The sequence below is a fragment of the Chiloscyllium punctatum genome, chromosome 34 (assembly GCF_047496795.1).
Source record: "Chiloscyllium punctatum isolate Juve2018m chromosome 34, sChiPun1.3, whole genome shotgun sequence".
NCBI classification, from domain to species: domain Eukaryota; kingdom Metazoa; phylum Chordata; class Chondrichthyes; order Orectolobiformes; family Hemiscylliidae; genus Chiloscyllium; species Chiloscyllium punctatum.
The window spans coordinates 52,447,103-52,591,281 of NC_092772.1; the positions used below are offsets into that span (position 1 = coordinate 52,447,103).

General features: G+C 48.4%; 1 protein-coding gene and 1 long non-coding RNA gene across 2 annotated transcripts; both read right to left on the reverse strand.

Annotated features, from left to right (window-relative positions):
- Positions 1-31,909: 31,909 nt before the first annotated feature.
- LOC140459012 (uncharacterized) lies at positions 31,910-34,192 on the reverse strand. Its single transcript, XR_011953820.1, has 2 exons — positions 34,042-34,192; positions 31,910-33,214 (listed from the first exon to the last, which is right to left on the reverse strand). It is a non-coding gene; the product is annotated as an uncharacterized lncRNA (long non-coding RNA).
- Positions 34,193-53,882: 19,690 nt separating this feature from the next.
- On the reverse strand, positions 53,883-114,257 carry LOC140458845 (uncharacterized). The gene is made up of 15 exons (XM_072553528.1): positions 114,209-114,257; positions 111,765-111,887; positions 108,289-108,426; positions 100,599-100,739; positions 73,766-73,882; positions 69,458-69,595; positions 68,324-68,467; positions 67,468-67,629; positions 65,277-65,339; positions 63,272-63,334; positions 61,267-61,329; positions 59,776-59,838; positions 57,662-57,724; positions 56,015-56,101; positions 53,883-55,187 (listed from the first exon to the last, which is right to left on the reverse strand). Exons 1-15 carry the CDS (start codon positions 114,255-114,257, stop codon positions 55,171-55,173), a joined length of 1,431 nt encoding a protein of 476 aa, XP_072409629.1. The 3' UTR covers positions 53,883-55,170.
- Positions 114,258-144,179: the final 29,922 nt, after the last annotated feature.

Consider the following 144,179-nt stretch of genomic DNA (forward strand, 5'->3'; position numbering starts at 1 on the left):
CAAGATCCCGCTGTAATCTGAGGTAACCTTCTTCTCTGTCTGCTACACCTCCAATTTTGGTGTCATCATTACTAACTATACCGCCCATGTTCACATCCAAATCATTTATATAAATGATGAAAAATAGTGAACCCAGCACCGATCCTTGTGGCACTCCTCTGGTCACAAGCCTCCAGTTTGAAAAGCAGACCTCCACCACCTTCAAGCCAAGACATTGACTTTAAATCTGGCCTAGCAGTTTCTAGCCTGTGGTAAATCATACAGGTTCTGTTAAAAGTTGACTTCGATGGACTGTTTAAGATGGCTGCCACAGGTCACATGACTGCGGGCGCTGCAGGTTGGTGAAGCTTCCGGAAGCTTTGAAATGTGGATGACAGCCGAAATGCTCTGGGCCTTCGTCCTTTTGGAATTTCACACCAGCCATTCAGAGACAACCATAAAATGGCAACCACATCGGGATTGCAGACTTCCTGGCTCTTGGTATTGTCCGTGGATGAAGGGGAGTTAATGAACTCTGTTTTTGTGTCATGTTCTCCAATGTCCCTCCATTGAAGGCAGGGCCAATGGTTTGACCATGGATGGTGGAGGTCATGTCATTAACCTGTGTGGTCGATTGAATGTGTATCTACAGCCTGTTGTTGCGCGAGCTTAACCCACGGGTATTTTGACTGAGATTTATCACAGAGTGCTGACGGCCAGGTCAGCAGTCTGAAAACTTCCAAAAGTAGCACCATTGTCAACAGTGGACACCAGCTCTAACATTCAGCTCCTAGCCTGTTCCACTAGAACACAGGAGAAGGCCATTCAGCCCCCCTTCTCCAGCCTGTTCCACAAGAACACAGGAGAAGGCCATTCAGCCCCCCTTCTCCAGCCTGTTACACAGGAACAGGAGGCCATTCAGCCCCCACCCACCCAGGCCTGTTACACAGGAACAGGAGGCCATTCAGCCCCCACCTCCCCGCAGCCTGTTGCACAGGAACAGGGTCCATTCAGCCCCCACCCACCCTAGCCTGTTACACAGGAACAGGAGGCCATTCAGCCCCCTCCTTCAGCCTGTTACACAGGAACAGGAGGCCATTCAGCCCCTCCTCCAGCCTGTTACACAGGAACAGGAGGCCATTCAGCCCCCACCTACCCCCAGCCTGTTGCACAGGAACAGGGGGCCATTCAGCCCCCACCTGCCCTAGCCTGTTACACAGGAACAGGAGGCCATTCAGCCCCCTCCTTCAGCCTGTTACACAGGAACAGGAGGCCATTCAGCCCCTCCTCCGGCCTGTTACACAGGAACAGGAGGCCGTTCAGCCCCCACCCCAACCTCCTCCAGCCTGTTACACAGGAACAGGAGGCCATTCAGCCCCCACTCCTCCAGCCTGTTATACAGCAACAGGAAGCCATTCAGTCCCCCACCTCCAGCCTGTTACACAGGAACAGGAGGCCACTCAGCCCCACCCTCCGACCTGTTAAACTGGAACTGGAAACCATTCAGTCCCCAAGCCCCAGCCTGTTACACAGGAACAGGAGAAGGTCTGTTACAGGGTCACAGATCCCACGCACTTGGTGGGGGGATATTTGGTGAATTGATTCCAAGAATACCAGACAATGGGAATTCTGACCTTTGCCCTGGAGTATTAGTGTCTGTGATTGCAGTGCACATTGATAAATACTAGAAGCTGTCATAAAAGCTCACAGAATTCCTCAGGGACTCATACCTCACCCTTATGCTATGCGAGCTAATGTAGTGTTCACAGTGTGATAGTGGGAGGTCATCTATCATGGCTCCTGCCGCTTGGTTGTGTTGTATGTTGCTGAGAAGCCTTAGGTTTTTTATCCTTGTATGTCAAGGGAAATCACGCAATCCTACCAGTTTCTCACAAGCATGCGTACCCCACTTGTTCACGTGTGCAATTCTGCTTCCCTGATCCGAAGCGAATGGAACAGCAATTCTTCTGTGTTAACCGAATCCATTATGTGTGCATTGGCGCCTCAATGATTGGCTGCTCAAATTCAAGATGTGGAGGAGGACTGTGTTGGACTGGGGTGGACCGAGTTAAAAATCACACAACACCAACAGGTTTATTTGGAAACACTAGATTTCGGAGCCACGCTCCTTCATCAGGTAGCTGCCTCTTGAAGGAGCAGCGCTCTGAAAGCTAGTGCTTCCAAATAAACCTGTTGGATTATAACCTAGTGTTGTGTGATTTTTAACTAGGCACAAGCACAAGGGGAAGATAAAAATAGCAGGAATTCAGTTGATGAAATTTTTTTTATTACATCTTTGGTTACAAGTGTGTACACACAGCAGGTAAGCAAACCTCGACAGATTTGAAACTGTAGTTTTCCTTCCAGGAGCGGGGATTTCTTACTGCAATTGTACAGGGAGAAACCGCACAGTTCATAGAATGCCTACAGTGTAGAAACAGGCCCCTTGAGCCCAGCACCAGTCCTCAGAAGAGTAACCCACCCATTCCCCATTATCCTATATTTACTCCTGACTAATGCATCTAGCCTACACCCCCCAGAACACTATGGACAATTTGATATGGCCAAATCACCTTTCCTGCACATCTTTGGACTGTGGGAGGAAACCCATGCAGAGACGGGGAGAATGCGCAAACTCCACACAGACAGTCGCCCGAGGCTGGAATTGAACCTGGGACCCTGGTGCTGTGAGGTAACCGTGCTAATCACTGAGCCATCACGCCTGGAGTACTGTGTGTGCAGTTTAGGGTCTCTGTATCTGAGGAAGGATGGTCTGGCGACGGAAGGAGAGCAGCGAATGTTTCCAAGACTGATTCCCGGGATGTCAGGGCTGACGGATGAAGAGAGACTGGATTGGCTAAGATTATATTCACTGGTGTTTCAAAGAACAAGAAGGGGAGTCTTATAGAAACCTACAAAAATTCTAACAGGCTAAGCAAGAATAAAAGCAGGAAGAATGTTCCATATGACCAGAGAGGTCACAGCTGAAGGATATGGGTAGGACTGAAATGAGGAGAAATGTCTTCACGCAGAGATTGGGCAGCCTGTGGAATTCTTGACTACAGAAAATGGTTGAGGCGAAAACATTGAATATTTTCAAATATATAGACACTGTTCTTAAAGCTCAAAGGGTGGGAGAGTATGAGTACACAACAAGAACAGGGAACTGAGTTAGATGACCAAAAATACTGAATAGCACAGCAGACTTGAAAGGCCAAGTGGCCTAGAGTAGAAATTAGGCTATTCGGCCCATCGTGGCTCCTGTTTCCTAAGTTTCTATGAAAGGACTAATGAACCATTGGTAAGCCAGGAGAGTTTCACCCTCTGAAGGTTGTTTCTTTTACTGCCCAGTGAAAATTGTCACCTCATGTCATCATCAAGGAGCAGAGTCATCGATGGTCCCTCTCAAAGATGATTCCTCCTTCAGCAAAGCCAAACAATCACGGCAAGAGAGAGAGCAAGCGAGAGAGGGACTGTCCGCACAGAGTCACCAACAATGCAGGGCTTCACAGTAATCAGAATCTCAAAAAAACCAAGATCTTCCCTCCATGCGTCATATGGGAACAGAGTCTAGATTTGGAGGAAGCAAAGGAGGAGTTCAGAAACAGCTCTGACTAATATCGTACACTGCTAGGTTAAACCTCACAAAAACACTTCACATGATCATGGCAATGCCAAGTCCACTCTTGGAGTTATTATCTGACTCTCCCAAACTTTTCATTAATGTCATGTCTTTTTTTTTACCAAACTCCTTACAGACAGAACAGTGAAGATCAACAGGAGGTTGAGGAACTACAAGACGATAAAACATAGGAGCAGAAATTTGGCCATTCGGCCTATCATGGCTGACGGGTTTTTCAGCCCTATTCTCCCACCTTCTCTCAGTGACAATTAAGATCCCCTTAACAATCAAGAACCTGTTTATCTCAGTCTGAAATACACTCAATGAACTGGCCTCCACAATCTTCTGCGGTAGTGAATTCCACAGACTCACCGCTGAAGATGTTTCTCCTTATCTCCGCTCGAGAGGGTCTGCCCTTTACTCGAAGCCTGTGCCCTTGGGTTCTTGTCTCTCCTGTCAATGGAACCATCTTCCCAATGTCCATTCTATCCAGGTCAGTCAGCTTTTCAGTTAGATTCACCCCTCCCATTCATCTTTCCAAACTCCATCGAGTATAGTCCCAGTGTCATCTAACGTTCCTCATGTGTTGAGCCTTTCATTCCTGGGACCATTCTCGTGAACCTCCTCTGGACCCACTCCAAGGGCCAGTGCAGCTAGAGCTTTTTTTTTAAGCAAAGGGGTCAGTACAACCAGGACAAAACTGCCCTCTCCTGTACAGTCTACTGAGTCAGAGATGCAATGATGGACAGGTTTGGGACAGAGCTAGCACACTGACCTTCTTTCTTTCTGCAGGGAAAATAACATATCAGCAACGCGATCACAACTCCACAGGCGATTCCAACAGTTGGCCCGATGATACACCCTGCAGCACCAAATAGAAATGTTTGTGAATGGATAACAAGTGCAATGAGGGCAGGGTAACTCACTGGGCAATATTGAACAGATTCTGGATTAGTGGTGCTGGAAGAGCACAGCAGTTCAGGTAGCATCCAAGGAGCTTCAAAATAGACGTTTCGGGCAAAAGCCCTTCATCAGGAATAAAGGCAGTGAGCCTGAAGCGTGGAGAGATAAGCTAGAGGAGGGTGGGGGTGGGGAGAGAGTAGCATAGAGTACAATGGGTGAGTGGGGGAGGGGATGAAGGTGATAGGTCAGGGAGGAGAGGGTGGAGTGGATAGGTGGAAAAGGAGATAGGCAGGTCGGACAAGTCCGGACAAGTCAAGGAGACAGTGCTGAGCTGGAAGTTTAGAACTAGGATTAGGTGGGGGAAGGGGAAATGAGGAAAGAGCTTCAGGGCAGAGGAAATGACCTGGGAGTTTCAGTGGGAGAGGGAGTCCCTGAGATTCTTGTAGAGAGAGGAGGAAAACTTCTTCAAGGCAGGCATCCTTGCAAGAGGATTCGCAGTAGGGTTAAAATCAACGAGGTAAAAACAATGACTGCAGATGCTGGAAACCAGATTCTGGATTAGTGGTGCTGGAAGAGCACAGCAGTTCAGGCAGCATCCGAGGAGCAGGAAAATCAACGTTTCGGGCAAAAGCCCTTCATCAGGAATACAGGCAGAGAGCCTGAAGGTTGGAGAGATAAGTGAGAGGAGGGTGGGGGTGGGGAGAACGTAGCATAAAGTACAATAGGTGAGTGGGGGAGGGGATGAAGGTGATAGGTCAGGGAGGAGGGTGGTGTGGATAGGTGGAAAAGGAGATAGGCAGGTAGGACAAGTCATGGGGACAGTGCTGAGCTGGAAGGTTGGAACTGCGGTGAGGTGGGGGAAGGGGAAATGAGGAGACTGTTGAAGTCCACATTGATGCCCTGGGGTTGAAGTGTTCCGAGGCGGAGGATGAGATGTTCTTCCTCCAGGCGTCGGGTGGTGAGGGAGCGGCGGTGAAGGAGGCCCAGGACCGCCATGTCCTCGGCAGAGTGGGAGAGGGAGTTGAAATGTTGGGCCACAGGGCGGTTTGGTTGATTGGTGTGGGTGTCGAATACCAATCCAGATGCCTTTTAAATGTTGTAACTGTACCAGCCTCCACCACTTCCTCTGGCAGCTCATTCCATACACGTACAACCCTCTGTGTGAAAAAGTTGCCACTTAGGTCCCTTTTAAATCTTTCCCCTCTTACCTTAAATAGAGCATAGAACAGACCGTTCGGCCCACAATGTTGTGCCAAGGATTATTCCTAATCTAAAATAAAGGAACCTAATTTCCGCACTCCTCAACTCACTGCTATCCATGTGCAGTTCCAGCAGTCACTTAAATGTCCCTAATGACTCTGCTTCCACCACCACCACTAGCAACACATTCCATGCGTTCACAACCCTCTGCATAAAGAGTTTACCTCTGGCGTGTCCTCTATACCTTCCTCCTAATATCTTAAAACTATGAATCTGAGTGCCAGTCAATCCTGCCCTGGGGAAATAGTCTCTGGCTATTGACTCTATCCATGCCTCTCATTACCTTGTATACCTCGATCTCCTCTCTTCCTCCTTCTATCCAGCGAAAAAGTCCGAGCTTAGTCAACCTTTCTTTGTAAGATAAGCCCTCCAGTCCAGGCAGTATCCTGGTAAACCTTCTTTGCATTCACTCCAAAGCCTGTGTATCTTTCCTATAGTAGGGCGACCAGAACTGGACACAAGTGTGGTCTCATCAGGGTCCCATAGACCTGCAGCAAAACTTCACGGCTCTTAAACCCGATCCCCCTGTTAATGAAAGCCAAAACACCATATGCTATCTTAACAACCCTATCCACTTGGGTGGCAAGTGGGATCTATGCACTTGAACACCAAGATCTCTCTGTTCCTCCACACTACCAAGGATCCTGTCTTTAATCCTACATTCAGCATTCGTGTTCGGCCTTCCAAAATGCATCACTTCGCATTTATCCAGGTTGAACTCCATCTGCCACATCTCAGCCCAGCTCTGCATCCTGTCTATGACGCGCTGCAGCCTGCAACAGCCCTCGATACTATCAACGACACCTCCAACCTTTGCATCAATGGCAAATTTACTAACCCACCCCTCAACCTCCTCATCCAAGTCATTTATAAAAATTACAAAGTGCAGAGGCCCAAGAACTGAGCCCTGCGGGACCCCACTCAACACTGACCTCCAGGCAGAATACTTTCCATCTACAACCACTGTCAGCCAACCAATTCTGAATCCAGACAGTCAATTTTCCCTGTCTCCCATACCTCCTGACTTTATGAATGAGCCGACCATGGGGATCCTTATCGAATGCCTTGCTGAAGTCCATATACACCAGATCCACTGCTCGGCTTTCGTCAGCCTGCCTCGACACCTCCTCAAAAAACTCTGCAAGATTTGTGAGGCATGACCTGCCCCTCACAAAGCCAGGCTGACTGCCTTTAATCACACTATGCTTTCAAAATAGTAATAAATCCTATCCCTCAGAATTCTTTCCAAAACCTTTCCAAAATCTATGTCCTCCAGTTCTGGACACCCTCCACCACAGAGAAGAAACCTTGTCTATTTATCCTATCCATGCCCCTTGTGATTTTATGAACCTCTTTAGAAGTTCACCCCTCAGCCTCCGACACTCCAGGGAAAACAGCCCCAGCCTATTCAGCCTCTCTCTGTAGCTCAAACCCTCCAACCCTGGCCACATCCTTGTAAATCTTTTCTGAACCCTTTCAAGTTTCACAGCATCTTACAAATCACAGGGAGCCCAGAATTGAACCCAGTATTCCAAACGTGGCCGAACTAATGTCCTGTTTAGCCACATCATGACCTCCCAACACCTATATTCAATGCTCTGACCCATAAAGGAAAGCATACCAAATGCCTTCTTCATTATTCTATACACTTGCGACTCCAGTTTCAAGGAGCTATGAACCTGCACACCAAGGTCTGTTGGTTCAGCAACACTCCCTAGGACCTTACCATTAAGTGTATAAGTCCTGCTCGGATTTGCTTTGTCAAAATGCAGCACCTCACATTTGTCTAAATTAAATTCCATCTGCCACTTCTCAGCCCATTGGCCCATCTGACCAAGATCCCGCTGTAATCTGAGGTAACCTTCTTCTCTGTCTGCTACACCTCCAATTTTGGTGTCATCATTACTAACTATACTGCCCATGTTCACATCCAAATCATTTATATAAATGATGAAAAATAGTGAACCCAGCACCGATCCTTGTGGCACTCCTCTGGTCACAAGCCTCCAGTTTGAAAAGCAGACCTCCACCACCTTCAAGCCAAGACATTGACTTTAAATCTGGGCTAGCAGTTTCTAGCCTGTGGTAAATCATACAGGTTCTGTTAAAAGTTGACTTCGATGGACTGTTTAAGATGGCTGCCACAGGTCACATGACTGCGGGCGCTGCAGGTTGGTGAAGCTTCCGGAAGCTTTGAAATGTGGATGACAGCTGAAATGCTCTGGGCCTTCGTCCTTTTGGAATTTCACACCAGCCGTTCAGAGACAACCATAAAATGGCAACCACATCGGGATTGCAGACTTCCTGGCTCTTGGTATTGTCCGTGGATGAAGGGGAGTTAATGAACTCTGTTTTTGTGTCATGTTCTCCAATGTCCCTCCATTGAAGGCAGGGCCAATGGTTTGACCATGGATGGTGGAGGTCATGTCATTAACCTGTGTGGTCGATTGAATGTGTATCTACAGCCTGTTGTTGCGCGAGCTTAACCCACGGATATTTTGACTGAGATTTATCACAGAGTGCTGACAGCCGGGTCAGCAGTCTGAAAACTTCCAAAAGTAGCACCATTGTCAACAGTGGACACCAGCTCTAACATTCAGCTCCTAGCCTGTTCCACAAGAACACAGGAGAAGGCCATTCAGCCCCCCTTCTCCAGCCTGTACACAGGAACGGAAGGCCATTCAGCCCCCACCCACCCCCAGCCTGTTGCACAGGAACAGGAGGCCATTCAGCCCCTCCTCCAGCCTGTTACACAGGAACAGGAGGCCGTTCAGCCCCCACCCCAACCTCCTCCAGCCTGTTACACAGGAACAGGAGGCCATTCAGCCCCCACTCCTCCAGCCTGTTATACAGCAACAGGAAGCCATTCAGTCCCCCACCTCCAGCATGTTACACAGGAACAGGAGGCCACTCAGCCCCACCCTCCGACCTGTTAAACTGGAACTGGAAACCATTCAGTCCCCAAGCCCCAGCCTGTTACACAGGAACAGGAGAAGGTCTGTTACAGGGTCACAGATCCCACGCACTTGGTGGGGGGATATTTGGTGAATTGATTCCAAGAATACCAGACAATGGGAATTCTGACCTTTGCCCTGGAGTATTAGTGTCTGTGATTGCAGTGCACATTGATAAATACTAGAAGCTGTCATAAAAGCTCACAGAATTCCTCAGGGACTCATACCTCACCCTTATGCTATGCGAGCTAATGTAGTGTTCACAGTGTGATAGTGGGAGGTCATCTATCATGGCTCCTGCCGCTTGGTTGTGTTGTATGTTGCTGAGAAGCCTTAGGTTTTTTGTCCTTGTATGTCAAGGGAAATCACGCAATCCTACCAGTTTCTCACAAGCATGCGTACCCCACTTGTTCACGTGTGCAATTCTGCTTCCCTGATCCGAAGCGAATGGAACAGCAATTCTTCTGTGTTAACCGAATCCATTATGTGTGCATTGGCGCCTCAATGATTGGCTGCTCAAATTCAAGATGTGGAGGAGGACTGTGTTGGACTGGGGTGGACCGAGTTAAAAATCACACAACACCAACAGGTTTATTTGGAAACACTAGATTTCGGAGCCACGCTCCTTCATCAGGTAGCTGCCTCTTGAAGGAGCAGCGCTCTGAAAGCTAGTGCTTCCAAATAAACCTGTTGGATTATAACCTAGTGTTGTGTGATTTTTAACTAGGCACAAGCACAAGGGGAAGATAAAAATAGCAGGAATTCAGTTGATGAAATTTTTTTTATTACATCTTTGGTTACAAGTGTGTACACACAGCAGGTAAGCAAACCTCGACAGATTTGAAACTGTAGTTTTCCTTCCAGGAGCGGGGATTTCTTACTGCAATTGTACAGGGAGAAACCGCACAGTTCATAGAATGCCTACAGTGTAGAAACAGGCCCCTTGAGCCCAGCACCAGTCCTCAGAAGAGTAACCCACCCATTCCCCATTATCCTATATATTTACTCCTGACTAATGCATCTAGCCTACACCCCCCAGAACACTATGGTCAATTTAATATGGCCAAATCACCTTTCCTGCACATCTTTGGACTGTGGGAGGAAACCCATGCAGAGACGGGGAGAATGCGCAAACTCCACACAGACAGTCGCCCGAGGCTGGAATTGAACCTGGGACCCTGGTGCTGTGAGGTAACCGTGCTAATCACTGAGCCATCACGCCTGGAGTACTGTGTGTGCAGTTTAGGGTCTCTGTATCTGAGGAAGGATGGTCTGGCGACGGAAGGAGAGCAGCGAATGTTTCCAAGACTGATTCCCGGGATGTCAGGGCTGACGGATGAAGAGAGACTGGATTGGCTAAGATTATATTCACTGGTGTTTCAAAGAACAAGAAGGGGAGTCTTATAGAAACCTACAAAAATTCTAACAGGCTAAGCAAGAATAAAAGCAGGAAGAATGTTCCATATGACCAGAGAGGTCACAGCTGAAGGATATGGGTAGGACTGAAATGAGGAGAAATGTCTTCACGCAGAGATTGGGGAGCCTGTGGAATTCTTGACTACAGAAAATGGTTGAGGCGAAAACAGTGAATATTTTCAAATATATAGACATTGTTCTTAAAGCTCAAAGGGTGGGAGAGTATGAGTACACAACAAGAACAGGGAACTGAGTTAGATGACCAAAAATACTGAATAGCACAGCAGACTTGAAAGGCCAAGTGGCCTAGAGTAGAAATTAGGCTATTCGGCCCATCGTGGCTCCTGTTTCCTAAGTTTCTATGAAAGGACTAATGAACCATTGGTAAGCCAGGAGAGTTTCACCCTCTGAAGGTTGTTTCTTTTACTGCCCAGTGAAAATTGTCACCTCATGTCATCATCAAGGAGCAGAGTCATCGATGGTCCCTCTCAAAGATGATTCCTCCTTCAGCAAAGCCAAACAATCACGGCAAGAGAGAGAGCAAGCGAGAGAGGGACTGTCCGCACAGAGTCACCAACAATGCAGGGCTTCACAGTAATCAGAATCTCAAAAAAACCAAGATCTTCCCTCCATGCGTCATATGGGAACAGAGTCTAGTTTTGGAGGAAGCAAAGGAGGAGTTCAGAAACAGCTCTGACTAATATCGTACACTGCTAGGTTAAACCTCACAAAAACACTTCACATGATCATGGCAATGCCAAGTCCACTCTTGGAGTTATTATCTGACTCTCCCAAACTTTTCATTAATGTCATGTCTTTTTTTTTACCAAACTCCTTACAGACAGAACAGTGAAGATCAACAGGAGGTTGAGGAACTACAAGACGATAAAACATAGGAGCAGAAATTTGGCCATTCGGCCTATCGTGGCTGACGGGTTTTTCAGCCCTATTCTCCCACCTTCTCCCAGTGACAATTAAGATCCCCTTAACAATCAAGAACCTGTTTATCTCAGTCTGAAATACACTCAATGAACTGGCCTCCACAATCTTCTGCGGCAGTGAATTCCACAGACTCACCGCTGAAGATGTTTCTCCTTATCTCCGCTCGAGAGGGTCTGCCCTTTACTCGAAGCCTGTGCCCTTGGGTTCTTGTCTCTCCTGTCAATGGAACCATCTTCCCAATGTCCATTCTATCCAGGTCAGTCAGCTTTTCAGTTGGATTCACCCCTCCCCTTCATCTTTCCAAACTCCATCGAGTATAGTCCCAGTGTCATCTAACGTTCCTCATGTGTTGAGCCTTTCATTCCTGGGACCATTCTCGTGAACCTCCTCTGGACCCACTCCAAGGGCCAGTGCAGCTAGAGCTTTTTTTTTAAGCAAAGAGGTCAGTACAACCAGGACAAAACTGCCCTCTCCTGTACAGTCTACTGAGTCAGAGGTGCAATGATGGACAGGTTTGGGACAGAGCTAGCACACTGACCTTCTTTCTTTCTGCAAAGAAAATAACATATCAGCAACGCGATCACAACTCCACAGGCGATTCCAACAGTTGGCCCGATGATACACCCTGCAGCACCAAATAGAAATGTTTGTGAATGGATAACAAGTGCAATGAGGGCAGGGTAACTCACTGGGCAATATTGAACAGATTCTGGATTAATGGTGCTGGAAGAGCACAGCAGTTCAGGCAGCATCCAAGGAGCTTCGAAATCGACGTTTCGGGCAAAAACCCTTCATCAGGAATAAAGGCAGTGAGCCTGAAACATGGAGAGATAAGCTAGAGGAGGGTGGGGGTGGGGAGAAAGTAGCATAGAGTACAATGGGTGAGTGGGGGAGGGGATGAAGGTGATAGGTCAGGGAGGAGAGGGTGGAGTGGATAGGTGGAAAAGGAGATAGGCAGGTCGGACAAGTCCGGACAAGTCAAGGAGACAGTGCTGAGCTGGAAGTTTAGAACTAGGGTGAGGTGGGGGAAGGGGAAATGAGGAAAGAGCTTCAGGGCAGAGGAAATGACCTGGGAGTTTCAGTGGGAGAAGGAGTCCCTGAGATTCTTGTAGAGAGAGGAGGAAATCTTCTTCAAGGCAGGCATCCTTGCAAGAGGATTCGCAGTAGGGTTAAAATCAACGAGGTAAAAATGATGACTGCAGATGCTGGAAACCAGATTCTGGATTAGTGGTGCTGGAAGAGCACAGCAGTTCAGGCAGCATCCGAGGAGCAGGAAAATCGACGTTTCGGGCAAAAGCCCTTCATCAGGAATACAGGCAGAGAGCCTGAAGGTTGGAGAGATAAGTGAGAGGAGGGTGGGGGTGGGGAGAACGTAGCATAAAGTACAATAGGTGAGTGGGGGAGGGGATGAAGGTGATAGGTCAGGGAGGAGGGTGGTGTGGATAGGTGGAAAAGGAGATAGGCAGGTAGGACAAGTCATGGGGACAGTGCTGAGCTGGAAGGTTGGAACTGCGGTGAGGTGGGGGAAGGGGAAATGAGGAGACTGTTGAAGTCCACATTGATGCCCTGGGGTTGAAGTGTTCCGAGGCGGAAGATGAGGCGTTCTTCCTCCAGGCGTCTGGTGGTGAGGGAGCGGCGGTGAAGGAGGCCCAGGACCGCCATGTCCTCGGCAGAGTGGGAGAGGGAGTTGAAATGTTGGGCCACAGGGCGGTTTGGTTGATTGGTGTGGGTGTCGAATACCAATCCAGATGCCTTTTAAATGTTGTAACTGTACCAGCCTCCACCACTTCCTCTGGCAGCTCATTCCATACACGTACAACCCTCTGTGTGAAAAAGTTGCCACTTAGGTCCCTTTTAAATCTTTCCCCTCTTACCTTAAATAGAGCATAGAACAGACCATTCGGCCCACAATGTTGTGCCAAGGATTATTCCTAATCTAAAATAAAGGAACCTAATTTCCGCACTCCTCAACTCACTGCTATCCATGTGCAGTTCCAGCAGTCACTTAAATGTCCCTAATGACTCTGCTTCCACCACCACCACGAGCAACACATTCCATGCGTTCACAACCCTCTGCATAAAGAGTTTACCTCTGACGTGTCCTCTATACCTTCCTCCTAATATCTTAAAACTATGAATCTGAGTGCCAGTCAATCCTGCCCTGGGGAAATAGTCTCTGGCTATTGACTCTATCCATGCCTCTCATTACCTTGTATACCTCGATCTCCTCTCTTCCTCCTTCTATCCAGCGAAAAAGTCCGAGCTTAGTCAACCTTTCTTTGTAAGATAAGCCCTCCAGTCCAGGCAGTATCCTGGTAAACCTTCTTTGCATTCTCTCCAAAGCCTGTGTATCTTTCCTATAGTAGGGCGACCAGAACTGGACACAAGTGTGGTCTCATCAGGGTCTCATAGACCTGCAGCAAAACCTCACGGCTCTTAAACCCGATCCCCCTGTTAATGAAAGCCAAAACACCATATGCTATCTTAACAACCCTATCCACTTGGGTGGCAAGTGGGATCTATGCACTTGAACACCAAGATCTCTCTGTTCCTCCACACTACAAAGGATCCTGTCTTTAATCCTACATTCAGCATTCATGTTCGGCCTTCCAAAATGCATCACTTCGCATTTATCCAGGTTGAACTCCATCTGCCACTTCTCAGCCCAGCTCTGCATCCTGTCTATGATGCGCTGCAGCCTGCAACAGCCCTCGATACTATCAACGACACCGCCAGCCTTTGCGTCAATGGCAAATTTACTAACCCACCCCTCAACCTCCTCATCCAAGTCATTTATAAAAATTACAAAGTGCAGAGGCCTAAGAACTGAGCCCTGCGGGACCCCACTCAACACTGACCTCCAGGCAGAATACTTTCCATCTACAACCACTGTCAGCCAACCAATTCTGAATCCAGACAGTCAATTCTCCCTGTCTCCCATACCTCCTGACTTTATGAATGAGCCGACCATGGGGATCCTTATCGAATGCCTTGCTGAAGTCCATATACACCAGATCCACTGCTCGGCTTTCGTCAGCCTGCCTCGACACCTCCTCAAAAAACTCTGCAAGATTTGTGAGGCATGACCTGCCCCTCACAAAGCCAGGCTGACTGCCTTTAATCACACTATGCTTTCAAAATAGTAATAAATCCTATCCCTCAGAATTCTTTCCAAAACCTTTCCAAAATCTATGTCCTCCAGTTCTGGACACCCTCCACCACAGAGAAGAAACCTTGTCTATTTATCCTATCCATGACCCTCGTGATTTTATGAACCTCTTTAGAAGTTCACCCCTCAGCCTCCGACACTCCAGGGAAAACAGCCCCAGCCTATTCAGCCTCTCTCTGTAGCTCAAACCCTCCAACCCTGGCCACATCCTTGTAAATCTTTTCTGAACCCTTTCAAGTTTCACAGCATCTTACAAATCACAGGGAGCCCAGAATTGAACCCAGTATTCCAAACGTGGCCTAACTAATGTCCTGTATAGCCACATCATGACCTCCCAACACCTATATTCAATGCTCTGACCCATAAAGGAAAGCATACCAAATGCCTTCTTCATTATTCTATACACTTGCGACTCCAGTTTCAAGGAGCTATGAACCTGCACACCAAGGTCTGTTGGTTCAGCAACACTCCCTAGGACCTTACCATTAAGTGTATAAGTCCTGCTCGGATTTGCTTTGTCAAAATGCAGCACCTCACATTTGTCTAAATTAAATTCCATCTGCCACTTCTCAGCCCATTGGCCCATCTGACCAAGATCCCGCTGTAATCTGAGGTAACCTTCTTCTCTGTCTGCTACACCTCCAATTTTGGTGTCATCATTACTAACTATACCGCCCATGTTCACATCCAAATCATTTATATAAATGATGAAAAATAGTGAACCCAGCACCGATCCTTGTGGCACTCCTCTGGTCACAAGCCTCCAGTTTGAAAAGCAGACCTCCACCACCTTCAAGCCAAGACATTGACTTTAAATCTGGGCTAGCAGTTTCTAGCCTGTGGTAAATCATACAGGTTCTGTTAAAAGTTGACTTCGATGGACTGTTTAAGATGGCTGCCACAGGTCACATGACTGCGGGCGCTGCAGGTTGGTGAAGCTTCCGGAAGCTTTGAAATGTGAAATGCTCTGGGCCTTCGTCCTTTTGGAATTTCACACCAGCCGTTCAGAGACAACCATAAAATGGCAACCACATCGGGATTGCAGACTTCCTGGCTCTTGGTATTGTCCGTGGATGAAGGGGAGTTAATGAACTCTGTTTTTGTGTCATGTTCTCCAATGTCCCTCCATTGAAGGCAGGGCCAATGGTTTGACCATGGATGGTGGAGGTCATGTCATTAACCTGTGTGGTCGATTGAATGTGTATCTACAGCCTGTTGTTGCGCGAGGTTAACCCACGGGTATTTTGACTGAGATTTATCACAGAGTGCTGACGGCCAGGTCAGCAGTCTGAAAACTTCCAAAAGTAGCACCATTGTCAACAGTGGACACCAGCTCTAACATTCAGCTCCTAGCCTGTTCCACAAGAACACAGGAGAAGGCCATTCAGCCCCCCTTCTCCAGCCTGTTCCACAAGAACACAGGAGAAGGCCATTCAGCCCCCCTTCTCCAGCCTGTTACACAGGAACAGGAGGCCATTCAGCCCCCACCCACCCAGGCCTGTTACACAGGAACAGGAGGCCATTCAGCCCCCACCTACCCGCAGCCTGTTGCACAGGAACAGGGTCCATTCAGCCCCCACCCACCCTAGCCTGTTACACAGGAACAGGAGGCCATTCAGCCCCCTCCTTCAGCCTGTTACACAGGAACAGGAGGCCATTCAGCCCCTCCTCCGGCCTGTTACACAGGAACAGGAGGCCATTCAGCCCCCACCTACCCCCAGCCTGTTGCACAGGAACAGGGGGCCATTCAGCCCCCACCTGCCCTAGCCTGTTACACAGGAACAGGAGGCCATTCAGCCCCCTCCTTCAGCCTGTTACACAGGAACAGGAGGCCATTCAGCCCCTCCTCCGGCCTGTTACACAGGAACAGGAGGCCGTTCAGCCCCCACCCCAACCTCCTCCAGCCTGTTACACAGGAACAGGAGGCCATTCAGCCCCCACTCCTCCAGCCTGTTATACAGCAACAGGAAGCCATTCAGTCCCCCACCTCCAGCCTGTTACACAGGAACAGGAGGCCACTCAGCCCCACCCTCCGACCTGTTAAACGGGAACTGGAAACCATTCAGTCCCCAAGCCCCAGCCTGTTACACAGGAACAGGAGAAGGTCTGTTACAGGGTCACAGATCCCACGCACTTGGTGGGGGGATATTTGGTGAATTGATTCCAAGAATACCAGACAATGGGAATTCTGACCTTTGCCCTGGAGTATTAGTGTCTGTGATTGCAGTGCACATTGATAAATACTAGAAGCTGTCATAAAAGCTCACAGAATTCCTCAGGGACTCATACCTCACCCTTATGCTATGCGAGCTAATGTAGTGTTCACAGTGTGATAGTGGGAGGTCATCTATCATGGCTCCTGCCGCTTGGTTGTGTTGTATGTTGCTGAGAAGCCTTGGGTTTTTTGTCCTTCTTGTATGTCAAGGGAAATCACGCAATCCTACCAGTTTCTCACAAGCATGCGTACCCCACTTGTTCACGTGTGCAATTCTGCTTCCCTGATCCGAAGCGAATGGAACAGCAATTCTTCTGTGTTAACCGAATCCATTATGTGTGCATTGGCGCCTCAATGATTGGCTGCTCAAATTCAAGATGTGGAGGAGGACTGTGTTGGACTGGGGTGGACCGAGTTAAAAATCACACAACACCAACAGGTTTATTTGGAAACACTAGATTTCGGAGCCACGCTCCTTCATCAGGTAGCTGCCTCTTGAAGGAGCAGCGCTCTGAAAGCTAGTGCTTCCAAATAAACCTGTTGGATTATAACCTAGTGTTGTGTGATTTTTAACTAGGCACAAGCACAAGGGGAAGATAAAAATAGCAGGAATTCAGTTGATGAAATTTTTTTTATTACATCTTTGGTTACAAGTGTGTACACACAGCAGGTAAGCAAACCTCGACAGATTTGAAACTGTAGTTTTCCTTCCAGGAGCGGGGATTTCTTACTGCAATTGTACAGGGAGAAACCGCACAGTTCATAGAATGCCTACAGTGTAGAAACAGGCCCCTTGAGCCCAGCACCAGTCCTCAGAAGAGTAACCCACCCATTCCCCATTATCCTATATTTACTCCTGACTAATGCATCTAGCCTACACCCCCCAGAACACTATGGACAATTTGATATGGCCAAATCACCTTTCCTGCACATCTTTGGACTGTGGGAGGAAACCCATGCAGAGACGGGGAGAATGCGCAAACTCCACACAGACAGTCGCCCGAGGCTGGAATTGAACCTGGGACCCTGGTGCTGTGAGGTAACCGTGCTAATCACTGAGCCATCACGCCTGGAGTACTGTGTGTGCAGTTTAGGGTCTCTGTATCTGAGGAAGGATGGTCTGGCGACGGAAGGAGAGCAGCGAATGTTTCCAAGACTGATTCCCGGGATGTCAGGGCTGACGGATGAAGAGAGACTGGATTGGCTAAGATTATATTCACTGGTGTTTCAAAGAACAAGAAGGGGAGTCTTATAGAAACCTACAAAAATTCTAACAGGCTAAGCAAGAATAAAAGCAGGAAGAATGTTCCATATGACCAGAGAGGTCACAGCTGAAGGATATGGGTAGGACTGAAATGAGGAGAAATGTCTTCACGCAGAGATTGGGGAGCCTGTGGAATTCTTGACTACAGAAAATGGTTGAGGCGAAAACAGTGAATATTTTCAAATATATAGACATTGTTCTTAAAGCTCAAAGGGTGGGAGAGTATGAGTACACAACAAGAACAGGGAACTGAGTTAGATGACCAAAAATACTGAATAGCACAGCAGACTTGAAAGGCCAAGTGGCCTAGAGTAGAAATTAGGCTATTCGGCCCATCGTGGCTCCTGTTTCCTAAGTTTCTATGAAAGGACTAATGAACCATTGGTAAGCCAGGAGAGTTTCACCCTCTGAAGGTTGTTTCTTTTACTGCCCAGTGAAAATTGTCACCTCATGTCATCATCAAGGAGCAGAGTCATCGATGGTCCCTCTCAAAGATGATTCCTCCTTCAGCAAAGCCAAACAATCACGGCAAGAGAGAGAGCAAGCGAGAGAGGGGCTGTCCGCACAGAGTCACCAACAATGCAGGGCTTCACAGTAATCAGAATCTCAAAAAAACCAAGATCTTCCCTCCATGCGTCATATGGGAACAGAGTCTAGATTTGGAGGAAGCAAAGGAGGAGTTCAGAAACAGCTCTGACTAATATCGTACACTGCTAGGTTAAACCTCACAAAAACACTTCACATGATCATGGCAATGCCAAGTCCACTCTTGGAGTTATTATCTGACTCTCCCAAACTTTTCATTAATGTCATGTCTTTTTTTTTACCAAACTCCTTACAGACAGAACAGTGAAGATCAACAGGAGGTTGAGGAACTACAAGACGATAAAACATAGGAGCAGAAATTTGGCCATTCGGCCTATCGTGGCTGACGGGTTTTTCAGCCCTATTCTCCCACCTTCTCTCAGTGACAATTAAGATCCCCTTAACAATCAAGAACCTGTTTATCTCAGTCTGAAATACACTCAATGAACTGGCCTCCACAATCTTCTGCGGCAGTGAATTCCACAGACTCACCGCTGAAGATGTTTCTCCTTATCTCCGCTCGAGAGGGTCTGCCCTTTACTCGAAGCCTGTGCCCTTGGGTTCTTGTCTCTCCTGTCAATGGAACCATCTTCCCAATGTCCATTCTATCCAGGTCAGTCAGCTTTTCAGTTAGATTCACCCCTCCCCTTCATCTTTCCAAACTCCATCGAGTATAGTCCCAGTGTCATCTAACGTTCCTCATGTGTTGAGCCTTTCATTCCTGGGACCATTCTCGTGAACCTCCTCTGGACCCACTCCAAGGGCCAGTGCAGCTAGAGCTTTTTTTTTAAGCAAAGGGGTCAGTACAAGCAGGACAATACTGCCCTCTCCTGTACAGTCTACTGAGTCAGAGGTGCAATGATGGACAGGTTTGGGACAGAGCTAGCACACTGACCTTCTTTCTTTCTGCAGGGAAAATAACATATCAGCAACGCGATCACAACTCCACAGGCGATTCCAACAGTTGGCCCGATGATACACCCTGCAGCACCAAATAGAAATGTTTGTGAATGGATAACAAGTGCAATGAGGGCAGGGTAACTCACTGGGCAATATTGAACAGATTCTGGATTAGTGGTGCTGGAAGAGCACAGCAGTTCAGGCAGCATCCAAGGAGCTTCAAAATAGACGTTTCGGGCAAAAGCCCTTCATCAGGAATAAAGGCAGTGAGCCTGAAGCGTGGAGAGATAAGCTAGAGGAGGGTGGGGGTGGGGAGAGAGTAGCATAGGGTACAATGGGTGAGTGGGGGAGGGGATGAAGGTGATAGGTCAGGGAGGAGAGGGTGGAGTGGATAGGTGGAAAAGGAGATAGGCAGGTCGGACAAGTCCGGACAAGTCAAGGAGACAGTGCTGAGCTGGAAGTTTAGAACTAGGATTAGGTGGGGGAAGGGGAAATGAGGAAAGAGCTTCAGGGCAGAGGAAATGACCTGGGAGTTTCAGTGGGAGAGGGAGTCCCTGAGATTCTTGTAGAGAGAGGAGGAAAACTTCTTCAAGGCAGGCATCCTTGCAAGAGGATTCGCAGTAGGGTTAAAATCAACGAGGTAAAAACAATGACTGCAGATGCTGGAAACCAGATTCTGGATTAGTGGTGCTGGAAGAGCACAGCAGTTCAGGCGGCATCCAAGGAGCAGGAAAATCGACGTTTCGGGCAAAAGCCCTTCATCAGGAATACAGGCAGAGAGCCTGAAGGTTGGAGAGATAAGTGAGAGGAGGGTGGGGGTGGGGAGAACGTAGCATAAAGTACAATAGGTGAGTGGGGGAGGGGATGAAGGTGATAGGTCAGGGAGGAGGGTGGTGTGGATAGGTGGAAAAGGAGATAGGCAGGTAGGACAAGTCATGGGGACAGTGCTGAGCTGGAAGGTTGGAACTGCGGTGAGGTGGGGGAAGGGGAAATGAGGAGACTGTTGAAGTCCACATTGATGCCCTGGGGTTGAAGTGTTCCGAGGCGGAAGATGAGGCGTTCTTCCTCCAGGCGTCTGGTGGTGAGGGAGCGGCGGTGAAGGAGGCCCAGGACCTCCATGTCCTCGGCAGAGTGGGAGGGGGAGTTGAAATGTTGGGCCACAGGGCGGTTTGGTTGATTGGTGTGGGTGTCGAATACCAATCCAGATGCCTTTTAAATGTTGTAACTGTACCAGCCTCCACCACTTCCTCTGGCAGCTCATTCCATACACGTACAACCCTCTGTGTGAAAAAGTTGCCACTTAGGTCCCTTTTAAATCTTTCCCCTCTTACCTTAAATAGAGCATAGAACAGACCGTTCGGCCCACAATGTTGTGCCAAGGATTATTCCTAATCTAAAATAAAGGAACCTAATTTCCGCACTCCTCAACTCACTGCTATCCATGTGCATGTCCAGCAGTCACTTAAATGTCCCTAATGACTCTGCTTCCACCACCACCACGAGCAACACATTCCATGCATTCACAACCCTCTGCATAAAGAGTTTACCTCTGACGTGTCCTCTATACCTTCCTCCTAATATCTTAAAACTATGAATCTGAGTGCCAGTCAATCCTGCCCTGGGGAAATAGTCTCTGGCTATTGACTCTATCCATGCCTCTCATTACCTTGTATACCTCGATCTCCTCTCTTCCTCCTTCTATCCAGCGAAAAAGTCCGAGCTTAGTCAACCTTTCTTTGTAAGATAAGCCCTCCAGTCCAGGCAGTATCCTGGTAAACCTTCTTTGCATTCTCTCCAAAGCCTGTGTATCTTTCCTATAGTAGGGCGACCAGAACTGGACACAAGTGTGGTCTCATCAGGGTCTCATAGACCTGCAGCAAAACCTCACGGCTCTTAAACCCGATCCCCCTGTTAATGAAAGCCAAAACACCATATGCTATCTTAACAACCCTATCCACTTGGGTGGCAAGTGGGATCTATGCACTTGAACACCAAGATCTCTCTGTTCCTCCACACTACAAAGGATCCTGTCTTTAATCCTACATTCAGCATTCATGTTCGGCCTTCCAAAATGCATCACTTCGCATTTATCCAGGTTGAACTCCATCTGCCACATCTCAGCCCAGCTCTGCATCCTGTCTATGACGCGCTGCAGCCTGCAACAGCCCTCGATACTATCAACGACACCGCCAACCTTTGTGTCATTGGCAAATTTACTAACCCACCCCTCAACCTCCTCATCCAAGTCATTTATAAAAATTACAAAGCACAGAGGCCCAAGAACTGAGCCCTGCGGGACCCCACTCAACACTGACCTCCAGGCAGAATACTTTCCATCTACAACCACTGTCAGCCAACCAATTCTGAATCCAGACAGTCAATTCTCCCTGTCTCCCATACCTCCTGACTTTATGAATGAGCCGACCATGGGGATCCTTATCGAATGCCTTGCTGAAGTCCATATACACCAGATCCACTGCTCGGCTTTCGTCAGCCTGCCTCGACACCTCCTCAAAAAACTCCGCAAGATTTGTGAGGCATGACCTGCCCCTCACAAAGCCATGCTGACTGCCTTTAATCACGCTATGCTTTCAAAATAGTAATAAATCCTATCCCTCAGAATTCTTTCCAAAACCTTTCCAAAATCTATGTCCTCCAGTTCTGGACACCCTCCACCACAGAGAAGAAACCTTGTCTATTTATCCTATCCATGACCCTCGTGATTTTATGAACCTCTTTAGAAGTTCACCCCTCAGCCTCCGACACTCCAGGGAAAACAGCCCCAGCCTATTCAGCCTCTCTCTGTAGCTCAAACCCTCCAACCCTGGCCACATCCTTGTAAATCTTTTCTGAACCCTTTCAAGTTTCACAGCATCTTACAAATCACAGGGAGCCCAGAATTGAACCCAGTATTCCAAACGTGGCCGAACTAATGTCCTGTATAGCCACATCATGACCTCCCAACACCTATATTCAATGCTCTGACCCATAAAGGAAAGCATACCAAATGCCTTCTTCATTATTCTATACACTTGCGACTCCAGTTTCAAGGAGCTATGAACCTGCACACCAAGGTCTGTTGGTTCAGCAACACTCCCTAGGACCTTACCATTAAGTGTATAAGTCCTGCTCGGATTTGCTTTGTCAAAATGCAGCACCTCACATTTGTCTAAATTAAATTCCATCTGCCACTTCTCAGCCCATTGGCCCATCTGACCAAGATCCCGCTGTAATCTGAGGTAACCTTCTTCTCTGTCTGCTACACCTCCAATTTTGGTGTCATCATTACTAACTATACCGCCCATGTTCACATCCAAATCATTTATATAAATGATGAAAAATAGTGAACCCAGCACCGATCCTTGTGGCACTCCTCTGGTCACAAGCCTCCAGTTTGAAAAGCAGACCTCCACCACCTTCAAGCCAAGACATTGACTTTAAATCTGGGCTAGCAGTTTCTAGCCTGTGGTAAATCATACAGGTTCTGTTAAAAGTTGACTTCGATGGACTGTTTAAGATGGCTGCCACAGGTCACATGACTGCGGGCGCTGCAGGTTGGTGAAGCTTCCGGAAGCTTTGAAATGTGGATGACAGCCGAAATGCTCTAGGCCTTCGTCCTTTTGGAATTTCACACCAGCCGTTCAGAGACAACCATAAAATGGCAACCACATCGGGATTGCAGACTTCCTGGCTCTTGGTATTGTCCGTGGATGAAGGGGAGTTAATGAACTCTGTTTTTGTGTCATGTTCTCCAATGTCCCTCCATTGAAGGCAGGGCCAATGGTTTGACCATGGATGGTGGAGGTCATGTCATTAACCTGTGTGGTCGATTGAATGTGTATCTACAGCCAGTTGTTGCGCGAGCTTAACCCACGGGTATTTTGACTGAGATTTATCACAGAGTGCTGACGGCCGGGTCAGCAGTCTGAAAACTTCCAAAAGTAGCACCATTGTCAACAGTGGACACCAGCTCTAACATTCAGCTCCTAGCCTGTTCCACAAGAACACAGGAGAAGGCCATTCAGCCCCCCTTCTCCAGCCTGTACACAGGAACGGAAGGCCATTCAGCCCCCACCCACCCCCAGCCTGTTGCACAGGAACAGGAGGCCATTCAGCCCCTCCTCCAGCCTGTTACACAGGAACAGGAGGCCGTTCAGCCCCCACCCCAACCTCCTCCAGCCTGTTACACAGGAACAGGAGGCCATTCAGCCCCCACTCCTCCAGCCTGTTATACAGCAACAGGAAGCCATTCAGTCCCCCACCTCCAGCATGTTACACAGGAACAGGAGGCCACTCAGCCCCACCCTCCGACCTGTTAAACTGGAACTGGAAACCATTCAGTCCCCAAGCCCCAGCCTGTTACACAGGAACAGGAGAAGGTCTGTTACAGGGTCACAGATCCCACGCACTTGGTGGGGGGATATTTGGTGAATTGATTCCAAGAATACCAGACAATGGGAATTCTGACCTTTGCCCTGGAGTATTAGTGTCTGTGATTGCAGTGCACATTGATAAATACTAGAAGCTGTCATAAAAGCTCACAGAATTCCTCAGGGACTCATACCTCACCCTTATGCTATGCGAGCTAATGTAGTGTTCACAGTGTGATAGTGGGAGGTCATCTATCATGGCTCCTGCCGCTTGGTTGTGTTGTATGTTGCTGAGAAGCCTTAGGTTTTTTGTCCTTGTATGTCAAGGGAAATCACGCAATCCTACCAGTTTCTCACAAGCATGCGTACCCCACTTGTTCACGTGTGCAATTCTGCTTCCCTGATCCGAAGCGAATGGAACAGCAATTCTTCTGTGTTAACCGAATCCATTATGTGTGCATTGGCGCCTCAATGATTGGCTGCTCAAATTCAAGATGTGGAGGAGGACTGTGTTGGACTGGGGTGGACCGAGTTAAAAATCACACAACACCAACAGGTTTATTTGGAAACACTAGATTTCGGAGTCACGCTCCTTCATCAGGTAGCTGCCTCTTGAAGGAGCAGCGCTCTGAAAGCTAGTGCTTCCAAATAAACCTGTTGGATTATAACCTAGTGTTGTGTGATTTTTAACTAGGCACAAGCACAAGGGGAAGATAAAAATAGCAGGAATTCAGTTGATGAAATTTTTTTTATTACATCTTTGGTTACAAGTGTGTACACACAGCAGGTAAGCAAACCTCGACAGATTTGAAACTGTAGTTTTCCTTCCAGGAGCGGGGATTTCTTACTGCAATTGTACAGGGAGAAACCGCACAGTTCATAGAATGCCTACAGTGTAGAAACAGGCCCCTTGAGCCCAGCACCAGTCCTCAGAAGAGTAACCCACCCATTCCCCATTATCCTATATTTACTCCTGACTAATGCATCTAGCCTACACCCCCCAGAACACTATGGTCAATTTAATATGGCCAAATCACCTTTCCTGCACATCTTTGGACTGTGGGAGGAAACCCATGCAGAGACGGGGAGAATGCGCAAACTCCACACAGACAGTCGCCCGAGGCTGGAATTGAACCTGGGACCCTGGTGCTGTGAGGTAACCGTGCTAATCACTGAGCCATCACGCCTGGAGTACTGTGTGTGCAGTTTAGGGTCTCTGTATCTGAGGAAGGATGGTCTGGCGACGGAAGGAGAGCAGCGAATGTTTCCAAGACTGATTCCCGGGATGTCAGGGCTGACGGATGAAGAGAGACTGGATTGGCTAAGATTATATTCACTGGTGTTTCAAAGAACAAGAAGGGGAGTCTTATAGAAACCTACAAAAATTCTAACAGGCTAAGCAAGAATAAAAGCAGGAAGAATGTTCCATATGACCAGAGAGGTCACAGCTGAAGGATATGGGTAGGACTGAAATGAGGAGAAATGTCTTCACGCAGAGATTGGGGAGCCTGTGGAATTCTTGACTACAGAAAATGGTTGAGGCGAAAACAGTGAATATTTTCAAATATATAGACATTGTTCTTAAAGCTCAAAGGGTGGGAGAGTATGAGTACACAACAAGAACAGGGAACTGAGTTAGATGACCAAAAATACTGAATAGCACAGCAGACTTGAAAGGCCAAGTGGCCTAGAGTAGAAATTAGGCTATTCGGCCCATCGTGGCTCCTGTTTCCTAAGTTTCTATGAAAGGACTAATGAACCATTGGTAAGCCAGGAGAGTTTCACCCTCTGAAGGTTGTTTCTTTTACTGCCCAGTGAAAATTGTCACCTCATGTCATCATCAAGGAGCAGAGTCATCGATGGTCCCTCTCAAAGATGATTCCTCCTTCAGCAAAGCCAAACAATCACGGCAAGAGAGAGAGCAAGCGAGAGAGGGACTGTCCGCACAGAGTCACCAACAATGCAGGGCTTCACAGTAATCAGAATCTCAAAAAAACCAAGATCTTCCCTCCATGCGTCATATGGGAACAGAGTCTAGATTTGGAGGAAGCAAAGGAGGAGTTCAGAAACAGCTCTGACTAATATCGTACACTGCTAGGTTAAACCTCACAAAAACACTTCACATGATCATGGCAATGCCAAGTCCACTCTTGGAGTTATTATCTGACTCTCCCAAACTTTTCATTAATGTCATGTCTTTTTTTTTACCAAACTCCTTACAGACAGAACAGTGAAGATCAACAGGAGGTTGAGGAACTACAAGACGATAAAACATAGGAGCAGAAATTTGGCCATTCGGCCTATCGTGGCTGACGGGTTTTTCAGCCCTATTCTCCCACCTTCTCCCAGTGACAATTAAGATCCCCTTAACAATCAAGAACCTGTTTATCTCAGTCTGAAATACACTCAATGAACTGGCCTCCACAATCTTCTGCGGCAGTGAATTCCACAGACTCACCGCTGAAGATGTTTCTCCTTATCTCCGCTCGAGAGGGTCTGCCCTTTACTCGAAGCCTGTGCCCTTGGGTTCTTGTCTCTCCTGTCAATGGAACCATCTTCCCAATGTCCATTCTATCCAGGTCAGTAAGCTTTTCAGTTGGATTCACCCCTCCCCTTCATCTTTCCAAACTCCATCGAGTATAGTCCCAGTGTCATCTAACGTTCCTCATCTAACGTTGAGCCTTTCATTCCTGGGACCATTCTCGTGAACCTCCTCTGGACCCACTCCAAGGGCCAGTGCAGCTAGAGCTTTTTTTTTAAGCAAAGAGGTCAGTACAACCAGGACAAAACTGCCCTCTCCTGTACAGTCTACTGAGTCAGAGGTGCAATGATGGACAGGTTTGGGACAGAGCTAGCACACTGACCTTCTTTCTTTCTGCAAAGAAAATAACATATCAGCAACGCGATCACAACTCCACAGGCGATTCCAACAGTTGGCCCGATGATACACCCTGCAGCACCAAATAGAAATGTTTGTGAATGGATAACAAGTGCAATGAGGGCAGGGTAACTCACTGGGCAATATTGAACAGATTCTGGATTAGTGGTGCTGGAAGAGCACAGCAGTTCAGGCAGCATCCAAGGAGCTTCGAAATCGACGTTTCGGGCAAAAACCCTTCATCAGGAATAAAGGCAGTGAGCCTGAAACATGGAGAGATAAGCTAGAGGAGGGTGGGGGTGGGGAGAAAGTAGCATAGAGTACAATGGGTGAGTGGGGGAGGGGATGAAGGTGATAGGTCAGGGAGGAGAGGGTGGAGTGGATAGGTGGAAAAGGAGATAGGCAGGTCGGACAAGTCCGGACAAGTCAAGGAGACAGTGCTGAGCTGGAAGTTTAGAACTAGGGTGAGGTGGGGGAAGGGGAAATGAGGAAAGAGCTTCAGGGCAGAGGAAATGACCTGGGAGTTTCAGTGGGAGAAGGAGTCCCTGAGATTCTTGTAGAGAGAGGAGGAAATCTTCTTCAAGGCAGGCATCCTTGCAAGAGGATTCGCAGTAGGGTTAAAATCAACGAGGTAAAAATGATGACTGCAGATGCTGGAAACCAGATTCTGGATTAGTGGTGCTGGAAGAGCACAGCAGTTCAGGCAGCATCCGAGGAGCAGGAAAATCGACGTTTCGGGCAAAAGCCCTTCATCAGGAATACAGGCAGAGAGCCTGAAGGTTGGAGAGATAAGTGAGAGGAGGGTGGGGGTGGGGAGAACGTAGCATAAAGTACAATAGGTGAGTGGGGGAGGGGATGAAGGTGATAGGTCAGGGAGGAGGGTGGTGTGGATAGGTGGAAAAGGAGATAGGCAGGTAGGACAAGTCATGGGGACAGTGCTGAGCTGGAAGGTTGGAACTGCGGTGAGGTGGGGGAAGGGGAAATGAGGAGACTGTTGAAGTCCACATTGATGCCCTGGGGTTGAAGTGTTCCGAGGCGGAAGATGAGGCGTTCTTCCTCCAGGCGTCTGGTGGTGAGGGAGCGGCGGTGAAGGAGGCCCAGGACCGCCATGTCCTTGGCAGAGTGGGAGAGGGAGTTGAAATGTTGGGCCACGGGGCGGTTTGGTTGATTGGTGTGGGTGTCGAATACCAATCCAGATGCCTTTTAAATGTTGTAACTGTACCAGCCTCCACCACTTCCTCTGGCAGCTCATTCCATACACGTACAACCCTCTGTGTGAAAAAGTTGCCACTTAGGTCCCTTTTAAATCTTTCCCCTCTTACCTTAAATAGAGCATAGAACAGACCGTTCGGCCCACAATGTTGTGCCAAGGATTATTCCTAATCTAAAATAAAGGAACCTAATTTCCGCACTCCTCAACTCACTGCTATCCATGTGCAGTTCCAGCAGTCACTTAAATGTCCCTAATGACTCTGCTTCCACCACCACCACGAGCAACACATTCCATGCGTTCACAACCCTCTGCATAAAGAGTTTACCTCTGACGTGTCCTCTATACCTTCCTCCTAATATCTTAAAACTATGAATCTGAGTGCCAGTCAATCCTGCCCTGGGGAAATAGTCTCTGGCTATTGACTCTATCCATGCCTCTCATTACCTTGTATACCTCGATCTCCTCTCTTCCTCCTTCTATCCAGCGAAAAAGTCCGAGCTTAGTCAACCTTTCTTTGTAAGATAAGCCCTCCAGTCCAGGCAGTATCCTGGTAAACCTTCTTTGCATTCTCTCCAAAGCCTGTGTATCTTTCCTATAGTAGGGCGACCAGAACTGGACACAAGTGTGGTCTCATCAGGGTCTCATAGACCTGCAGCAAAACCTCACGGCTCTTAAACCCGATCCCCCTGTTAATGAAAGCCAAAACACCATATGCTATCTTAACAACCCTATCCACTTGGGTGGCAAGTGGGATCTATGCACTTGAACACCAAGATCTCTCTGTTCCTCCACACTACAAAGGATCCTGTCTTTAATCCTACATTCAGCATTCATGTTCGGCCTTCCAAAATGCATCACTTCGCATTTATCCAGGTTGAACTCCATCTGCCACTTCTCAGCCCAGCTCTGCATCCTGTCTATGATGCGCTGCAGCCTGCAACAGCCCTCGATACTATCAACGACACCGCCAGCCTTTGCGTCAATGGCAAATTTACTAACCCACCCCTCAACCTCCTCATCCAAGTCATTTATAAAAATTACAAAGTGCAGAGGCCTAAGAACTGAGCCCTGCGGGACCCCACTCAACACTGACCTCCAGGCAGAATACTTTCCATCTACAACCACTGTCAGCCAACCAATTCTGAATCCAGACAGTCAATTCTCCCTGTCTCCCATACCTCCTGACTTTATGAATGAGCCGACCATGGGGATCCTTATCGAATGCCTTGCTGAAGTCCATATACACCAGATCCACTGCTCGGCTTTCATCAGCCTGCCTCGACACCTCCTCAAAAAACTCTGCAAGATTTGTGAGGCATGACCTGCCCCTCACAAAGCCAGGCTGACTGCCTTTAATCACACTATGCTTTCAAAATAGTAATAAATCCTATCCCTCAGAATTCTTTCCAAAACCTTTCCAAAATCTATGTCCTCCAGTTCTGGACACCCTCCACCACAGAGAAGAAACCTTGTCTATTTATCCTATCCATGACCCTCGTGATTTTATGAACCTCTTTAGAAGTTCACCCCTCAGCCTCCGACACTCCAGGGAAAACAGCCCCAGCCTATTCAGCCTCTCTCTGTAGCTCAAACCCTCCAACCCTGGCCACATCCTTGTAAATCTTTTCTGAACCCTTTCAAGTTTCACAGCATCTTACAAATCACAGGGAGCCCAGAATTGAACCCAGTATTCCAAACGTGGCCTAACTAATGTCCTGTATAGCCACATCATGACCTCCCAACACCTATATTCAATGCTCTGACCCATAAAGGAAAGCATACCAAATGCCTTCTTCATTATTCTATACACTTGCGACTCCAGTTTCAAGGAGCTATGAACCTGCACTCCAAGGTCTGTTGGTTCAGCAACACTCCCTAGGACCTTACCATTAAGTGTATAAGTCCTGCTCGGATTTGCTTTGTCAAAATGCAGCACCTCACATTTGTCTAAATTAAATTCCATCTGCCACTTCTCAGCCCATTGGCCCATCTGACCAAGATCCCGCTGTAATCTGAGGTAACCTTCTTCTCTGTCTGCTACACCTCCAATTTTGGTGTCATCATTACTAACTATACCGCCCATGTTCACATCCAAATCATTTATATAAATGATGAAAAATAGTGAACCCAGCACCGATCCTTGTGGCACTCCTCTGGTCACAGGCCTCCAGTTTGAAAAGCAGACCTCCACCACCTTCAAGCCAAGACATTGACTTGAAATCTGGGCTAGCAGTTTCTAGCCTGTGGTAAATCATACAGGTTCTGTTAAAAGTTGACTTCGATGGACTGTTTAAGATGGCTGCCACAGGTCACATGACTGCGGGCGCTGCAGGTTGGTGAAGCTTCCGGAAGCTTTGAAATGTGGATGACAGCCGAAATGCTCTGGGCCTTCGTCCTTTTGGAATTTCACACCAGCCATTCAGAGACAACCATAAAATGGCAACCACATCGGGATTGCAGACTTCCTGGCTCTTGGTATTGTCCGTGGATGAAGGGGAGTTAATGAACTCTGTTTTTGTGTCATGTTCTCCAATGTCCCTCCATTGAAGGCAGGGCCAATGGTTTGACCATGGATGGTGGAGGTCATGTCATTAACCTGTGTGGTCGATTGAATGTGTATCTACAGCCTGTTGTTGCGCGAGCTTAACCCACGGGTATTTTGACTGAGATTTATCACAGAGTGCTGACGGCCAGGTCAGCAGTCTGAAAACTTCCAAAAGTAGCACCATTGTCAACAGTGGACACCAGCTCTAACATTCAGCTCCTAGCCTGTTCCACTAGAACACAGGAGAAGGCCATTCAGCCCCCCTTCTCCAGCCTGTTCCACAAGAACACAGGAGAAGGCCATTCAGCCCCCCTTCTCCAGCCTGTTACACAGGAACAGGAGGCCATTCAGCCCCCACCCACCCAGGCCTGTTACACAGGAACAGGAGGCCATTCAGCCCCCACCTCCCCGCAGCCTGTTGCACAGGAACAGGGTCCATTCAGCCCCCACCCACCCTAGCCTGTTACACAGGAACAGGAGGCCATTCAGCCCCCTCCTTCAGCCTGTTACACAGGAACAGGAGGCCATTCAGCCCCTCCTCCAGCCTGTTACACAGGAACAGGAGGCCATTCAGCCCCCACCTACCCCCAGCCTGTTGCACAGGAACAGGGGGCCATTCAGCCCCCACCTGCCCTAGCCTGTTACACAGGAACAGGAGGCCATTCAGCCCCCTCCTTCAGCCTGTTACACAGGAACAGGAGGCCATTCAGCCCCTCCTCCGGCCTGTTACACAGGAACAGGAGGCCGTTCAGCCCCCACCCCAACCTCCTCCAGCCTGTTACACAGGAACAGGAGGCCATTCAGCCCCCACTCCTCCAGCCTGTTATACAGCAACAGGAAGCCATTCAGTCCCCCACCTCCAGCCTGTTACACAGGAACAGGAGGCCACTCAGCCCCACCCTCCGACCTGTTAAACTGGAACTGGAAACCATTCAGTCCCCAAGCCCCAGCCTGTTACACAGGAACAGGAGAAGGTCTGTTACAGGGTCACAGATCCCACGCACTTGGTGGGGGGATATTTGGTGAATTGATTCCAAGAATACCAGACAATGGGAATTCTGACCTTTGCCCTGGAGTATTAGTGTCTGTGATTGCAGTGCACATTGATAAATACTAGAAGCTGTCATAAAAGCTCACAGAATTCCTCAGGGACTCATACCTCACCCTTATGCTATGCGAGCTAATGTAGTGTTCACAGTGTGATAGTGGGAGGTCATCTATCATGGCTCCTGCCGCTTGGTTGTGTTGTATGTTGCTGAGAAGCCTTAGGTTTTTTATCCTTGTATGTCAAGGGAAATCACGCAATCCTACCAGTTTCTCACAAGCATGCGTACCCCACTTGTTCACGTGTGCAATTCTGCTTCCCTGATCCGAAGCGAATGGAACAGCAATTCTTCTGTGTTAACCGAATCCATTATGTGTGCATTGGCGCCTCAATGATTGGCTGCTCAAATTCAAGATGTGGAGGAGGACTGTGTTGGACTGGGGTGGACCGAGTTAAAAATCACACAACACCAACAGGTTTATTTGGAAACACTAGATTTCGGAGCCACGCTCCTTCATCAGGTAGCTGCCTCTTGAAGGAGCAGCGCTCTGAAAGCTAGTGCTTCCAAATAAACCTGTTGGATTATAACCTAGTGTTGTGTGATTTTTAACTAGGCACAAGCACAAGGGGAAGATAAAAATAGCAGGAATTCAGTTGATGAAATTTTTTTTATTACATCTTTGGTTACAAGTGTGTACACACAGCAGGTAAGCAAACCTCGACAGATTTGAAACTGTAGTTTTCCTTCCAGGAGCGGGGATTTCTTACTGCAATTGTACAGGGAGAAACCGCACAGTTCATAGAATGCCTACAGTGTAGAAACAGGCCCCTTGAGCCCAGCACCAGTCCTCAGAAGAGTAACCCACCCATTCCCCATTATCCTATATTTACTCCTGACTAATGCATCTAGCCTACACCCCCCAGAACACTATGGACAATTTGATATGGCCAAATCACCTTTCCTGCACATCTTTGGACTGTGGGAGGAAACCCATGCAGAGACGGGGAGAATGCGCAAACTCCACACAGACAGTCGCCCGAGGCTGGAATTGAACCTGGGACCCTGGTGCTGTGAGGTAACCGTGCTAATCACTGAGCCATCACGCCTGGAGTACTGTGTGTGCAGTTTAGGGTCTCTGTATCTGAGGAAGGATGGTCTGGCGACGGAAGGAGAGCAGCGAATGTTTCCAAGACTGATTCCCGGGATGTCAGGGCTGACGGATGAAGAGAGACTGGATTGGCTAAGATTATATTCACTGGTGTTTCAAAGAACAAGAAGGGGAGTCTTATAGAAACCTACAAAAATTCTAACAGGCTAAGCAAGAATAAAAGCAGGAAGAATGTTCCATATGACCAGAGAGGTCACAGCTGAAGGATATGGGTAGGACTGAAATGAGGAGAAATGTCTTCACGCAGAGATTGGGCAGCCTGTGGAATTCTTGACTACAGAAAATGGTTGAGGCGAAAACATTGAATATTTTCAAATATATAGACACTGTTCTTAAAGCTCAAAGGGTGGGAGAGTATGAGTACACAACAAGAACAGGGAACTGAGTTAGATGACCAAAAATACTGAATAGCACAGCAGACTTGAAAGGCCAAGTGGCCTAGAGTAGAAATTAGGCTATTCGGCCCATCGTGGCTCCTGTTTCCTAAGTTTCTATGAAAGGACTAATGAACCATTGGTAAGCCAGGAGAGTTTCACCCTCTGAAGGTTGTTTCTTTTACTGCCCAGTGAAAATTGTCACCTCATGTCATCATCAAGGAGCAGAGTCATCGATGGTCCCTCTCAAAGATGATTCCTCCTTCAGCAAAGCCAAACAATCACGGCAAGAGAGAGAGCAAGCGAGAGAGGGACTGTCCGCACAGAGTCACCAACAATGCAGGGCTTCACAGTAATCAGAATCTCAAAAAAACCAAGATCTTCCCTCCATGCGTCATATGGGAACAGAGTCTAGATTTGGAGGAAGCAAAGGAGGAGTTCAGAAACAGCTCTGACTAATATCGTACACTGCTAGGTTAAACCTCACAAAAACACTTCACATGATCATGGCAATGCCAAGTCCACTCTTGGAGTTATTATCTGACTCTCCCAAACTTTTCATTAATGTCATGTCTTTTTTTTTACCAAACTCCTTACAGACAGAACAGTGAAGATCAACAGGAGGTTGAGGAACTACAAGACGATAAAACATAGGAGCAGAAATTTGGCCATTCGGCCTATCATGGCTGACGGGTTTTTCAGCCCTATTCTCCCACCTTCTCCCAGTGACAATTAAGATCCCCTTAACAATCAAGAACCTGTTTATCTCAGTCTGAAATACACACAATGAACTGGCCTCCACAATCTTCTGCGGCAGTGAATTCCACAGACTCACCGCTGAAGATGTTTCTCCTTATCTCCGCTCGAGAGGGTCTGCCCTTTACTCGAAGCCTGTGCCCTTGGGTTCTTGTCTCTCCTGTCAATGGAACCATCTTCCCAATGTCCATTCTATCCAGGTCAGTCAGCTTTTCAGTTAGATTCACCCCTCCCATTCATCTTTCCAAACTCCATCGAGTATAGTCCCAGTGTCATCTAACGTTCCTCATGTGTTGAGCCTTTCATTCCTGGGACCATTCTCGTGAACCTCCTCTGGACCCACTCCAAGGGCCAGTGCAGCTAGAGCTTTTTTTTTAAGCAAAGGGGTCAGTACAACCAGGACAAAACTGCCCTCTCCTGTACAGTCTACTGAGTCAGAGATGCAATGATGGACAGGTTTGGGACAGAGCTAGCACACTGACCTTCTTTCTTTCTGCAGGGAAAATAACATATCAGCAACGCGATCACAACTCCACAGGCGATTCCAACAGTTGGCCCGATGATACACCCTGCAGCACCAAATAGAAATGTTTGTGAATGGATAACAAGTGCAATGAGGGCAGGGTAACTCACTGGGCAATATTGAACAGATTCTGGATTAGTGGTGCTGGAAGAGCACAGCAGTTCAGGTAGCATCCAAGGAGCTTCAAAATAGACGTTTCGGGCAAAAGCCCTTCATCAGGAATAAAGGCAGTGAGCCTGAAGCGTGGAGAGATAAGCTAGAGGAGGGTGGGGGTGGGGAGAGAGTAGCATAGAGTATAATGGGTGAGTGGGGGAGGGGATGAAGGTGATAGGTCAGGGAGGAGAGGGTGGAGTGGATAGGTGGAAAAGGAGATAGGCAGGTCGGACAAGTCCGGACAAGTCAAGGAGACAGTGCTGAGCTGGAAGTTTAGAACTAGGATTAGGTGGGGGAAGGGGAAATGAGGAAAGAGCTTCAGGGCAGAGGAAATGACCTGGGAGTTTCAGTGGGAGAGGGAGTCCCTGAGATTCTTGTAGAGAGAGGAGGAAAACTTCTTCAAGGCAGGCATCCTTGCAAGAGGATTCGCAGTAGGGTTAAAATCAACGAGGTAAAAACAATGACTGCAGATGCTGGAAACCAGATTCTGGATTAGTGGTGCTGGAAGAGCACAGCAGTTCAGGCAGCATCCGAGGAGCAGGAAAATCAACGTTTCGGGCAAAAGCCCTTCATCAGGAATACAGGCAGAGAGCCTGAAGGTTGGAGAGATAAGTGAGAGGAGGGTGGGGGTGGGGAGAACGTAGCATAAAGTACAATAGGTGAGTGGGGGAGGGGATGAAGGTGATAGGTCAGGGAGGAGGGTGGTGTGGATAGGTGGAAAAGGAGATAGGCAGGTAGGACAAGTCATGGGGACAGTGCTGAGCTGGAAGGTTGGAACTGCGGTGAGGTGGGGGAAGGGGAAATGAGGAGACTGTTGAAGTCCACATTGATGCCCTGGGGTTGAAGTGTTCCGAGGCGGAGGATGAGATGTTCTTCCTCCAGGCGTCGGGTGGTGAGGGAGCGGCGGTGAAGGAGGCCCAGGACCGCCATGTCCTCGGCAGAGTGGGAGAGGGAGTTGAAATGTTGGGCCACAGGGCGGTTTGGTTGATTGGTGTGGGTGTCGAATACCAATCCAGATGCCTTTTAAATGTTGTAACTGTACCAGCCTCCACCACTTCCTCTGGCAGCTCATTCCATACACGTACAACCCTCTGTGTGAAAAAGTTGCCACTTAGGTCCCTTTTAAATCTTTCCCCTCTTACCTTAAATAGAGCATAGAACAGACCGTTCGGCCCACAATGTTGTGCCAAGGATTATTCCTAATCTAAAATAAAGGAACCTAATTTCCGCACTCCTCAACTCACTGCTATCCATGTGCAGTTCCAGCAGTCACTTAAATGTCCCTAATGACTCTGCTTCCACCACCACCACTAGCAACACATTCCATGCGTTCACAACCCTCTGCATAAAGAGTTTACCTCTGGCGTGTCCTCTATACCTTCCTCCTAATATCTTAAAACTATGAATCTGAGTGCCAGTCAATCCTGCCCTGGGGAAATAGTCTCTGGCTATTGACTCTATCCATGCCTCTCATTACCTTGTATACCTCGATCTCCTCTCTTCCTCCTTCTATCCAGCGAAAAAGTCCGAGCTTAGTCAACCTTTCTTTGTAAGATAAGCCCTCCAGTCCAGGCAGTATCCTGGTAAACCTTCTTTGCATTCTCTCCAAAGCCTGTGTATCTTTCCTATAGTAGGGCGACCAGAACTGGACACAAGTGTGGTCTCATCAGGGTCCCATAGACCTGCAGCAAAACTTCACGGCTCTTAAACCCGATCCCCCTGTTAATGAAAGCCAAAACACCATATGCTATCTTAACAACCCTATCCACTTGGGTGGCAAGTGGGATCTATGCACTTGAACACCAAGATCTCTCTGTTCCTCCACACTACCAAGGATCCTGTCTTTAATCCTACATTCAGCATTCGTGTTCGGCCTTCCAAAATGCATCACTTCGCATTTATCCAGGTTGAACTCCATCTGCCACATCTCAGCCCAGCTCTGCATCCTGTCTATGACGCGCTGCAGCCTGCAACAGCCCTCGATACTATCAACGACACCTCCAACCTTTGCATCAATGGCAAATTTACTAACCCACCCCTCAACCTCCTCATCCAAGTCATTTATAAAAATTACAAAGTGCAGAGGCCCAAGAACTGAGCCCTGCGGGACCCCACTCAACACTGACCTCCAGGCAGAATACTTTCCATCTACAACCACTGTCAGCCAACCAATTCTGAATCCAGACAGTCAATTTTCCCTGTCTCCCATACCTCCTGACTTTATGAATGAGCCGACCATGGGGATCCTTATCGAATGCCTTGCTGAAGTCCATATACACCAGATCCACTGCTCGGCTTTCGTCAGCCTGCCTCGACACCTCCTCAAAAAACTCTGCAAGATTTGTGAGGCATGACCTGCCCCTCACAAAGCCAGGCTGACTGCCTTTAATCACACTATGCTTTCAAAATAGTAATAAATCCTATCCCTCAGAATTCTTTCCAAAACCTTTCCAAAATCTATGTCCTCCAGTTCTGGACACCCTCCACCACAGAGAAGAAACCTTGTCTATTTATCCTATCCATGCCCCTTGTGATTTTATGAACCTCTTTAGAAGTTCACCCCTCAGCCTCCGACACTCCAGGGAAAACAGCCCCAGCCTATTCAGCCTCTCTCTGTAGCTCAAACCCTCCAACCCTGGCAACATCCTTGTAAATCTTTTCTGAACCCTTTCAAGTTTCACAGCATCTTACAAATCACAGGGAGCCCAGAATTGAACCCAGTATTCCAAACGTGGCCGAACTAATGTCCTGTTTAGCCACATCATGACCTCCCAACACCTATATTCAATGCTCTGACCCATAAAGGAAAGCATACCAAATGCCTTCTTCATTATTCTATACACTTGCGACTCCAGTTTCAAGGAGCTATGAACCTGCACACCAAGGTCTGTTGGTTCAGCAACACTCCCTAGGACCTTACCATTAAGTGTATAAGTCCTGCTCGGATTTGCTTTGTCAAAATGCAGCACCTCACATTTGTCTAAATTAAATTCCATCTGCCACTTCTCAGCCCATTGGCCCATCTGACCAAGATCCCGCTGTAATCTGAGGTAACCTTCTTCTCTGTCTGCTACACCTCCAATTTTGGTGTCATCATTACTAACTATACCGCCCATGTTCACATCCCAATCATTTATATAAATGATGAAAAATAGTGAACCCAGCACCGATCCTTGTGGCACTCCTCTGGTCACAAGCCTCCAGTTTGAAAAGCAGACCTCCACCACCTTCAAGCCAAGACATTGACTTTAAATCTGGGCTAGCAGTTTCTAGCCTGTGGTAAATCATACAGGTTCTGTTAAAAGTTGACTTCGATGGACTGTTTAAGATGGCTGCCACAGGTCACATGACTGCGGGCGCTGCAGGTTGGTGAAGCTTCCGGAAGCTTTGAAATGTGGATGACAGCTGAAATGCTCTGGGCCTTCGTCCTTTTGGAATTTCACACCAGCCGTTCAGAGACAACCATAAAATGGCAACCACATCGGGATTGCAGACTTCCTGGCTCTTGGTATTGTCCGTGGATGAAGGGGAGTTAATGAACTCTGTTTTTGTGTCATGTTCTCCAATGTCCCTCCATTGAAGGCAGGGCCAATGGTTTGACCATGGATGGTGGAGGTCATGTCATTAACCTGTGTGGTCGATTGAATGTGTATCTACAGCCTGTTGTTGCGCGAGCTTAACCCACGGATATTTTGACTGAGATTTATCACAGAGTGCTGACAGCCGGGTCAGCAGTCTGAAAACTTCCAAAAGTAGCACCATTGTCAACAGTGGACACCAGCTCTAACATTCAGCTCCTAGCCTGTTCCACAAGAACACAGGAGAAGGCCATTCAGCCCCCCTTCTCCAGCCTGTACACAGGAACGGAAGGCCATTCAGCCCCCACCCACCCCCAGCCTGTTGCACAGGAACAGGAGGCCATTCAGCCCCTCCTCCAGCCTGTTACACAGGAACAGGAGGCCGTTCAGCCCCCACCCCAACCTCCTCCAGCCTGTTACACAGGAACAGGAGGCCATTCAGCCCCCACTCCTCCAGCCTGTTATACAGCAACAGGAAGCCATTCAGTCCCCCACCTCCAGCATGTTACACAGGAACAGGAGGCCACTCAGCCCCACCCTCCGACCTGTTAAACTGGAACTGGAAACCATTCAGTCCCCAAGCCCCAGCCTGTTACACAGGAACAGGAGAAGGTCTGTTACAGGGTCACAGATCCCACGCACTTGGTGGGGGGATATTTGGTGAATTGATTCCAAGAATACCAGACAATGGGAATTCTGACCTTTGCCCTGGAGTATTAGTGTCTGTGATTGCAGTGCACATTGATAAATACTAGAAGCTGTCATAAAAGCTCACAGAATTCCTCAGGGACTCATACCTCACCCTTATGCTATGCGAGCTAATGTAGTGTTCACAGTGTGATAGTGGGAGGTCATCTATCATGGCTCCTGCCGCTTGGTTGTGTTGTATGTTGCTGAGAAGCCTTAGGTTTTTTGTCCTTGTATGTCAAGGGAAATCACGCAATCCTACCAGTTTCTCACAAGCATGCGTACCCCACTTGTTCACGTGTGCAATTCTGCTTCCCTGATCCGAAGCGAATGGAACAGCAATTCTTCTGTGTTAACCGAATCCATTATGTGTGCATTGGCGCCTCAATGATTGGCTGCTCAAATTCAAGATGTGGAGGAGGACTGTGTTGGACTGGGGTGGACCGAGTTAAAAATCACACAACACCAACAGGTTTATTTGGAAACACTAGATTTCGGAGCCACGCTCCTTCATCAGGTAGCTGCCTCTTGAAGGAGCAGCGCTCTGAAAGCTAGTGCTTCCAAATAAACCTGTTGGATTATAACCTAGTGTTGTGTGATTTTTAACTAGGCACAAGCACAAGGGGAAGATAAAAATAGCAGGAATTCAGTTGATGAAATTTTTTTTATTACATCTTTGGTTACAAGTGTGTACACACAGCAGGTAAGCAAACCTCGACAGATTTGAAACTGTAGTTTTCCTTCCAGGAGCGGGGATTTCTTACTGCAATTGTACAGGGAGAAACCGCACAGTTCATAGAATGCCTACAGTGTAGAAACAGGCCCCTTGAGCCCAGCACCAGTCCTCAGAAGAGTAACCCACCCATTCCCCATTATCCTATATATTTACTCCTGACTAATGCATCTAGCCTACACCCCCCAGAACACTATGGTCAATTTAATATGGCCAAATCACCTTTCCTGCACATCTTTGGACTGTGGGAGGAAACCCATGCAGAGACGGGGAGAATGCGCAAACTCCACACAGACAGTCGCCCGAGGCTGGAATTGAACCTGGGACCCTGGTGCTGTGAGGTAACCGTGCTAATCACTGAGCCATCACGCCTGGAGTACTGTGTGTGCAGTTTAGGGTCTCTGTATCTGAGGAAGGATGGTCTGGCGACGGAAGGAGAGCAGCGAATGTTTCCAAGACTGATTCCCGGGATGTCAGGGCTGACGGATGAAGAGAGACTGGATTGGCTAAGATTATATTCACTGGTGTTTCAAAGAACAAGAAGGGGAGTCTTATAGAAACCTACAAAAATTCTAACAGGCTAAGCAAGAATAAAAGCAGGAAGAATGTTCCATATGACCAGAGAGGTCACAGCTGAAGGATATGGGTAGGACTGAAATGAGGAGAAATGTCTTCACGCAGAGATTGGGCAGCCTGTGGAATTCTTGACTACAGAAAATGGTTGAGGCGAAAACAGTGAATATTTTCAAATATATAGACATTGTTCTTAAAGCTCAAAGGGTGGGAGAGTATGAGTACACAACAAGAACAGGGAACTGAGTTAGATGACCAAAAATACTGAATAGCACAGCAGACTTGAAAGGCCAAGTGGCCTAGAGTAGAAATTAGGCTATTCGGCCCATCGTGGCTCCTGTTTCCTAAGTTTCTATGAAAGGACTAATGAACCATTGGTAAGCCAGGAGAGTTTCACCCTCTGAAGGTTGTTTCTTTTACTGCCCAGTGAAAATTGTCACCTCATGTCATCATCAAGGAGCAGAGTCATCGATGGTCCCTCTCAAAGATGATTCCTCCTTCAGCAAAGCCAAACAATCACGGCAAGAGAGAGAGCAAGCGAGAGAGGGGCTGTCCGCACAGAGTCACCAACAATGCAGGGCTTCACAGTAATCAGAATCTCAAAAAAACCAAGATCTTCCCTCCATGCGTCATATGGGAACAGAGTCTAGATTTGGAGGAAGCAAAGGAGGAGTTCAGAAACAGCTCTGACTAATATCGTACACTGCTAGGTTAAACCTCACAAAAACACTTCACATGATCATGGCAATGCCAAGTCCACTCTTGGAGTTATTATCTGACTCTCCCAAACTTTTCATTAATGTCATGTCTTTTTTTTTACCAAACTCCTTACAGACAGAACAGTGAAGATCAACAGGAGGTTGAGGAACTACAAGACGATAAAACATAGGAGCAGAAATTTGGCCATTCGGCCTATCGTGGCTGACGGGTTTTTCAGCCCTATTCTCCCACCTTCTCCCAGTGACAATTAAGATCCCCTTAACAATCAAGAACCTGTTTATCTCAGTCTGAAATACACTCAATGAACTGGCCTCCACAATCTTCTGCGGCAGTGAATTCCACAGACTCACCGCTGAAGATGTTTCTCCTTATCTCCGCTCGAGAGGGTCTGCCCTTTACTCGAAGCCTGTGCCCTTGGGTTCTTGTCTCTCCTGTCAATGGAACCATCTTCCCAATGTCCATTCTATCCAGGTCAGTCAGCTTTTCAGTTGGATTCACCCCTCCCCTTCATCTTTCCAAACTCCATCGAGTATAGTCCCAGTGTCATCTAACGTTCCTCATGTGTTGAGCCTTTCATTCCTGGGACCATTCTCGTGAACCTCCTCTGGACCCACTCCAAGGGCCAGTGCAGCTAGAGCTTTTTTTTTAAGCAAAGAGGTCAGTACAACCAGGACAAAACTGCCCTCTCCTGTACAGTCTACTGAGTCAGAGGTGCAATGATGGACAGGTTTGGGACAGAGCTAGCACACTGACCTTCTTTCTTTCTGCAAAGAAAATAACATATCAGCAACGCGATCACAACTCCACAGGCGATTCCAACAGTTGGCCCGATGATACACCCTGCAGCACCAAATAGAAATGTTTGTGAATGGATAACAAGTGCAATGAGGGCAGGGTAACTCACTGGGCAATATTGAACAGATTCTGGATTAGTGGTGCTGGAAGAGCACAGCAGTTCAGGCAGCATCCAAGGAGCTTCGAAATCGACGTTTCGGGCAAAAACCCTTCATCAGGAATAAAGGCAGTGAGCCTGAAACATGGAGAGATAAGCTAGAGGAGGGTGGGGGTGGGGAGAAAGTAGCATAGAGTACAATGGGTGAGTGGGGGAGGGGATGAAGGTGATAGGTCAGGGAGGAGAGGGTGGAGTGGATAGGTGGAAAAGGAGATAGGCAGGTCGGACAAGTCCGGACAAGTCAAGGAGACAGTGCTGAGCTGGAAGTTTAGAACTAGGGTGAGGTGGGGGAAGGGGAAATGAGGAAAGAGCTTCAGGGCAGAGGAAATGACCTGGGAGTTTCAGTGGGAGAAGGAGTCCCTGAGATTCTTGTAGAGAGAGGAGGAAATCTTCTTCAAGGCAGGCATCCTTGCAAGAGGATTCGCAGTAGGGTTAAAATCAACGAGGTAAAAATGATGACTGCAGATGCTGGAAACCAGATTCTGGATTAGTGGTGCTGGAAGAGCACAGCAGTTCAGGCAGCATCCGAGGAGCAGGAAAATCGACGTTTCGGGCAAAAGCCCTTCATCAGGAATACAGGCAGAGAGCCTGAAGGTTGGAGAGATAAGTGAGAGGAGGGTGGGGGTGGGGAGAACGTAGCATAAAGTACAATAGGTGAGTGGGGGAGGGGATGAAGGTGATAGGTCAGGGAGGAGGGTGGTGTGGATAGGTGGAAAAGGAGATAGGCAGGTAGGACAAGTCATGGGGACAGTGCTGAGCTGGAAGGTTGGAACTGCGGTGAGGTGGGGGAAGGGGAAATGAGGAGACTGTTGAAGTCCACATTGATGCCCTGGGGTTGAAGTGTTCCGAGGCGGAAGATGAGGCGTTCTTCCTCCAGGCGTCTGGTGGTGAGGGAGCGGCGGTGAAGGAGGCCCAGGACCGCCATGTCCTCGGCAGAGTGGGAGAGGGAGTTGAAATGTTGGGCCACAGGGCGGTTTGGTTGATTGGTGTGGGTGTCGAATACCAATCCAGATGCCTTTTAAATGTTGTAACTGTACCAGCCTCCACCACTTCCTCTGGCAGCTCATTCCATACACGTACAACCCTCTGTGTGAAAAAGTTGCCACTTAGGTCCCTTTTAAATCTTTCCCCTCTTACCTTAAATAGAGCATAGAACAGACCATTCGGCCCACAATGTTGTGCCAAGGATTATTCCTAATCTAAAATAAAGGAACCTAATTTCCGCACTCCTCAACTCACTGCTATCCATGTGCAGTTCCAGCAGTCACTTAAATGTCCCTAATGACTCTGCTTCCACCACCACCACGAGCAACACATTCCATGCGTTCACAACCCTCTGCATAAAGAGTTTACCTCTGACGTGTCCTCTATACCTTCCTCCTAATATCTTAAAACTATGAATCTGAGTGCCAGTCAATCCTGCCCTGGGGAAATAGTCTCTGGCTATTGACTCTATCCATGCCTCTCATTACCTTGTATACCTCGATCTCCTCTCTTCCTCCTTCTATCCAGCGAAAAAGTCCGAGCTTAGTCAACCTTTCTTTGTAAGATAAGCCCTCCAGTCCAGGCAGTATCCTGGTAAACCTTCTTTGCATTCTCTCCAAAGCCTGTGTATCTTTCCTATAGTAGGGCGACCAGAACTGGACACAAGTGTGGTCTCATCAGGGTCTCATAGACCTGCAGCAAAACCTCACGGCTCTTAAACCCGATCCCCCTGTTAATGAAAGCCAAAACACCATATGCTATCTTAACAACCCTATCCACTTGGGTGGCAAGTGGGATCTATGCACTTGAACACCAAGATCTCTCTGTTCCTCCACACTACAAAGGATCCTGTCTTTAATCCTACATTCAGCATTCATGTTCGGCCTTCCAAAATGCATCACTTCGCATTTATCCAGGTTGAACTCCATCTGCCACTTCTCAGCCCAGCTCTGCATCCTGTCTATGATGCGCTGCAGCCTGCAACAGCCCTCGATACTATCAACGACACCGCCAGCCTTTGCGTCAATGGCAAATTTACTAACCCACCCCTCAACCTCCTCATCCAAGTCATTTATAAAAATTACAAAGTGCAGAGGCCTAAGAACTGAGCCCTGCGGGACCCCACTCAACACTGACCTCCAGGCAGAATACTTTCCATCTACAACCACTGTCAGCCAACCAATTCTGAATCCAGACAGTCAATTCTCCCTGTCTCCCATACCTCCTGACTTTATGAATGAGCCGACCATGGGGATCCTTATCGAATGCCTTGCTGAAGTCCATATACACCAGATCCACTGCTCGGCTTTCGTCAGCCTGCCTCGACACCTCCTCAAAAAACTCTGCAAGATTTGTGAGGCATGACCTGCCCCTCACAAAGCCAGGCTGACTGCCTTTAATCACACTATGCTTTCAAAATAGTAATAAATCCTATCCCTCAGAATTCTTTCCAAAACCTTTCCAAAATCTATGTCCTCCAGTTCTGGACACCCTCCACCACAGAGAAGAAACCTTGTCTATTTATCCTATCCATGACCCTCGTGATTTTATGAACCTCTTTAGAAGTTCACCCCTCAGCCTCCGACACTCCAGGGAAAACAGCCCCAGCCTATTCAGCCTCTCTCTGTAGCTCAAACCCTCCAACCCTGGCCACATCCTTGTAAATCTTTTCTGAACCCTTTCAAGTTTCACAGCATCTTACAAATCACAGGGAGCCCAGAATTGAACCCAGTATTCCAAACGTGGCCTAACTAATGTCCTGTATAGCCACATCATGACCTCCCAACACCTATATTCAATGCTCTGACCCATAAAGGAAAGCATACCAAATGCCTTCTTCATTATTCTATACACTTGCGACTCCAGTTTCAAGGAGCTATGAACCTGCACACCAAGGTCTGTTGGTTCAGCAACACTCCCTAGGACCTTACCATTAAGTGTATAAGTCCTGCTCGGATTTGCTTTGTCAAAATGCAGCACCTCACATTTGTCTAAATTAAATTCCATCTGCCACTTCTCAGCCCATTGGCCCATCTGACCAAGATCCCGCTGTAATCTGAGGTAACCTTCTTCTCTGTCTGCTACACCTCCAATTTTGGTGTCATCATTACTAACTATACCGCCCATGTTCACATCCAAATCATTTATATAAATGATGAAAAATAGTGAACCCAGCACCGATCCTTGTGGCACTCCTCTGGTCACAAGCCTCCAGTTTGAAAAGCAGACCTCCACCACCTTCAAGCCAAGACATTGACTTTAAATCTGGGCTAGCAGTTTCTAGCCTGTGGTAAATCATACAGGTTCTGTTAAAAGTTGACTTCGATGGACTGTTTAAGATGGCTGCCACAGGTCACATGACTGCGGGCGCTGCAGGTTGGTGAAGCTTCCGGAAGCTTTGAAATGTGAAATGCTCTGGGCCTTCGTCCTTTTGGAATTTCACACCAGCCGTTCAGAGACAACCATAAAATGGCAACCACATCGGGATTGCAGACTTCCTGGCTCTTGGTATTGTCCGTGGATGAAGGGGAGTTAATGAACTCTGTTTTTGTGTCATGTTCTCCAATGTCCCTCCATTGAAGGCAGGGCCAATGGTTTGACCATGGATGGTGGAGGTCATGTCATTAACCTGTGTGGTCGATTGAATGTGTATCTACAGCCTGTTGTTGCGCGAGGTTAACCCACGGGTATTTTGACTGAGATTTATCACAGAGTGCTGACGGCCAGGTCAGCAGTCTGAAAACTTCCAAAAGTAGCACCATTGTCAACAGTGGACACCAGCTCTAACATTCAGCTCCTAGCCTGTTCCACTAGAACACAGGAGAAGGCCATTCAGCCCCCCTTCTCCAGCCTGTTCCACAAGAACACAGGAGAAGGCCATTCAGCCCCCCTTCTCCAGCCTGTTACACAGGAACAGGAGGCCATTCAGCCCCCACCCACCCAGGCCTGTTACACAGGAACAGGAGGCCATTCAGCCCCCACCTACCCGCAGCCTGTTGCACAGGAACAGGGTCCATTCAGCCCCCACCCACCCTAGCCTGTTACACAGGAACAGGAGGCCATTCAGCCCCCTCCTTCAGCCTGTTACACAGGAACAGGAGGCCATTCAGCCCCTCCTCCAGCCTGTTACACAGGAACAGGAGGCCATTCAGCCCCCACCTACCCCCAGCCTGTTGCACAGGAACAGGGGGCCATTCAGCCCCCACCTGCCCTAGCCTGTTACACAGGAACAGGAGGCCATTCAGCCCCCTCCTTCAGCCTGTTACACAGGAACAGGAGGCCATTCAGCCCCTCCTCCGGCCTGTTACACAGGAACAGGAGGCCGTTCAGCCCCCACCCCAACCTCCTCCAGCCTGTTACACAGGAACAGGAGGCCATTCAGCCCCCACTCCTCCAGCCTGTTATACAGCAACAGGAAGCCATTCAGTCCCCCACCTCCAGCCTGTTACACAGGAACAGGAGGCCACTCAGCCCCACCCTCCGACCTGTTAAACTGGAACTGGAAACCATTCAGTCCCCAAGCCCCAGCCTGTTACACAGGAACAGGAGAAGGTCTGTTACAGGGTCACAGATCCCACGCACTTGGTGGGGGGATATTTGGTGAATTGATTCCAAGAATACCAGACAATGGGAATTCTGACCTTTGCCCTGGAGTATTAGTGTCTGTGATTGCAGTGCACATTGATAAATACTAGAAGCTGTCATAAAAGCTCACAGAATTCCTCAGGGACTCATACCTCACCCTTATGCTATGCGAGCTAATGTAGTGTTCACAGTGTGATAGTGGGAGGTCATCTATCATGGCTCCTGCCGCTTGGTTGTGTTGTATGTTGCTGAGAAGCCTTGGGTTTTTTGTCCTTCTTGTATGTCAAGGGAAATCACGCAATCCTACCAGTTTCTCACAAGCATGCGTACCCCACTTGTTCACGTGTGCAATTCTGCTTCCCTGATCCGAAGCGAATGGAACAGCAATTCTTCTGTGTTAACCGAATCCATTATGTGTGCATTGGCGCCTCAATGATTGGCTGCTCAAATTCAAGATGTGGAGGAGGACTGTGTTGGACTGGGGTGGACCGAGTTAAAAATCACACAACACCAACAGGTTTATTTGGAAACACTAGATTTCGGAGCCACGCTCCTTCATCAGGTAGCTGCCTCTTGAAGGAGCAGCGCTCTGAAAGCTAGTGCTTCCAAATAAACCTGTTGGATTATAACCTAGTGTTGTGTGATTTTTAACTAGGCACAAGCACAAGGGGAAGATAAAAATAGCAGGAATTCAGTTGATGAAATTTTTTTTATTACATCTTTGGTTACAAGTGTGTACACACAGCAGGTAAGCAAACCTCGACAGATTTGAAACTGTAGTTTTCCTTCCAGGAGCGGGGATTTCTTACTGCAATTGTACAGGGAGAAACCGCACAGTTCATAGAATGCCTACAGTGTAGAAACAGGCCCCTTGAGCCCAGCACCAGTCCTCAGAAGAGTAACCCACCCATTCCCCATTATCCTATATTTACTCCTGACTAATGCATCTAGCCTACACCCCCCAGAACACTATGGACAATTTGATATGGCCAAATCACCTTTCCTGCACATCTTTGGACTGTGGGAGGAAACCCATGCAGAGACGGGGAGAATGCGCAAACTCCACACAGACAGTCGCCCGAGGCTGGAATTGAACCTGGGACCCTGGTGCTGTGAGGTAACCGTGCTAATCACTGAGCCATCACGCCTGGAGTACTGTGTGTGCAGTTTAGGGTCTCTGTATCTGAGGAAGGATGGTCTGGCGACGGAAGGAGAGCAGCGAATGTTTCCAAGACTGATTCCCGGGATGTCAGGGCTGACGGATGAAGAGAGACTGGATTGGCTAAGATTATATTCACTGGTGTTTCAAAGAACAAGAAGGGGAGTCTTATAGAAACCTACAAAAATTCTAACAGGCTAAGCAAGAATAAAAGCAGGAAGAATGTTCCATATGACCAGAGAGGTCACAGCTGAAGGATATGGGTAGGACTGAAATGAGGAGAAATGTCTTCACGCAGAGATTGGGGAGCCTGTGGAATTCTTGACTACAGAAAATGGTTGAGGCGAAAACAGTGAATATTTTCAAATATATAGACATTGTTCTTAAAGCTCAAAGGGTGGGAGAGTATGAGTACACAACAAGAACAGGGAACTGAGTTAGATGACCAAAAATACTGAATAGCACAGCAGACTTGAAAGGCCAAGTGGCCTAGAGTAGAAATTAGGCTATTCGGCCCATCGTGGCTCCTGTTTCCTAAGTTTCTATGAAAGGACTAATGAACCATTGGTAAGCCAGGAGAGTTTCACCCTCTGAAGGTTGTTTCTTTTACTGCCCAGTGAAAATTGTCACCTCATGTCATCATCAAGGAGCAGAGTCATCGATGGTCCCTCTCAAAGATGATTCCTCCTTCAGCAAAGCCAAACAATCACGGCAAGAGAGAGAGCAAGCGAGAGAGGGGCTGTCCGCACAGAGTCACCAACAATGCAGGGCTTCACAGTAATCAGAATCTCAAAAAAACCAAGATCTTCCCTCCATGCGTCATATGGGAACAGAGTCTAGATTTGGAGGAAGCAAAGGAGGAGTTCAGAAACAGCTCTGACTAATATCGTACACTGCTAGGTTAAACCTCACAAAAACACTTCACATGATCATGGCAATGCCAAGTCCACTCTTGGAGTTATTATCTGACTCTCCCAAACTTTTCATTAATGTCATGTCTTTTTTTTTACCAAACTCCTTACAGACAGAACAGTGAAGATCAACAGGAGGTTGAGGAACTACAAGACGATAAAACATAGGAGCAGAAATTTGGCCATTCGGCCTATCGTGGCTGACGGGTTTTTCAGCCCTATTCTCCCACCTTCTCTCAGTGACAATTAAGATCCCCTTAACAATCAAGAACCTGTTTATCTCAGTCTGAAATACACTCAATGAACTGGCCTCCACAATCTTCTGCGGCAGTGAATTCCACAGACTCACCGCTGAAGATGTTTCTCCTTATCTCCGCTCGAGAGGGTCTGCCCTTTACTCGAAGCCTGTGCCCTTGGGTTCTTGTCTCTCCTGTCAATGGAACCATCTTCCCAATGTCCATTCTATCCAGGTCAGTCAGCTTTTCAGTTAGATTCACCCCTCCCCTTCATCTTTCCAAACTCCATCGAGTATAGTCCCAGTGTCATCTAACGTTCCTCATGTGTTGAGCCTTTCATTCCTGGGACCATTCTCGTGAACCTCCTCTGGACCCACTCCAAGGGCCAGTGCAGCTAGAGCTTTTTTTTTAAGCAAAGGGGTCAGTCCAAGCAGGACAATACTGCCCTCTCCTGTACAGTCTACTGAGTCAGAGGTGCAATGATGGACAGGTTTGGGACAGAGCTAGCACACTGACCTTCTTTCTTTCTGCAGGGAAAATAACATATCAGCAACGCGATCACAACTCCACAGGCGATTCCAACAGTTGGCCCGATGATACACCCTGCAGCACCAAATAGAAATGTTTGTGAATGGATAACAAGTGCAATGAGGGCAGGGTAACTCACTGGGCAATATTGAACAGATTCTGGATTAGTGGTGCTGGAAGAGCACAGCAGTTCAGGCAGCATCCAAGGAGCTTCAAAATAGACGTTTCGGGCAAAAGCCCTTCATCAGGAATAAAGGCAGTGAGCCTGAAGCGTGGAGAGATAAGCTAGAGGAGGGTGGGGGTGGGGAGAGAGTAGCATAGGGTACAATGGGTGAGTGGGGGAGGGGATGAAGGTGATAGGTCAGGGAGGAGAGGGTGGAGTGGATAGGTGGAAAAGGAGATAGGCAGGTCGGACAAGTCCGGACAAGTCAAGGAGACAGTGCTGAGCTGGAAGTTTAGAACTAGGATTAGGTGGGGGAAGGGGAAATGAGGAAAGAGCTTCAGGGCAGAGGAAATGACCTGGGAGTTTCAGTGGGAGAAGGAGTCCCTGAGATTCTTGTAGAGAGAGGAGGAAAACTTCTTCAAGGCAGGCATCCTTGCAAGAGGATTCGCAGTAGGGTTAAAATCAACGAGGTAAAAACAATGACTGCAGATGCTGGAAACCAGATTCTGGATTAGTGGTGCTGGAAGAGCACAGCAGTTCAGGCGGCATCCAAGGAGCAGGAAAATCGACGTTTCGGGCAAAAGCCCTTCATCAGGAATACAGGCAGAGAGCCTGAAGGTTGGAGAGATAAGTGAGAGGAGGGTGGGGGTGGGGAGAACGTAGCATAAAGTACAATAGGTGAGTGGGGGAGGGGATGAAGGTGATAGGTCAGGGAGGAGGGTGGTGTGGATAGGTGGAAAAGGAGATAGGCAGGTAGGACAAGTCATGGGGACAGTGCTGAGCTGGAAGGTTGGAACTGCGGTGAGGTGGGGGAAGGGGAAATGAGGAAGCTGTTGAAGTCCACATTGATGCCCTGGGGTTGAAGTGTTCCGAGGCGGAAGATGAGGCGTTCTTCCTCCAGGCGTCTGGTGGTGAGGGAGCGGCGGTGAAGGAGGCCCAGGACCGCCATGTCCTCGGCAGAGTGGGAGGGGGAGTTGAAATGTTGGGCCACGGGGCGGTTTGGTTGATTGGTGTGGGTGTCGAATACCAATCCAGATGCCTTTTAAATGTTGTAACTGTACCAGCCTCCACCACTTCCTCTGGCAGCTCATTCCATACACGTACAACCCTCTGTGTGAAAAAGTTGCCACTTAGGTCCCTTTTAAATCTTTCCCCTCTTACCTTAAATAGAGCATAGAACAGACCGTTCGGCCCACAATGTTGTGCCAAGGATTATTCCTAATCTAAAATAAAGGAACCTAATTTCCGCACTCCTCAACTCACTGCTATCCATGTGCATGTCCAGCAGTCACTTAAATGTCCCTAATGACTCTGCTTCCACCACCACCACGAGCAACACATTCCATGCATTCACAACCCTCTGCATAAAGAGTTTACCTCTGACGTGTCCTCTATACCTTCCTCCTAATATCTTAAAACTATGAATCTGAGTGCCAGTCAATCCTGCCCTGGGGAAATAGTCTCTGGCTATTGACTCTATCCATGCCTCTCATTACCTTGTATACCTCGATCTCCTCTCTTCCTCCTTCTATCCAGCGAAAAAGTCCGAGCTTAGTCAACCTTTCTTTGTAAGATAAGCCCTCCAGTCCAGGCAGTATCCTGGTAAACCTTCTTTGCATTCTCTCCAAAGCCTGTGTATCTTTCCTATAGTAGGGCGACCAGAACTGGACACAAGTGTGGTCTCATCAGGGTCTCATAGACCTGCAGCAAAACCTCACGGCTCTTAAACCCGATCCCCCTGTTAATGAAAGCCAAAACACCATATGCTATCTTAACAACCCTATCCACTTGGGTGGCAAGTGGGATCTATGCACTTGAACACCAAGATCTCTCTGTTCCTCCACACTACAAAGGATCCTGTCTTTAATCCTACATTCAGCATTCATGTTCGGCCTTCCAAAATGCATCACTTCGCATTTATCCAGGTTGAACTCCATCTGCCACATCTCAGCCCAGCTCTGCATCCTGTCTATGACGCGCTGCAGCCTGCAACAGCCCTCGATACTATCAACGACACCGCCAACCTTTGTGTCAATGGCAAATTTACTAACCCACCCCTCAACCTCCTCATCCAAGTCATTTATAAAAATTACAAAGTGCAGAGGCCCAAGAACTGAGCCCTGCGGGACCCCACTCAACACTGACCTCCAGGCAGAATACTTTCCATCTACAACCACTGTCAGCCAACCAATTCTGAATCCAGACAGTCAATTCTCCCTGTCTCCCATACCTCCTGACTTTATGAATGAGCCGACCATGGGGATCCTTATCGAATGCCTTGCTGAAGTCCATATACACCAGATCCACTGCTCGGCTTTCGTCAGCCTGCCTCGACACCTCCTCAAAAAACTCCGCAAGATTTGTGAGGCATGACCTGCCCCTCACAAAGCCATGCTGACTGCCTTTAATCACGCTATGCTTTCAAAATAGTAATAAATCCTATCCCTCAGAATTCTTTCCAAAACCTTTCCAAAATCTATGTCCTCCAGTTCTGGACACCCTCCACCACAGAGAAGAAACCTTGTCTATTTATCCTATCCATGACCCTCGTGATTTTATGAACCTCTTTAGAAGTTCACCCCTCAGCCTCCGACACTCCAGGGAAAACAGCCCCAGCCTATTCAGCCTCTCTCTGTAGCTCAAACCCTCCAACCCTGGCCACATCCTTGTAAATCTTTTCTGAACCCTTTCAAGTTTCACAGCATCTTACAAATCACAGGGAGCCCAGAATTGAACCCAGTATTCCAAACGTGGCCGAACTAATGTCCTGTATAGCCACATCATGACCTCCCAACACCTATATTCAATGCTCTGACCCATAAAGGAAAGCATACCAAATGCCTTCTTCATTATTCTATACACTTGCGACTCCAGTTTCAAGGAGCTATGAACCTGCACACCAAGGTCTGTTGGTTCAGCAACACTCCCTAGGACCTTACCATTAAGTGTATAAGTCCTGCTCGGATTTGCTTTGTCAAAATGCAGCACCTCACATTTGTCTAAATTAAATTCCATCTGCCACTTCTCAGCCCATTGGCCCATCTGACCAAGATCCCGCTGTAATCTGAGGTAACCTTCTTCTCTGTCTGCTACACCTCCAATTTTGGTGTCATCATTACTAACTATACCGCCCATGTTCACATCCAAATCATTTATATAAATGATGAAAAATAGTGAACCCAGCACCGATCCTTGTGGCACTCCTCTGGTCACAGGCCTCCAGTTTGAAAAGCAGACCTCCACCACCTTCAAGCCAAGACATTGACTTTAAATCTGGGCTAGCAGTTTCTAGCCTGTGGTAAATCATACAGGTTCTGTTAAAAGTTGACTTCGATGGACTGTTTAAGATGGCTGCCACAGGTCACATGACTGTGGGCGCTGCAGGTTGGTGAAGCTTCCGGAAGCTTTGAAATGTGGATGACAGCTGAAATGCTCTGGGCCTTCGTCCTTTTGGAATTTCACACCAGCCGTTCAGAGACAACCATAAAATGGCAACCACATCGGGATTGCAGACTTCCTGGCTCTTGGTATTGTCCGTGGATGAAGGGGAGTTAATGAACTCTGTTTTTGTGTCATGTTCTCCAATGTCCCTCCATTGAAGGCAGGGCCAATGGTTTGACCATGGATGGTGGAGGTCATGTCATTAACCTGTGTGGTCGATTGAATGTGTATCTACAGCCTGTTGTTGCGCGAGCTTAACCCACGGATATTTTGACTGAGATTTATCACAGAGTGCTGACAGCCGGGTCAGCAGTCTGAAAACTTCCAAAAGTAGCACCATTGTCAACAGTGGACACCAGCTCTAACATTCAGCTCCTAGCCTGTTCCACAAGAACACAGGAGAAGGCCATTCAGCCCCCCTTCTCCAGCCTGTACACAGGAACAGAAGGCCATTCAGCCCCCACCCACCCCCAGCCTGTTACACAGGAACAGGAGGCCATTCAGCCCCCACTCCTCCAGCCTGTTATACAGCAACAGGAAGCCATTCAGTCCCCCACCTCCAGCCTGTTACACAGGAACAGGAGGCCACTCAGCCCCACCCTCCGACCTGTTAAACTGGAACTGGAAACCATTCAGTCCCCAAGCCCTAGCCTGTTACACAGGAACAGGAGAAGGTCTGTTACAGGGTCACAGATCCCACGCACTTGGTGGGGGGATATTTGGTGAATTGATTCCAAGAATACCAGACAATGGGAATTCTGACCTTTGCCCTGGAGTATTAGTGTCTGTGATTGCAGTGCACATTGATAAATACTAGAAGCTGTCATAAAAGCTCACAGAATTCCTCAGGGACTCATACCTCACCCTTATGCTATGCGAGCTAATGTAGTGTTCACAGTGTGATAGTGGGAGGTCATCTATCATGGCTCCTGCCGCTTGGTTGTGTTGTATGTTGCTGAGAAGCCTTGGGTTTTTTGTCCTTCTTGTATGTCAAGGGAAATCACGCAATCCTACCAGTTTCTCACAAGCATGCGTACCCCACTTGTTCACGTGTGCAATTCTGCTTCCCTGATCCGAAGCGAATGGAACAGCAATTCTTCTGTGTTAACCGAATCCATTATGTGTGCATTGGCGCCTCAATGATTGGCTGCTCAAATTCAAGATGTGGAGGAGGACTGTGTTGGACTGGGGTGGACCGAGTTAAAAATCACACAACACCAACAGGTTTATTTGGAAACACTAGATTTCGGAGCCACGCTCCTTCATCAGGTAGCTGCCTCTTGAAGGAGCAGCGCTCTGAAAGCTAGTGCTTCCAAATAAACCTGTTGGATTATAACCTAGTGTTGTGTGATTTTTAACTAGGCACAAGCACAAGGGGAAGATAAAAATAGCAGGAATTCAGTTGATGAAATTTTTTTTATTACATCTTTGGTTACAAGTGTGTACACACAGCAGGTAAGCAAACCTCGACAGATTTGAAACTGTAGTTTTCCTTCCAGGAGCGGGGATTTCTTACTGCAATTGTACAGGGAGAAACCGCACAGTTCATAGAATGCCTACAGTGTAGAAACAGGCCCCTTGAGCCCAGCACCAGTCCTCAGAAGAGTAACCCACCCATTCCCCATTATCCTATATTTACTCCTGACTAATGCATCTAGCCTACACCCCCCAGAACACTATGGTCAATTTAATATGGCCAAATCACCTTTCCTACACATCTTTGGACTGTGGGAGGAAACCCATGCAGAGACGGGGAGAATGCGCAAACTCCACACAGACAGTCGCCCGAGGCTGGAATTGAACCTGGGACCCTGGTGCTGTGAGGTAACCGTGCTAATCACTGAGCCATCACGCCTGGAGTACTGTGTGTCCAGTTTAGGGTCTCTGTATCTGAGGAAGGATGGTCTGGCAACGGAAGGAGAGCAGCGAATGTTTCCAAGACTGATTCCCGGGATGTCAGGGCTGACGGATGAAGAGAGACTGGATTGGCTAAGATTATATTCACTGGTGTTTCAAAGAACAAGAAGGGGAGTCTTATAGAAACCTACAAAAATTCTAACAGGCTAAGCAAGAATAAAAGCAGGAAGAATGTTCCATATGACCAGAGAGGTCACAGCTGAAGGATATGGGTAGGACTGAAATGAGGAGAAATGTCTTCACGCAGAGATTGGGGAGCCTGTGGAATTCTTGACTACAGAAAATGGTTGAGGCGAAAACATTGAATATTTTCAAATATATAGACACTGTTCTTAAAGCTCAAAGGGTGGGAGAGTATGAGTACACAACAGGAACAGGGAACTGAGTTAGATGACCAAAAATACTGAATAGCACAGCAGACTTGAAAGGCCACGTGGCCTAGAGTAGAAATTAGGCTATTCGGCCCTTCGTGGCTCCTGTTTCCTAAGTTTCTATGAAAGGACTAATGAACCATTGGTAAGCCAGGAGATTTTCACCCTCTGAAGGTTGTTTCTTTTACTGCCCAGTGAAAATTGTCACCTCATGTCATCATCAAGGAGCAGAGTCATCGATGGTCCCTCTCAAAGATGATTCCTCCTTCAGCAAAGCCAAACAATCACGGCAAGAGAGAGAGCAAGCGAGAGAGGGACTGTCCGCACAGAGTCACCAACAATGCAGGGCTTCACAGTAATCAGAATCTCAAAAAAACCAAGATCTTCCCTCCATGCGTCATATGGGAACAGAGTCTAGATTTGGAGGAAGCAAAGGAGGAGTTCAGAAACAGCTCTGACTAATATCGTACACTGCTAGGTTAAACCTCACAAAAACACTTCACATGATCATGGCAATGCCAAGTCCACTCTTGGAGTTATTATCTGACTCTCCCAAACTTTTCATTAATGTCATGTCTTTTTTTTTACCAAACTCCTTACAGACAGAACAGTGAAGATCAACAGGAGGTTGAGGAACTACAAGACGATAAAACATAGGAGCAGAAATTTGGCCATTCGGCCTATCGTGGCTGACGGGTTTTTCAGCCCTATTCTCCCACCTTCTCCCAGTGACAATTAAGATCCCCTTAACAATCAAGAACCTGTTTATCTCAGTCTGAAATACACTCAATGAACTGGCCTCCACAATCTTCTGCGGCAGTGAATTCCACAGACTCACCGCTGAAGATGTTTCTCCTTATCTCCGCTCGAGAGGGTCTGCCCTTTACTCTAAGCCTGTGCCCTTGGGTCCTTGTCTCTCCTGTCAATGGAACCATCTTCCCAATGTCCATTCTATCCAGGTCAGTCAGCTTTTCAGTTAGATTCACCCCTCCCCTTCATCTTTCCAAACTCCATCGAGTATAGTCCCAGTGTCATCTAACGTTCCTCATGTGTTGAGCCTTTCATTCCTGGGACCATTCTCGTGAACCTCCTCTGGACCCACTCCAAGGGCCAGTGCAGCTAGAGCTTTTTTTTTAAACAAAGGGGTCAGTACAACCAGGACAAAACTGCCCTCTCCTGTACAGTCTACTGAGTCAGAGGTGCAATGATGGACAGGTTTGGGACAGAGCTAGCACACTGACCTTCTTTCTTTCTGCAGGGAAAATAACATATCAGCAATGCGATCACAACTCCACAGGCGATTCCAACAGTTGGCCCGATGATACACCCTGCAGCACCAAATAGAAATGTTTGTGAATGGATAACAAGTGCAATGAGGGCAGGGTAACTCACTGGGCAATATTGAACAGATTCTGGATTAGTGGTGCTGGAAGAGCACAGCAGTTCAGGCAGCATCCAAGGAGCTTCGAAATCGACGTTTCGGGCAAAAACCCTTCATCAGGAATAAAGGCAGTGAACCTGAAGCGTGGAGAGATAAGCTCGAGGAGGGTGGGGGTGGGGAGAAAGTAGCATAGGGTACAATGGGTGAGTGGGGGAGGGGATGAAGGTGATAGGTCAGGGAGGAGAGGGTGGAGTGGATAGGTGGAAAAGGAGATAGGCAGGTCGGACAAGTCCGGACAAGTCAAGGAGACAGTTACTGAGCTGGAAGTTTAGAACTAGGGTGAGGTGGGGGAAGGGGAAATGAGGAAAGAGCTTCAGGGCAGAGGAAATGACCTGGGAGTTTCAGTGGGAGAGGGAGTCCCTGAGATTCTTGTAGAGAGAGGAGGAAATCTTCTTCAAGGCAGGCATCCTTGCAAGAGGATTCGCAGTAGGGTTAAAATCAACGAGGTAAAAATGATGACTGCAGATGCTGGAAACCAGATTCTGGATTAGTGGTGCTGGAAGAGCACAGCAGTTCAGGCAGCATCCAAGTAGCTTCGAAATCGATGTTTCGGGTAAAAGCCCTTCATTAGGAATAAAGGCAGTGAGCCTGAAGCGTGGAGAGATAAGTGAGAGGAGGGTGGGGGTGGGGAGAAAATAGCATACTCCCCCATTCACCTATTGTACTATATGTTACTTTCTCCCCACCCCCACCCTCCACTAGTTTATCTCTCCATGCTTCAGGCTCACTGCCTTTATTCCTGATGAAGGGCTTTTACCCGAAACGTCGATTTCGAAGCTCTTTGGATGCTGCCTGAACTGCTGTGCTCTTCCAGCACCACTAATCCAGTATTGAACAGGTACCAGGGACCTTGGACAGAGGAAAACTGGTATATATTCACCAATCACCCATCCAGACTCAAAGATGTCACAGAGGAACAGGAGGTCATTCAGCCACACCCCCCTCCAGCCTGTTACACAGGAACTGGAGGCCATTCAGCCACACCCCCCTCCAGCCTGTTACACAGGAACAGGAGGCCATTCAGCCCCCCACCTCCAGCCTGTTACACAGGAACTGGAGGCCATTCAGCCCCCTCCACCAGCCTGTTTTACAGGAACAGGAGGCCATTCAGCCCCCCTTCTCCAGCTTCTTACACAGGAACAGGAGGCCCTTCAGGCCCCCATCTCAAGCCTGTTACACAGGAACAGGAGGCCATTCAGCCCCGCTCCTCCAGCCTGTTACACAGGAACAGGAGGCCATTCAGTCCCCCACCTCCAGCCTGTTACACAGGAACTGGAGGCCATTCAGCCCCCTCCACCAGCCTGTTTTACAGGAACAGGAGGCCATTCAGCCCCCCTTCTCCAGTTACATAGGAACAGGAGATGGCCTGTCACAGGGATACAAATCCCACTCACTGGGGGGTATTTGATGGATTGATTCCAGGATAACAGACAATGGGAATTCTTACCTTTGCTTGTTGTTGACTCTCGGCTGATGGTCCGTGATGTCACGGGGCTGCTCGTTGGGATAGCTGCTCCACCAATCAGGAAATGGAATGGGAGGAGAGATGGACCGATCAGTCAGATAAAGAGGAACAGATCCCTCACAAGCATCACTGACCCTTCACAGGATGAACCCTGACACACTGTAAAGTTATTCTATTCAATGTTCAGCCACAGAGACAGGATTCATTAAACTGTGAAGCGTGTCAGAATCAGGCAATCGTACAGCACAGGAGGAGGCCATTCAGCCCATCCACCCCCACCGCTCCAGCCTGCCACACAGGAACAGGAGGCCATTCAACACCCCCCACCCCAATCCATTCGGTTACAATTGAATTAGAGGCTATTCCGCTCCCCCCACCTCCAGCCTGTTACACAGGAACAGGAGGCCATTCAGCCCTCTCCTCCAGCCTGTTACACAGGAACAGGAAGCCATTGAGCTCCCCTCCTCCGCCTTGTTCCTCAGGAATAGGCGGCCATTCAGCCCCCCTTCTCCAGCCTGTTACACAGGACCAGGAGGTCATTCAGCCACCTCCCCCCCCCCCAGCTTGTTACACAGGAACTGGAGGCCATTCAGCCCCCTCCTCCAGCCTGTTACACAGGAACAGGAGTCCATTCAGCCCTCTCCTCCAGCCTGTTACACAGGAACAGGAGGCCATTCAGCCCCCCTCCTCCAGCCTGTTACACAGGAACAGGAGTCCATTCAGCCCCCCTCCTCCAGCCTGTGAATACAGGAACAGGAGTCCATTCAGCCCCCCTCCTCCAGCCTGTGACACAGGAACAGGAGTCCATTCAGCCCCCCTCCTCCAGCCTGTTACACAGGAACAGGAGTCCATTCAGGCCCCCTCCACCAGCCTGTAACACAGGAACAGGAGGCCATTCAACACCCCCCACCCCAATCCATTCGGTTACAATTGAATTAGAGGCTATTCCGCTCCCCCCACCTCCAGCCTGTTACACAGGAACAGGAGGCCATTCAGCCCTCTCCTCCAGCCTGTTACACAGGAACAGGAGGCCATTCAGCCCTCTCCTCCAGCCTGTTACACAGGAACAGGAAGCCATTCAGCTCCCCTCCTCCTCCTTGTTACTCAGGAACAGGAGGCCATTCAGCCCCCCCTCCTCCAGCCTGTTACACAGGAACAGGAGGCCATTCAGCCCCCCCTCCTCCAGCTTCTTACAAAGGAACAGGAGGCCATTCAGCCCCCTCCTCCAGCCTGTTACACAGGAACAGGAGGCCATTCAGCCCCCCCTCCTCCAGCTTCTTACACAGGAACAGGAGGCCATTCAGCCCCCCCTCCTCCAGCCTGTTACACAGGAACTGGAGGCCATTCAGCCCCCCACGTCCAGTCTGTTACACAGGAACAGGAGGCCATTCAGCCCCACTCCTCACTAGCCTGTTACTCAGGAACAGGAGTCCATTCAGCCCCCCTCCTCCAGCCTGTTACACAGGAACTGGAGGCCATTCAGCCCCCCACGTCCAGTCTGTTACACAGGAACAGGAGGCCATTCAGCCCCACTCCTCACTAGCCTGTTACTCAGGAACAGGAGTCCATTCAGCCCCCCTCCTCCAGCTTGTTACACAGGAACAGGAGGCCATTCAGCCCCTCCTCATCACTAGCCTGTTACACAAGAACAGGAGGCCTTTCAGTCACCCCCTCCTCCAACTTGTTACACATGAACAGGAGGCCATTCAGCCCCCCTCCTCCAGCCTGTTACACAGGAATAGATGTCCATTCAGCCCCCCTCTGCCAGTCTGTTACACAGGAACAGGAGGTCATTCAGTCCCCCCCTCCTCCAACCTGTTACACAGGAACAGGAGGCCATTCAGCCCCCCTTCTCTAGCTTCTTACACAGGAACAGGAGGCCCTTCAGGCCCCCATCTCAAGCCTGTTACACAGGAACAGGAGGCCATTCAGCCCCCCACCTCCAGTCTGTTACACAGGAACAGGAGGCCATTCAGCCCGCCCCCTCCTCCAGTTACACAGGAACAGGATATGGCCTGTCACAGGGATACAAATCCCACTCACTGGGGGGTATTTGATGGATTGATTCCAGGATAACAGACAATGGGAATTCTTACCTTTGCTTGTTGTTGACTCTCGGCTGATGGTCCGTGATGTCACGGGGCTGCTCGTTGGGATAGCTGCTCCACCAATCAGGAAATGGAATGGGAGGAGAGATGGACCGATCAGTCAGATAAAGAGGAACAGATCCCTCACAAGCATCACTGACCCTTCACAGGATGAACCCTGACACACTGTAAAGTTATTCTATTCAATGTTCAGCCACAGAGACAGGATTCATTAAACTGTGAAGCGTGTCAGAATCAGGGAATCGTACAGCACAGGAGGAGGCCATTCAGCCCATCCACCCCCACCACTCCAGCCTGTCACACAGGAACAGGAGGCCATTCAACACCCCCCACCCCAATCCATTCGGTTACAATTGAATTAGAGGCTATTCCGCTCCCCCCACCTCCAGCCTGTAACACAGGAACAGGAGGCCATTCAGCCCATCCACCCCCACCGCTCCAGCCTGTCACACAGGAAGATGTGGCCATTCAACAACCCCCACCCCAATCCATTCGGTTACAATTGAATTAGAGGCTATTCCGCTCCCCCCACCTCCAGCCTGTAACACAGGAACAGGAGGCCATTCGGCCCCCCCTCCTCCAGCCTGTTACACAGGAACAGGAGGCCATTCAGCCCTCTCCTCCAGCCTGTTACACAGGAACAGGAGGCCATTCAGCCCCCCTCCTCCAGCCTGTTACACAGGAACAGGAGGCAATTCAGCTCCCCTCCTCCAGCCTGTTACACAGGAACAGGAGGCCATTCAGCCCTCTCCTCCGCCTTGTTACTCAGGAATAGGAGGCCATTCTGCCCCCCTTCTCCAGCCTGTTACACAGGACCAGGAGGCCATTCTGCCCCCCTTCTCCAGCCTGTTACACAGGAACTGGAGGCCATTCAGCCCCCTCCTCCAGCCTGTTACACAGGAACAGGAAGCCATTCTGCCCCCCTCCTCCAGCCTGTTACACAGGAACAGGAGGCCATACAGCCCCCCCTCCTCCAGCCTGTTACACAGGAACTGGAGGCCGTTCAGCCCCCTCCTCCAACATGTTACACATGAGCAGGAGGCCATTCAGCCCCCCTCCGCCAGTCTGTTATACAGGAACAGGAGGCCATTCAGCCCCCCTCCTCCAGCCTGTTACACAGGAACAGGAGGTCATTCAGTCCCCCCCTCCTCCAACCTGTTACACAGGAACAGGAGGCCATTCAGCCCCCCTTCTCCAGCTTCTTACACAGGAACAGGAGGCCCTTCAGGCCCCCATCTCAAGCCTGTTACACAGGAACAGGAGGCCATTCAGCCCGCCCCCTCCTCCAGTTACACAGGAACAGGAGGCCATTCAGCCCCCCACCTCCAGTCTGTTACACAGGAACAGGAGGCCATTCAGCCCCCCCTCTCCTCCAGTTACACAGGAACAGGAGATGGCCTGTCACAGGGATACAAATCCCACTCACTGGGGGGTATTTGATGGATTGATTCCAGGATAACAGACAATGGGAATTCTTACCTTTGCTTGTTGTTGACTCTCGGCTGATGGTCCGTGATGTCACGGGGCTGCTCGTTGGGATAGCTGCTCCACCAATCAGGAAATGGAATGGGAGGAGAGATGGACCGATCAGTCAGATAAAGAGGAACAGATCCCTCACAAGCATCACTGACCCTTCACAGGATGAACCCTGACACACTGTAAAGTTATTCTATTCAATGTTCAGCCACAGAGACAGGATTCATTAAACTGTGAAGCGTGTCAGAATCAGGGAATCGTACAGCACAGGAGGAGGCCATTCAGCCCATCCACCCCCACCGCTCCAGCCTGTCACACAGGAACAGGAGGCCATTCAACACCCCCCACCCCAATCCATTCGGTTACAATTGAATTAGAGGCTATTCCGCTCCCCCCACCTCCAGCCTGTTACACAGGAACAGGAGGCCATTCAGCCCTCTCCTCCAGCCTGTTACACAGAAACAGGAGGCCATTCAGCCCTCTCCTCCAGCCTGTTACACAGGAACAGGAGGCCATTCAGCCCTCTCCTCCAGCCTGTTACACAGGAACAGATGTGCATTCAGGCCCCCGTCTCCAGCCTGTTACACAGGAACAGGAGGCCATTCAGCCCCCCCCTCCTCCAGCTTATTACACAGGAACAGGAGGCCATTCAGCCCCCTCCGCCAGCCTGTTACACAGGACTAGTTGGCCATTCTGCCCCCCTTCTCCAGCCTGTTACACAGGACCAGGAGGCCATTCTGCCCCCCTTCTCCAGCCTGTTACACAGGACCAGGAGGCCATTCAGTCCCCCCCTCCTCCAGCCTGTAACACAGGACCAGGAGGTCATTCAGCCACCTCCACCCCCCCAGCTTGTTACACAGGAACTGGAGGCCGTTCAGCCCCCTCCTCCAGCCTGTTACACATGAGCAGGAGGCCATTCAGCCCCCCTCCGCCAGTCTGTTACACAGGAACAGGAGGCCATTCAGCCCCTCCTCCAGCCTGTTACACAGGAACAGGAAACCATACAGCCCCCCTCCTCCAACATGTTACACATGAGCAGGAGGCCATTCAGCCCCCCTCCTCCAGCCTGTTACACAGGAACAGGAGGCCATTCAGCCCCTCCTCCAGCCTGTTACACAGGAACAGGAGGCCATTCAGCCCCTCCTCCAGCCTGTTACACAGGAACAGGAAACCATACAGCCCCCCTCCTCCAACATGTTACACATGAGCAGGAGGCCATTCAGCCCCCCTCCTCCAGCCTGTTACACAGGAACAGGAGGCCATTCAGCCCCTCCTCCAGCCTGTTACACAGGAACAGGAGGCCATTCAGGCCCCCTCCTCCAGCCTGTTACACAGGAACAGGAGGCCATTCAGGCCCCCTCCTCCAGCCTGTTACACTGGAACAGGAGGCCATTCAGCCCCTCCTCCTCACTAGCCTGTTACACAGGAACAGGAGGCCATTCAGTCACCCCCTCCTCCAGCTTGTTACACAGGAACAGGAGGCCATTCAGCCCCCCTCCGCCAGTCTGTTACGCAGGAACAGGAGGCCATTCAGCCCCTCCTCCTCACTAGCCTGTTACACAGGAACAGGAGGCCATTCAGCCCCCCTCCTCCAGCCTGTTACACAGGAACAGGAGGCCATTCAGCCCACCCTCCTCCAGCCTGTTACACAGGAACAGATGTGCATTCAGGCCCCCGTCTCCAGACTGTTACACAGGAACAGGAGGCCATTCAGCCCCCTCCTCCAGCCTGTATTACAGGAACAGGAGGCCATTCAGCCCCCCTTCTCCAGCTTCTTACACAGGAACAGGAGGCCCTTCAGGCCCCCATCTCAAGCCTGTTACACAGGAACAGGAGGCCATTCAGCCCTCTCCTCCAGCCTGTTACACAGGAACAGGAGGCCATTCAGCCCCCCCTCTCCTCCAGTTACACAGGAACAGGAGATGGCCTGTCACAGGGATACAAATCCCACTCACTGGGGGGTATTTGATGGATTGATTCCAGGATAACAGACAATGGGAATTCTTACCTTTGCTTGTTGTTGACTCTCGGCTGATGGTCCGTGATGTCACGGGGCTGCTCGTTGGGATAGCTGCTCCACCAATCAGGAAATGGAATGGGAGGAGAGATGGACCGATCAGTCAGATAAAGAGGAACAGATCCCTCACAAGCATCACTGACCCTTCACAGGATGAACCCTGACACACTGTAAAGTTATTCTATTCAATGTTCAGCCACAGAGACAGGATTCATTAAACTGTGAAGCGTGTCAGAATCAGGGAATCGTACAGCACAGGAGGAGGCCATTCAGCCCATCCACCCCCACCGCTCCAGCCTGTCACACAGGAACAGGAGGCCATTCAACACCCCCCACCCCAATCCATTCGGTTACAATTGAATTAGAGGCTATTCCGCTCCCCCCACCTCCAGCCTGTTACACAGGAACAGGAGGCCATTCAGCCCTCTCCTCCAGCCTGTTACACAGAAACAGGAGGCCATTCAGCCCTCTCCTCCAGCCTGTTACACAGGAACAGGAGGCCATTCAGCCCTCTCCTCCAGCCTGTTACACAGGAACAGGAGGCCATTCAGCCCTCTCCTCCAGCCTGTTACACAGGAACAGGAGGCCATTCAGCCCACCCTCCTCCGCCTTGTTACTCAGGAATAGGAGGCCATTCAGCCCCCCCCTCCTCCAGCTTATTACACAGGAACAGGAGGCCATTCAGCCCCCTCCGCCAGCCTGTTACACAGGACTAGTTGGCCATTCTGCCCCCCTTCTCCAGCCTGTTACACAGGACCAGGAGGCCATTCTGCCCCCCTTCTCCAGCCTGTTACACAGGACCAGGAGGCCATTCAGTCCCCCCCTCCTCCAGCCTGTAACACAGGAACAGGAGGTCATTCAGCCACCTCCACCCCCCCAGCTTGTTACACAGGAACTGGAGGCCGTTCAGCCCCCTCCTCCAGCCTGTTACACAGGAACAGGAAACCATTCTGCCCCCCTCCTCCAGCCTGTTACACAGGAACAGGAGGCCATTCAGCCCCTCCTCCAGCCTGTTACACAGGAACAGGAGGCCATTCAGCCCCTCCTCCAGCCTGTTACACAGGAACAGGAAGCCATTCTGCCCCCCTCCTCCAGCCTGTTACACATGAGCAGGAGGCCATTCAGCCCCCCTCCGCCAGTCTGTTACACAGGAACAGGAGGCCATTCAGCCCCTCCTCCAGCCTGTTACACAGGAACAGGAGGCCATTCAGCCCCCCTCCTCCAGCCTGTTACACAGGAACAGGAGGCCATTCAGCCCCCCTCCTCCAGCCTGTTACACAGGAACAGGAGGCCATTCAGGCCCCCTCCTACAACCTGTAACACAGGAACAGGAGGCCATTCAGCCCCCCTCCTCCAGCCTGTTACACAGGAATAGGAGGCCATTCAGCCCCTCCTCCTCACTAGCCTGTTACACAGGAACAGGAGGCCATTCAGTCACCCCCTCCTCCAGCTTGTTACACAGGAACAGGAGGCCATTCAGCCCCCCTCCGCCAGTCTGTTACGCAGGAACAGGAGGCCATTCAGCCCCCCTCCTCCAGCCTGTTACACAGGAACAGGAGGCCATTCAGCCCACCCTCCTCCAGCCTGTTACACAGGAACAGATGTGCATTCAGGCCCCCGTCTCCAGCCTGTTACACAGGAACTGGAGGCCATTCAGCCCCCTCCTCCAGCTTGTATTACAGGAACAGGAGGCCATTCAGCCCCCCACCTCCAGCCTGTATTACAGGAACAGGAGGCCATTCAGCCCCCCTTCTCCAGCTTCTTACACAGGAACAGGAGGCCCTTCAGGCCCCCATCTCAAGCCTGTTACACAGGAACAGGAGGCCATTCAGCCCCGCTCCTCCAGCCTGTTACACAGGAACAGGAGGCCATTCAGTCCCCCCCCTCCTCCAGTTACACAGGAACAGGAGATGGCCTGTCACAGGGATACAAATCCCACTCACTGGGGGGTATTTGATGGATTGATTCCAGGATAACAGACAATGGGAATTCTTACCTTTGCTTGTTGTTGACTCTCGGCTGATGGTCCGTGATGTCACGGGGCTGCTCGTTGGGATAGCTGCTCCACCAATCAGGAAATGGAATGGGAGGAGAGATGGACCGATCAGTCAGATAAAGAGGAACAGATCCCTCACAAGCATCACTGACCCTTCACAGGATGAACCCTGACACACTGTAAAGTTATTCTATTCAATGTTCAGCCACAGAGACAGGATTCATTAAACTGTGAAGCGTGTCAGAATCAGGGAATCGTACAGCACAGGAGGAGGCCATTCAGCCCATCCACCCCCACCGCTCCAGCCTGTCACACAGGAACAGGAGGCCATTCAACACCCCCCACCTCAATCCATTCGGTTACAATTGAATTAGAGGCTATTCCGCTCCCCCCACCTCCAGCCTGTTACACAGGAACAGGAGGCCATTCAGCCCACCCTCCTCCAGCCTGTTACACAGGAACAGATGTGCATTCAGGCCCCCGTCTCCAGACTGTTACACAGGAACAGGAGGCCATTCAGCCCCCCTCCTCCAGCCTGTTATACAGCAACAGGAGGCCATTCTGCCCCCCTCCTCTTGCCTGTTACACAGGAACAGGAGGCCATTCAGCCCACCCTCCTCTAGCCTGTTACACAGGAACAGATGGGCATTCAGCCCTCTCCTCCAGCCTGTTACACAGGAACAGGAGGCCATTCAGCCCCCCCTCCTCCAGCCTGTTACACAGGAACAGGAGGCCATTCAGCCCCCCTCCTCCAGCTTCTTACAAAGGAACAGGAGTCCATTCAGCCCTCCACCTCCAGCCTGTTACACAGGAACAGGAGGCCATTCAGTCCCCCCCTCCTCCAGCCTGTAACACAGGAACAGGAGGCCATTCAGCCCCCTCTCCTCCAGCCTGTTACACAGGAACAGAAAGCCATTCAGCCCCCCCTCCTCCAGCCTGTTACACAGGAACAGGAGGCCATTCAGTCCCCCCCTCCTCCAGCCTGTAACACAGGAACAGGAGGCCATTCAGCCCCCTCTCCTCCAGCCTGTTACACAGGAACAGAAGGCCATTCAGCCCCCCTCCTCCAGCCTGTTACACAGGAACAGGAGGCCATTCAGCCATCTCCTTTCAGTCTGTTGTATCTGCTCCCTTTCAGGCACCCTGTTCCAGATCCCAATAACTCTTTGTGTCAAAAATCAAATCCTCCACCTCTCCCACTGCCCATATCCCCGCCCCCCCCCCCCCCCCCACACTGTTTTCCCAGTTCTCTTCATTCTGCCTGCTCCTGGTGACTGGCTGAATTGCTACTGTAAAGAGATGCTAACCTGTTTGGCAGGTTACCCCATGGTTCTGAGGGTGCACTTTGGGGTCTCTGAGTGCTGTTTCCCTCCCCCCACCCGCTATTCCCCCACTCTGCCCTGTGGTGACCCCCTCCTCTACAGCCCCTGGGTACTGCAGCTAAATCCATGACTTTGGGATCTGTCATTGCTGTGTCCCCATTGCTATATCCTCTGTACCTTCTACACTTCCCAAACTATTCCTTCAACCCTTCTCTCCAATTTCCTTTTGCTCCCTTTTTCCTTTCTTAATCTCTTTCCTGTCTCACGTTCCCTCCGTCTCTTCTTCCCTCCCTTAGCCTTGACTCTTCTCCTTTCTCTCTGAACTTTTACGTCTAAGCTTGAGCCACACCTCACCACGCCAACCCCTCCACACCCCAACAACATTAGCTCCCCCACACCCATGCCCCCAAACCCCGCGCCCACCCAGCAGCCTCAACGACCCCAAAACATTCAGTTACTTAGCATCAAACAAATGACAACTCGGTTAAAATGGACTTGTATAAATGCTGTATGGAAAATGAATCAGGGGTGTCACGGTGGCTCAATGGTTAGCACTGCTGCCTCCCAGCGCCAGGGTCCCGGGTTCGATTTCACCCTCAGGTGGCTGTCTGTGTGGAGTTTGCACATTCTCCCCCCATGTGGTTTTCCTCCGGGGGGTTCCAGTTTCCTCCCACAGTCCAAAGATGTGCGGGTTAGGGTAGATTGGCCATGGGAAATTGTCCCATAGTGCCCAGGGATGTGCAGGTTAGGGTCATTAGCTAGGGGTAAATGTAGAGTAATAGGGTCTGGGTGGGATACTCTGAGGAGGGTCAGCGTGGGCATGTTGGGCTGAATATCCTGTTTCCATCCTGTTGGGCTTCTATGATTACCTGGTTTCGGCGTGGAGCTCCCACTCTCTGAGTTGCAGAGGTCCGTCCCACAACACGAGGGGGAGGTGTCAAACTGTACACGGAATTCTGACAATAACCCAGACGTTTGGCAGAAACGCTCAGAGACGCAGCCTTTGGCGAAGAACAGCTTCCCACTCGACACTGGAAAGAGATGGAACACATGTTGGGAAAAGCCGGGGGCCAGTGTGACTCTCCTTGCTGGTTATAACGGACTGGTGTTTGGCAAGAGACATTGACCCGTTACACACACCGTTATTCATTCATGGCATGAGGACATCGCTGGCTGGGCCAACATTTATTGCCCAACCCAAATTGCCCAGAGGGCAGTTCAGAGTCAACCACATTGCTGTGGGTCTGGAGTCACGTGTCGGTCCAGACCAGATGCCTCCCAACGGTTAACACTTACCCATTCGGTTTCTTCCCACAGTCCAGGGATGTGCAGGTTAGGGTGGATTGGCCATGCTAAATTGTCCCACAGTGTCCAGGATGTATAGGTTAGGGTGGATTGGCCATGCTAAATTGTCCCATAGTGTCCAGGGATGAGCAGATTAGGGTGGATTGGCCATGCTAAATTGTCCCACAGTGTCCAGGATGTATAGGTTAGGGTGAATTGGCCATGCTAAATTGTCCCACAGTGTCCAGAGATGTGCAGGTTAGGGTGGACTGGCCATCGGAAATTGTCCCGTAGTGCTCAGGGATGTGTCAGGTAGGTGCATTAGTCAGTGGAAAATGTAGAATTAAGAGTCTGGTGGGTTACTGCTCAGAGGGTTGGTGTGGACTTGTTGGGACGAAGTGCCTGTTTCCATACTGCAGCGCTTCTATGAATCAAACCTACCCACAGCCTCAAGACCAGACACATTCCCGCAATGGGTCTCAGCTCCCACACATTGCACCGTCCGCTCTGACTGCCTGCAGGACTCTGCCGAGCTTCCAAAACACCCTCGACATTCCAGTCCATTCCGCGTGTCGTTCCGAGCTTCTGAAACACAAACATGTTTCCCCACGGTGAAACAAACAGGAGCTCAGGAGTTCCCCAACAGCTCCCGTTGCTTTCATACAGAAATACGCCTTGAATTCTATCACGCAGCCACAAATGTGTCAGAGGTCAACTGATACTCCCTACTCTTCGATCACAGCTGATCCATGTCCCAGAGAGCAAACACAAATGGATATCCCAACACAGCATTAAAGTTTTTCCCTCTGTATCTAACCCCCCCAGTACTGGGAGTTTTTGATGGGAGCCAGCGTAGAAGGAGTTTTACTCTTCATCTCACCCTGCGCTGTCCCTGTCCTGGGAGTGCTTGATGGGAGGACAGGGTAGAGTGAGCTTTACTCTGCATCTTATCTAGCGCTGTCTGTGCCCTGAGAGTGTTTGATGGGGGTCAGTGTAGAGAGAGCTCTACTCTGTATCTAACCCCGTGCTGTCCCTGTCCCTGGGAATGTTTGATGGGGAATGGTGTTGAGGGATCTTTACTCTGTATCTAAAACAGTGCTGTTCCTGTCCTGGGAAGGTTTGATGGGGGGACAGTGTAGAGGGAGCTTTACTCTCAATCTAACCTCATGTTGTAGTGGTCTGGGAGTGAGAATGGGGACATTGTAGAGGGAGCTTTATTCTGTGTCTCACCCCTTGCTGTAGTGGTCTGGGAGTGTTTGATCGGGGAACAGTATAGAGGGAGCTTTACTCTGCATCTCACCCTTTGCTGCAGTGTTCTGGGGATGTTTGATGGGGACAGTGTAGAGGTAGCTTTACTCTGTACCTAACCCTGTGCTCCCCCTGTCCTGGGAGGGTTTGAATGGGAGACTGTCAAGGGGGAGTTATTCTGGATCTAACCCTGGGAATTTTTGATGGAACCTCAGGGGAAATTTGCAGGATTGATGTTTCTCAGTCATGGTATTATTAAACTGGACAGACTGATGATGGAATGAATATATCGGATCTGGATCGGATTACGATGCATTTTTCCCTTACCCACAACTATCCGATCATTACAGTGATCAGAGTCACAGCAAATGCTTTTCTCTGAGAGAATCACAGCTCCAGTGTTGATAGAGAGAGGATCCGCACATGATCCACAGGAATTTTTAATCACCTGGGTGGACTGTCCATCTGAAAACAAGCAAGTATCACGTCAGCCATTTCACACCGGCTGCTCAGAACTGGCGGAGAGATGGAGAGAACGGGGATGAAGGAGAAGTGAGAGAGAGAGAGAGAGAGAGGAATGAGCAAAAGGGAATTAAAGTGAATAAGAGATGGGAAAGAAAAGGGCAAGAGAGAAGGAAGTGTGAGAAAAGCGAGAGAGTAAGAGAGGGGAAAGGAAACAAAATTTCCCACAAAGTTCAAAACCATTTAAACCCATTGTAGCTTTCAATTAAGAACTGAAATGGTTCTGGAACAAGACTCCACTTAAAGATACTTACTGCAACAAACAGACTAAAATCACCACTGATTTAACAATATCTTTCCACTGGCACTTATGTGTCAAAGTACGACACTTTTGACCCAGCAAAGAAAACAACATGATTAAAGATACAGCAAAAGTTAAATTCAGCAAGACTGTTCACTCATTGGAGAGAGATGATTGTAGTAATTTAACCTGAGAGTCAACCAAGAGGAGAGGTTGAGAAGGAGGATCCTTCATGGTATTTTCAGCTGAGGTGGGAATTGAACCTATAATGTCAGCATTACAAACCAGCTGGCCAGCCAAACGAGCTACCTACAGTGCTGTCACAGTCAACACTCAATTCAAAATCATTCCCAGCTGCCTCGGTATTGCTTCCATTCTTTGTGTTTATCAGCTTAGAGCGGTTGAACTCCAGAACTGTCTTCCATGCTGCAAGTTTCCCTAGAGACCTCTCTCTCCTCATAGAGCGAGGTAAATTTTATCTTAACTGGACTTTAGGTTTGGTCACTGAGCTGGAAGGTTCATTTTCAAATATTTCGTCACCCTACTAGGTAACATCTTCAGTGGGCCTCCGGGCAAAGCACAGCTGGTGATTTCTGCTTTCTGTTTGTATGTTTGGGTTTCTTTGGGTTGGTGATGTCATTTCCTGCGGTGCTGCCATTTCCTGTTCTTTTTCTATGGGGGTGGTGGATGGGGTCTAATCTGATGTGTTTGTTGATAAAGTCCTGGTTGGAATGCCATGCTTCTAGGAATTCTCATGCATGTCTCTGTTTGGCTTGTCCTAGGATGGATGTGTTGTCCCAGTTGAAGTGGTGTCCTTCCTTATCTGTATGGAAGGTACTAGTGAGAGAAGGTCATGTTGTTTGTGGCTAGTTGATGTTATGGAGTCATAGAGTCATAGAGATGTACAGCATGGAAACAGACCCTTCAGTCCAACCTGTCCATGCCGACCAGATATCCCAACCCAATCTAGTCCCACCTGACAGCACCCGACCCATATCCCTCCAAGCCCATCCTATTCATATACCCTTCCAAATGCCTCTTAAATGTTGCAATTGTATCAGCCTCCAGTAATTCCTCTGGCAGCTCATTCCATACATGTACCACCCTCTGCGTGAAAAAGTTGCCCCTTAGGTCTCTTTTCTATCTTTCCCCTCTCACCCTAAACCTATGCCCTCTAGTTCTGCCCCCCCCAACCCCGAGCCCAGGGAAAGACTTTTTCTATTTATCCTATCCATGCCCCTTATAATTTTGTAAACCTCTATAAGATCACCCCTTAGCCTCAGACGCTCCAGGGAAAACAGCCCCAGCCTGTTCAGCCTCTCCCTGTAGCTCAAATCCTCCAACCCTGGCAACATCCTTGTAAGGTTCTTACAGTTCTTGCACGGTATTTTGTTTTGTAATTTTTTTTGTAAGAACCGTAAATAACACTACATTGGACAAACAGGCAGAAAACTAGCCACCAGGATACATGAACATCAACTAGCCACAAAACAACATGACCCTCTCTCACTGGTACCTTACATACAGATGAGCAAGGACACCACTTCAACTGGGACAACACATCCATCCGAGGACAAGCCAAACAGAGACACTCACGAAAATTCCTAGAAGCATGGCATTCCAACCAGAACTCTATCAACAAACACATCGAGTTAGACCCCATCTACACCGCCTGAAAAAAAGAACAGGAAGTGACATCACCACAGAAAATGACATCACCAATACAAAGAAACCCAAACATAGAAATAGAAAACAGAAATCATCAGTAATGCTTCACCTGGAGGCTCACGGAAGATGTTACCTAGTAGGGTGACAAAACATTTGGAAATGAACCTTTCAGCTCAGCAAGCAAACTTCAGCAGAACCTCAATCTAAGCTACAAATCCTCTCAAAACTCTTGTCTTAACTCCTGGTGAATTTGATTTTTCTCAATGTAAGCCCCAACTCTCATCACTGCATGGTGAGCTGTAACATATTGCTGCCTACCCTTGTTTTTTTTCTCTCTCTCTCTCTGTCTCTCTCACTCTCTCCTAGATCCTGACAAACTAATTGTGTCACTGTGTTAGATGGGGTATATTAGAAACACTTCCCTTCTCAAAGACCAATTCTACAACAACATGAATCACATGGGCCACGTATCCAGGTAGAAATTGTTGATTGCCTACCATTGCAGGCCCAATTCTCCTTCGTCCTGAAACTAAATGGGCAGCTTAAAAGCACAACTGCTTATAACTTGAACTTCACAGAACTTTGAAAGGAGTTTGGAAACTCACGGTCTATTCGCTGTCAACACATAAGCTCCTGTTACTGATTCCAAATGTCGCCACCTCATCTACTCTTCCTCCTTTAATCTCAAATAATCAAGCCAGCTGGGTTTGCTGTTAGTCAGAGTTCAGAATGGATCACAGGAAGTCTTTTTTTATTCATCTCATCACAGAACAATCCTACAAACCTCATCATCGGAACAGATAGAACATGGGAAGGAGTTAAAGAGTTGAGAGTGAAAGCAAGCAAGAGAAAGTGAGTGAGTAAAAATAAAAGAGAAAGAGAGAGTAAGACCAGAGATTAAAGGAGAAAAAGGCATGGGCCAGTGTGGAACGAATGGCTTGTTTCCATGCTGTAGGCCTCTATGACTCAGAGAGAGAGAGAGAAGACAGAGAAAAATTCTGGAAGTGGAAGAAAGAGTAGGAGATAGAGAGGAGAAATGGGGCAGTAAACTTTGTTAGTCAAAGCTAATAGAGTTTAAGAGCAGGGAGGTGATGCCCCAGTGATTGTAATGGGGTCAGCCAGATGGACCTCATAGAATCTGAGTTCCCTGATTGGAGCTGTTAACCTGGTCCAGTCAGGGAACCCTGGCTGACTGATAGAATCAGGAGTGTCTGGGTGTTCAGTTCACTCTGAGAGCTGGCTCTGAAGGAATTGGACCAGTGTCACGACCTACACACGTGTAAATGAAGGGGGACTTGGTGACGGGATGGGGCAGCACAGTGGCTCAATAGTTAGTATGCTGCTCACAGTGCCAGGGACCCAGGTTCGATTCCTACCCTGGGCGACTGCACATCCTCCCCGTGTCTGTGTGGGTTTATTTCAGGTGCTCTGGTTTCCTCCCACAGTCCAAAGATGTGCAGGTTAGGGTGGATTGACCATGCTAAATTGTCCCATAGTGTTAGGTGCATTAGTCAGGGGGAATATAGGGGAGGGGAATGGCTCTAGCTGGGTTACTCTTCAGAGGGTAGATATGGACTTGTTGGGCCAAATGGCCTATTTCCATACTGTAGGTAATTTAATCTAATGAGGGATTCCACCATAAACACTGGTTAGGACACAGCTAGAGTCTTGTGTCCAGTCGCAGAATGCACATGCAGAAGAGATGGGATAGCAGTGGAATGGGGGCAGGGGGAGATTTACCAGGATGTTGCCTGGGTTAGACAGTTTCAGTGCTGCAGAGAGGTTGACAGTCTGGGGTAGTTTCCCTGAAATTGCAGGAGACTGAGAGGGGTTATAATTGAGATAGATAACATTATGAGAAACATAGCTAGGAAGTATGGCATCCCCTTGATGGAGAGCTCAATGACTGGGGGGGGGTATAGCGGGTGGGGTGGGTGTACATTGAAAAGAAGGGGCATGATGTTTAGAGGTGATATGAGGAATAACGTTTTCATCCAGAGGGTGGTGAGAATCTGTAAGGATTGGAGAGACACTGAAGAAGTATTTAGCTCAGCGGTGCCAAAGCTGTGGGTCAAGTGCTGGAAGATGAGATTAGAAAAGTTCGGTCATTGTTTTTGACTCAATGTGCTGAAAGACCTTGTTTTTGTTTTGTGCTCTCAGACCTCTCCAAATCCATAACACTAAAATTCAAGAGGAAACATTACCCAAGATTGTGATGATTGAGGTGGTCCGGCAGGCACTTGTCCCAGATCGACAAACCACTGGTTTGAGTTTGCACTCGCCAGAAGTTGCAGAACATTGGTAACAGGTCAAAGGTCGCACTGAGGAGAGAGAAGCAATAGATCAACATGAATCAAATTAACAAGTCCGAGCTCCAGTCAGGAACCCCTCCACTGATTTGATTTATTATCATTACACGTACCAAGATTTAGCAAAAAATACTGCTTTGTCCGCTAATCAGACAAATTATACCTTATGGAGGTAGGTCGGGTAAATCAAACATAATATAGTATTGCAGCTACAGAGAAAGTGTAGAGAAAGATCAACTCGAATATAGAGTCAAAGAGTTATACTGCACAGAACAGACCCTTCAGTCCAACTCGTCCATGCCGGCCAGATATCCTAAACTGACCGAGTCCCATTTGCCAGCACTTGGCCCATATCCCTCCAAACTCTTCCTGTTCATATACCATCCAGATGCCTTTTAAATGCTATAATTGTACCAGCCTTCACCACTTCCTCTGGCAGCTCATTCCATACACGCACCACCCTTTTAAATCTTTCCCCCCTCACCTTAAACCTATGCCCTCGAGTTTGAATATGTATTTTAAAATATAAGACATCGTAAGTCTGATACCAGCATCACAGACCATAGGTAGAGAACGTCAGAGTACTGGGTCCAGCTGCAATCGGTGTAGCCATGGGGAAGGGCTTTTACAGCACACAGAGAGAGGCCATTCCTTTCATTCGTTCCATACCAGCGCCCAATATGGGGTGATTTGAACAGCAGTTCTGCCACTGTAGCCCTGTGGGTTTATTTCCCTCATGTGTCTCTTTTCCTCTTAGAACCCTCTGATTGATGCTATTTGTACTATTCCAGTAAATTCCAGATTGTTACCACTCACCGTCTGAAGATGTCCCCCTCTCACAACTTATCTCATGCTCAAAACTTTAAATCTGTGTCGCTAGTCCTAGTGATATCAGCTGTTGTGATCTTGTGTAGCTAGAACCGGTACAAGAGATGATTCCCCAAATTAACCTTGTAGCTAAAATCCCTCACCACTCTGGTAAATCTACACATGATACCTAGGATCCTTGACCCTTCCTATAATGTGCTCACCAGATCTAAATGCAAAGAGCGTTGAGTAAAGGAGTTGAGAGATCATGTTGTGGATGATGGTGAGGCCACTTTTAGAATACCGTGTGCACTTCTGGTCTACCTTCTATAGGAAGGATATTATTAAATTGGAGAGGGTACAGAAAAGATTTACAAGCATGCCACCTGGCCTGGACGTTTTGAGTTACAGGGAGAGGCTGGATAGGCTGGGACATTTTTCCCTGGTGTGTCGGAGGCTGAGGGTTGACCTTATAGAGGTTTATAAAATCATGAAGGGCATACATAGGGTCTTTTCCCTAGGGTAGGGGAGTCCACAACGAAAGGGCATAGGTTTAAGGTGAGAGAAGAAATATCTAAAAGAGACCTGAGGGACAAATCTTTCACACAGAGGGTGGTGCATATCTGTAAGGATCTAAAATTTGAATTTAGGCAACAAAAATATGTAGATTTTTATTGTAACAAAATGGTTTCTCGATTTAAAAGAATACTATAAAATGGCCTGTGAACCTGTACTGCTAATTTGCAGAATTAAGCAGAAATTCAAAGATAAGAGGTCAATAGAGTTTTCAAAAGCTGAATACTGACACATTAATTGAGCAAGAGGCTCCTGGTATTTGAAGTTATAGGGAGCAAGAGGCTCCTGGTATTTAATTATAGGTTATTATTAATATAATAAAATATAATATTTAATAAGTTAATAAATAATAATAATTTAGTAATTAAAAAAATACTTAAGTTGATTTTTTTTAAAAGAAAATAAATATCACAATATTTTAGAATAAAAGTTATTTTTTGATAAAAAGTTTTGTGAAATTGATTAGCATTTGTGGAAGTCATGACCTGTAAAAAGAACAGGAGTTAATATTCTCTTTCATAATTACAGTAAAATCCTTAAACTTAAAAGAAATCATGTTCAAAACAGTCCCGGATCAGTGAGTAATTTTTTTTTTAATTAGCTGCTATAAAACTGTAGTAATTTAAAAATGGGTAATTACATAGACAGAACAGATGATTCATTATCAATGTTAGTGAAATTATGTGAAAACTTTCCCGAAAAGTCTGAGGTCTTTAGAAAACTGCATGGAGGTCTAAACAAAACATTGGGGTGATGAAGAATATCATTAGATGTCCCTAAATCTGTTCAATTGGTTAAATCAGATCAGCAATTGATTTGGCAACGTAACATGGGAGTGGGAGCGAGATAGTTAATTGGACTGTGGCGACAGTTTTGTGATGAGAGGCACAAAGAATCAGTTTTGCACTCGTGGCAGGATACTGCCACCAAACTGGGGATTGAATTCACTACAAATGGTGCAATAAAATCTGTTGAGGTTCTTAAAAGTGAAATTCTCGAGCAAAATAACTACAGAAACAAAAGGAGAAGGTAAACAAGCAGAACTGCGCAGTTCGATGGTTGGTCTTAGTTTTAATGAGGAAGACAATGATAATTCGGGTTTAGATGAGTGGTGCTTTTTTTAATATTATTATATAATTTCTTTGCAGCTCCTATTTCAGACTCTTCCTTACAGGCTGATCAGTCTTTGGAATTTACAGCTGTTTCACTTAATTCTCAATAACTTTACTGCTGTAGTCCAGGAACAACATTGACAAGATAATAATCTCGCTGATGTATCTGCTGTATGGCGCTATGAAGTCTGTTGAGGTTTTTAAAAGTGAAATTCTCGAGCAAAATAACTACAGAACTACAGTTGTTGTACCTGTTGTATCTGTTCAACTTGGCTTGTCTTGCTTTGTTGCTTTTTTGTTCGTTTTGGTGATTGTTCTGTGTTCATGGAATATGGAGGCTGGCCGTTATTCTTTCTTGATGTGTTAAAAGGTAAGGCTGGCCAGCGGTAACAATTCTTCCACACTTGGTTAAGCAATGATGCCACAGCCAGGATTTATCAGAACTAAACTCCCAAGCTAAAAACTGAGATATGGTGTGTGTGTGTGTGAGAGAGAGAGAGAGAGAGAGAAAAGAGCTGTACAGCTAATAGAAAGTCTAACCCTTTGTGATTCAGTTCGAATGCACATTTGTTTGGTGATGAAATGTTTGTGCTTTGTTCCCTGGAGCTTGAGATCCGGGACTGTTTTGAATATGATTTCTATTATGGAAATTTAACATGATTTCTTTTAAGTTTAAGGATTTTACACTAATTATGAAAGAAAATATTAATGTTCTTTTTACAGGTCATGACTGCCTTACTATCAGTTTCTAACTAATCTCTTTTATCCTTAGATAAAAGCCAACCTTATTTGATTTCAAATCAGCTTAATACGGAGGAAAACAACATGATAACCTTTTTATTGTGTTTCAGACTCATTTGTTTCCACTTAATTTTAAGACTGATGCATTTCATTGGTGATTATGAAGTGCCAGCCGTAGCTTTATTCAGAAAGTCCCCTGTCTCAATGACAGTTGAAGTTTCAGTTCAACCTTAGATTGTAATAAATCATCAAAAAAATCCGATGGTTAATATCTGTGACCTTGGATTTGGCCATTGTTCATGCTTTGTAGTTTTTTTTGAACTTCAATCGACAAATCCTTTGAAGGCAGCTCTGGTTATTTCTCGACCTATAGCATTGTAATTGAGTTATGACTGGTCAGGACTACTTAAGAAAACTAATTTTGGATTTAAATTAAGGGACTAAAACTGGGTAATTGTAGTGGATTTTACAGTTGGGAACTGTATGCATTTTACTTTTTAAATATTAAATACTAAATAAATGAATTTCCAATTTATGTATAATATATAAATATATATTTATAAATTATATAAGAAAATAAAATGTTGTATATTACTCAGATGTATTGTAAAAAAAAAATGACCATTGACATATTACCACAGAGGAGATCTGCTCTCAAAACAAGACAATGAGAACTAAGCTCTGTTGATCCTCCAATGTCCACAAACATAATTGAAAACTTACTTATGTTCCATAATCTTCTTCAGATGTATCCCCACTTTGTGATGCATAAACTATACTTGGTACCACTCCACTCAGTGCTCTCTCCAAAATTCAAGCTGATTTCAAAAATTCATCCATATCATTAGGTGTCCCTAACGATGACAAAGGGCTACTGTCTGACTTGAGCAGGCACTGCTGCCACCCAGCATTCCAACCTTTGGAAAATAGGGACAGCCAAACCTATCGAGGAATAGGGTGGTATATCAATCATTATTTCTTTTGTAGCATCACTGCCCTATTTCATAGAGTTGACAAGCTCCATAATGTCACAGCTATGTGATAGAATGACTAGGACAAGTGAATGAGACAAATCACCTATTTAGTTATTGTCCTCTTGCAATTTTTGATTAGCTGAAAATTCAAATCCTAAAATTAGCTTTCAGATTATGACAAGTAAGATTCCAAAATGTATAGTTCGGAACAGGCTTTAAAGTTATACAGGCCTAAATTGGTTAAATGAGGTTAAAATGGAAATAGAGGCAAGGAGATCAACTACAAAAGGTAAGAGAATGATGCAATAAGAAGGATAAAGCAGCAGAGTACAGTTTTTAAAATGTTTTAGTCACTTGTTGGGCTTCCACCCTGAATTACAGATAATGATTATTTTATTTATTATTATATATTATTATTTATATTAATATTTATAATAAATCAATTGTATTAGCCTGAATCAATATTAATTGGCAGGATTCTTTCACACATTCTCAGTGACCTGTCATATTGATTCATGGCTAATTTAAAATATGACTGTATTAATTCATTGTTAATTAAAGAATGGAAAGCTACATTACTGGCCAGTTGAAGAAAGTTTGCATATGATCGGGGAATAGGGATATATATATATATAATATATACATATAATATATATCAGATAAAAATGAGAAATAACGTGAGAAAACAATGTAAGGCCACCAAGGTTGAGGAGTATATAAACAAGGTTAAAGCAACAATACTGTAAAATAAAATAAAACTTCGGCTCAGGATTCTGAGTTGAATCTATGTCTGGCATACCGACCCTTTTTGAGAATTGGGATTTTGTTCCTGTATACATGCTGAGCCCTGTGGCTATGTGGTTGGCACTGTTGCCTCGCAGTGCCAGGGTCCTGGGTTTAATGCCAGCCTCGGATGGCTGTCTGTGTGGAATTTGCACATTCTCCCCATGTATGTGTGGGTTTCCTCCGGGTGCTCCGGTTTCCTCCCACTGTCCAAAGATGTGCAGGTCAGGTGAATTGGCCATGCTAAATTGCCCATAGTATGAGGTGCATTAGTCGGAGGGAAATGGGTTTATTCTTCATAGGATTGGGCCTGTTTCCACACTGTAGGCAATTGAATCATCTCCTGACTGTCCCCAGCCTTAATTTAAGGCATCCACTTGTTGAAACTTTTCCTTCTTTTGAAAATGAAGCATCCAATCTTCATAGTCAATATCATGGGGATGAGTGACTTGCGCCATCTTAAACCAGGTTCCATCCCAGGGACTAGAGTAATGTTAATGAAGCATGCCCCTGACTACAAGACCAAATGGCCAAATTTGCTCAGTATGTCCAAGTGTGATACAGATGCAAATGCAGTAAAATTCTAGGAGTAGCCTGAATACGAATGGCTTGCTTTACACGACTGAAAGATGCGCCGATCTGTCTGATGGAAATGGCAAACAATTGAACAATAATCAAGAAGCTCAATTACCTTTATTTAGCCCTATGCTTTTGCAGTGTTTTCTGGCTGGAGTCACTGACATGATCCAGACCAACAGTACAAACCTGTCCAGGAATTTCCAGTCGCAAATGAGGTGAGCAGTGGTTTTCTTTTGGGATAGCCAGAACCAGACTGAACCATGATGCAAGTTACAGGTAAAACAAATTATTTTCAGCATCCTCACGATCCCAAGTGCCGTATGCCAGCCCTGATAGGGTTAATTGGAACCAGGATACCCACTGGGGGCGGAACCTACCTCATGTACCTACCCGACGACCGCTGCTAGATAACCTTTTCCTGAGGGGATCCTGAAAATGGGGACAGACAGGCCCCAGCATTTCACCTTTGAGACTGGTAACAAGAAAAAATAAAACCCAGGGGCAAATGCCTGGCCCTTGCTTTAACTGTTGAAATGTGGCCAATGGGGAGTAATGTGTCTTTAATGTTACCTCAGAGCTGACGTTGGGAATTGACAGGCTTTCATCCCATCAAAAAGAAAATCTATTAATATACACTGACTCTTCATTGTGCTTTTAATATGATCCACAATTTTGGAGCCTTGTGGGAACATTGAAGGTTTTTAGCTCCAAAGGGGAGGCAGCGTTATAGTAATGATATTTTGACCAATCAATCTGACATTTATCAAGATATCTGTCTCATGCTGATGAAACCGATACCGTTTCTAAAGTGATGGGCAAGTATATGCAGCTGCCAAGCAGTTAGCCTTACAACTCAAACTTCTGATCCCATTGGGTCCCTAGCAAGACCTGTTTAGACACAGTTTAAGGACGGGTATGCCAGACCTGGGTCAGGTGCAGAAATCACGGGGGAATGATACTGTCTGTTCAGTGACAATTCACAATGTAGAGGTTGATTTCTCTATTGCTTACTGACTGTAATCATACAGGTTTAGTGTTTGGATTGTTTTCAATATTGTTTTGAAATTTGGAAGTAATTTGCAAATTTCCATTTCTGAAATATTTACAGGCACTTTTTACTACAATATACTACTGACTGAATTATCAAGTGATTTGATTTCATACATGGACACTAAGCCTAAATACCTTTGTTTTGTGTATGGGGCTTGTGAGAATACACACTGGTTGATTTGATTTATTTTTGGATTGGGCTGTTAGATCTAAGAAAGGGTGTCTGGCTGAGCTATGACCTTCTCTTAGATATTTAATACTGAACAGTGATGGTTTATAATTTTAAGACTGTACCAATATCTATATTCTAGGCTTAGCTCAATATTAGAAAGATTTCAGTGTGATTTGAAAGCTTTGTGTCATGTTACCATAATTTGGGGACAGCATTGCCCTCCAGCCAATATTTACTACCGACTTTTCTCAAAACCATCATCAGATTTCTACATTTAATTCTAATTACTGTTAACTAAAGCTGTAGATCAGGCCATTTAATTGGGCACAATGTTAATTTCTTTTTAAAAAAAGAGAATACAATATATGTTGCAGAACTAATCTAGATTTTAGATAATATAGATTTATTTTTATTAGCAAAGCTTCAAAGAGCATTACATCCCAGCAAAGCTGGATTTATAAAAATAGGTTTGCTTAATTCACCCATGCCTGGGCTTTTCCATATAAAATAAGAAAACAATGGGAAGGAAGGGAATCTCTCATGCATAATTTAAAATAAATGAATCTTTTGCCAGTATGGGCAATATATTTACTCCAGCGAGCTATTTCATTTTGATTAATTTGAGGATTATTTATTTCAAAATTGCTCTTGGGGCTTCTAGCCTGTTGAAGAGCACAACGTATGGCCTCAAATAAGGTACTCCCGCGATACTCAAACCAGAATATGGGTGACCCCTATCAGATTAGTTTGTGTTACTTCTTTGCTGCTGCCTATTTTAATTGAATATATGTATATTGTATATACTTATATACAAGGAGGAAATGGTTTCTACTTTATTACAATGGACACTTCCCAGTCTCCAACCTTGCAAGGGGGGAGATGATAAAGAAAGATCGAACTTGACCCCAGCTGTGTGGACTTGTCATTGCCAGCATTGGTGCATAAGAAGGGACAGTTTATCTGTACTGATCCTGAGCAAACCAAGACTGTGTACCAACTATGCCAGGAAGATGTCCTTCTGTGCCAAAAGACTGAATGTTGTTAAGAAAGACTTTTGCAGTGGTCAACTGCATAAAAAAATTAACAGTTCATTCACAGGACAAGTCTAAATGGTCTTTGCCATGTAAAACTGTTGTGTGCCAGTTTAATGACATTTGTACTATGGGCATCCCTGATAAGCCTTATCCCCTTTCAGATAGATCACGTCGTAAAAGAGACAAAGGGGGGATGTTTCTAGGAACCCATAATAAAATGTTTGGAGAGGATGAAGTAATTTGTTATGCCCTTACTTCAGTAACAGACTCCCTGACCCCTTTTATCCTTCCGAAGCCTAACGGAGGGAGGGGGGGGGGGGGGGGGGTATGGAATAGTACTAAAGTATTTACAGGATGTAACATCTTTTTATTTATTTCCTAACTCCACCTGCTATTTGTTTATGGACTTCCTCCAATAAATCCGCAATATCCGATCCAAATTACTACAAGGGTAAGGGACAGGGGTGCGCTTATGTGAGTGTGCCTACATTTTTTTTTCCTGTGCTACGATTAAATGAATTGGTCGCCACTGCTTTTCTGAAAGACCTCGCATTTGTATGCCTTAACGAAAAATGTATCCCGATTATCACTGGAATTTAAACTCTATGTGGAGAGGGTAACAACACCCACCTTCATTATGATACCCCTAAAGGCACTAATATTTTCCCAGGTAGTGGAGGGGAAGAACCATTTTGGGTTGTTGACCATGTTTCTTATCAAGAAACTCACCTCATTAGTAGCGGATGATTTTCATCCTCAGCACCCAGGGCCAAATTATGTAATCATGGATTATCCACCTACCCCAGGAAGTCACAAAGATAGGCCCAACTCTTACTGAGAAGGGCCCTCTATTGCCTATGCTAAACCTGGATTTTTTTTTTCAGTTATAATAAGGCAGCTAACTTCTTTGACCTGGGTAGACAAGTAGTCCTCATGCCGTAGCTGTAGGAACACTATTTCAGACTGCTGTTCCCTGTCCAATTACCTGGCAACGAGATCATAATTCCCTTTTTAAACATACAGTTTCTCCTGACTTCTGTGCAGAATAGAAAAATCCAAAGACCATATCGAGAAGTAAAACACACTCATTGGCATGTGCAGCTCTTAGTGTTCTTTCACTACGAGAGTCCTTAAAAATATTAGTCATCAAAACCATAATTATCTCATTGGTGGACTCACAATTCTGGGGAATGAGACAACTGCTGCTTTAATAGAAATTAGGGACATGCTATCAGAACTGTGCCTATTTGCCCAACAAAACCAATTACATACTTGCGAAGGAAGGTGGATTTTGTGTTATAGTTAAAGGAAAATGCATTACGAGGGTCACTGATCTTTTCGAAAACATGACGAGACATATTGATAATATTCACACTTTTGTCAACCAAGTGAATGAAGGTGCGGGATGGGAAGATTGGGGTTTGGCTCATGGTACAACTGATTAATTAATATGTCTATGTATGGTGCTATTGTTTTAATTGGTCTTTTTATTGGTATTGCTATAGTTAAGTGTATTATTGCTAAAATGTTAACTTCTATTGACAATCCACCCAGAAAATGCTTCTTCCCCAATTAAATGAAGATGAGGGAACCCCCATTGCCTGCCCTAAGTTCCCCTTCGGAGGAAGAGGAAATATGGCAGTCTTTTGCTGTCATTGTATTGGATTAATTTGATCCATGCTTTTATGGTGTGTCATAAAATGACCAAAAGGGGAAAATGAGGATCTAACATTTGAATTTAGGCAACAAAAATATGTAGACCTTTCTTGTAATTAAGAACCCTTTCCCAGGAAATATCATCGGATATTTCAGGAGTTGGAAATAGTGTTCCTACAGCTACGGCATGAGGACTACTTGCTCTATTCAGGACAAAGTAGTTAGCTGCCTTATTATAGCTGTAAATCATGTCACCTTATTATATGTGATTGGCCTTCCTTGAAATGAAAGCTGTACTATTTCTTAAAAACCATAGAAACAATGTGTAATTTTCAATGTAATTGTGTAACTTCATCATGGAACACAGAAGCTTCAATCTCTGAGTTGCTGGATAGAATTGCATCAAGGTACCTTAATTCAATCAACTAACTTGTGGGTGGCACGGTGGCACAGTGGTTAGCACTGCTGCCTCACAGTGCTCGAGACCTGGGTTCAATTCCCGCCTCAGGCGACTGACTGTGTGGAGTTTGCATGTTCTCCCTGTGTCTGTGTGGGTTTCCTCCCACAGTCCAAAGATGTGCAGGTCAGGTGAATTGGCCATGCTAAATTGCCCGTAGTGTTAGGTAAAGGGGTAAATGTAGGGGAATGGGTGGGTTGCGCTTTGGCGGGGCGGTGTGGACTTGTTGGGCCGAAGGGCCGGTTTCCACACTGTAAGTAATCTAATGGCCCTTGCCTTTGAATAGACTGCATTTGTCGATTCTTTTGGCTGATCTCAAACCAAGAGGTCTGTCTTGAGGGGTCTAAATCTTCATCTGGAATGAGCTGCCAGAGGAAGCGGTAGACGCAGATATAGTTACCACATTTAAAAGAAATTGGGCAGGGACATGAACAATTAAGGTTCAGAGGGAATACGGTTGAAATGCAGGCAGATGGAATCTACTTTAGATAAATGTGAGCATTTAGATAAATGTTGGTATTTTAATGAGTCAAACTGGGGCACGACTTACACAGTCAATGGTAGGGCCCTGGGGAGTGTTATAGAACAAAGGGTTCCAGGGGTGCGGGTTCATATCTCCTTGAAACCGGGGTCACAGGTAGACAGGATGGTGAAGGAGGCTTCTGGCATGCTTACTTTCATCACTTAGAGCACTGAGTATAAAAGTGGGGATATCTTGCTGCAGCTGTACAAAACATTGGTGAGGCCCTGTACTGTGTGCAGTTCTGGTCACCCCATTATAGAACAGGTATGATTAAACTAGAAAGTGTGCAGAAAAGACTTACTAGGAAGAAACCTAGGCTGGAAGGTTTGAGGTATAAGGAGAGGTTGGATTGGCTGGGAGTTTTTTCCCTGGAGCGCAGGAGACTGACCTTATAGAGGTTGATAAAATCATGAGAGGCATCGATAAGGTAGATAGCCCACAGCATATCCTTATGGTAGTGGAGTCTGAAACCAATGGGCGTAGGTTTAAGGTGAGAGGGGAGAGATACAATAGGGTCCAAAGGGGCAACGTTTTCTCTTAGAGGGTGGTGAGTGTCTGGAATGTTCTCTCAGAAAGAGCAGGGACGGCTGGTACAATTCAGTAATTTGAGAAACATTTAGACCGGGACATGGATGGGAGTGGAATGGAGGGGTATGGAGCAAACACAGGCAAATGGGACCAGTTTAAATCGCGGAAATGGGGCAGCATGGCAAGCTGGGCTGAAGGGCCTGTTTCCATACTGTAGACCTCCATGATGCTATGAGATAGGATTAGTTCAATTTGGTCAGCTTGATGTGGAGGGGCTGGTGTTGGAGTGGGGTGAACAAAGTCAGAAACCAGATTAAAGTCCAACAGGTTTAGTTGAAATCCCAAGCTTTCGGAACATAGCCCTTTCATCAGGTGAAGTCTTGGAGGGAAGGTTCTGTTTCTGCGCTGTATTGTCTTTGTCTACAGGAGTAGTGCCAGAAGACTCAAAGGACAACAAATGCTGTTCCCTTGTTCAAGAAGGGGAATCAGGGCAACCCTGGGAATGATAGACCAGTGAGCCTCACTTCGGTTGTGTGTAAATTGTTGGAAAAGGTTATAAGAGATAGGATTTATAATAATCTTGAAAGGAATAAGTTGATTAGGGATTGTCAACGAGGTTTTGTGAAGGATAGATCGTGCCTCACAAACCTTATTGAGTTCTTTGAGAAGGTGACCAAGCAGGTGGGTGAAGGTAAGGCGGTTGATGTGAATGTACACAGATCGTTGAAAGTTGCCACCCAGGTTGACAGGGTTGTTAAGAAGGCATACAATGGGTTAGCTTTTATTAATAGAGGGATCGAGTTCTGGAACCATGAGGTTATGCTGCAACTGTACAAAACTCTGGTGTGGCTGCACTTGGAGTATTGTGTACAGTTCTGGTCACTGCTTTATAAGAAGGATGTGGAAGCTTTGGAAAGGGTGAAGAGGAGATTTACTGGGATGTTGCCTGGAATGGAGGGACGGTCTTACGAGGAAAGGCTGAGGGACTTGAGGCTGTTTTCATTAGAGAGAAGAAGATTGAGAGGTGACTTAATAGAGACATATAAGATAATCAGAGGGTTAGATAGGGTGGACAGGGAGAGCCTTTTTCCAAGTATGGTGACGGCGAGTATGAGGGGGCATAGTTTTAAATTGAGGGGTGATAGATATAGGACAGATGTCAGAGGTAGTTTCTTTACTCAGAGTAGTAAGGGTATGGAATGCTTTGCCTGCAATGGTAGTAGATTCACCAACTTTAAGTACATTTAAGTTGTCATTGGACAAGCATATGGAAATACATGGAATAGTGTAGGGTAGATGGACTTCAGATTGGTATACATCCATCAAAGTTTTACCTGCACATACACTAATATCATTTATTGTATCCGTTGCCCCCGATGTGGTCTCCTCTACATTGGGGAGACTGGGCGCCTCCTAGCAGAGCGCTTTAGGAAACATCTCCGAGACACCCGCACCAATCAACCAAACCGCCCCGTGGCCCAACATTTCAACTCCCCCTCCCACTCTGCCGAGGACAGGGAGGTCCTGGGCCTCCTTCACCGCCGCTCCCTCACCACCAGACACCTGGAGGAAGAACGCCTCATCTTCCGCCTCGGAACACTTCAACCTCAGGGCATCAATGTGGACTTCAACAGCTTCCTCATTTCCCCTTCCCCCACCTCATCCTAGTTTCAAACTTCCAGCTCAGCACTGTCTCCTTGACTTGTCCGGACTTGTCGAACCTGCCTATCTCCTTTTCCACCTATCCACTCCACCCTCTCCTCCCTGACCTATCACCTTCATCCCCTCCCCCACTCACCCATTGTACTCTATGCTACTCTCTCCCCACCCCTACCCTCCTCTAGCTTATCTCTGCACGCTTCAGGCTCACTGCCTTTATTCCTGATGAAGGACTCTTGCCCGAAACGTCGATTTCGCTGCTCGTTGGATGCTGCCTGAACTGCTGTGCTCTTCCAGCACCACTAATCCAGTATTCAGATTGGTATGACAGGTCAGCGCAACATTGAGGGCCGAAGGGCCTGTACTGCGCTGTCATGTTCTATGTTCTAACCCTATCAATCTGGGTGGCAACTTTCAAATATCTATGCACCTGGACACTGTCGTGGAGAAAATATAGAAAACCACCAGGAGATGCAGAGAGTTCTTCAAGAAGTAGGTCTTTTATTTGCAAACAAAAAACCGTGACACTGAGAAAGCAGATTCTCAAAAACCCCTGAACCTCAGGGTCTGTGGTTTTTAATATTTTTTTATCATGTTTCTGTTAGCTTATCAGCGTGTCCAACTATATTAATCAAAGTACCTCAGTCTAGCTACACAATAAGCCAGTGATGTTAGTTCCCATCATCTCTTTAGTTGTACATTCTACTTAATGTTATTCTAATGTCATGGTTAGATTTTTAGTGTCAGCTTTTCCAACAATGGTCTTTCATTCCAGACCCTTCTTAATATTTTCCTGATGTCATGATTAGATATTTATTGTCAATAGTCTCAAGCAGGTTGACTCTACTAACTATTAATTAGATATTTAATGACGAGTCCCAAATATTTATGGTCCCAATCTTGTCATAGTGATACTTAACAGGGAGGCTAACCTTACTGTTATCTCATCTCGCCATAGTGACCTTTCAGCCTTAACCTTACTCTGCTCATCGGTGTAAGACCATTCCACTGTCTTATCCCATCCTGCCTTCCACAGATCCCTTGCAACAGATCGCCAGTGGACTCCATGCTTTAACCCTTCCCTTGCTTTTATTTTCCATAACACCCACATGAGGCAGCACAGTGTCTCAGTTGTTAGCACTGCTGCCCCCCCCCAGTGCCAGGGACCTGAGTTTGATTCCTGTCTCAGGCGACTGTCTGCATGGAGTTTGTACATTCTCCCCGTTGGTTTCCTCCAGGTGCTCCGGTTTCCTCCCACAATACAAAAGATGTGCAGGTTAGTTGAATTGGTCATGCTAAATTGCCCATAGTGTTAGGTGTATTAGTCAGGGGTAAATATAGGGGAATGGGGCTGGGTGGGTTACTCTTCGGAGGGTCGGTGTGGACTTGTTGGGCTAAATGGCCTGTTTCCATACTGTAGGGAATTTAATCTCTCTGCTCATCTACGCTACCAAGAATCTTACCATTAGCCCACTACTCTGCATTCCTGTTACTCCTTCCAAAGTGAATCACCTCACAATTTTCCACATTAAGCTCCATTTGCCACCTCTCAGCCCAGCTCTGCAGCTTACCTATGTTCCTCTGTCATTTACAACATCCTTTGTCACTATCCACAACTCGACAGACCTTAATGTCGTCTGCAAATTTACTAACTCACTTTTCTACACCCTCATCCAGGTCATTTATAAAAATGATGAACAGCAGTGGACCCAACACCGACCCTTTCAGTGCACCATTAGTAACTGGACTCCAGGATGAACATTTCCCATCAACCACCACCCCCCTTGTCTTCTTTCAGCAAGCCAATTACTGATCCAAACTGCTATATCTCCCACAATCCCATTCCTCCGCATTTTGTACATTCCACCCTGACCTTAAATTTACCTGGACCATCTCTGACACCTCCCTCCCTTTCCTGGACCTCTCCATCTCCATTAATGACGACCAACTTGATACCGACATTTTTTACAAACCCACTGACTCCCACAGCTACCTGGATTACACCTCTTCCCACCCTACCTCTTGCAAAAATGCCATCCCGTATTCCCAATTCCTCCGCCTCGGCCGGATCTGCTCCCAGGAGGACCAGTTCCACCACAGAACACACCAGATGGCCTCCTTCTTTAGAGACCACAATTTCCCTTCCCACGTGGTTAAAGATGCCTTCCAACGCATCTTGTCCACATCCCGCACCTCCGCCCTCAGACCCCACCCCTCCAACCGTAACAAGGACAGAACGCCCCTGGTACTCACCTTCCACCCTACCAACCTTCGCATAAACCAAATCATCCGCCGACATTTCCGCCACCTCCAAACAGACCCCACCACCAGGGATATATTTCCCTCCCCACCCCTTTCCGCCTTCCGCAAAGATCATTCCCTCCGTGACTACCTGGTCAGGTCCACACCCCCCTACAACCCACCCTCCCATCCTGGCACTTACCCCTGCCACCGCAGGAATTGTAAAACCTGTGCCCACACCTCCTCCCTCACCTCTATCCAAGGCCCTAAAGGAGCCTTCCACATCCATCAAAGTTTTACTTGCACATTCACTAATATCATTTATTGTATCCGTTGCTCCCGATGCGGTCTCCTTTACATTGGGGAGACTGGGCGCCTCCTAGCAGAGCACTTTAGGGAACATCTCCGGGACACCCGCACCAATCAACCACACCGCCCTGTGGCCCAACATTTCAACTCCCCCTCCCACTCTGCCAAGGACATGGAGGTCCTGGGCCTCCTTCACCGCCGCTCCCTCACTACCAGACGCCTGGAGGAAGAACGCCTCATCTTCCGCCTCGGAACACTTCAACCCCAGGGCATCAATGTGGACTTCAACAGTTTCCTCATTTCCCCTTCCCCCACCTCACCCTAGTTCTAAACTTCCAGCTCAGTAACTGTCTCCTTGACTTGTCCGGACTTGTCCGACCTGCCTATCTTCTTTTCCACTTATCCACTCCACCCTCTCCTCCCTGACCGATCACCTTCATCCCCTCCCCCACTCACCCATTGTACTCTATGCTACTTTCTCCCCACCCCCACCCTCCTCTAGCTTATCTCTCCACGCTTCAGGCTCACTGCCTTTATTCCTGATGAAGGGCTTTTGCCCGAAACGTCGATTTCGCTGCTTGTTGGATGCTGCCTGCTGTGCTGTGCTCTTTAGCACCACTAACCCAGAATCTGGTTTCCAGCATCTGCAGTCATTGTTTTTACCCCATTTTGTCCAATAGCCTACTGTGGGGAACCTGATCGAACGCCTTGTTGTTAAGAAGGTATACAGTGTACTGGATTTTATTGATCGTGGATTGAGTTTCGGAACTATGAGATAATGCTGCAGCTGTACCTCGAGTATTGTGTACAGTTCTGGTCACCGCATTATAGGAAGGATGTGGAAGCTTTGGAAAAGGTTCAGAGATTTACTTGGATATTGCCTGTTGTGGAGGGAAGGTCTTAAGAGTGAAGGCTGAGGAACTTGAGGCTGTTTCCGTTAGAAAGAAAAAGGTTAAGAGGTGATTTAATTGAGAGATATAAAATAATCAGAGGGTGAGATAGGTTGGATAGTGAGAACCTTTTTCCTCAGGTGGTGATGGCTAGCACAAGGGGATGTAGCTTTAAATTAAGGGGTAATAGATATAGAACAGATGTCAAACAATATTAGGGGTATGGAATGCACTGCCTACAACAGGAGTAGACTCTCCAACGTTAGGGGCATGTAAATGGTCATTGGATAGACATATGGACGAGAATGGAATAGTATAGGTTAGATGGGCTTCTGATTGGCTCCACAGGTCAGCTCAACATCGAGGGCTGAAGGGCCTGTACTGCATTCTAATGTTCTACGTTCTATGTACGACTCAATGAATCTATACTGTAGTTGAGACTGAGCCAGTGCTTTGACATTGTTCAAGGTTACTTCTCTACTTCCGGAGCCAATTCCTCAACTAAGATGCCAATCGTCAATGAACTGAGCTCTGAACGGAGAAAGGTGAAGGACGAAGAAATCCCCCGTTCACTTCATACGGAACAGGGAGAGCTGTCAGAAGTGGGATTGTTGCGTCTAACAAACACCAGGCTGAGGAGAACACTTCTTGATCTGAATACACACACACGCACACACATTCCAACACATACCTTCAGAGAGCAACGAGCAGAGGAGAACGGTTAGGTATAATGTTTTTAGGCATCTCTGCAACATTGTTTGAATTGATCAGTCCAATTCTCAGTTTCTGCTTCAGACAACTTCCTGATGAACAGGGAACGCCCCCAGTTCACTGGAAAATGACGAAACTTCATATTTCTCTTTTGAGGTTCTCCTGTCCAGGCAGTCTGAGTGCTGGTAAACTGTTTCCTGATACACCCCCACCGCCAATGACTGGCAGAGAAAGGGGAGTCACTTTGAAGAGATTGACCTGCCAGCTCCACACTGACACACACAGGGCGTAAGGGATAACACAATCCATCAACCACAACTATTGCCACTTCATTACAGGAAACTGTGTCGTGACGAAGCGAAAGCGATTCACTACCTCCAAATCGGATCGATTTGAATTCATGTTTGAACATGCACATTCACGTCACACTGAGAGATTTCAAACAGCAAGGTTGAACGCCTCTTGTCAAAGTCTGAAGGTTCTGGGTAAAAATTCCAACTTGCCAGGACCATTTACACCGTAAGGTTCAAGCACTGAGGGTCAGTACACAGGGAGTGCCACACTATCGGAGGGTCAGGGCTGATGGGGTGTCGCATGTTGGAGGGTCAGTGCTGAGGGAGTGCCACATTGTTGGAGGGTCAGTACAGAGGGAGTGCCCGACTATCAGAGGGTCAATTCTGAGGGAGTGCCGGACTGTCAAAGGGTCAGTACACAGGGAGTGCCACACTGTCGGCGGATCAGTGCTGTGGGAGTGCCACATTGTCAGAGGGTCAGTACAGAGGGAGTGCTGAACTGTCAGGGGGACAGGACAGAGGGAGTGCCACACTGTCGGAGAGTCAGTGCTGAGGGAATGGCGCACTGTCGGAGGGTCAGTACAGAGGGAGCACCACACTGACGGAGATTCAGTGCTGAGGGAGTTACTCACTGTTGGAGGGTCAACGCTGAGGCAGAGCCACACTGTCAGATGGTCAGTACAGAGTGAGTGCCGAACTGTTGGAGGGTCAGTAGTGAAGGAGTGCCACTGTCGGAGGGTCAGTACTGACGGAGTGCTGCACTGTCGGAGGGTCAGTGCTGAGGGAGTACTGCACTGTTGGAGGGTCAGCGCTGAGGGAGCACCACACTGTCGGAGGGTCAGTGCTGAGGGAGTGCCGGACTGTCAGAGGGTCAGTGCTGAGGGAGTGCCGCACTGTCAGGGGGACAGGACAGAGGGAGTACTGCACTGTTGGAGGGTCAGCGCTGAGGGAGCACCACTGTCGGAGGGTCAGTGCTGAGGTAGAGCCCGAACTGTCATGGAGTCAGTGCTGAGGGAGTGCCGGAACTATCGGAGGGTCAGTAGTGAGGGAATGCTGCATTGTCGGAGTGTCAGCGCTGAGGGAGTGCCGCACTGTCGGAGGATGAGTACAGAGGGATTGATGCACTGTTCAAGGGTCAGTACAGAGGGGTGGCCATTCGGTCAGTGGGTCAGTACAGAGTGAGTGCCACACTGTCGGAGGGTCAGTGCTGAGGGAGCGCCACACTGTCGGAGGGTCAGTAGTGAGGGAATGCTGCACTGTCGGAGGGTCAGTGCTGAGGGAGTGCCGCACTGTCGGAGGGTCAGTGCTGAGGGAGCGCCGCACCAACGGAGGGTCAGTGCTGAGGGAGTGCCGCACTGTCGGAGGGTCAGTGCTGAGGGAGCACCACACTGTTCAAGGGTCAGTACAGAGGGGTGGACATTCGGTCAGTGGGTCAGTACAGAGGGAGTGCTGCACTATCCAAGGCTCAGTGCCGAGGGAGCACCGCACTGTCGGAGGGTCAATGCTGAGGGAGTGCTGCACTGTCGGAGATTCAGTGCTGAGGGAGTGCCGCACTGTCGGAGGGTCAGTGCTGAGGGAGTGCTGCACTATCCAAGGCTCAGTGCCGAGGGAGCGCCGCACTGTCGGAGGGTCAATGCTGAGGGAGCACTGCACTGTCGGAGGGTCAGTGCTGAGGGAGTGCCCGAACTGTCATGGAGTCAGTGCTGAGGGAGTGCCGGAAATGTCGGAGGGTCAGTACTGAGGGAGTGCCGCACTTTCGGAGGATGAGTACTGAGGGAGTGGTGCACTGTTCAAGGGTCAATACAGAGGGGTGGCCATTCGGTCAGTGGGTCAGTACAGAGTGAGTGCCACACTGTCAGAGGGTCAGTGCTGAGGGAGTGCCGCACTGTCGGAAGGTCAGTACTGAGGGAGTGCCACCTTGTCGGAGGGTCAGTACTGAGGGAGTGCTGCACTGTCAGAGGGTCAGTGCTGAGGGAGCGCCGCATTGTCGGAGGGTCAGTGCTGAGGGAGATGCTGGACTGTCAGAGGGTCAGCACTGCGGGAGTACCACACTGTGGAAGGGTCAGTGCTGAGGGAGAGTCAGTGCTGAGGGACGCTGCACCGTCGGAGAGTCAGTGCTGAGGGAGTGCTGCACTGTCAGAGGGTCAGTGCTGAGGGAGCGCCGCACTGTGGAAGGGTCAGTGCTGAGGGAACGCCACACTGTCGGAGGGTCAGTAGTGAGGGAATGCTGTACCATCAGAGGGTCAGTAGTGAGGGAGTGCCGCACTGTCGGAGGGTCAGTGCTGAGGGAGTGCCGCACTGTCGGAGGGTCAGTGCTGAGGGAATGCTGTACCATCAGAGGGTTAGTGCTGAGAGAGTGCCGCACTGTCAGAGGGACAGTGCTGAGGGAGCGCTGCACTGTTGGAGGGTCAGTAGTGAGGGAGTGCCGCACTGTCGGAGGGTCAGTGCTGAGGGAATGCTGCACCGTCAGAGGGTCAGTGCTGAGGGAGTGCCGCACTGTCGGAGTGTCATTGCTGAGGGAGCGCCGCACTGTCAGAGGGTCAGTGCTGAGGGAGCGCCGCACTGTCCGAGGTTCAGTGCTGAGGGAGTGCTGCAGTGTCGGAGGGTCAGTGCTGAGGGAGCGCCGCACTGTCGAAGGGTCAGTACTTAGTGCGGTGCTCCCTATCATAAGTGCTGCCGGTTTGATAATGTGTGCAGAATGCAGCTCAGAAAGCATCCATTATCATTCATGTAGTCACCTTTTGTTGATGGCTACAGTACAAATTCTCTGAATTACTTTGCAGAGGGGCCTGTACTGGGGCACTTTTAGTGCATCAAACAGGAGGTTGCTTGCTGGCCAGATAATGCACAAAGTTTCCAGTCTGCTTTGCCAGCATCAAACACCCCCTGCAGTCAGAAGCAATATTTTCTTTCCTGTTTTGACCTCGGGCTCCTTCTTGATTTCACCAGAATGTCCCATTCTGTGTCAATCCCTCTCGTCATGTGCCTGCTGCTGTCTCTTTGATCACCACTGGGTGTCAGCAAATAGCTCTCATCGACTCTGTGGATCTCAAAGTGGGGCAAATCCTGAGCAGGCCATTTCCAAACCCCTTTTGTCACCTCAGCAGTTAACCCATTCCTTTATGGCAACATCGGGGCACCTCAAGGCCTTTCGGCCCATTAAGCCGGGTTGGCCTGTCCCTCGTGACTGGACACCTATCTCAATTCCATTATTTCCACTACTCTTGAAAACCTTGATATCATGGCTGTCCTCACACTGGTTGGTGTCTGTCTGGAAGTTTCTTCATTAATTCTTCCAGGGTCCTCAGATTCCAATGATATTCCTCCTCATCTCAATCTTATGTTTCTTTTTGTGGAATCCTCACAGTGTGGAAACACGCCATTCAGTCCAACGAGTCCACACCAGCCTTCCGAAGAGTATCCCGCCCAGACCTATCCCCCGGCTCTATTCCCGTAACTTGGTATCTCTAGAGAATGCGAGCACAGTTAACTCAACAACAAAAAAAACCAAACGACCTGCAGATGCTGGAAATCAGAAACGCCAACAGGAATTGCTGGCAGAGCTCGACAGGTCTGGCAGCATCTGTGGAGAGAAAGCGGAGTTTACGTTTCAGGGCGAGTGACCCTCCCTCAGATCCTTTTCTGGTTACCTCAGTCTCTCAACGTCAAGCAATCTCACCATCCCAGGGATCAGGTTAGGGTTCCGAAGAAATTCACTAGACCTGAAACGTTAACTCTGCTTTCTCTCCACACGTGGCTATGAACCTGCCAAGTTTATCCAGCAGTTTCTGTTTCTAATGTCCCCCATCTCTGGGATCAGCCTAGGGAAAGCTCTATGGCAAAAATGTGCATCTTGCCTTCATTGCTCAGCCCTTTGAGTGTAGGAGTTGGGGACGTCATGTTGAGGTTGTATAGGATGTTGGTGAGGCCCCTTCTGGAATACTGTGTCCAGTTCTGGTCGTCCTGTTATAGGAAGTATATCATTAAACTGGAGAGGGTTCTGGAGAGATTTCTCAGGATGTTGCCAGGAAAGAGAGGGTTTGAGTTATAAAGGCTGGATAGGCTGGGACTTTTTTCCCTGGAGTGTAGGAGGCTGAGAGACGACCTGATAGAAGTTTATAAAATAATGTCAGGTATAGATAGAGTTGCTGGTAGTTATCTCTTCCCAAGGATGGGAATTTCAAGACTAGCGGGCACATTTTTAAGGTGATAGGAGAGAGAGCGTTCCCTCAGATTACAACAGGATCTTTACTAGATGGGCCAATGGGCTGAGAATTGGCAGATGGAGTTTAATTCAGATTAAGTGCGAGGTACTGCATTTTGGGAAAGCAAATCTTAGCAGGACTTATACACTTAATGGTAAGGTCCTAGGGAGTGTTGCTGAACAAAGAGACCTTGGAGTGCAGGTTCACAGCTCCTTGAAAGTGGAGTCACAGGTAGATAGGATAGTGAAGAAGGTGTTTGGTATGCTTTCCTTTATTGGTCAGAGTATTGAGTACAGGAGTTGGGAGATCATCCTGTGGTTGTACAGGATATTGGTTAGGCCTCTGTTGGAATATTGTGTACAATTTTGGTCTCCTTCCTATCAGAAAGATGTTGTGAAACGTGAAAGGGTTCAGAAAAGATTTACAAGGATGTTGCCAGAGTTGGAGGATTTGAGCTACAGGGAGAGGCTGTACAGGCTGGGGCTGTTTTCCCTGGAGTGTCGGAGGCTGAGGGGTGACCTTATCGAGGTTTAAAAAATTTATGAGGGGCATGGATAGAATAAATAGGCGAAGTCTTTTCCCTGGGGTGGGGGAGTCCAGAACTAGAGGGCATAGGTTTAGGGTGAAAGGGGAAAGATATAAAAGAGACCTACGGGGCAACTTTTTCACACAGAGGGTGGTACGTATATGGAATGAGCTGCCAGAGGAAGTGGTGGAGGCTGGTACAATTGCAACATTTAAGAGGCATTTGGATGGGTATACTCTGTGATCTGCCTGGATTGCTCACAAGACAAAGCTTTTCACTGTGCCTCAGTACACGTGACAATAAATTCAATTCAATTCAATTTGAATTTTTTACGCAGAGCGTGGTTTGCATGTGGAATGAATTTCCTGAGGAAGTGGTGGGTGTGGGGACAATTAAAAAACATTTGGATAAGGACATGAATAGGAAAGGTTTGGAGGGATATGGGCCAGGAGCAGGCAGGTAAGACTGGTTTAGTTTGGGATTAGGGTCAGCACGGACTGGTTGGACCAAAGGGTCTGTTATTGTGCTGTAGGACTGTATGATAAGGAGACCAAAACTGTCTGCAGTATTTCAGGTGAGGTCTTATCATGGCTGTATATAAAGACAGACAGCCATCTTAATTTCTGTTCTTTTATATTGATGACCAATGTATCATTAACATTTCCCGTCTGCACCTACTAAGAACTCGCACCCACCCCCTTGCCCACGTTCGGATTGATATTCAATCATTTGTATCACAGAACCAGGCCATTTGGCCCATCTGTTCTGTGACAGTCTGTACGCTACACGTGAACCTCCTGCCCCCATTTCACCTCACCCCAGCACCTTAACCTCCTCTGTCTGTCTCCCTCATGTGTTTATCCAGTTTATCGTTAACTGTCCCTTTCTGATCCATTGCACCCTCCGCCCTGTTATCATGAGGTCCACGTGCTCCCTACTCTCTGCAGACACCCCCATGAACTCCCAGTCGGATGGGTTTATGACGGTCCCCAGGTCTGCTCTGGTGGAAGTATTTGATTGTTACTGGGAAACAGGTTAGGAGCCGTCACACACGATCAGCAGAAAGACTCATTTGTTTACGATCTTACAAATTTATTGTCATAATTTATTACAGATCATCGGCCATTTGTAAACATTTCCATTTCCACCACTGAAGCCTATTCTCCTTTTCACTGGAGTGTGACTCTTTACAGCAGGATGTTGCACTGCAATCAGACTGCTGTCTCTCTCTCTCTCTCTCTCTCTCTCTCTCTCTCTCGCACACTTTAACCTCAAAGGTATCCCCTGAACTCAGCTGCCCTTACATTACCCCTTTGCCAACCTGCGAAGGGGCATCTCAGCATCATCGTACAGCTGTCTTAGGCCGGTGTTCCCTTTAGGTCGTTGCTGGTTCCTGGATGGCCTGTACGGTTGGAATCTACAACTCAGGATGTCAGTTTGAAACACAGAGTACAATATAATCTTGGGATCCCGGGGAGATATCACATAATGGGTCTCCCACCCATTAAAATACCCCACAAACACGGCTAGTGACCCAGATCATCTCTGAGCTTCATACACACATCCAAGTCCTTTCAGACTCACACACCATCATTCCGCACAATTGCCACATTGGTCGAAAGAATTTTCCCAAAGGTGCTTCCGTGAAGGTAAATATGTAAAGGATCCCCCCTCCAGTACCACAGCTTGAATTGCAGCTCCTTCATATCAATTTCAGTGGCTCAGTGGTTAGCACTGCTGCCTTACAGCGCAGGGACGCGGGTTCAATCCCACCCTCGGGTGACTGTCTGTGTGGAGTTTGCACATTCTCCCTGTGTCTGTGTGGGTTTCCTCTGGGTGCTCCAGTTTCCTCCCACAATCCAAATGTGTGCAGGTTATGGTTGTTTGGCCAGGATAAATTATCCATGGGGTACAAGGATGTGTAGGTTTGGAGGATCAGCTCAGGGAAATTCAGGAATACAGAGATGGTGTTGGATGGAATGCTCTTTGGAGGGTCAGTTTGAACTTGATGGGCCAAATGGCATGTTTCCACACTGTGGGGGGGTTCGAAGACATGATAATCGCTTGGAGGGTGGTGAAAAAAATGTTAGGCCAGTAATACAAAGACATGACAATAGAGGGCAGTATAATGAATAACAGAGCGACAGAGGGAGATGGCAGAGGGAGGTGTAACTGGTTACTGAGATACAGAGGGAGGTGTAACTGTTTACAGAGATGCAGAGGGAGGGGTAACTGGTTCCAGAGATACAGAGGGAGGGGTATCTAATTACAGAGATACAGAGGGCCGGTGTAACTGGTTACTGAGATACAGAGGGAGGGGTAACTAATTACAGAGATTCAGGGGGAGGTGTAATTGGTTACAGAGATACAGGGGGAGGTGTAACTGGTTACAGAGATACAGAGGGAGGGGTAACTGGTTCCAGAGATACAGAGGGAGGGGTAACTTGTTTCTGGATTATCTGTAACGGGTGCATGGGAAGAGCGGCGCATTGAGATTAGTTTGGGGATTGATTCAGGCCTGTGGGAAGAGAGCAGGGCAGTGGGATTGGGGTGAGATTGATCTTAAAAAATCTGTCACAGATATAATTGGCTGAATGGCCTCTTGTTCATGCTGGGATCAAACATTACAGGAATACAACCACCACTGAGCAAATACCACAAGAGAATAGCTACTGTACAACCAGGGATGGGCGGGAATGAGCTGAGAAACGTCTCCCAGCAGGAGATTGAGGGGAGATTGTAAATCTGTAGATGAGAAGGTTTGACCACACAGAGCATGTTGAGAATGACTCTCCCTCTGAAGATGCCCCTAGTTCCACCCAGGGGCTCCTGCAGCCAACCGACGAGAGGGTGAAGACTGTGACACTGTGCTTCAGAGCACCAGTCTGAGGAAGACCAGGAGGACAGCCATGACGAGGGGGCTGCTCAGTTGGGTTGGGTTTGCGGTGGACGTGGTGCTGGGGCCAGTGGCAGAGACATTGAGCAGGGTCGGAGCAGCGTTGGGAACCGTCGAGGAGTCGTTGTGTTGGGTTGACGTCACGTTTATCGTGCTGGTAGGGAAAGGTGTGGAAGTATTGACTTGGATTGAGGTGGTGCTGGGAGTGGTGGTCAGAGTGAAATTCCGCGACTCGCGGTTGCACAGGGCGCCCTTACAGCAGTAGAAACCAAAGGTTGGGTCAAGTCCTATCACCCGGAGGTCACCAGGACTTCGACACAGGAAATCCGAAGCACAGCCCTTCATCACGAAAGTCGTTGAATTGGCTGTTTGGAAGGAAGAAGAGAGCATTTAGTTTGATATCTTCCCTTTTGTGTTGTATCCAATTCAAAATCTGTGTCATCTAACACCAGATCCCCTGCACAGTCCCACACCATCGTACCCTCTGATTTCCCCCAGGAGGAGGCCATTCAGCCCCTCGGATCCTTGGAATAGATCAAGGCCAATCTGGACCCTAACTCCACCCAACCATTTCCGAATGATCGCCCTTAACTTCCAGAAACCCATCAAGTAATGAAATGAGACACATTTTCCGCTTGGAGACCTCGGGCCTGAATAATGAGTTCAATTCTTCCAGAACCTGAACGCTTTCTTCCCCACCCACTGCCCCACGCCCAACCCCACCCTCCAGACCCTGTCATCACATGGGCTGTTTTAAGCACATCCAACCCATTTTCCCCTCCTTATGGTCCCCATTATCAGCCAATGGCTGGGAGTCAATTCCTGCCATTGGCTAAGGTTACCAGGAAGGACGCTTTGCCAACCTCCTCCACCCCATTGCCTGAGGTGTGGTGACCCTCAGGTTAAAGTACTAACAGTCATCTCTCTCTCTCTCTGTCTAAACAGAACATTGAACTGGGGTGACTTTACCTTCATACTGGAGGCCCCATACCCACACAAATGGAAACATCTTCACCACATCGACCTTATTGAAGACCAAGTCACAGTCTTAAAGACCTCAATCTTCCCATTTACAGAGTCGTACAGCAAGGAAACAAATCCTTTGGTCCAGCCAGTCCATGCTGAATATAAACTACTCCCAAAGAAGCCCTGTATGTTCGCTCTTCCCCGATAGCTGGAACATTTTTGTAAGTCTATTTCCTTTTGGAGAAGCACCTCAGCAAGTGAACTGAGAGAATGTGGATCTCACTCCCACAGAGAGTGAGTGTACAGGTGTGTTTAAGGGAGGTTTTGGATAAAGACCAGAAACTCAACTGGACTCACCACATAAACACAGTGGCTGCAAGATCAGGTCAGAGGCTGGGAATCCTACACCAAGTAACTCCAACTCCTGCCCCACCATTGACAAGGCCCAAGTCAGGAGGGTGAGGGAATACTCCCCTCTTGCCCCTGGATGGGGGCAGCTCCAACAACACTCAACAAGCTCGACACCATCCAGGGACAAAGCAGTCCTCCACATCCGCAAACATCCCCTCCCTCCCCCCACCGACGCTCAGTAGCAGCAGTGTGTACCATCCCCTCCCCTCCTCCACCGACGCTCAGTAGCAGCAGTGTGTACCATCCCCTCCCCTCCTCCACCGACGCTCAGTAACAGCAGTGTGTACCATCCCCTCCCTCCCCCCACCGATGCTCAGTAACAGCAGTGTGTACCATCCCCTCCCTCCCCCCACCGACACTCAGTAACAGCAGTGTGTACCATCCCCTCCCTCCCACCGACCCTCAGTAACAGCAGTGTGTACCATCCCCTCCCTCCCCCCACCGATGCTCAGTAACAGCAGTGTGTACCATCCCCTCCCTCCCCCCACCGATGCTCAGAGGCTGGTATGATGCATAAACCCAGCAGAGAGCAGATGCCCGTGTGCTGTAAAATCTCAGTTTGTATGTCGGCCTGTACCAGCTGTTCTATACTGCCCAGTGAAGTGATGAGTAAAAGACTTGGGACTTACACCCAGCCAGGAGTCCTGATGTATGCAAACAGTGATCTTGTTCCCCTCTGCATTTTACCGGGGTTGTCAAATTTCCACACTCGCTTGATAAAGCAAAGCAAGCGTGACATTCCAACCCATTCAGCGTGTTGTTCTCGATGTCTGAAACACAAACAGAGAGCAACATGAACCAGTCCCGATCTGCTCTTCAGAACCTTTCAAAGCACTGAACTCTCTCAGTAAGATCTCAGAACCGTGCCCAGCAATAGGCGCTGGGATTCAGTCACCTGGATACATTCGGAAAAGCTGGATACATTTGGAAAACCTGGATACATGCATGCCACACCAATACCCATCAAGGATGATCCCTTTTACTGAGATTATACTCTGCAATGCCTCCAGGAGTTCATTCTTGGGGTTTTAACAAGAGGTGGCTAATGAGGTAACATTGGGGTTAATTATCCAATGTTCCCTCAAAGCAGGAAAGAGTTTATCAGACTGGGAAGTAGCAAACATGACCCCTCTGTTTAAGAAGGGAGGGAGGCATGTAATAGGAAAATATAGGCCAGTTAGATTTACATTTGACAGGGGGAATGTGTGAAGATCAATCATTAAAAAGATCAGAGCTGTGCATTTAGTAAAGTTCCAAGATAACCTGGACAAATTGGTCATGATTTGGAGATGCTGGTGTTGGACTGGGGTGGACAAAGTGAAAAATCACACAACACCAGGTTATAATCCAACAGGTTTAATTGGAAGCACTAGCTTTCGGAACGTCGCTTCTCCCATCAGGTGGTTGTGGAGAATAAGCTTGTAAGACACAGAATTTATAGAAAAGTTTACAGTGTGATGTAACTGAAATTATATATTGAAAAAGACCTGGATTGTTTGTTAAGTCTCTCGTCTTTTAGAATGATCGTGTTGGTTTCAGTTTTGTCATATTTAAATTGCAAAACCTTTTTAGAAGTTATATTCTCAAGTGAACTTTAACAATTGGTGTCATGTCGGCCAAGATAACGCATTGAATGTGTGAGGTGTGCTACGTGAGACTGTCTGTGCCACAATGGTCAGATTGATTCTAATCTAAAAAAACAGATTTACAGAATCTTACATGGATTCATGCAGTTTTTGAGCAAAATAAAATGTCATTTTACAAGTACAAATTCACCCCAAACCTTTATATATGAATGTGTGTGTTGGGTGGGGCGAACGGGCGTTATGAATGTCTGTGAGAGAGTGTGCGTTTGCGTATGATTGTGAGTGTAAAAGGGTGTAAGTCTGTGAGAGGATGCATGTGTGGGAGTGTGTGTGTGAGTGTATGAGAGAGAGTCTGCCGGAGTATATGGGTCTGTAGGAGTGTGTGTCTGTAGGAGTGTATGTGTGTCTGTAGGAAAGTGTGTGTGTGTCTGTAGGAAAGTGTGTGTGTGTCTGTAGGAGTATGTGTGTCTGTAGGAGTATGTGTGTCTGTAGGAAAGTGTGTGTGTCTGTAGAAGTGTGTGTGTGTCTGTAGGAAAGTGTGTGTGTCTGTAGAAGTGTGTGTATGTGTGTGTGTGTGTGTGTGTGTGTAGGAGTATGTGTGTGTCTGTAGGAGTATTTGTGTCTGTAGGAGTGTGTGTGCCTGTAGGAGTATGTGTGTCTGTAGGAAAGTGTGTCTTTCTGTAGAAGCGTGTGTGTGTGTGTCTATAGGAAAGTGTGTATGTGTGTCTGTAGAAGTGTGTGTGTCTGAAGAAAAACGTGTGTGTCTGTAGGGGTGTGTGTGTGTGTGTGTGTCTATAGGAAAGTGTGTATGTGTGTCTGTAGAAGTGTGTGTGTGTCTGTAGGAAAGTGTGTGTGTCTGTAGGGGTGTGTGTGTGTGTCTATAGGAAAGTGTGTATGTGTGTCTGTAGAAGTGTGTGTGTGTCTGAAGGAAAATGTGTGTGTGTCTGTAGGTGTGTGTGTGTGTGTGTGTCTGTAGGAAAGTGTGTGTGTCTGTAGGTGTGTGTGTGTCTGTAGGAAAGTGTGTGTGTCTGTAGAAGTGTGTGTGTGTGTCGAGAGGAGTATGTGTGTGTCTGTAGGAGTGTGTGTGTCTGTAGGAGTGTGTGTGTCTGTAGAAGTGTGTGTGTGTGTGTCTGTAGGAAAGTGTGTGTGTCTGTAGGAGTGTGTGTGTCTGTAGGAAAGTGTGTGTGTCTGTAGGAAAGTGTGTGTGTCTGTAGAAGTGTGTGTGTGTCTGTAGGAAAGTGTGTATGTGTATCTGTAGAAGTGTGTGTGTGTGTCTGTAGGAAAGTGTGTATGTGTGTCTGTAGAAGTGTGTGTGTGTCTGTAGGAAAGTGTGTGTGTGTGTGTGTGTGTCTGTAGGAGTATTTGTGTCTGTAGGAGTGTGTGTGCCTGTAGGAGTCTGTGTGTTTCTGTAGAAGCGTGTGTGTGTGTGTCTATAGGAAAGTGTGTATGTGTGTCTGTAGAAGTGTGTGTGTGTGTCTGTAGGAAAGTGTGTGTGTCTGTAGAAGTGTGTGTGTGTGTCTGTAGGAAAGTGTGTGTGTGTGTCTGTAGGAAAGTGTGTGTGTGTGTCTGTAGAAGTGTGTGTGTGTCTGTAGGAAAGTGTGTGTGTCTGTAGAAGTATGTGTGTGTGTCTGTAGGAAAGTGTGTGTGTCTGTAGAAGTGTGTGTGTGTCTGTAGGAAAGTGTGTGTGTCTGTAGAAGTGTGTGTGTGTGTCTGTAGGAAAGTGTGTGTGTGTGTCTGTAGGAAAGTGTGTGTGTGTGTGTCGGAGTGTGTTATTTCATGTGTGAAAAATCATGTTTAATCAGTTCATTGGAGGAATAACATGCACTTTGGATAAATGGGAACCAAACATGGATTTCCAGAAGGCATTGGATAAGGAGACACATGAAAATATAGCAGAAAATAAAAGCTCACGGTGCTGGGAGTAAGATATTAGCGTGGATCGAAGATTGCCTGACCTGGCAGAGCAAAGAGTGTGTATGGATGGATCTTTGTCTGATTGGCAGGATATGATGAGTGAAGTCCTCAATCTTTGACAACGTACATCAATGACTTGGATGAGAAGTATGAAAGTCTTATAACTAAATTCAGCCAACATCAAGATAGGCAGGAAGGTCCATTGTGGAGAAGGTATTGTGCAGGGGAGTATTGGTTGAGTGGATGGTGTGATGTGAGGAGTGTGATTCATCGATATTTTCAATGCCATTTATTTTGAGTTGCATGTTGCACCTGGAGTATTGTGCACAGTTTTGATCCCCTTATTTGAGGAAAGATGTCGTGGCACTGGAGGCAGTTCAGAGGAGGTTCACTAGATCGTTCCCAGAGAGGAGGGGTTTGTCATATGGAGAGAGATTGAACAGTTTAATCTTATACTCTCTGGAATTTAGAACAATGAGGGGATTTCACACTGATGATAAAAGCTCTGGATGAACTCGACGTGAAGCAGGTGCTTCCTCTTGTGGGGCATTCTGGGATGAGAGGTCACAGTCCTCGGATAAAGGGGAGCAAATTTAAAACAGAGTTGAGGAGGGTTGTGAATCTGTGGAATTCGCTTCGTCAAGGTACAGTGGATGCTGGGACGGTGAGTAAATTTAAGGAAGAGTGAGACAGAGTTTTAATTGGTAAAGGGTTGGAGAGATATGAGGACAAGGCAGGAAAATGGGAGGTGAGGGGCATACCAGCCATGATCGAATGGCAGAGCAGACTCGATGGGCCGAATGGCCTAATTCTGCTCCTATGTCTTATGAACTTATGAACTTCAGTTGGGATTTTGAACTAGTGGCATGTGGATTCTGGCCAATATGTCTGGAGGGATATAGTGATTGATTCATTTCTGTAGGCATGTTGATATTTCAAAAACACTGTGAGCCAACTAATGAGAAGTTAACTCATTGTTATGAGAGAAATTGAACATGAAAATGAGGATGTTTTGTTTCAGTTATACACTACATTGGTGAGACCACATCTCAAATACCGTGTGCAGTTTCACTCTACCTGTTTAAGGAAGTGTGTAAATGTGGTAGAGATAGTAGAGAGGAGATAGTAAAGAGTGCATTTCTGTGTTATGGAATTAGGTTGGACAGACTGGGCTTGTTTCTACAGGGGTTTAGAAGGGTGAGGGGTGATTTGATTGCACTGTGGCAAGGTGGACGCGGATGGGATATGAGTCAGACCAGAACTAGGAGACACTGTTATAAAATGAGATTTTGTCCTTTCAGGACGGAGATAAGGGGATTGTTCTCTCTCCAAAGGCTTTGTGACTTTGGAAATCCCGGCCTCAGAAGGTAATGGAGGTGGGAGGGGGTGTGTACATTGAATGTTATTAAACAGAGGGGGCTGGATTCCATTAGGCAGGGGGATCAAGCACTAGTGGAGGAGGGGGGAGAGAGATTGGAAGGTGGAATTCAAAAGCAAAAACCGATCAACCAATTAATGTCGGAGAAGCTTTGAGGGGCCAAGAGATATGCTGCTGCTTTCATACATTTCATACAAATTTCACGCATTTGTAAATTCTCGAGAGTTAGATTTATCATAACTAGCAGCAGGAATTTCAACAGTGGAAGCATGTGTGAGCATCATCAGAAACTGTTTCATCACCAGCGGTGGGAATTCAAGGTCTCAAATACCAACAAATGAGCGACAAATAACTTTGGCTGACATTTCAAAAGGTTCTGAGCTTGTTGAGTGGGTGACTATTATCAAGTAATCTACTTAGCAGGATTGAGGGAATTCCTTTTGGAGAAAGTGAGGACTGCAGATGCTCGAGATCAGAGTCAAAGGTATGGTGCTGGAAAAGCATAACCGGTCAGGCAGCATCCAAGAGGCAGGAGACTCAACGTTTCGAGCATAGGCTCTTCAGAATTTCTTTACCCAACATGGGAGCTGTTTCCTGCTCCTGTGATATGTTTGATATCTATTGCCTGAAGGGAATCAGTGAGTAACAATTAAAGTTGCACAATCAAAAATGGTTGCAGACAATAATCAGAACCCTGGGGAAATCCCAAATTCAGACAAACAGCTACTTGAGAAAGAAAGTTTTTTTTCTCTATGTGGATTGGGATTCAGTTCTAAATACAGTATGAGAGAAGGAAAACACTCCAAAAGATGTACAGGTCAGGTGAATTGGCCGTGCTAAATTGCCCACAGTGTTAGTGCATTAGTCAGGAGTAAATATAGGGTAGGGGAATGGGTCTGGGGGGGGTTGCTCTTCGGAGGGTCGGTGTGGATTTGTTGGGCCGAAGGGCCTGTTTCCATACCATAGGGAATTTAATCTAATCTTATAACCTCAAATAAATTAAGTAAATTGAACTGTTTCTCCAGGAAGTGTTGGTTTGACATGAGTCAATTTAAAACTATTCAGGATAAATAATACACTTGGTCCCTTTATTTGGAGCAGGGATACAAGGAAAAGAGATAGCCTGTTGGTTTTTATCACAAGACTACTCATCCAGAAGTTCAGCTAATGTTCTGGGAGCCCAAGTTCAAATATTACCATGCAAATGGAATTTAAGTTCAATTATTTTAGAGGCTCTTGTAGTGTAGTGGCGTGTCTGTATCTCTTGGCCAGGAGGCCTGGATTCACAATCCCACTTGCTCATGAAGCGTGTCATAACATATCTGAACAGGTTGTATGAAAAAAAAACTCGGCTGTTAAAAAATGACAATACTTGGTCGCTTTTTTTGTTCTGTCGGGCAGACAATGACCTCGTGGTTTTGATTACATTAGATTGCCTACAGTGTGGAAACAGGCCTCAGCCCACTAAGTCCACACTGACTCTCTGAGGAGTAACCCACACAGACCCATTTCCCTCTGATTAATGCACCTAATACTGTAGGCAATTTAGCGTGGACAATCCACCCAAACCCACACATCTTCAGACTTTGGGAGGAAACCAGAGCAAACCCGCACAGACACAGGGAGGAAGTGCAAACTCCACACAGAGTCGCCCAAGGGTGGAATCAAAGCTGGGTCCCTGGCACTGTGAGATAGCAGAGCTAGCCACTGTTATGCAGATGCTATTAAACCAGAGGACCAGGTAATGTCCCAGAAACCTGGCTTTGAATCTAGGTGGCATTTGAACTCAATAAAAATCTGGGATTAAGAGCCTGTGATGATCATGAAACCATTGTTGACTGTCAAGGGAAAAACTGTCTGGTTCACTCATGACCTTTAGAGACGGAAATCTGCTGTCTTTCCCTGGTCTGGCCTACACATGACTCCAGACCCACAGCAATAGAATTAAAAGTTCAATGCCCTCTGGGCAATTAGCGATAAGTAATACATATTGACTTTGGCAGCGACTCCCACAATAATAAAAGATGAAAACAATTCTGTTGAGAGTTTAGGTGGTGTGCTTCAGACATTAATCAGAGAAATGACAGCAGTGATTATCAGGAGTGGAACTTCCTGGGAATATGGAGACAGTCCCTTCAATGCAAGGTCAGTTTGAAGGTTATTACAGAATTGGCACTGTGTGGGTGGAAGCCATTGTGCCTGCCTCAGACATGTTAAAATAAACATCAGGGCGATGTTCTGTCCAGTTCAGCCGAACACAACAACCAAAGAAGGGTTACTGGATTCAAATCATTAATTCTGCTTTTCCTGCTCCACAGATGTTGCCAGACCTGCTGACTCTCAAGTGTTCTCTGTGCCAATATCAGCTCCCTCCCCAGCAACTTGAGGAGATGATAGCCTTGTGGCATTGTTGCTCAATTATTAATCCCAGAGACGTCAGTCATTTCCTGGTTCAAATCCAGCTGGGGCAGATGCCGCAGTTGGAGTTCAATAAAAACCTGAAATTAAGAGTCTAATGGTGAGCATTGAAACCATTGTTAGGGGAAAAAAAATCCATCTGGTTGACTAGTGACACTTTAAGGGACAAGCCATCGTCCTGACCTGGTCTGGGTCAATTGGACTACAGTGTCCAGTACTGGTCTCCCTGTTATAGGAAGGACATTATTAGGCTAGAGAGGGTTCAGAAGACATTTACCAGGATGTTGCTGGGTAGAGAAGATTTGAGTTACATGGATACGCTGAGTCTTTTTTCACTGAAGCGTAGAAGTTTAAGAGGTGACCTTGTGGGTGGCACGGTGGCTCAGTGGTTAGCACTGCTGCCTCACAGCACCAGGGTCCTTGGTTCAATTCCAGCCTTGGGCGACTTACTGTGTCTGTGTGGGTGTGCTCTGGTTTCCTCCCACAGTCCGAAGATGTGCAGGTCAGGTGAATTGTCCATAGTGCTAGGTGCATTAGTCAGAGGGGTTACTCTTCGGAGGGTCGGTGCGGACTGGTTGGGCCAAAGGGCCTGTTTCCACACTGTAGGGAATCTAATCTTATAGAGGTTCAGAAAATCATGAGGGGTATAGATGGGGTTATTGGTCAGTGTGTTTTTCCTAGGATGGGGCATTTCAAGATAGGGGGCACGTTTTTAAAGTGAGAAGACAGATTTAAAAAGGACAAGTCTTCTTACTTGAATATTTTCTCCAACTTAACTTTGAACAATAAGGCCTAGACCATCATCTTCATATCCCTGTGCACGGGATATACTGCAAAGTTGCTTACAGTGTATCCAAATACTGGGCTGGCATGTGTGGAGGGTTTTGTGGTATAAACACCTTGTTCTTCCTTGTGGTTGTGTCTTCTGCAAGTGGCAATACAAATGAGATAGAAGCACAACGCAAGGATGCCTCTGGCTCTGCCTCCACCTCCTCCAGGTGCGGGGACCGACCGATGCCTTACCTGGTTCAACAGCGTCGTTACACAGACTGGAGCTACAGCAACTGGTGTGCAGATAGCTGGAGAGAAATCCACTGTTGAAAGAGATGAGGCCAAAACAGTTTCCACAGCCACTCAAGAGATAGTTAGTACGCTGTACGCCTAACAGAATGGACAACATCATGTTATACCATTACATTCATTCTAACCGAAGTTTTCCACTACAATGCATTTTGGTACCATTCAGGTGAATCGATACTGCACCTTTACTAAAAGTCAGCCATACTGCCTGAGGGAGAGCATGAGGTCGGGAGCATGAATACACTGACTGCAGACAGATACAGTGCAGGTTCTGTACAGCTGAAACCTGGCTTCAGACCAGGTACATTCCACTGTCCATGACACAACAGGCCAACACTGTACACACCTTTTATATTTTCATCCAAACTCTCAGCACTCACGCAGATTCAGAATACTTTCAGGAAAACGCTCAGCCCGTCGGCAGTGACCAGCTTCTCCCCACTTGGTCTCACTGCCTCTGGAACCTGCTATAGCCTCGATGGCTTCCAAACTCCGGAATCCCATCCGTCAAATATCAACCTGAAAACGTCTCCAAACTTACTGAATACTCCCAAATTCTGTCACATTCTCCAGGCTCAACACCCCTTCCTATCCCTGTTGACACCTCCAGTCCCTACATCCCTCCTGATCTCTATAACCCCCTTCAGCCCCTACACCCCCTCCCTATCTCTGTAACCCCCTCCAGCCCCTACACCTACTGCCTAACTCTGTAACCTCCACCAGCCCCTACACCCCCTCCCTATCTCTGTAACCCCCTCCAGCACCTACACCCCCTCCCTATCTCTGTAACACCCCCCAGTCTATACACCCCCTCCCTATCTCTGTAACCCCCTCCAGTCCCTACACCCCCTCCCTATCCCGTAACCTCTTCCAGCCCCTACACCCCCTCCCTATCTCTGTAACCCCCACCAGCCCCTACACCCCCCCATCTCTGTAACCCCCTCCAGCCCCACCGCCCCCTCCCTATCTCTGTAACCCCCTACAGCCTCTACACCCCCTCCCTATCTCTGTAACCCCCACCAGCATCTACACCTCCTCCCTATCTCTGTAACCTCCACCAGCCCCTACACCCCCTCCCTATCTCTGTAACCCACTCCAGCCCCTACACCCCCTCCCTATCTCTGTAACCCCCTCCAGACCCTACACCTCCTCCCTATCTCTGTAACCCCCTCCAGACCCAACACCTCCTCCCTATCTTTGTAACCCCCTCCAGCCCCTACACCCCCTCCCTATCTCTGTAACCCCCTCCAGCCCCTACACCCCCTCCAGCCCCTACACCCCCTCCCTATCTCTGTAACCCCCTCCAGCCCCTACACCCCCTCCCTATCTCTGTAACCCCCTCCAGCCCCTACACCCCCTCCAGCCCCTACACCCCCTCCCTATCTCTGTAACCCCCTCCAGCCCCTACACCCCCTCCCTATCTCTGTAACCCCCACCAGCCCCTACACCGCTCCCTATCTCTGTAACCTCCACCAGCACCTACACCCCCTCCCTATCTCTGTAACCTCCTCCAGCCCCTAACCCCCTCCCTATCTCTGTAACCCCCTCCAGACCCAACACCTCCTCCCTATCTTTGTAACCCCCTCCAGCCCCTACACCCCCTCCCTATCTCTGTAACCCCCTCCAGCCCCTACACCCCCTCCAGCCCCTACACCCCCTCCCTATCTCTGTAACCCCCTCCAGCCCCTACACCCCCTCCCTATCTCTGTAACCCCCACCAGCCCCTACACCCCCTCCCTATCTCTGTAACCCCCTCCAGCCCCTACACCCCCTCCAGCCCCTACACCCCCTCCCTATCTCTGTAACCCCCTCCAGCCCCTACACCCCCTCCCTATCTCTGTAACCCCCTCCAGCCCCTACACCTCCTCCCTATCTCTGTAACCCACTTCATTTTATCATCTACCTGTCCATGCATACTCCCAAAATATTTTCAATGGAGTTGTTGACAGTAAGGAAGGATGTGTCAGGTTACAGCGGGATATAGATAAGCTGCAGAAAGGTGGCAAATGGAGTTCAATGTGGGTAAGTGTGAGGTGATTCACTTTGGTATGAGTAACAAAAAGATGGGGTACTGGGCTAATGGTCGGATACTTGGTAGTGTGGATGAGCAGAGGGATCTTGGTGTCCATGTACACAGATCTCTGAAAGTTGCCACCCAGGAAAATGGTACGGTGAAAAAGGCATATGGCGTACTGGCTTTTATTGGTAGAGGAATTGAGTTCCGGAGTCCTGAGGTCATGTTGCAGTTGTATAAGACTCTGGTGCGGCTGCATCTGGAGTATTGTGTGCAGTCTTGGTCGCCATACTATAGGAAGGATGTGGAGGCACTGGAATGGGTGCAGAGGAGGTTTACCAGGATGTTGCCTGGTATGGTAGGAAGATTGTATGAGGAAAGGCTGAGGCACTTGAGGCTGTTCTCATTGGAGAAAAGAAGGTTTAGGGGTGACTTGATAGAGGTGTACAAGATGATTAGGGGTTTTGATAGGGTTGACCGTGAGAACCTTTTTCCACGTATGGACTCAGCTATTACAAGGGGGCATAGCTTTAAATTAAGGGGTGGTAGGTATAGGACAGATATTAGGGGTAGATTCTTTACTCAGTGAGTCGTGAGTTCATGGAATGCCCTGCCAGTAGCAGTGGTGGACTCTCCCTCTTTATGGGCATTTAAACGGGCATTGGATAGGCATATGGAGGATAGTGGGCTAGTGTAGGTTAGGTGGGCTTGGGTTGGCGCAACAACGAGGGCCGAAGGGCCTGTACTGCGCTGTATTCTTCTATGTTCTATGTTCTAACCCCCTTCTGCATCTACACCCCCTCCCTATCTCTGTAACCCCCTCCAGCCCCTGCACCCCCTCCCTATTTCTGTAACCCCCTTCTGCATCTACACCCCCTCCCTATCTCTGTAACCCCCTCCAGCCCCTACACCCCCACCCTATCTCTGTAACCCCCTCCAGCCCCTACACCCCCTCCCAAACTCTGTAACCCCCTCCAGCCCCTACACCCCCTCCCTATCTCTGTAACCCCCTCCAGCCCCTACACCCCCTCCCTATCTCTGTAACCCCCTCCAGCCCCTACACCCCCTCCCTATCTCTGTAACCCCCTCCAGCCCCTACACCCCCACCCTATCTCTGTAACCCCCCTCCAGCCCCTACACCCCCTCCCAAACTCTGTAACCCCCTCCAGCCCCTACACCCCCTCCCTATCTCTGTAACCCCCTCCAGCCCCTACACCCCCACCCTATCTCTGTAACCCCCCTCCAGCCCCTACACCCCCTCCCAAACTCTGTAACCCCCTCCAGCCCCTGCACCCCCTCCCTATCATGATGCAACTTTGAATATTCTGTGTCAGGATAGTTCTGATCCAAATGCAAGTTGCTGTTTTGTGGCTGAAAAACATGACCAAACATTGCACTTTCCTACCAATTACTTGACCGACACTGATGGATCTGCAAAAGGAATGGATTGTCCTGTTGCACTCGATGGTCGTGTTTAGTGCACAGTTCCCGGTCAGACTATTACAGCTGTGGCATCTCAGTGAGGAACCTGCAGGAACAAAAATCGAAAATTATCTTTGCAACCATTTATCACATATGGGTGTTATTCAAGGATTGAACATTGAGTGTCCGACGCTGATTAATCCTCAAAGGATCCTCAAAGGAGTGTCACACACTGACACTCAATCCACAATGGGGGGGATATCACTCTGTGATAACACACACAGTGACACTCAATCCCCAATGGGGGGATATCACTCTGTAATAACACACACTGACACTCAATCCCCAATGGGGGGAATATCACTCTGTAATAACACACACTGACACTCAATCCCCAATGGGGGGAATATCACTCTGTAATAACACACACTGACACTCAATCCCCAATGGGGGGAATATCACTCTGTAATAACACACACTGACACTCAATCCCCAATGGGGGGGATATCACTCTGTAATAACACACACTGACACTCAATCCCCAATGGGGGGAATATCACTCTGTAATAACACACACTGACACTCAATCCCCAATGGGGGGAATATCACTCAGTAATAACACACACTGACACTCAATCCCCAATGGTGGGGATATCACTCAGTAATAACACACACTGACACTCAATCCCCAATGGGGGGAATATCACTCTGTAATAACACACACTGACACTCAATCCCCAATGAGGGGGATATCACTCTGTAATAACACACACTGACACTCAATCCTCAATGAGGGGGATATCACTCTGTAATAACACGCACTGACACTCAATCCCCAATGGGGGGAATATCACTCTGTAATAACACACACTGACACTCAATCCCCAATGAGGGGGATATCACTCTGTAATAACACACACTGACACTCAATCCCCAATGGGGGGAATATCACTCTGTAATAACACACACTGACACTCAATCCCCAATAGTGGGGATATCACTCTGTGATAACACACAGTGCCATTCAATCCCCAATTGGGGGTGGGGGGTATCACTCTGTAATAACACACACTGACAATCAATCCCCAATGGGGGGGATATCACTCTGTAATAACACGCACTGACACTCAATCCCCAATAGTGGGGATATCACTCTGTAATAACACACACTGACACTCAATCCCCAATGGGGGGGATATCACTCTGTAATAACACACACTGACAATCAATCCCCAATGGGGGGGATATCACTCTGTAATAACACGCACTGACACTCAATCCCCAATAGTGGGGATATCACTCTGTAATAACACACACTGACACTCAATCCCCAATAGTGGGGATATCACTCTGTAATAACACACACTGACACTCAATCCCCAATAGTGGGGATATCACTCTGTGATAACACACAGTGCCATTCAATCCCCAATTGGGGGGGGGGGGGGAGGGGGGGGGGGTATCACTCTGTAATAACACGCACTGACACTCAATCCCCAATGAGGGGGATATCACTCTGTAATAACACACACTGACACTCAATCCTCAATGGGGGGGATATCACTCTGTAATAACACACACAGTGACACTCAATCCCCAATGGGGGGGATATCACTCTGTAATAACACACACTGACACTCAATCCCCAATGGGGGGAATATCACTCTGTAATAACACACACTGACACTCAATCTCCAATGGGGGGAATATCACTCTGTAATAATACACATTGACACTCAATCCCCAATGGGGGGATATCACTCTGTAATAACACACACTGACACTCAATCCTCAATGAGGGGGATATCACTCTGTAATAACACACACTGACACTCAATCCCCAATGGGGGGAATATCACTCTGTAATAACACACACTGACACTCAATCCCCAATGAGGCTGATATCACTCTGTAATAACACACACTGACACTCAATCTCCAATCGGGGGATATCACTCTGTAACAACACACACTGACACTCAATCCCCAATGGGGGGAATATCACTCTGTAACAACACACACTGACACTCAATCCCCAATGGGGGGATATCACTCTGTAATAATACACACTGACACTCAATCCCCAATGGGGGGGATATCACTCTGTAATAACACACACTGACACTCAATCCCCAATGGGGGGGATATCACTCTGTAACAACACACACTGACACTCAGTCCCCAATGGGGGGATATCACTCTGTCGTAACTATTGAAAACCATGCACGTTTGAAAATTTGAGCATTGCAATTGAAAAGACCCAACACGATCTTTTTCTGTCTCAACCATTGGATCTGACCATCTGAGAGAAATCGATGTCCTGTTCCATCAGTCTACTGTCATGAAATGGATATTTCTGAAGGAAAAGTGTGTAATGAGAGATTAGACAGATATTAAGAACAGACATTGTCTGCACGAAAAGTTTACCTTGTGTGACCAAGACAGTGAGTAGCACTGCTGCCAGTAGGATCTTCATCTTGCTGTCTGTCTCCCACTGGGCGTCAGGAACTGCTGAATATACTGGGAATAGAGAAACGTTATTATTTTTATAGGCTGGATGACGTGAAAGGAAGGTAAAATAAAAAATCCCTAACAGAACAAGAGCCAAATTGCGAGTGAAGGTCCCGCCCTTCGATCCCTCAGGCTCCAGCTGTTGAGGTGACACCCTGGCTCAGTTCCAGCATAAAACCCCAGGCACCAGTGGAATATGGGGCAATGGAAGATGGAGCTGGTCTTCATCCTGAAAAGCCGTGGTTCACTGACTGGGGAATGGGGATGGACCTAAAAACCTGCCTCCTTTATAGGGAGCCTCTCTTCAGCACTTATCAGAGTATCAGTGCTGAGGGAGTGCCGCACTGTCAGAGGGTCAGTGCTGAGGGAGTGCCCCACTGTCAGAGGGTCAGTGCTGAGGGAGTGCCGCACTGTCAGAGGGTCACTGCTGAGGGAGTGCTGCATTATTGGTTGGTCAGTGCAGAGGGAGCATCGCACTGTCAGAGGGTCAGTGCTGAGGGAGTGCCGCACTGTCGGAGGGTCAGTGCTGAGGGAGTGCCACACTGTCGGGGGATCTGTGCTGAGGGAGTGCCGCACTGTCGGAGGGTCAGTGCTGAGGGAGTGCCACACTGTTGGAGGGTCAGTGCTGAGGGAGAGCCACACTGTCGGAGGGTCAGTGCTGAGGGAGTAGGCACTGTCAGATGGTCAGTACTGAGGGAGTGCCGCATTGTCGGAGGATCGGTGCTATGGAAGTGCTGCACTGTCAGAGGGTCAGTGCTGAGAAAGTGCCTCACTGTCGGAGGGTCAGTGCTGAGGGAGTGCTGCCCAGTCAGAGGGTCCATACTGAGGGAGTGCCCCACTGTCAGAGGGTCAGTGCTGAGGGAGTGCTGCATTATTGGTTGGTCAGTGCTGAGGGAGCACCGCACTGTCGGGGGGTAAGTGCTGAAGGAGTGCCGCACTGTCGGAGTGTCAGTGCTGAGGGAGTGCCACGCTCTCGGAGTGTCAGTGCTGAGGGAGTGCCGCACTGTTGGAGGGTCAGTGCTGTGGGAGTGCCACGCTCTCGGAGGGTAAGTTCTGAGGGAGTGGGCACTGTGGGAGGGTCAGTTCTGAGGGAGAGCCACACTGTCAGAGGGTCAGTGCTGAGGGAGCGCCGCACTGTCGGATGGTCAGTGCTGAGGGAGTAGGCACTGTCAGAGGGTCAGTGCTGAGGGAGAGCCACACTGTGGGAGGGTCAGTGCTGAGGGAGTGCCGCACTCTCGGAGGGACAGTTCTGAGGGAGTGCCATACTGTCGGAGGGTCAGTGCTGAGGGAGCATTGCACTGCCGGAGGGTCAGTGATGAGGGAGTGCCGCAGTGTCGGAGGATCAGTGCTGAGCGAGTGCCGCACAGTCAGAGGGTCAGTGCTGAGGGAGTGCCGCACTGTCGGCGGGTCAGTGCTGAGGGAGCGCCGCACTGTCAGAGGGTCAGTTCTGAGGGAGTGCCGCATTGTCAGAGGGTCAGTGCTGAGGGTGTGCCACACTGCCGGAGGTCAGTGCTGAGGGAGCATTGTGCTGTCGGAGGGTCAGTGCTGAGGGAGTGCCGCACTGTCGGAGGGTCAGTGCTGAGGGAGTGCTGCCCAGTCGGAGGGTCAGTGCTGAGGGAGTGCCGCACTGTCGGAGGCTCATTGCTGAGGGAGTGCCGCACTGTCGGCGGGTCAGTGCTGAGGGAGTGCCGCACTGTCGGAGGGTCAGTGCTGAGGGAGTAGGCACTGTCAGAGGGTCAGTGCTGAGGGAGTGCCACACTGTCGGAGGGTCGGTGCTATGGGAGTGCTGCACTGTCAGAGGGTCAGTGCTGAGAGAGTGCCGCACTGTCGGAGGGTCAGTGCTGAGGGAGTGCCACACTGTCGGATGGACAGTGCTGAGGGGGTGCCACACTGCCGGAGGTCAGTGCTGAGGGAGCATTGCGCTGTCGGAGGGTCAGTGCTGAGGGAGCATCGCACTGTCAGAGGGTCAGTGCTGAGGGAGTGCCGCACTGTTGGACGGTCAGTGCTGAGGGAGTGCCGCACTGTCGGAGGGTCAGTACTGAGGGAATGCCGTACTGTCGGACGGTCAGTGCTGAGGGAGTGCCTCACTGTCGGAGGGTCAGTGCTGAGGGAGTGCTGCACTGTCAGAGGGTCAGTGCTGAGGGAGTGCCGCACTGTCGGAGGGTCAGTGCTGATGGAGTGCCGCAGTGTCGGAGGATCAGTGCTGAGGGAGAGCCGCACTGTCAGAGGGTCAGTGCTGAGGGAGCGCTGCACTGTCGGTGGGTCAGTGCTGAGGGAGTGCCGCACTGTCAGAGGGTCAGTGCTGAGGGAGTGCCACACTGCCGGAGGTCAGTGCTGAGGGAGCATTGTGCTGTCGGAGGGTCAGTTCTGAGGGAGTGCCACACTGCCGGAGGTCAGTGCTGAGGGAGTGCCGCACTGTCGGAGGGTCAGTGCTGAGGGAGTGCTGCCCAGTCGGAGGGTCAGTGCTGAGGGAGTGCCGCACTGTCGGAGGCTCATTGCTGAGGGAGTGCCGCACTGTCGGCGGGTCAGTGCTGAGGGAGTGCCGCACTGTCGGAGGGTCAGTGCTGAGGGAGTAGGCACTGTCAGAGGGTCAGTGCTGAGGGAGTGCCACACTGTCGGAGGGTCGGTGCTATGGGAGTGCTGCACTGTCAGAGGGTCAGTGCTGAGAGAGTGCCGCACTGTCCGAGGGTCTGTGCTGAGGGAGTGCCTCACTGTCGGAGGGTCAGTGCTGAGGGAGTGCCGCACTGTCAGAGGGTCAGTGCTGAGGGAGTGCCACACTGTCGGATGGACAGTGCTGAGGGGGTGCCACACTGCCGGAGGTCAGTGCTGAGGGAGCATTGCGCTGCCAGATGGTCAGTGCTGAGGGAGTGCCTCACTGTCGGAGGGTCAGTGCTGAGGGAGTGCCGCACTGTCAGAGGGTCAGTGCTGAGGGAGTGCCGCACTGTTGGACGGCCAGTGCTGAGGGAGTGCCGCACTGTCGGAGGGTCAGTGCTGAGGGAGTGCCGCACTGTTGGAGGGTCAGTGCTGAGGGAGTGCCGCACTGTTGGACGGTCAGTGCTGAGGGAGTGCCGCACTGTCAGAGGGTCAGTACTGAGGGAATGCCGTACTGTCAGAGGGTCAGTGCTGAAGGAGTGCCGCACTGTCAGAGGGTAAGTACTGAGGGAATGCCGTACTGTCGGAGGGTCAGTGCTGAGGGAGTGCCGCACTGTCGGAGGGTCAATGCTGACGGAGAGCTGCACTGTCAGAGGGTCAGTGCTGAGAGAGTGCCGCACCTTCGGAGGGTCAGTGCTGAGGGAGTGCCGCACTGTCAGAGGGTCAGTGCTGAGGGAGTGCCACACTGTCGGATGGACAGTGCTGAGGGGGTGCCACACTGCCGGAGGTCAGTGCTGAGGGAGCATTGCGCTGTCGGAGGGTCAGTGCTGAGGGAGTGCTGCATTGTTGGAGAGTCAATGCTGAAGGAGTGCTGCACTGTTGGAGAGTCAGTGCTGAGGAAGTGCTGCACTGTTGGAGATCAGTGCTGAGAGAGTGCTGCACTGTCGGAGGATCAGTGCTAAGGGAGTGCTGCACTGTTGGACAGTCAGTGCTGAGGGAGTGCTGCACTGTCGGAGGGTCAGTGCTGAGGCTGTGCTGCACTGTCGGAGGGTCAATGCTGAGGGAGTGTCACCTTGCTGCAGATATGTTGCACAGGAAATCTGCAAATTTTCCTTCTCGAATTGAAATTGTAGAAATTGTCTGCGACCTATTCATTGCTATCTCTCTTGTTTCCCTTCTGAAGTTCATCGACCTGGATTTTGAGTGAGCAGATGTCCATTCGTCTGCAGAAGATGAGAGTATTCAGCTCGGATCCAGTACCTCATCTCGGGCTCCCTCTTGATCAGGAGCTTATGAATGAACTTGATGTCTCTTTTAGAAAGATGAGGAGCTGTTTCCCTGAACCGCCTGGTCAGTTATTCTCCCTAATCATCATCACCAAAGCAATGATCTGGGTCAATTTCAGATGTGCTGTTTTGAGGGGTAGCCATGGGCACCTGTATGGGTCCCAGCTATGTCTGTCTCTTTGTTGGCGACGTAGAACAGTCCATCTTCCATAGTTACACTGGCATCACTCCTCACCTCTTCCTCCACTACATTGATCACTGAATTGGGGCCACCTCGTGCTCCCGCGAGGAGGTTGAGCAATTCATCAACTTCACCAACACATTCCACCCTGACCTTAAATTTACCTGGACCATCTCTGACACCTCGCTCCCCTTCCTGGACCTCTCCATCTCCATTAGTGACGACCGACTTGACACCGACATTTTTTACAAACCCACCGACTCCCACAGCTACCTGGATTACACCTCTTCCCACCCTAACTCCTGCAAAAATGCTATCCCGTATTCCCAATTCCTCCGCCTCCACCGTATCTGCTCCCAGGAGGACCAGTTCCACCACAGAACACACCAGAAGGCCTCCTTCTTTAGAGATCGCAATTTCCCTTCCCATGTGTTTAATGATGCCCTCCAACGCACCTCACCCACATCCCGCACCTCCGCCCTCAAACCCCACCCCTCCATCCGTAACAAGGACAGAACGCCCCTGGTGCTCACCTTCCACCCTACCAACCTTCGCATAAACCAAATCATCCGCTGACATTTCCGCCACCTCCAAACGAACCCCACCACCAGGGATATATTTCCCTCCCCACCTCTTTCCGCCTTCCGCAAAGACCGTTCCCTTCGTGATTACCTGATCAGGTCCACGACCCCCTACAACCCACCCTCCCATCCTGGCACATTCCCCTGCCACCGCAGGAATTGCCAACCCTGCGCTCACACCACCTCCCCCCCCCCCTCACCTCCATCCAAGGCCCTAAAGGAGCCTTCCACATCCATCAAAGTTTCACCTGCACATCCACCAATATCATTTATTGTATCCGTTGCTCCCGATGCGGTCTCCTCTACATTGGGGAGACTGGGCGCCTCCTAGCAGAGCGCTTTAGGGAACATCTCTGGGACACCCGCACCAATCAACCACACCACCATATGGCCCAACATTTCAACTCTCCCTCCCACTCTGCCGAGGACATGGAGGTCCTGGGCCTCCTTCACCGCCGCTCCCTCACCACCAGACGCCTGGAGGAAGAACGCCTCATCTTCCGCTCCGGAATACTTCAACCCCAGGGCATCAATGTGGACTTCAACAGTTTCCTCATTTCCCCTTCCCCCATCTCACCCCAGTTCCAAACTTCCAGCTTAGCACTGTCCCCATGACTTGTCCGACCTGCCTATCTTCTTTTCCACCTATCCACACCACCCTCCTCCCTGACCTATCACCTCCATCCCCACCCCCACTCACCTACTGTACTCTATGCTACCTTCACCCACCCTCCTCCCTGACCTATCACCTCCATCTCCACCCCCACTCACCTATTGTACTCTATGCTACCTTCACCCACCCTCCTCTCTGACCTATCACCTTCATCCCCTCCCCCACTCACCTATTGTACTCTATGCTACGTTCTCCCCACCCCCACCCTCCTCTATCTTATCTCTCCACCCTTCAGGCTCTCTGCCTCTATTCCTGATGAAGGGCTTTTGCCCGAAACGTTGATTTTCCTGCTCCTCGGATGCTGTCTGACCTGCTGTGCTTTTCCAGCACCACTCTAATCTGGAATCTGGTTTCCAGCATCTGCAGTCCTTGTTTTTACCTGTTTTGAGGAGCTTGCTGTGCATGGATTATTTCCTGCATTTACCTTTTCCAACACTTTGCGAAAAGCAATCAGATTTCTCGGATGATACCGCCTGAGGTGATAGCCTGAGGTGACAAGCATGCAGTCAAAAGAAAAGCCATTTTGTTCAGTAAAAGACTCTGATCAGCAAAAACAAAGGGACTGTACAGAAGAAGGAACTAACTCAGGGATTGCTGGAGAAAATCAAACAGGCTTGGTAGCTTCTTCAGAGAGCAATCCTTTCCACAGTCCTTTCCTTTTTCTCAAAAGTCATACAGTCATAGAGATGTACTGCATGGAAGCAGACCCTTCGGTCCAACCTGTCTATACCAACCAGATATCCCAACCCAATCTAGTCCCACCTGCCAGCACCCGGCCCATTCCCTCCAAACCCTTCCTATTCATATACCCATCCAAATGCCTCTTAAATGATGCAATGATACCAGCCTCCACCACTTCCTCTGGCAGCTCATTCCATACACGTACCACTCTGTGTATGAAAAAGTTGCCCTTTAGGTCTCTTCTATATCTTTCCCCTCTCACCCTAAACCTATGCCCCTCTAGTTCTGGACTCCCTGACCCCACGGAAAAGACTTAGCCTATTTACCCTATCCCTGCCCCTCATAATTTTGTAAACGTCTATAAGGTCACCCCTCAGCCTCCGACGCTCCAGGGAAAACAGCCCCAGCCTGCTCACCTTCTCCATGTAGCTCAAATCCTCCAACCCTGGCAACATTCTTGTAAATCTTTTCTGAACCCCTTCAAGTTTCACAACATCTTTCCGATAGGAAGGAGACCAGAATTGCACACAATATTCCAACAGTGGCCTAACCAATGTCCTGTACAGCCGCAACCTGACCTCCCAACTCCTGTACTCAATTCTCTGACCAATAAAGGAAAGCATACCAAATGCCTTCTTCATTATCCTATCTACCTGTGACTCCACTTTCAAGGAGCTATGAACCTGGACTCCCAGGTCTCTTTGTTAAGCTACACTCCCTAGGACGTTACCATTAAGTGTATATGTCCTGCTAAGATTTGCTTTCCCAAAATGCAGTACCTCGCATTTATCTGAATTAAACACCATCTGCCACTTCTAAGCCCATTGGCCTATCTGGTCAAGATCCTGTAGTCATCTGAGGTAACCCTCTTCGCTGTCCATTACGCCTCCAATTTTGGTGTCAGCTGCTAACCTACTAACTATACCCCTTAGGCTCGCATCCAAATCATTTATATAAATGACAAAAAGTAGAGGGCCCAGCATCGATTCTTGTGGCACTCTAGTGGTCACAGGCCTCCAGTCTGAAAAACAACCCTCCACCACCACCTTCTGTATCCACATGGCTAGTTCTCCCTTTATTCCATGGATAGTGTTGAACTTCTCAAGTGTTGTTGGAGCTGCCCCCATCCAGGGCACGTGGGAAGTATTCCCTCACACTCCTGACTTGTGCCTTGTCGATGGTGGGACCGGCCTTTGGGGGGAGTCAGGAGGTGAGTTACTCGCTGCAGAATTCCCAGTCCCTGATCTGCTGTTGTAGCTGATGTGTTTATGAATCCAGTTGAGTTTCTGGTCAATGGTAATACCCAAGATGTTGACACTGAAGGATTCAAAGATGGTTATACCTTTGAATGTCGAAGGGTGGTGATGAAATGTTCTCTTCGTTCATAGAATCCCTGCAGTGTAGAAACAGGCCCTTTGGCCCAACAAATCCACACTGACTCTCCAAAGGATAACCCAGCCACACCTATTCCCCTATGTTCACCCCTGACTAATGCACCTAACCTACACATCCCTGAACACTCTGAACAACTTAATATGGCTAATTCACCTAACCTGCGGATCTTTGGACTGTGGGAGGAAGCCGGAGCACCGGGAGGAGTCCCACGCAGACAGGGGGAGAATGCGCAAACTCCACGCAGACAGACACCTGAGGCTGGAATCAAAACTGGGTCCCTGGCGCTATGAGGTATCAGTGCTACCCACTGAGCCACCGTGCCACCCTAAGCCTGGCAAATATTATTTATCACTTGTCGGCCCAAGTCTGAGTATTGTCCAGATCTTGTTGTATTTGAACATGGACTGCTTCAGTATCTGAGGAGTCGTGAATGGTGCTGAACATTGTGCAATCATCAGCGTTGTTCAATGTGGAGCAGTACTGGTAGATCAGCCAAGGGAGTACGTGGTAATCAGCAGGAGGTTTCCTTTCCCGTGTTTTACCTGAAGCCACGAGACTTCATGGGGTCCAGAGTCAATGTTGAGGACTCTCAGGCCAACTCCCTCCCGTATGTATCTCATAGTGCTGCCCCCTCTGCTGGGGCTGTCTTGCCGGTGGGACAGAACATATCCAGGGATGGTGACGGTGGGTTCTGGGACATTGTCTGTATGGTATGATTCCCCAAGTGTGACTGTGTCAGGCTGTTGCTTGGCCAGTCTGTGGGACAGCTCTCCCAATGTAGGCACTAGGCCCCCAGATATTAATGAGGACGACTTTATAGGCTCAGACAGGGCTGTTTTTGCCGTTGTCTTTTTCAATGCCTTGGTCGATACCAGGTGATCCGTCCGGTTTCACGTCTTTGAGACTTTATAGCGACTGGTACACCTGCTCAGCCGTTTCAGAGTCAACCACATTGCTGTGGGTCTGGAGTCACATGTAGGCCTGACCAGGTGAGGACAGCAGATTTCCTTCCCTGAAGGACATTAGTGACCCTTTCTGGTATGACCCTTCTTCAGAAATTGTGTTTTGATGTCAGAAGATGTTTTTTCTTCTGCAGATTTGGCTTTGCGACCAACAGTTTATGTGGAGCATATCCTTTGTGTTTTTTTGTGCTGATCAGTTGCTCACAATAACGTTGGAAAATCCCTGCTGCCTTTGTAGTTTGCCGATTTATCTTTAGTGAAAATACTTTACTTCTGGGGAGAATGAGGAAATTGAAATTGTTAATTGCTCCATTTAATACATTCACATTCCATTGCATTTGCAAAAACCCCCTCTTGCCAAATATTGCACAACCGAATATTAAGCCTTCCCAAGGGGAAGACTAGGAATGTCCCAGAAACAACCTGCACATCTTCACATCCATTCCAGAGGTTACTTTGACCACAAAGCAACAAAAGGGATTTGCATTTATGTGTCCAGTCCCGGTCGCCCTATTATAAGAAGGATATTATTAAGCTGGAGAGGATTCAGAAGAGATTTATCAGGACGTTGCCGGGAATAGAGGGTTTGAGTTAGAAGGAGAGGCTGGAAAGGCTGGGAGATTTTTCACCAGAGTCCAGAAGGTTGAGAGGTGACCTTATAGAGGTTTATAAAATCATGAGGGGCATGGGTGAGGTGACTAGCGGCTGCCTTTCTGCTAGGGTAGGTGAGTTCAAGACTAGGGCGCATATTTTTTAAGGTGAGAGGAGAAAAATTTAAAATAAACATGAGAGGCGATTTTTTTAACATGGAGAGTGGTTCAAGTGTGAAATAAACTTCCAGAGGAAATGGTGGATGTAGGTGCAGTTACAATGTCTAAAAGACATCTGGATAAGTTTATGAATAGGAAAAGTTTGGAGGGATATGGGCCAGGAGCAGGCAGGTGGGACTACTTTACTTTGGGATTATGGTCAGCATGGACTGGTTGCATCAAAGGGTCTATTTCTGTGCTGTCTGACTCTGTGTGAGGTCACAGGAGCAAGAAGTGTGCGTGAGGGACAGGCTGACGTGGGAGAGAACACGAGGAAGATGGAGGAAGAGGAGAAAGATGTAGAGTCGGGATTGGGGGGAGGAGATGTGGGAGAGGACACCAGCAATGGGCTCAATGGCCTCTGTCTGTGTAATAAACCCTTCTCTGATTCTCTAGTGGAGGCTTCAAAGTGATGAAGCCACAGCAAGGGAGGGGGAGGGCAGGCAATGTGAAAAGATGATACTGCCGCAAAATCAAAGTGTTTCCACACCAGTGGTTAATGTTGATCTGTACCACTGGAGGTATTGAGTGACTGGCTTTCATTAGCATACATGGGAACAGAGATTTGGATGAGTTCACATCCATGGACATTGGACAATGGGGAATTTAAGTTACAATTTCCCTCTTGCATCATCATTACGTGGACATCAAGTTGTTTTCTCAGGGATGAGGAGAGACATTCCATTATTTGCACAAAACAAATTGTCTTTAGGAAAGCACAGCTAAATTGCACACACCTTCGTTGGACACTGTTCTGGTTTGCATGCTATTTATCTCTAAGAACTTCAAGAGATCAGAGATGAAGCAGCTGATCTGTAAAAACCTCCTCCTCCCCACCCCCACCTCGCTTGTACAAAACACCAGTGTAAACAACACTTACAATGAGTATCAGCTTACTTGTTTTCAAAAGTACAGCGATCCTTTCCACAATCATTCCCTTCTCAAAAGTCCTTTCACCTGTTCCAGTTCTCAATCAAAAACACAGAAACATAAAATTAATCGTTGCAAATACTGTGGAGTCTCAGAATTTAATGTATTCCTTCTGCGTTGTGGAATTGTTTAACGGAGTGTCAACAATTATAAAAAATATTGATAGCTGTGCCATCTAATGAATAAACATTTGGGAATGACAAAGCAGCCTTTAAAAACAAAAAAAATACCCTTCAGAAATTTTCAAGATAGGCCCCCAAAATAAAAGATATTCTGACCCTTGGAGACCGCTCAACGACAAAAGAGAGGAACAGTGCAGGGGTCAAGTGGACGTGGAAGTGACAGTGAGGATCAAGAGAACTGCAATGTTCTAAACAGATCACATCAGATTCACTGTCATTTCAATCTCCTCCTCAATAATATTAATCTCCAAATCTCCAGGTCCTTGGTGGGGAGCGAACGATTATGGACAATTATGAATGAGAAAAACATTCAGGAACGCTTAATATCCAGGCGTGCAATATTTGGCAATAGGCAGTTTTTACAAATGCGGTGGAATGTGAATGAATTAAAAGGAGTAATTAACAATTTCAAGAGCTAATGTTTTGAATATAGTGCGACTCTTATTCAGAATTCACAATTCTCTCTTCTCAGGTACTGCCAGACCTGCTGAGTTTCTCCACACATCCTCTATGTTTTAGATTTAAATTTAAGCTTTATTGTCATGTGTACTCAAGTGCAGGAGTACAGTGAAAAGTCTCCAGTGTCAAAGGTACCTAGGTACAAAATAGAAACACAGAGAAACAAAGTTTTTTGCTTGAACTGATTATTCATTTAATCCTGAAGTTTTAATGTACCTTTTAATTAAAATTAAATAGCTGTGATCAAGTCTTTTTGTTATTAACTGACGTGCAGTTACCACCCAGATAAACATCAATGTGGAACTGTCTGAGTGACATTACGGAGGAAGGGAAGTTAGAAAGCCATGAAGATATTTTAGAATACCTGTTGTGTTTATAAAGTAAGAAATCCATGGGAAATATTCAAATCACAACAAGGCCAGGTTGACTGAAGAACTTGTTGATGTAGCTAAGGCTGAGTGTTCAAGAATTTAAACATTCTGCCCATGTTTTATTTTAATTAACCGTCTCTACTTCCGGGTTCCAGATACCCACATGCAATCACATTTTGAAATCCCCAGACAGTGTCTGAGATTTTAACTCCTTCTATATCAAGGTTCCTCCAATCAGAAGGAAATTTGGAACACTTACTGGCTGCTTGTAACTGATGCATATTTTCTCCCACATGTTGCATGAATGAACCATTGTGCCTGAATATTAAATATCTTCCTCTCTCATGCAGTTATGTCCCTAATCACTTTATCCTCCATCGCAGAATCTAGATTGAGCAAGAATGGAATTCAAAACAACCACAACAACTTGCATTTGTACAGTGACTTGAATGTAGGACTTAGATCTGTATGCTGGAGACACTCAGCAGGTCTGACAACATCAGAGAAGAGAGAGTTGTGAACCATGAATAAGAATCATGCTATTCCCGAAATGTTTACTCTTGTTTCTCTTCCCACAAATGATGCCAGATAAAGAAATGTCAAATCAATAGATTGATAATTTTAGGGTGTAGGTTTGCTCGCTGAGCTGTCGGTTTGATATCCAAACGTTTCATTACCTGGCTAGGTAACATCATCAGTGGCGACCTCCAAGTGAAGCGAAGCTGTTGTCTCCTGCTTTCTATTTATATGTTTGTCCTGGATGGGGTTCCTGGGGTTTGTGGTGATGTCATTTCCTGTTCATTTTCTGAGGGGTTGATAGATGGCATCTAGATCTATGTGTTTGTTTATGACGTTGTGGTTGGAGTGCCAGGCCTCTAGGAATTCTCTGGCATGTCTTTGCTTAGCCTATCCCAGGATAGACGTGTTGTCCCAGTCGAATTGGTGGTTTCCCATGGCCAATTCACCTGACCTGCACGTCTTTGTGACTGCGGGAGGAAACCAGAGCACTCAGAGGAAACCCACGCAATCACGGGGAGAATGAGCAACCTCCACACAGACAGTCACCCAAGGCAGGAATTGAACCAGGGACCCTAGTGCTGTGAGGCAGCAGTGCTAACCACCATGCCACCCTTTTAGAAAAAGACAAGTTAGGGTGTGCAGGATGTACAGGTTAGGGTGGATTGGGCTTTGGAAATTGTCCCATAGTGTCTAGGGAAGTGCAGGTTAGGGTGGATTGGCCATGGGAAATTGTCCTATAGTGTCTAGGGAAGTGCAGGTTAGGGTGGATTGGCCATGGGAAATTGTTCCATAGTGCCCAGGGATGTGCAGGTTAGGGTGGATTGGCCATGGGAAATTGTTCCATAGTGCCCAGGGATGTGCAGGTTAGGGTGGATTGGCCATGGGAAATTGTCCCATAGTGCCCAGGAATGTGCAGGTTAGGGTGGATTGGCCATGGGAAATTGTCCCATAGTGCCCAGGAATGTGCAGGTTAGGGTGGATTGGCCATGGGAAATTGTTCCATAGTGCCCAGGAATGTGCAGGTTAGGGTGGATTGGCCATGGGAAATTGTCCCATAGTGCCCAGGGATGTGCAGGTTAGGGTGGATTGGCCATGGGAAATTGTCCCATAGTGCCCAGGGATGTGCAGGTTAGGGTGGATTAGTCGGGGGAAATGTAGAGCAATAGGGTAGGGGAATGGATCTGGGTGGAATACTCTTTGGAGGGTCAGTGTGGTCTTGTTGGGCCAAATGGCCTGTTTCCAAACTGTAGGGATTCTATGAAAACCTTTATTGTCTCTTGAGTTAAGAAGCAGTGCTACAGAGGGAAACAGACCAAGTCCTGGTCATTATTGAAAGGAGAATAAACTGGACTGTGTTTAAGACCATAAGGAACAGGAGGAGGCCATTCAGCCCCTGAAGACTGCTGTACCATTCAACAGCATCACGGTTAATTTAACAATCCTCAGGTCCAATTTCCTCCCCTTTCCCCACGATCCTTGATTCCCCGACTGATCACGAACCTATCGATCTCTGCCTTCAATATACACAAGGACTCTACCCCCACAGCTCCCGAGAGAAGAAATTCCTCCCTATCTCAGTCTGAATTTGGTGCCCTTTTATTCTGAGACGGTGCCCTCTGCTCCTAGACTCTCCCCTGGGGGGGGACCGTCCCTCTCAGCATTGACCCTGTCCAACCCCTTCAGAATCCGAAATGTTTCAGTGAGATCGCCTCTCGTTCTAAACTCCAGCGAGGAGAGTCCCAACCAGTTTAAGCTTTGGTCAGGAGACAATCCCTCCATAACAGGGATTATCCTCGTGAACTGTCTCTGAATTGTTCTCAATGATGTCCTTCCTAAAATAAAGTGACTGAAACTGCTCACATTTCTCCAGATGTGGTCTCCCCAGCCCCTTGTACAGCTGCAGCAAGACTGCCCTACTCTTGTGTTCCAACCCCCCTGAAATAAAGGCCAACATTCCATGGCCCTTCCTGATTACCTGCTGCCCCTTTGTGCTAGCTTTCTGTGTTTCATGTACCGGTTCCCCCCAACTCCCTTTGTGTTGCAGCTTTTCTCCATCTAAGTAATACTCTGTTCGTGTCATCTCCCTGCCAAAATAAGGACGTCATGTTTTCCCACGTTAGACTCTATTTGCCAACTTTTTGCCCACTGACCTAACCTACCAATACCTCTCTGTGAACTGTTTGCATACCTCTCACAAACTGCCTTGCCACCTATGTTGGTTGAGTTGTCTTTAATCAACAGCGATCTTGGGGTGGTGGTACACGCTGGCCTCAGTGGAATTGGCAGAGAGGTGGGGTTTTAAATCACCGAGCAGCTTAAGACTATTGCAGTCATGCTGAGGTAACTCAGACTGGGGCACGCTGCATTGGAGGTGAGTTGAATTTTGTTGCAATTTTCATGTCAGTGATGTACTTTTGCAAATTGTATGAATGCAATAGTTTACTGAAAGCAAAATCCAGTCGCTTCCTCCCTGCTTCAGTAGCTCCTGTGTACTTAGAAAGTTTGCATTCTGCACACAACTGTGCGAGGTACAACTTTGAAACAGGATAACCCCCTGAAGTACAGCCTTACAAAGGAATGGCAGGATTGTGGATAAATACAAAGAGAATCTAGTCACTGGAACAGTTTAACCAAGCCTGTCCCTCAGGCAAATACATTTGTTCATTGTTACTTCCAATCAATACTCTGATCCACTCAATTACCTATCTCAATATCTGCACTATGAACCTTTTCATGTGAGTTCATCACTAATTGGCTCAGAGCTTTTCAGAGCATAGAATAGTACAGCACAGCACAGGTCCTTTGGCCCTCAAATTTGTGCCGGCCTTCAGATCAGACTAACCTACATATCTTTCATTGTCCTAACTTGCATGTGCCCATCCGAGAGTTGCTTAAATGTCCCTATGATGTGACTTTTGTTTTAAAATGTTGTTGCTGTGTTAAGGCAGGAGATGTGACAGCCATTTCATACACAGCAAGATCCCACAAGCAACAGGATGGCAATGACTCAGATCAGCTGCATTAGTGATGCTGGTTCAGGGGTAATTGTTGGCAGGATACTGGGGACAACTGGCCCTGATGCTCTGAAAAACAACATTGGGATCTTTCACACCTGGATGGGAAAGCAGTCTGGGTTTTGACTTCTCGTTTTATCCAAAATCCCATTGGCAGCCAGAGCAGAAGGGTCAGTTTCTGCATGAAGGATAATGACTGCAAGGGCAATGGACATCCTGCACAGTGTCTTTGGTCAACACTCATCCAGAGAACTCACAGACTCCCTGCAGCAGGGAAGCAGGCCATTCAGCCCATTGAGCCCACACTGACCCACCAAAGAGCATCTGACCCAGACGCACCTTGCTATCCTATCCCTGTAACCTTACCTTTTCCCCATGGTTAATGCAGCTAAACCTGACATTCCTGAACACACCAGGTAAGTTAGCATGGCCAATCCACCGAACCTTTTATTTTCATTCACAGGATGAGGGTGTTGCTGGCTAGGCCACGGTTTGTTGTCCATCTCTAATTGCCCAGAGGGCATAGAGTCATAGAGATGTACAGCACAGAAACAGACCCTAGATCCAACTGGTCCATGCCAACCCAGATATCCTAAATTAATCTAGTACCATTTGCCAGCAGTTGGCCCGTATCCCTCTAAACCCTTCCTATTCATATACCTTTCCAGATGCCTTTTAAATGCTGTAATTGTACCAACCTCCGCCACTTCCTCTGGCAGCTCATTCCACACACGCACCACCCTCTGCATAAAAAAGTTGCCCCTTAGGTCCCTTTTTCCCCTCTCACCTTAAACCTGTGCCCCTCTAGTTCTGGACTCCCCCACCCCAGGGAAAAGACCTATTTCCCCTATCCATGTCCCTCATGATTTTCTAAACCTCTATAAGGTCACCCCTCAGCCTGCGACACTGCAGAGAATTGAGAGTCAGCCACACGGCTGTGGGTCTGGAGTCACGTGTAGGCCCAGACCAGGTAAGGATGGCAGTTTCCTTCCCTGAAGGACATGAATGAATCAGATGGGGTTTTTCCAATGATTTACTTAAAGTAGTCATTAGGCTCTTAATTCCAGATAATTATTGAATTGAAATTGCACCATCTGCTGTGGCAGGATTTGAACTCTTGTCCCCAGGATCTTGTTGACAGCCCACACACAGCTTTGAACTTGCACATCCTTGAACTAATATTGAAACCTACTGATAATTGGAGCCACATGCAGATTGTTGCACAGGGGGGTCTTCCTGAATTTCTCTGAACTGCAACGTGACCACCCTACACAGATCCATCCTTGCCTCTCAAGCTGTTTGAGATATCTTCATGTCGTGGAAAGTAGTTTATGAATCCAGGTCTGTCCCAGTCGTTCTCAGCTGGGGATGGGTGGGGGAGCAGTGTGTGTGTGTGCAGGTGGTTTAGGGTAAGATACCTGTAGCTGATTCAATCTCGTTCGAGAACCTTGTGCTGTTCCTGCAACTAGCCCACCAAACCTGGAATTGTACATGTCTCGTACAAGGTAGAGGTGATTTGGCCCATCCTGTCTGTGCTGGCTCTTTGAAACAGTTCCCCAATTTCTCCTGCACATCAATCCCTTCCCTTAGACTTAGAGTCATAGAGATGTACAGCACGGAAACAGACCCTTCAGCCCAACCCATCCATGCCGACCAGATATCCCAACCCAATCTAGTCCCACCTGCCAGCATCCGGCCCATATCCCTCCAAACCCTTCCTATTCATATACCCATCCAAATGCTTCTTAAATGTTCCAATTGTACCAGCCTCCACCACTTCCTCTGGCAGTTCATTCCATACACGTACCACCCTCTGTGTGAAAACATTGCCCCTTAGGTCTCTTTTATATCTTTCCCCTCTCACCCTAAACATATGCCCCTCTAGTTCTGGACTCCCCCACCCCAGGGAAACGACTTTGCCTATTTATCCTATCCATGCCCCTCATGATTTTGTAAACCTCTATAAGGTCGCCCCTCAGCCTCCAACGCTCCAGGGAAAACAGCCCCAGCCTGTTCAGCCTCTCCCTATAGCTCAAATCGTACCAGTCCCGAAAGCACCTTTGGAATTTCAACCCACTGCCCTTTCAGGAAATCTGTCCCAGAACTTCACATCCATTGTATCTGAGACAATGTGCCTGACACTCTCCCTCCTCTGGCCCTATTCCCGATTTCCTTCAATCTGAGTCTCTCTGGTGACCCCCTGCCCCTGGGAACACTTTCCTCACTTTGACATTGACTTGGCCAAAGCCCCTCACGACTCTGAACACTCCCATTCAATCTTCCCCTTTCACCACCTCCACTCCCAGGAGAACCATCTCAGTTTCTCCCCCCCCCCCCCCCCCACCGTCTCTCCACAGTAATTGAGAATTCCTGGCCCTGATACCATTCCAGTAAACATCCTCCCCAGCCTCGGCTTTCTTCCTGAACAATTCCATCCAGAATTGAACACAATCCTTCAGTGGTTACCCAGCAAGGTGACTTGGTAAGCTATAGCTCAACACTCTTGATGTTGTAATCTGCAGTTCTATTGTTCCATCTGGGAGATGTACTCCTGGTGATGTGGGTTAGGACTTGGTATCATTCCAACATCCTGCTTACCATGACTAAAGCAGAAGATTACTCTGCAGTCCAACCCATTGCTTGTTTTTGATCATTGTATCGAATTACAACACAGAAACAAGCCATTTGGCCCTTCTGCTCTCTGTTGGTCCTTCTGCTCAACACAAAGCTTTTCCCACACCATCTTTATCTCACCCCTTTTAAATGCTGTAATTGTACCAGCCTCCACCACTTCTCTGGCAGCTCATTCCATATACGCACCACCCTTTGTATAAAAAAGTTGCCCCTTCGGTCCCTTTTAAATCTTTTCCCTCTCACCCTACACCTATGCCCCTCCTATTATAGACTCCCCCACCCCTCCCTCGTGGGTTCCCTCTTCAATGTATCAGTATTATTCCCTTGGGTCAGTCCCTGTGGGAATGAGTTCCGATATTCACTCAGTTTTCCTTGTGAGGAGGCCAACCTTTAATTCCCAATTGGATTAATTTGTGACTGACTCACACTGTTGTTCTGCCTACACTTGGAAACTTCCTCGCCACCACCACCTTATCAAAACACACTCATGGCTTGAAAAGCCTCAATGAGGTCTTCTCTCCTGTTGAGGAGTGAGCCCAAGACTGCACAGCGTGCCTTGATCAGTACATCCACACAGCTCAACGTTTGCCAGTCCTTCCAGAACCTTTCATTTCTAATAACCTGTATTTAAACTAGAGCTGTGTTTGAGCAGAGAGTTTGACTCAATCATCTCATGTAAAGGCTGGCATGGTGGCTCAGTGGTTAGCACTGCTGCCTCACAGCGCCAGGGACCCGGGTTTGATTTCACCCTTGGGTGACTGTGCAGAGTTTGCACGTTCTCTCTGTGCCTGCACGGGTTTCCACCGGGTGCTCCAGTTTCCTCCCACAGTCCAAAAATGTGCAGGTTAGGTTGGATTGGCTATGCTAAATTGTCCCATAGTGCCCAGGGATGTGCAGGTTAGGGTGGATTGGCCATGCTAAATTGTCCCATAGTGCCCAGGGATGTGCAGGTTAGGGTGGATTGGCCATGCTAAATTGTCCCATAGTGCCCAGGGATGTGCAGGTTAGGGTGGATTGGCCATGCTAAATTGTCCCATAGTGCCCAGGGATGTGCAGGTTAGGGTGGATTGGCCATGCTAAATTGTCCCATAGTGCCCAGGGATGTGCAGGTTAGGGTGGATTGGCCGTGCTAAATTGTCCCATAGTGCAGGTTAGGGTGGATTGACCATGCTAAATTGTCCCATAGTGTCCAGGGATGTGCAGGTTAGGGTGGTTGGGCCGAGCTAAATTGTTCCATAGTGCCCAGGGATGTGCAGGTTAGGGTGGTTGGGCCATGCTAAATTGTCCCATAGTGTGCAGTTTAGGGTGAATTGGCGATGGGAAATTGTCTATAGTGTCCAGAGATGTGTGGATTAGCTCCATTAGTCATATGTTAGTATGGGGGGATGGGTTACTCTTTAGAGGGTCAGTGTGGACTTGTTGGGCCTAATGGTCTGTTTCCACATTGTCGGAATTCAATGATAATTCTAAAGGATCGCTGGTCTTTCTAATTTCTTGAAAAATAATGGAGCTTTCTCTTGTCATTCATTGAGCTAAATCACACCTCGGAAATTGTGGTTCAAGAAAAACTGTATTCAGAGGCCCATTTTCTCCTCTCCCAAACTTAAATTCTTCAGAATCCCCGTTGCTCAACATCATAACCCTTCTCATTCAACTGTCGTCACTGGTCAGAATCATAGAATCACCACAGTGCGGAGGCAGGCCATTCAGCCCATCGAGTCCACCCCGACCCTCCAAAGAGCAGCCCACCCAGATGCTCCTATCCCCATAGCCCCACATTTCCCGTGGTTAATCCATCAAAACCTATCCTATCCCTGGACACTACAGGCAATTTGGCATGTCCCAATCCACCCAACCTGCATATCATTGGAGCTCAGCAAGTCGAAAGCTGATGGTAATTCCAGGTCAGAGAAGGTCCACTTGGCTCATTCCTGGGATGCAGCTTTTTTCCTAGGAGGAATGGCCGAACGGTTAGGGTTCGGGAGAGTGAGAGGTGAATCAATTGGAACCTATAGACTGCTGTGGGAGTGGACAGGGTGAGGTTGCAGAGCGCATTTCTCTCGTGGAGAAGGTGAAGACGGCGGGGGGGGGGAACCAAACAAACAAACAAACAAACTACAGACGCCGTAAATCAGCAACAAAACCAGAATTTGCTGGAGAAACTCAGCAGGTCTGGCAGCATCTGTGGAGAGAAATCAGAGTTAACGTTTCGGGTCTGGTGACCCTTCCACAGAACTGATGGTGCCTGGGAAAATATTGGTTTATATGCAGAAGGTAGGGTGGAGGGAGGGATAAGGAGTAAAGAATAAGTGGGGATAGAGGCCGGAGAGAGAGATGAACAGTTGGACAGAGGAAGGAGTGGATGGCGATCTGGCTGAGAGGGTGCACAGCTATTAATGGAGACTCTCAGTGGCTAACAATAGGTAATGTGTAGTAACAGACTATGTGATAATAAATCGGAGAAATTGAGGACTGCAGATGCTGGAGATCAGAGTCGAGAGTGTGGTGCTGGAAAAGCACAGCAGGTCAGGCAGCATCCGAGGAGCAGGAGAATCGACGTTTTGGGCATAAGCCCTTTATTTCCAAAATATTGATTCTCCTGCTCCTCGGATGCTGCCTGACCTGCTGTACTTTTCCAGCACCACTCTCTTGGATGTGATAACAGGCCTGGTGTGTGGGGTAGGGACACGGGGAAAGTCAGGCCCTAAAGCTATTGAAGTCGATATTAAGTCTGGAGGGCTGCAGGGTCCCCAAGCGGAAAATAAGATGCTGTTTTTTTTCCACCTTCTTCTGAGCTACATTTTAGCAAGTCTGAGAGAGACGTTGGCCAGGGAACAGGGTGGGGTGTTAACATGGCAGGCAGCTGCAAGGTCAGGATCACCTTTGCAGGCAGAATGGAGATCTTCCGCAAAGTGGTCACCCAGTCTACACTTCGTTGCCCCCACGTTACCCATTGTTAGCCACAAACAGTCTCAATTAACATCCATTCACCCACTGAGCTGAGTTTTTATCTCCTCGTTTGCCTATCCAACTGTTCTTCTCTCTTTGGACTCTATCGCCACCTATCACTTACTCCTTGCCCCCTCCCCCCACCACATATTTTCCAAGCCACCATCAGTTCTGAGAACCTGAAGCATTGATTCAGATTTCTCTTCAGAGATGCTGCAAGACTCGGGGAACATAGGTTCAAGGCACGAAGGGTCCCCCGTAGGACAAAATTGAGGAGATTTATTCTGTCTCAAGGGTCAAAGCATGTGGGATGCTCTTCCCCAGTTGGGTGTTGAAGTCGGATTGTTGACAGAGAGAAGAGGCAGGGGGCAAAGGGAGCAGACAGGAAACTCCAGCTGATAAGATGACCAGACAGACCCGTGACCTTATTGGATGGTGCAGTCGCTGAAAGAGGAAAATGTCATCAACTTGCACCCATTTTACCGACACACATCTTCCTCTGCAACTTCCTCCATGTTTCTAAAATAACCCCATCTCCTGTGAATCCATGGGTGACCCTTCAGTGAACAGGATGGATTTTGATGACAGTTACTACACACACATGAGGCTCACGTTTTAATAAAAGTCTTTTTTTTATTTATTGATTTCAGACGTCACTATTTCCCACGATGGGATTCAAACCCATGTCATCAGAACATTATCCTCACTACCTCTGTAACCCACTCCAGCCCCTACACCCCCTCCCTATCTCTGTAACCCCCTCCAGTCCCTATACCCCCTCGCTATCACTGTAACCCCCTCCAAGCCCTACACCCCCTCCTTATCTCAGCAAGCCCCTCCAGCCCCAACACCCTCTCCCTATCTCTGTCACCCCACCAGCCCCTGCACACCTCCCTATCTCTGTGACCTCCTCCAGCCCCTACACCCCCTCCCTAGCTCTGTAACCCCTTCTAGCACCTATTCACCTATACAATTTGTTTAACCTCCACAAGCCCCTACACCCCCTCCCTATCTCTGTGACCTCCTCCAGCCCCTACAACCCCTCCCTATCTCAGTAACCCCTTCCAGCCCCAACACCCCCTCCCTATCTCTGTAACCCCCTCCAGCCCCTACACCCCCTCCCTATCTCTGTAACCCCTTCCAGCCCCAACACCCCCTCCCTATCTCTGTAACCCCCTCCAGCCCCTACACCCCCTCCCTATCTCTGTAACCCCTTCTAGCACCTATTCACCTATACAATTTGTTTAACCTCCACAAGCTCCAACACCCCCTCCCTATTTCTGTGACCTCCTCCAGCCCCTACATCCCCTCCCTATCTCAGTAACCCCCTCCAGCGCAACACCCCTCCCTATCTCTGTAACCCCCGCCACCCCCACACCACCTCCCTATCTCTATAACCGACCCCAGCCCCTTCACCCCTTCTGATCTCTGTAACCCCCTCCAGCTCCTACACCCACTCCCGATCTCTGTAACCCCCTCCAGCTCCTACACCCACTCCCGATTTCTGTAACCTCCTCCAGCCCCTATACCCCCTCCCTAACTCGGTAATCCCCTCCAGCTCCTACACCTACTCCCGATTTCTGTAACCCCGTCCAGCTCCTAAACCCCCTCTCTAACTTGGTAATCCCCTCCAGCTCCGACACCACCTCTCTATCTCTGTAAACCTCTCCTGGCGTACACCCATTCCCTATCTCTGTAATCCCCTCCAGCATCAACATCCCCTCCCTAATTCTGGAACCCCCTACAGCCCCTACACACTCTCGATATCTCTGTAATCTCCTAGAGCCCCTACACCACCTCCCTATCTCTGTAACCCCCTCCCTATCTCTATAACCCCCTCCAGCCCCTACACCCCCTCCCTAATTCTGTAATATCCTCCACCCTTGGAGCCCCTCCCTAACTCTGTAACCCCCTCCAGTGCCTACACCCCCTCCCTATCTCTGTAACCCCCTCTAGCACCTTCCCCCCATCTCTGTAACACCTTTCAGCCCTTACAACACCTCCCTATCTCTGTAACCCCCTCCAGCCCCTACACCCCCTCCCTATCTCTGTAACCCCTTTCAGCCCTACTCAACCTCCCCATCTCTGTAACCCCCTTCAGCCCCTACACCCCCTCCCTATCTCTGTAACCCCCACCAGCCCCTACACCCCTCCCTATCTCTGTAACCCCCTCCAGCCCCTACACCCCTTCCCTATCTCTGTAACCCCCTCCAGCCCCTGCACCCCCTCCCTATCTCTGTAACCCCTCCAGCCCCTACACCCCCTCCCTATCTCTGTAACCCCTCCAGCCCCTACACCCTCTCCCTATCTCTGTAAGCCCCTCCAGCACTTACACCCCCTCCCTGTCTCTATAAACCCCTCCAGCCCCATACCCCCTCCCTATCTCTATAAACCCCTCCAGCCCCATACCCTCTCCCTATCTCTGTAAGCCCCTCCAGCACTTACACCCCCTCCCTATCTCTATAAACCCCTCCAGCCCCATACCCCCTCCCTATCTCTGTAACCCCGTTCAGCTCATAAACCCCCTCCCTAACTCAGTAACCCCCTCCAGCCCCTACACCCCCTCCCCATCTCTGTAACCTCCTCCATCCCCTACATCACCTCCCTATCTGTGTAACCCCCTCCAGCCTCTACAACCCCTCTCTATCTCTGGATCCCCCTCCAGCCCCTACACCCCCTCCCTATCTCTGGATCCTCCTCCAGACCCTACATCCCTCCCTTTATCTGGAACCTCCACCAACTTTTACAACGCTATCTGCAATTTACCTTCTCCCGGGACAGCATTACTTTCTTTGTCACTGCCCTGTATCCCTCTGGAATCTCTGTCCTTTACCGTTTTGTACCTGTTCCTCCTGCAGCCAGCTGAAATTCTTTGGGTGGCATCGCACCCACCATATGGCAAACCATGTGGGAAAGATGCCAGACAAAATCTTCAGCATGAAGCAGGCCCACTCCTGAGGACTGGTGAATTTGCTTCTTACAAATGACTGAATATTCAGGAATATTCCACCTGAGCTGCAAAATGGACACCAGGAGACAACTTGAAAGTCTATTCCCATTCCCATTATTAAGGCAATATTCCACAATCTTGGTTACAAGCACAGAACTTTACAAAACTTGTGGAAAACTGGTTTGATTCTTGTAGGAACAGCCTTCAATGAATGAGTGACGTGGTGGCTTGGTGGTTAGCACTGCTGCCTCCTCACACCAGGGACCCAGGTTTGATTCTAGCCTCGGGGGTGGCTGTCTGTGTGGAGTGTCCCCGCGGGTTTCCTTCAGGTGCTCCGGTTTCCTGCCACAGTCCAAAGATGTGCAGGTTAGGGTGAATTGGCCTTTGGAAATTGTCCTGTAGTGTTCAGGGATGTGTAGGTTCGGTGCATTAGTCAGGGGAATGGGTCTGGGTGGGATGCTCTTCGGAGGGTTGGGATTCTGTAAATGGTAAAAAACAATGACTGCAGATGCTGAAAACCAAATACTGGATTAGTGGTGCTGGAAGAGCACAGCAGTTCAGGCAGCATCCAACGAGCAGCGAAATCGACGTTTCAGGCAAAAGCCCTTCATCAGGAATAAAGGCAGTGAGCCTGAAGCGTGGAGAGATAAGCTCGAGGAGGGTGGGGGTGGGGAGAAAGTAGCATAGAGTACAATAGGTGAGTGGGGGAGGAGATGAAGGTGATAGGTCAAGGAGGAGAGGGTGGGGTGGATAGGTGGAAAAGGAGATAGGCAGGTCGGACAAGTCCGGACAAGTCAAGGAGACAGTTACTGAGCTGGAAGTTTGAAACTAGGATGAGGTGGGGGAAGGGGAAATGAGGAAACTGTTGAAGTCCACATTGATGCCCTGGGGTTGAAGTGTTCCGAGGCGGAAGATGAGGCGTTCTTCCTCCAGGCGTCTGGTGGTGAGGGAGCGGCGGTGAAGGAGGCCCAGGACCTCCATGTCCTCGGAAGAGTGGGAGGGGGAGTGGATTACACCTCTTCCCACCCTATCTCTTGCAAAAATGCCATCCCGTATTCCCAATTTCTCCGCCTCCGCCGTATCTGCTCCCAGGAGGACCAGTTCCACCATAGAACATACCAGATGGCCTCCTTCTTTAGAGACTGCAATTACCCTTCCCACGTGGTTAAAGATGCCCTCCAACGCATCTCGTCCACATCCCGCACCTCCACCCTCAGACCCCACCCCTCCAACCGTAACAAGGACAGAACGCCCCTGGTGCTCACCTTCCACCCTACCAACCTTCGCATCAACCAAATCATCCACCGACATTTCCGCCACCTCCAAAAAGACCCCACCACCAGGGATATATTTCCCTCCCCACCCCTTTCCGCCTTCCGCAAAGACCGTTCCCTCCGTGACTACCTGGTCAGGTCCACACCCCCCTACGACCCACCCTCCCATTCTGGCACTTTCCCCTGCCACCGCAGGAACTGTAAAACCTGTGCCCACACCTCCTCTCTCACCTCTATCCAAGGCCCTAAAGGAGCCTTCCACATCCATCAAAGTTTTACCTGCACATACACTAATATCATTTATTGTATCCGTTGCTCCCGATGTGGTCTCCTCTACATTGGGGAGACTGGGCGCCTCCTAGCAGAGCGCTTTAGGGAACATCTCCGGGACACCCGCACCAATCAACCAAACCACCCCGTGACCCAACATTTCAACTCCCCCTCCCACTCTGCCGAGGACATGGAGGTCCTGGGCCTCCTTCACCGCCGCTCCCTCACCACCAGACGCCTGGAGGAAGATCGCCTCATCTTCCGCCTCGGAACACTTCAACCCCAGGGCATCAACGTGGACTTCAACAGCTTCCTCATTTCCCCTTCCCCCACCTCATCCTAGTTTCAAACTTCCAGCTCAGTAACTGTCTCCTTGACTTGTCCGGACTTGTCCGACCTGCCTATCTCCTTTTCCACCTATCCACTCCACCCTCTCCTCCTTGACCTATCACCGTTATCTCCTCCCCCACTCACCCATTGTACTCTATGCTACTTTCTCCCCAACGCACCCTCCTCTAGCTTATCTCTCCATGCTTCAGGCTCACTGCCTTTATTCCTGATGAAGGGCTTTTGCCCGAAACGTCGATTTCGCTGCTCGTTGGATGCTGCCTGAACCGCTGTGCTCTTCCAGCCCCACTAATCCAGTATTCTGTAAGTAGTACCTATTCATGATGTCAGTTCCCTCTTTTAGGTCCCTACCCTCTGATGCAAGGACTGATTTCTCAAGCATTCTCCCTGCCACTTGCATCTTCAGCCACTTGGTATCCGAGAACCTGGAGTTCTCTCCCTCATCCATGCCATCTTGTTCTCTGCCATCCCTGAAGACAAGCCTTTAAACCAACCCTTATCTCCAAACTTTTGGTCACCTGTCCCTAATACCTCTGGTGCCTCAGCATTGAGTTCCGGTTGATAATTGCCCTTCTAAATTGCCTTAGCATCTTGTTAAGGAAGCTATGAAAATGTAAGCCATTGCCTGTTGTCCCTTTACATCCTAAGTGTGGTTCGATGTCTCACCTCATCTCGTGATGGAGAGCAAGATTTGAATTTTGTTCCAGGGCATTCCAACACACCCAATGACATCAAAAAAGATATTTAATATTTAGGACAGCAACATTTGCACAAGGGAATTTATTTTACATCTGGCGAAATATGCATGAGTTATGATGAACAATGGCATATTTTAATTTCCTTATTCTGAGTCATTGTTGCAGAAAGGTTGATATTCTGAAAAGGCATTTGGGAATTTCCAGATCATGTAGCTTGCTTTCCAAAAGTTGATGCATCTGGTCAATGACAAAACAAACATAGAACATAAAACATTGAACATTCTGGTGCAGTACAGGCCCTTCAGCCCGCGATGTTGTGCCGATTTGTGAAACCAATCTGAAGCCCATCTAACCTAAACGATTCCATTCTTGTCCATGTGCCTACTCAATGACCATTAAAGTTGGCCTACTACTGTTGCAGGCACTGCGTTCCATGCCCCTAGTACTCTCTGAGTAAGGAAACTACCTCTGATATCTGAGCCAAAAACACCGAGTCAAAACAAACTCATCTCTCTGATACAAAAACAGAAATTGCTGGAAAAGCTCAGCAAGTCTGGCAGCATCAGTGGAGAGAAATCAGAGTTAACATTAGGGCCTTGGGTAGTTTTATAGAACAGAGGGACCTAGGGTTGTAGGTGCACAAGTAGATGAGATTAGATTCCCCACGGTATGGATACAGGCCCTTCGGCCCAACAAGCCCATGCTGACCCTCCGAAGAGAAACCAACCCAGACCCACTCCCCTACATTTACCCCTTACTAATGCACCTATCACCACAGGCAATTTAGCATGGCCAAATCATCTAACCTGCACATCTTTGGACTGTGGGAGTAAATCGGAGCACCCAGAGGAAACCCACACAAACATGGGGAGAACATGCAAACTCCACACAGTCTGATTGAACCTGGGTCCTTGGCACCATGAGGCAGCAGTGCTAACCACTAAGCCACCGTGCCACCAGGCACTTTAAAGTTTGCATCACATATAGACAGGGGGATTAAGAAGGTGTTTGGCATGTTTGCCTCAGTGCTCGGCCCTTTGAGTGTAGGAGTTGGGGACGTCATATTGAGGTTGTACAGGACATTAGTGAGGCCTCTTCTGGAATACTGTGTCCAGTTCTTGTCGCCCTGTTTTGGGAAGCATGTTATTAAACTGGAGAGGGTTCAGGAGAGATTTCCCTTGATGTTGACAGGTTTGGGAGGGTTTGAGTTATAAACAGAAGCTGGACAGGCTGAGAATTTTTTACCTTGGAGCATCGGAGGTTGAGGGGCGACATTATAGAAGTCTATGGAATCATGAGGGGTATAGATAGAGTTATTGGCAGGTGTCTTTACCCCAGGATGGGGGATTTCAAGTCTAGGGGGCACATGTTTTAAGGCAAGAGGAGAGAGAGTTAAAAAAGACACAGGAGTAAATCTTTTTACATAGAGGGTGGTTTGTGTGTAGATTGACCTACCTGAGGAAGTGGGGGATGTGGGTACAGTTACAACTTAAAAGACATTTGGATAAACACATGGATAAGAAAGATTCGGAGGGATATGGGCCAGGAGCAGGCAGGTGGGACGAGTTTAGTTTGGGTATTATGGTTAGCTGGGGCTGGTTGGGCCGAATGGTCTGTTTCCACGCTGTGGGACTCTATGACTCTGAGGGTGATCCTTCCTCAGAAATGAGAGTTCTAAGGAAGGATTACTCTACCCGAAACAGGCTGTGGTGAGTGATGGGAAGGGGCAAGGCAGAAGCACTTGTGATAGGCCAGATGCGGTTGAGGGTCCTGTCAACCACAGTGGCTGGAAACCACAGTCATGGAAGCAGGAAGCCACGTCAGCAGTGCTGTTTCGGAAGGTGGCATCACCCGAATAGATACGATGTAGGCGAATGACCTGGGAGAATGGAATGGAGTCCTCGTGGGATGTGAGGTAAGGAGGAGCTACAGTGAAGGTAGCTGGGGGAGTCAGTGGCTTTATAGTGGATGGCAGTGGGCAGTTTATTCCCCAAAGTGGAGACAGAGAGGTGAGGAACAGGAAGGGTGATGGGTGACGTGGAAGTTATAAATTGGAGGCAAATTAACAAAATTTTCAAGGTCCTGGCGGGAGCATGAAGGGGGCATCGATGGACTGAGAAAAGAGATTGTGGAAGGGAGCCAGTGTAGGATTGGAACAAGGATTGGCCCGCATTCCCCTTAAAAAGACAGGGTGTAACTGGGACTCATGTGGGTGCCCATAGCTACTCCTTTGACTTGGCAGAAGTGAGATGACTTAAAAGAGAAATTGCTCAGTGACAGAACAAGTTTAACCAGACGGAGGAGAGTGGTGGTGGATAGGGAGTGTTCAGGCCTCTGGTCTAGGAGGACTCCAAGAGCTCTCAGACCGTCCTGGTGGGGGGAAAGGGTGAATTGGACGTCCGTGGAGAACAGGAGGCAGTGAGGGCCAGGGATCTGGAATTGTCGATATGGCAGAGGGGAAAGGAGGAATTGTGGATGTAGGTGGGGAGGGTGCGGGATTGGCCCATTTAATCAGGCTGGTCCTGACCCACTCAGCTCATATCCTCCCACTCTGACTCCATCCTCTGGCTGCAGGAGCCCCTGCGTGGAACGAGGCATCAGAAGAGGGAGAGTCATTCCCAACATGCTCAGTGTAATCAAATCCTCTCATCAACAAATTTACAATCCCCCCTCAATCTCCTGCTGGGAGACCTTCCTCAGCTCATTCCCTCCCATCCCTGGTTGTACAGTAGCTATTCTCTTGTGGTATTTGCTCAGTGGTGGTTGTATTCCTGTAATGTTTGATCCCAGCATGAACAAGAGGCCATTCAGCCAATTATATCTCTGACAGGTGTTTTCTAGATCAATAATCCCACTGCTCCACTCTCTCCCAACAGCCCTGCATCAAGCCCCAAACTAATCCCACTGCCCCACTCTATCCCCACAGCCCCGTATCAAGCCCAAACTAATCCCACTGCCCCACTCTATCCCCACAGCCCCGTATCAAGCCCCAAACTAATCCCACTGCCCCACTCTCTCCCCATAGCCCCGTATCAAACCCCAAACTAATCCCACTGCCCCACTCTCTCCCCACAGCCCATATCAAGCCCCAAACTAATCCCACTGCCCCACTCTCTCCCCACAGCCCCGTATCAAGCCCCAAACTAATCCCACTGCCCCACTCTCTCCCCACAGCCCGGTATCAAGCCCCAAACTAATCCCACTGCCCCACTCTCTCCCCATAACCCCGTATCAACCCCCAAACTAATCCCATTGCCCCACTCTCTCCCCATAGCCCTGTATCAACCCCCAAACTAATCCCATTGCCCCACTCTCTCCCCATAGCCCTGCATCAACTCCCAAACTATTCCCACTGCCTCACACTCTCCCCATAGCCCTGCATCAACCCCCAAACTATTCCCACTGCCTCACACTCTCCCCATAGCCCTGCATCACCCCCCAAACTAATCCCATTGCCCCACTCTCTCCCCATAGCCCTGTATCAACCCCCAAACTACTTCCACTGCCCCACTCTCTCCTCATAGCCCTGTGTCGGTCTGAATTGATCCCACTGCCCCACTCTCTCCTCATAGCCCTGTGTCGGTCTGAATTGATCCCACTGCCCCACTCTCTCCCCATAGCCCTGTGTCGGTCTGAATTGATCTCACTGCCCCACTCTCTCCCCATAGCCCTGTGTCAGTCTGAATTGATCTCACTGCCCCACTCTCTCCCCATAGCCCTGTGTCAGTCTGAATTGATCCCACTGCCCCACTCTCTCCCCATAGCCCTGTGTCAGTCTGAATTGATCCCACTGCCCCACTCTCTCCCCATAGCCCTGTGTCAGTCTGAATTGATCTCACTGCCCCACTCTCTCCCCATAGCCCTGTGTCGGTCTGAATTGATCTCACTGCCCCACTCTCTCCCCATAGCCCTGTGTCAGTCTGAATTGATCTCACTGCCCCACTCTCTCCCCATAGCCCTGTGTCAGTCTGAATTGATCCCACTGCCCCACTCTCTCCCCATAGCCCTGTGTCGGTCTGAATTGATCCCACTGCCCCACTCTCTCCCCATAGCCCTGTGTCAGTCTGAATTGATCCCACTGCCCCACTCTCTCCCCATAGCGCTGTGTCAGTCTGAATTGATCCCACTG

Excerpts from the sequence above, each read along its gene's own strand:
- LOC140458845 (XM_072553528.1), bottom strand. The coding sequence starts at position 114,257 with ATGAAGATCCTACTGGCAGCAGTGCTACTCACTGTCTTGGTCACACAA. Across the intron at positions 68,468-69,457 it reads TAATGATCGGATAGTTGTGG|AAGCTCGGAACGACACGCGG; the intron begins GTAAGGGAAAAA and ends TTTGTGTTTCAG. Across the intron at positions 59,839-61,266 it reads AGAGTCAACAACAAGCAAAG|CTATCCCAACGAGCAGCCCC; the intron begins GTAAGAATTCCC and ends TTGGTGGAGCAG.